Here is a 138,137-nt window from a genome sequence, read left to right as displayed (position 1 = left end):
AAAGCCTTTTCTTATTTCTCAGGGTAGAGTAAGTTTCTCTGCTTCCCTCTCCCTACTGTATTGCCATTATCTGAGCCGCACTTCCTATCTCATTTCCCGCCTCCCCCACCTCCCCACCCGTTTTCTCTCCTCCAATCCCACACCCCCTACGCCAGGAGAGGTAGGATGGGAACACGAAATGGTTGCCATGAGCTTTGATTCATTTTTGTGGTAGGGCAAGTGGGAGGATGTATATCTGTGTTGGTGTCTGTAGTTCCCTGCCTGTTGGTCTGTTTGGGAGGGCTGTGGTCAGTTTCAGACTAATGGAAGAGACGCCCATTCTGAATGACCATAGACAATTTCTACCCAGCTGGACATGTCTGGTTGACCATCAGGGACATGGGAGGAGTGTTGAACAGGTGGTTGATCCACTGTTGATCAGACACAACCAAGGTTGGAGTGGAGGGAGCCTTAGACATAACATTAATGATGTTAGAAATAGCTGCCATTTTAAAAAATCACCACTGCACTATTTGTTGTATACACGTTATATTGCTAGGATATTGATGTGTTTTCTTAAATAGAGATAGAATTAACAGTGGCTTAAATAAGATAGAAATTTATTTATCTCTTACATAAGATACACGTGGCATCTGGGAAGTTGGCAACTCCATTCCATGATATCCAAGAGCCCAGGGTCCTATTTTGTGGCTTCCCCATGCCCTCATCTACATGATTGGAGATGGCCCACCATCACGACTTCTGATGTTCCAGCCAGTGGGAACAGAGGGATGGGGAAAGGGTAGGTGTGTTGGTTACCATGCTATGCTGCGTAACAAGTTACCCTAAAACTTAGCAGCTTAAAAAAAAAACATACCACATGGTATGATCAAAACATAAGGTGAATGTTTAAATTTTAAAAAAATTATTACAGTAAAAGACACATTGCCATTAATCTCCCTCAAAATATTCCCCCTCGCTTCGAACACATCTATCCAGTCTTCTTTCGTGAGTGTCTTTAGTTGTGCTGTCATGGCTGCCTCATGTCCTGAATCATTTTGACTTTGGGGAAGAGCCAGAAGTTGCACGGTGCCAGATCCAGTGAATAAGGTAGAGGAGGACACACCGTAATGTTTTTATTTGGCAGAAATTGCCATATACCAGAAGCCATGTGTGACACGGAGCATTGTCATGATGGAGGATGATTTACGGCACACTAAAACATACCTTCTCTAGAAGAGGGTAAATGGGGTCTAATATGTGGTAATGGAAAGAGAACTGACTCTGGGTGGTGAACACACAGTGTGAAATATAGATAATGTATTACAGAATTGTATATCTGAAATCTGTGTAACTTTACTAATAATTGTCACCCCAATAAACTTTAAAAAACAACAACAACAAAAAACACCTTCTCTCAACCGTAGCTCACACCCCACTGACCGTACTGAGCAAGTTGAAACTTGTCACACACGTTACTAAGGTTCGACACACCACTTCCTGTGTTGAAGATCCTTGCCTTCCTGTTGGTTGGCACTCAGCAGCAGCATTCATTGTATTGTTTGATCACAATGGAAAGACTCCATGTCACACATCGCTTCTGGTATGGCAATTTCTGTCAAATAAAATCATTATGGTATGTCCTCATCCACCTTATTCACCAGATCTGGCACCATTCATTTTGTGGTCGGGGGAGTGGGAGGATGTATTGGTGTCTGTAGTCCCCTGTCTGTTGGTCTGTTTGGGAGGACTATAGTCAGTTTCAGGCTAATGGCTCTTCCCCAAAGTCAAAATGATACAGAACATTGAGGTAGCCATGACAGCACAACTAAAGACACTCACAAAAGAGGACTTCCAGAACTGCTTCAGAAAGTGGCAAGAACCATGGCATAAATGTGTTCAAAGTGAAGGGGAGTATATTAAGGGGGATTAATGGCACTGTGTCTTTTACTGTAAAACATTTTTTTATTGAAATATTCACCATATTATTTGATCACACCTCGTATTTCACTCATGATTTTGTGGGTCAGGATTGGGAAGGCAGTTGACTAGGCAGTTGTCACTTGGACTCTCTCACATAGTGACAGTCAGAGGTTGGCTGGGGCTGCAGTCGTCTGAGGGCTCCACTGGGCTGACAGCTCAGAAGGCTCACTCATGTGCCGGCTGTTGTCTGGGAGCTCAGCTGGAGCTGTTGATGCAGCTCTTACAGGTGGCCTCTCCAGCATGACTGTTCGTGGGGTAGTTGGACCTACCTGGTAGCCTTGGAGGCACTCTTGTGAGAGGGGGTATGAAGGACGCCATGCTGGTTAAATTCCTTGCCGTCTTATATGTGGGGATCCCCATTCCCCTTGCTACTGTATACTCGCCTTCACGCTGTGACCCCAGGGGTTTCTGGGGGTTCCTTTCCTAGTCTCATCACAGCCCTCACTCTATCCCCAACACTGCCCAGTGCTCATCTTCCCTGTTCCAGAGGGCATGGGTTGGGCAGGGGCAGAGGGACCACTATCATTTTCACTTAGTTGGCCTGCAGTGAAGTACTCGGTGCCTTCTCTAGGCAGGGCTCCATGGCAAGCCCTGGGAACCTATGAAGATGAATGAGAACCACTGTTTAGAAAGCACATCCCCTACCTCTTCCATCTCAATTGTCACAGCATCCCTGAGAGGACCCAGAAGAGGAATAGGTTGTTTGCAAAGGAGAAAAATGAAAGCTATATGTTCAGTTGACATTGTGAAGTACCTGTCATTTCTTAGGCAGTGACAAAGCTGTTTACAAAACTATAAATGGCTCCAGCACTTGAGTCAATCCCCAGATCTACCATCTGTCTGTGGGGGCTGGGTCCTGACGAGCATAGTGGCCAGAACAGATCCCAACAGGCTATCTAGTCCTGTGGGAGCCCAGACCCTTCCAGCTAGGGTTAGAGCCTGACGCCCCCTGGTGGCACGTTACTGCCTCTGCCGGCCTCACTGCAGGCCTGCCTGGGACCGGCTACGAATTCATCTCGTTTAGTCTGTCTTGACCCAGGAAGGGAGGGAGAAGGGCGGGGCTTGTGGAGACAGAACGACTTCCATATTTGCCTTGTGAAATATAAGTTGTTGAGGGAAGCACTATTGTTCTTTTTGTTACCAGAAATCAGAATTGAGAGAAACAAGCAGACGTCGATGTTTACTGAGTCTTCCTTTATGTTCACTAGCTTGAGGAAAATAGAAGCTCGGATCATCCCCCGACCCCAACTCCTCTCCTAACATACACTTTTGTTGTTCTGATTTGGGACACCAGAACCTCAAAGGTGAGAGGTCCTTTGCTTCCTTCTCAGGCTTTCCTACGTGATTCAGACACAGCCAGTTACTGCTCCTTAGCCTGAAGTGGGGAAGGGACGCAGAGCAGGGGGACTCAGAGACTCCTGAGTGGGAGAACTTTTTGCACTGGTGGGGTTGGAAATCTAGGCCAAAACTTGAGTCCTAGATAGCTGTGTGACCTTGGGCAAGTGTCTTCACCTCTGTGAGAGTCACGTTTATCAGCCAAAAAGTGGGAAATTATAGCAAAACTTGGATAACCCCACTTAGAAAAAAGGAGTGCAGATTTTGGAATTAGACTTCATTTCAAAACCTGGATCTCCCACTGACTAGTCCGACTTAATGGTTTCTGAGCCTTCGTTTCTGTAAAGTGGGTTGTTGTAGAGACTCAGTGAGGTGACTGAGCTGGGAGCACTCTGGAAAACTCAAATCTTTACAAATGATGCTGGTTTTTACCACTCCCCTGGAACGGGGGCTGTGAAATGGCTACCAGAAACTGGCACCCCCATTTCCCCTGAACCCAGGCCTATCAGTTCAAATTCTGCATCCTACACACCAGCCAGGGAGTGGGTTTCTCATTGCTTTCCCCATTACTTTCCACATTGCCTAGTTACCCGAGGCTTCTCCTCTCTTCCCCCCTTGTTCTAATCACAAACTGGAGAGGAAGTTCCAAGTCTCCATTCTTCATCTGTGGTCTCAGAGCCCCAACCCCAATCTTCTGCCCTGAGGGAATCTGTTTGACGCTTTGGGTTAATCCTTGGATGGCAGGAGGGGCTGTTCTGAGGCCTGTGACCAGAACCTTTTATTCATCCTGAGGTCCCAGAACCCCATCCTTGAATCAAGCCTGCTCTGGGGCCCAAAGGCAGAGGGGGGCACACAGGTGAATTATTGTGGTCCTCTTTTACTCGTTATGCTGTTTGTCTGTCACCTACAACACTGCCCTGTCCGCCTCCTGTCCCTCGCCCCGGCTGGTGTTGCGGGTACCAGGCGGACCGTGGGAGGAGGGGGTGAGGGCTGGAAAGTGAGTGAGGCTGACAGGAGGCGGGGACTCTGGGGGGTGGGGGCTGAGGACTATAAAGGGGCATAACAGAGGGCAGAGGGACCCATCCAGCCTGAGGCAGGCACCTGCTTGGTCCAGGGCCCACTTGCTCGGACTCAGGGTAAGGGGGCTCAGCCTGCCCCTGGGGCTCTGGGGGGATCTGGGGGATCCTTGGGGCTTAGGGCCTGGGATAGGAGGGAATTGATGCTTTGCAGGGCTGGGGGCCTCGGGAGGCCTGAGGTTCTGCGTGGGTCTGGCTCTACATCTGACAAATCTGTCATCCAAGAAGAGCAGTCTGCTGACTAGAAGACGACAAATGTGTTTGGGGAGTGGGTAGTGGATGTCAACACAGATGTTTGAGTGACTGCGACCTTTTGAGTGATTGGGATCTGTGTGTGTGACCCTGGTGGTGGGAGGGTGGGGGCAGACCCACAGGCCATGGATTTTGTCCTTTGGTTCCCCGCTCCTTGCTTCTCAGATGGCCACCGCATGCAACTGCCTCTCCCTGCTGCTCCTGTCCACGTGCGTGGCTCTGTTGGTGCAGCCACCACTGGGTGCTCAGGGCGCCCCACTGGAGCCAGTGTACCCGGGGGACAATGCTACACTGGAGCAGATGGCTCAGTATGCAGCTGAGCTCCGCCGATACATCAACATGCTGACTAGACCCAGGTGTGTAGAGAGAGAAGGAGAGAGGTCCCAGCCCCCGGGTCACGACCTCAGGCCTTGCCCCTTCCCTGCTCTTGGGAAAGCAGAGACTCTCTACTCACCAGACTCCGGGTGGGATGGTGCCCAAGGTCAGGCATGAGATAGGTGAGCTGACACCTGGGCACAGTGCTGGCCCCAGCTGCCTCTCCCCTCCCAGGTATGGGAAAAGAGACAAAGAAAATACGCCGGACTTCTTGGAGTGGGGCTCACCCCATGCAGCTGCTCCCAGGTAGGTTTGATTCCCTGCCCTGTCTGACCAGCTCCCTGGGCCTGAAATGTGGGAGGAGGGAACAGGGGTCCAGGGCTGACCTAAGGGCTCCCTCAGGCACAAAGCCTGCCCACGCACACTGCCATCCATGTTCTGCCCTCTCCTCACAGGGAGCTCAGCCCGATGGACTTGTAATGCCATCTCCTGCCTCCTCTGACTTCTACGGCAGTGCCCACCCAGCTCTCCGCTCCACACCCTTGGCTCTGGCCAAAGCTTGCTACCTGCTCCCACACCGGCTAAATAAAGCAAATCAAAGACATAGCCTCTCTCTGTGTGTCTCTGTGCACCCCTGGTGGGGGCAGGAGCAGCCAAATGTCAGGAGAGCGGGGGAGGGGAAGGAGGCGAAAGGAAAGGAGGGTGTTATGAATGATACAGAAGGCTTATAGGGTCGTCAGAGCCATTCAGCTCCTCCTTTCCACTTCACAGGAGGGCAAGTTGTGGCTCAGAGGGAGGCAGGGACTCCCCCAAGGTCATTCAGCAAGTCAATGAAGCAGCAGTCTTGAGCTTGAATCTTCCCATTTCAGCATCTCTAGACACTCCTGATCAACAGTCTGATGACAGTCCTTTCCCCAAATATACCCCCACCAATGCTTTCCTATAGTCTAGTGTCCTTGGCATGGGAGCAGTGGCGGCAGCGCAGCCCAGAGGAACGACTGGTGCTAAGACAGTCACCAGCTCCATCGGTGGCATCGGAGCTGCCCTTCTCTGGGCAGCTCAGTGCTGTGTAGCTGGGCTGTAGTCAGTTGGAGGACAGCTCATCAGGGGATACAGGGCTCAGCAGAAGCATGGCCAAAGGAGGGCGACTGTGATAGACAGGCGTCTGGAGATGGTGCCATGTGTGGATTGTTGGGAAAAGGAGCCAGGGACCTTTAACCTTCTCAACAACCCTGTGAGAGCCCAGGCTCAGAGAGTTACAGCAGCTTGTCCAAGTCCTGCGGCAGACGGCAATCTAATAGAGGGATCCAGCATCTGCGTTAGAGTCAGATAAACCTAGGTTCAAATCCGGGATCTGCTACTTTTTGTCTGTGTGCTCTTGGGCCGGGATATAACGTCTCTGAGCTTAGATTCCTCATCTATAACATGGGAAGAATGAGAGGGTGGTAGTGAGCATGACATGAAATAATGCCTGGGAAACATTTAGCATGGCCCTTGATCCAGGTAAACACTCAGTAAATGGGAGCTTTCAAGGGGCAAACTTATGATACAGCCACTGGCCAACCAGCTGTTTCCATGAACACGCTGGAAAGATGAGCAGAGACATAAAGTACTCTTTAAACGCGGAAGCTCCATCTTAAGGAAAAGGATTATGGTTAACTTCATGTGGCTCCAGGAAGGGGATCCAGAAGACAGGCTTTCTGGGACTAGTATACAGGAGCATCTTTGAAGAGCTGGAAATTTGGAGAGAGCTTGTCCTGAGAGGTAGTGAGCTCCTGGGCAAAGGAACTATTCAAGCAGCTGCAGGAGGGGAGGCCGCAGGGGGAATGCGGCCTTTTGGGGAGGAGGCTGGATTAGCCAACTTCTGGCCACCTCTGGGAGTCCAATCTGTGGATTCCACACTCCAGCTCTGGGAGGGAGAGGGCCCAGATCCTGCCAGAGGGAGGCCTGCCCTGAGAAGTCCCATGGCCTTTGGTAGCCCTTGCCCTTCTCAGGCACCTGAATAGGTGGGGATGTGGGGATGTGTATGTATGATTGGGAGAGAGGAGCTTGTCACTTCCCTATTGCTGGGCTTGGGAGCACCTGTGGATAAGGGACAGTCAAGGGGCGGGTAGGGGGGAAATGAGAGAATTAGAACCTTTCTGGTTCCTGGAATGGCTTCTGGTTTCTGCCTACAGAGATGGGGCTTATGGGTTTGGTGGATGAGGGGGTCCACTTTCCTGGACTCAGCACCTCACACTGACCCCATGGCAATGACACCACGTTGTGTTTCCCCTCCAGTCCTGGCTGCATCTGGTGTGTACAAGTGACCTGAAATTGGAACCTGGCCCTAAAAAGCAAAACGCTGGAGAGGATGCGGCTACCAGGGAAATGCATGGCTCAGGCTGATTCTTAAGTCCAAGGAGGTGTCTGAGAGAGGGGTTGGTTTTAGCAGGAGATCAGAGTTTGGATCTGGATGATGGAGACTGAAGTCTTAGAATTCTCTTTGGCAGCTAAGGGGATGGGTTCTGAGTAGGGAGAGGTGTAGACACTTCCCAAGGGCAGGAATTAGGACCCCACTCAGGACACACCTGTGTATGAGTTGGATCAAGAGAGGTGCCTCTGCAGCCCAGGCCTCTGCCCCTTCCCAGGCTTCTGCTGCCACCAGCCCAGAGGAGAGTGTCACCCTTGAAACCAGCTCGTCAGTCATAGGCCCTGGCTGGGCTCTGGTCCCTTCCCATGCTCTGCTCACTACCAGAGGGGCTGAAAGGGTCCAGGAGGCAAAGGCAGGACCTTACACTACACACTGATGGGCAGGCAAAAGCACTGCTGTCTGTCCTTCTGCCAACACTGACATCCCAGGCTGGCATCGAAGCTGCCCTGCTCTGTGTAGAAACTTGGGGAGAGGGGAGTCTGGTTGAAGCCCCTCTTTTGAGGTTGCTGGGACCTGCTTCTCTCACTCTGCTCTCCCTCCTCATCGAGCCCCCATTCTGGTGGTGGTGTATGTGTGTAAGGTGGGGGACGTGCATGGGTTGCAGGGAAGAGGCAGGGAAGCTGCTGCAGATGCAGCTGAGGTCTTTTCCTCCCATAGCCCGAGCTCCAGGGGCCCCTCTCCCCTTTGAAGAACTGGTCCCTTCCTACCCAGGGCCCACATTAGTCAAGGAAGCAACAGAGATTTGATTTCTCTTTATTGTTCTCATTGAGGGTGTGGGGTGTGGAGGAGTTCAGGCCCCTCTTAACATATAAAGGGGGACTGAGCTGGGAGACTTGAGCTGGGAACCTGGAAGTCAAAGCCCAGCCTGGAGAAGTAAGGCCCTGGGGCCCTGGTATCTCCCCACCCCCCAGGGCTTCCTCTCATTCCCGCCCAATCTGTCCCCAGTTCCGAGGCCCCTGACTGGTGACAGCTGTGCCCAGTATCTCCTACCTGGGGCCCTCGGAGGAGGTCGGTGGCCCGAGTTTCGTGGTGTTCCGCGGTGGGGGGTGCACGGGGTCCTGTGGGGGGCGGTTCGTGGTGTTCACTGGTAGGGGTTTCCAGGCGTTCAACCGTGGAATTTTTGTGCTGTTGGTGGTTTTCTTGGGGTTTTTAACATCTTTTGATTTCTTGGTGTCCTTAGACTTCAAGCTGGGGCACACTTCTTTACAGAGGTCATGGGGCTGCTATGCGCCTGTGGGGAGGCAGGTGGCATCCGTTTCCTCCCCCCTCCCTCAGCCTCCACGCTTCCTTTCTCCCGCCCTCCGCCTACCGACCTGCTGTTGAAGAGTTTCTCTATGTACTTGCTGAACTGGCCGAAGGTGGTCAGCCAACCGGTCGCCCTGGGCCCGCGCGCGGTCGCTGCAGTTGCAGCTCGTCCGCCAGGGCGCCCCGGGGCCGCAGCAGCAGAACCACCGGGCACATCAAGGTCAGTGCGCACGCGCAGCGCAGAGCCCGCGCCTGTAGGGGACCGAACAGACTTTGCCGCAGGCGGTCACGTGAGGCCAGACAACTGGCATGTGGCGGGGTGGATGAGCTGGGGCGCAGGGGCGCTCAGACACAGGAACGTGACTGCCTCTGGGACGGACATAGACGCACGAGAACCGTTAGGGGCGTCCAGGTGCCCAGGCCGAATGGTGCACACCTGGAATTGCACAGTGGTGCGCACAAAGCACAGGGCAAACGGGACCAATGGGCATGAACGGGGAGGCTCGCCCTAAGATAGACACACGAGGACGGCATAGAGACATTGGTCAGCCCCCTAACCTTACTGACCTCTTCCGTCACTCCTTGCTCACCCCACTCCAGCCTCTCCCGCCTCCTGGCTGTTTTTCAAAAATGCCAGACGTGCTGTTCTCTGCCTGGAAGACTTCCTCCAGATATTCTCATGGCCAGCTTCCTCACCTCCTTCATGCATCAGCTCAAAATTCACCTTCTAAATGGCTCCTACTCTGGCACGCCTATTTAGAATTGCAACCCATTCCTTCATCTTGCTCTACCTTTTCCCCCATTGCACTTTCTAACTTACTAGGTTCTACGCTTCTTTAAATTGTCTTTGTCTCTCTTAAGCGCTGCCCCCCACCATGTCAGCACCATTCTAGCTGGGCTCTTTGCCTGTTTTGTTCACTGTTGTATCACAAGCACCTAGAACAGTGCCCGACACTTAGTAGGTGCTCAATAATAGATGTTAAATGAATGACTATTAACACAGTTATATACAGGAACACCAGTCCAGAGATCCCCCCCATACACACCCCCAGCTGTGCAGACAATTTTGTGCGGGCACACACAGTGATTCATATACTATGATGTCCATAAACACCACACACACACACACACACACACACACACACACACGCCAGAGCTCCTGACACACTCAGCCCTCTTTTGACCAGGAAATCCTCTCATCCCCACCACCCAAAGTAGGGACAGGAAGCCCTGGCAGCTGTCCTGGCCATCAGACTGGCAGAGGGGGCTGCCCTGGCCTTGCTCCTTCACGCCCTTAATACCCTGGGGAGGGGCCCTTGGTGCCAGCCTTCATCCCCAAGCTCCTGGAGAACACAGCTGAGAGGGGCCACCAGACATTACCAGGGTGCTGGGCAGACGCAGGGCAGCACGGCCAGAGTCTCTGCCTAGGACATCCAGGGCCCTTTATATTCCTTTGGATCTGCGCCCCATTTCCCTTTTCCTCTAAGGCACACCCCCAGATTGGCCTCCTTATCGTGCCCCTGTGTTATAACCTGGGAGTTGGGAGAGGTTGGGGGTGGAAGCATATGGGCTGCTGGCTGTCCTGACCAGGGCGCAGTCCCTGCCGGGGGCCCAAAGGCGTGGGTGGTAGAGGCCGGAGGCACTGAGCGGTCAGGTAACTTTTTGCTCTAAGTCTACAGATCCTAAGGAGGAACTGTCTCTGGGGTTGTGCTTTTCCCAGGGGCTATTCTCAGATTTGGAAGGGGGACTATGCTGAGAGACCAGGCCCTTCCCATCTGGCTGGAACCAGGGTGCCTCCTTTACCTGCTGAGCTGTGTGGGGCCTCAGCACCCTCATTCCTGGCCTCTAGGCCAGCTAGCATGGGGAGGGGGCAAAGTTAAGGCTTCTGCCTTCAGGTGCAGGCCCCACTGCTCATCCTGGAGATTTTCTTGGCCTGCCTAGCCACTTTGGAGCCCATGCTGGAGGGGGTCTTGGCTGCCTGAATGATGGACTCAGGCTTTCGGCTGCCTTAGGTCACAGAGCTTTGTTTGGCTGGATGCTGTCAGGGCCCCTCTATCTGTTCACATTGCTGCTTTTCTGGGACAAGGTTGTGAAATGGGGGCTGATGCTTTTTCATGCCCATCCCATCCCCAGAAAGGGCACAGTAGGATGAGCAGGGGCATCTGGGTGGGAATCCAGACTTCATCACTTCCGGCTGTGTGACCTTGATTAAGGAACATTATGTACCCTGAGCCTCCATGTCCTCATCTGTGAAATGGAGCTGATTGCTCCTATAGCATAGGGTTGTTGTGAGGACTGAGTTGGATGCTGTAGCTGAAGCCCTTGGACAGCTCCTGACATACTAGGTGATTAACATGCATGAGCCCCTCCACTCCTGGATGCACTCTTTTTTCTTATCTCGACTTCTCCCTCAGGAAAAGGGGTAAGAAACTCAATATCAAGGTCACTGAAGTTAATAGAATGTCTCAGTAGCCAAGTGAGACCTACAGTTCCTTGGAGCCAAGAATCTCCAGAAAAGGCAATGAGATTCCTATGATAAAATTCCATAATACAAGGAAGGAGGAGAGATTTAGGGGCCAGTGTACCCCAAGCCCCAACAAACAGGCTATCCTTTATTCCACTTAGGCATGAGTCCAATGTTGACGCCCCCGTCCCCAAAAGAGGTCAAATGATGTGTCCTCTTGCAGCTCTGGCTGTGAGAACCCAGGCTGCCCTTATAAACTCTAGAACTTTCTGTGGGCACCAATGGCTCTCAGTCCCTCACTCTTCTGGGCTCACTCACTCATTCCAGGACCTATCAAGTTTTGAGGGATGGTGCTTAGCTACCCCCCTTCCTGGCCCAGAACAAAATGTTTGATGGGGTGAGCAGGTTGGGGGAGGAGGCACAAAGGACCCAATATTATCAATAACAATAGCTCTATGAACATATAGTCATACACTCATAACTGATAATCATTGCATTTGCTCAGTGCCTTGTACAGGGAGGAGTCATCTGTTGCAGCATCTCTAGTTTTGATGACACTTGTAAGCATCATTAACTCCTTTTGCATTTGAGGAAATGGGCTCAGAGAAGTCCAGTGGGGTTGTGATTCAAGCTCAGGACGGACTCAGGTCTAGAGAAGCAGTCCCATCTTCTTGGAAAGCTACCCCCAGCTAGTTACATGTCCCTTTGTCCGTCAGGCCTCAGGACATCTGCAGTTCTGAGTCTGTCTCCATCACCCCTCTGTCCCTTGGCCCATCAACCTCTCCTGTCTCAAGCGGGGTTGCTTCCTGTGCTCTGTGCCCCCTCCCGCTTCCCATTCTCCCTCCACCTGTTTGGCTCTGTTTCAAACAGGGGCCTTTTCAAATGAACTCTTCCCTGCTCCTCTAGGTCTGGTGGTGAAGACACAGACATCGTAGCAGACTGACCTGGGGTCCAAGCTTGACATGGCTGCTTGCTGGCTGTGTGTCCCTGGACAAGTCGCTTTGCCTCTCTGAGCATGATGTCCCCAGCTATGGGGAGAACACTAGAACTAGGTCATGGGGTTATTGGGAGGTAAAGCTGACAGAGAAGACTCCTCAAAATTTCAGCCCCAAATCGCCCTGGAATTCTGTGAGTCGCCCCAGGATCTTTCAGAGCAATTCCCTATTTTGCTTAAGTTGGCTTGAGTTGGATTTTTACTTGCTACCAAACCAGACCAAAACAAAATGAAAGACCTTTGACTAATACGCCTCCTATTACTTCCTGGATTAAGTCCAAACTTCTTAGCATGACATTTAAAATCTTTAACAATTTGATCTCAGCCTTAAAAAAACACACAAAAACCTTTTAAATCAGCTTTACAGAAGTATAATTTACACACAATAAAATTCGCCCATTTTAAGTGTACAGTTGGATAAGTCTTAACAAATATGTACCCTCCAAACAGTCAAGTTACAGAACATTTCTATCATCCCCTTTCTAGTTTATCTGGCCCGAGGCAACCGCTGATCTGATCTCTATAGATTAGTTTTGCCCGTTTCAGAACTTCACATAAATGGCATCAAACAGTATGTTCTTTTTGTGCCTGGCTTCATTTAGCACGATATTTTTGACATTTCTTTGTATTCCTAGGCGTATCGGCCATTAGCTCTCTCATTGCTGAGTAGTACTGTTTCTTCATGAGGACGGACCACAATTTGTTTATGGTTCCCCTGTCCTGGATGTTTGCATTACCACCCACTCTCTTTAGCCACATCTCCTGCTATTGTTCCCTCACCGTACCTGTCCGACCCTCCACCCGTTAGACTCCAGTGGCCTCCCCAGTAACTCTGCACTTTCACATCCCCGGCCTTTGCTAGTGCTGTTCCTTCTATCCCGAATGAGCTGCTTCTCCTCCTCTGCCCAGCCAAATCCCACCCCAGACCCAGTTCTGGCAATTTGTCTTCTGTGAAGCCTCCCTGCTCCACTCGCTGCCCTGCCCTGGGCTCCTGGGGCTCTTGTTCAGCTCAGGTAGCTGTGATGGCATTTATCGTGTCTTCTGCCAGGTGATGCCCATGTCTGGCTCCTATGCCAGACTGAACTCCTGGAGAGGGGACGGAATCGTGCCTTGCTCACTCCATGTCCCACAGACAGTGCCCAGTGCCTGGAATAGAATAGAAGCCTGGGGTTAGTTGACTGAACATGTGTTAACTATCTTGCCTGAGAAACAGAATATATAAAATCAGGGTGTGGATTTCAGCTCATTGCACATTCTTAAGTAGGATAAGGGAGGGCAGGGCAGATCACCTCCCAGCTGGAGCCAAAGCCATTTGGGGAGGAATCAGGGAGCCTTAGAAAGAAGGGAATCAGTTCTTGAGCCTAGTTCTTTCTGCCTGAGCTGGATTGGAGCGAGCAATACCCCTTCCCCCTCCCACCCCCCCCCACCCCATCCCCGCCTGACCTGCGTCTCCTCCCAAAGGGGGAAGGCCTGGGTCTCTTCTCACAGCCCTCAGGTCTGAGAGCTTCAGACTCAAACCTTTTGCCCCAAGGAATCCCTTTGATGATTTGGGCTAACCCTCGGGTGGCTGGAGAGGCTGTTCCCAAGTCTGGGACCCCAGGAGTCACTCTTTTTGACCCGGAATGGGTTGTTTTCGGTAACTGCAGTGGGGGAAGCCAGAGCAGACTGCTGGGGTGGGGTGCTCAGTATCCCACAGTGACAGAAACCATCGCTCCCCTACATCACACACACAAGTACACACACACACACAGGCCCATGCAGGCCATATGTGCAGGCACAGCATACCATCATCCCTGTATGTGCACCTGTACACACATCCACACTGACACACAAATGCATCATGAACACACTCATGCACACGTAAACACATGTGCACAGACACTTCCCTGCACAAACCTCAGGCACACTTAGAAACGTGCTTGCTGTCTGCATGTGTCCGTGCACACCTCATAGAGCAGGTGTCTGCCTGCCTGGCTCAGGAAGGCCCAGAGCTCCTGGGGTGACACTGCCACCTGGGCACTTCCTTCTGCCAATCCCGGTGCTGGTCCTTTGGGTGGGTAGGGGATGAGCAGAAGGGGGAATGCCTGGGATGTTCCTGCCATAAGCACTGACCACGTCCCGACCCCCACACCTTCAACACAGACCCTGAGGCCTACTGCCCAGGAGTCAGACTCCCACTCTGCTTGGGGTGAAGGCAACCTCTCCCACACCCTGCACTGGTGAGGGTGGGAGGACAGCCTCTCCCCTAAGGGGTCTAGACTAGAGAAGGGCCAGATGGTGGGGGTACAGAGGACCTGGACTTCCCCCTCTCCCAGGGCCCTGCCTGCTCTCCACACCAGCACCTCAGGGCAGAGAGCTGCAAGCAGAGAAGCCACAGGGCTTAGAGGCCCTGCGAGATGGGCGGGAGGTCCCCACTCTGCCCCCAGGAACCTCAGAGAGGACTGGTGCACAGGGTAGGCCCAGGGTGGCTAAACCCCAATGCAGAGGACAGGAAAAAGTCCTGGTGGGGTGGCTTGGAGCGGAGCAGTTGGAGCCAAGCAGGGCTGGGGGCAAAGGGCTGTTGCTGTGTGGTAGAGGCAGGAGAGGGGCAGAGAATGGCTCTGGGGTGGGGGCCTCTCTGCATTCGTGGGAAGGAGACATGTCCAGAGCATGCCCTGTGTGACCTCCTGTGGTTCACAAATCACTTTTATATGGGTTACGCCCTCCAGTCTACATAGAGCCTTTGAAGTGGATATTATCCAGCCAGTCCAACGACTTGCCCGAAGTCACCCAACAAGTTGTCTCAGTACTCTCCATATCCCCTGCTTCTGTCCCTTCTGTTTGTCCCAACCCACTCTGCAAGTGTTCCCTAGGCCCAGGGCAAAGGGGAGGGAAGCAGCACAGGGGGGGTGTGTGTGTGTGTGTGTGTACATGCAGCCCTCCTCCAGGTCACCCGTTCAAGTGGATCCTCTCTCTTTTCTTTCTGTCTCCAAATAGCAACTCAAATGCCTCAAACAGTCCCCAGGGTTTCACTACTCTCTCACCTTTGAACCCCCATCCCTGCCCTGTCCAGGGCCTACAGGGGCAGTCAAGGCATAGTTGGTTTGTGGGGGTCTCCAGCAACAGACATTGGGTTATTGGGGTGGCTAGCAGGACTCCTCATTCCCAGGGTCTGCATTGCCTTTTGCAAGCTCATCCCCACTCTGATGGGCTATTCCTGGCCCCCTTACACGGTGCCCACAGCAAAACCCTTGGCACCTCGGTGGGGGCACTGGAGGGAGACGATAAGAGAAGTGGGTAGCATAGATAGGGCTGGGCCACTAATGGGTGTGTGGGCAGCGGGAAGAGGACATGTTACCAGATACCAGATACCGGGGGCTCCAGAAGCCCTGGGGTGGGCCCCACCTTCCCCAATAGGACCTAAGGTCAGTTATGGGCACATCAGACAGCCAGAAACAGAGACTAATCACTCACTGCCCAGCTGGCACCTAGCTAGAGCCTGCGCAGACCTGCTCCCAGGAGCGAACCACATTTATGAAGCACCTTCTGTGTGCCTGGCACTGTGGCAGCCATCTACATCTGTCCTCCCCAAGGGGGACGCTGTTATCCCCATTGTACAGATGAGGCAATTAAGGCTCAGAGAGGTTATGTAACTGGCCTAGGACACACACACCATGTGGCCAAGCTAGGATTTCAACACAAAATATCTAGTCTCAGAACTTTCTACCCCAGAGGGTTGTAGTGGAGTAAAGCAAGGAGGCAGGGTGAAGAGCCAGTGTTGGGTCCTGGGTGGGGTGGGAGGAGGAGGGCCAGGAGGCTCCTTTTGGGTCTCTATCCTCAAGACCAGCAACCTGACATGGGGCAAAGCATATGATGTGTGGCTGGCTGGTGGTGGTCGTGGCGGTGCAGGGCGTTTCAGGCTGTCTTGAGGTCTGTGAGGAGAACAAAGGACCAGGACACTTGATCCTCCAGGGAGGGTTTGGTTTGGTTCTGGAGGGCAGGCAGAGATACCTGTAAAAATGCCCTGTTGAGGCTGGGGTTAAGCGGAGTAGGCACAGCTTTGCCTTTAGAAATGTGATTTCTAAAGTGGGGATGCACCTAGGAGCGTACAGATGATGCTTTGGGGTGTGGTAAGAAAAATATTGGAACTTCTATTTATAGTTTTCAAATAATCATTTTTAAATTTCTTTTTCTGTCTGTGAACGGTTTTTAATATATATATTAGTTTAATAGCATAGATATAATAATATATAAATATAAATATACATGCATTGAAGATTCCAAACTTTGTTTGCTTTTTATTTATTTATTTTTTTTTACTGAGAGGTATAGCCAATAGAAAAGGTTTTCAGAACATGACTGGCGAGTTGCAGGGGTGGGGGTGAGGAATCGGAGGACGTGGGTGTAGAAAGATAGACTCCTGATAGCTGTTGGTGGCGCCTGCTGACCATTGCCACAAGTACGTTACTCAATACAGGGCCAGATCTGGAAATTCGGAACACAGCTCTGAGTTTTATTTCTCTGTGCCCTGACTCCCAAAGCCCTGGAATAAACATCTACCAGAGGAAAGCCTTGATTTCGGGGGAAACAGAGGCACTGCTTGCATCCTTGTAACCTCTGAGGCAAGGCAGGGCGGAAGACAGAGCTAATTAAAGACCCCAGAGGGAGGAGGATTCATCTCCTCACTTCTCCATCCCCACCCCACCGGGTAGGAGGGGCAGCCCCTAACTACCATGGGATGCACTGTGGACCCTTCCCAGCGACTCTGTTTCCTGCCAGGAGTACCCTCATTCCTTAGAACATTTGCTGCACCTCTGTTATGACGTTCAATTATACCACCAGAAAGTGCTTTCGGTGTCTGACACCACCCTCCTGACCTCCACCCCAGACTGTGAGCTCCAAGAGATAAGGGATCCCTGAAGCTGGCACCAAAGCTGCTATCTGACTTGGTATCACTGAAGCTGGCACCTTGTCTGAAACAGAATAGGAGCATCTTACTCTGCATCCAGAAATGTTTCTCCCTACTCTGTTACCTCATGGGGCTGTTGGAGAATCAAACAACTTACCAATTGTAAGGTCCTCAGCAGATGGGAGGGGCTGGCATTCTACTAGGCCCTTAATAGAGAGATACAGTTGACAGACTAATGGAGGGAGGTGACTTGTAAGAATAATAAATTGGGTTCCACTGCCCTAGTAGGCCAGAATCTGGGATCCTACCTTGTCTTGGGGATCCTGAATGGAATCGAAGCTGTGGGGTGCTGTGGGGTAGTAGTTGCCTGATTGAGAAGTAATTAATGTTTGGGAATGATTCAAGATCCTTCCACTTTCCAACCAAATGCAAATATTCGAGGGATTCCCTGCCCAGAGATGGTCAGGTGAGAGTGGAGGATAGTTTTCATAATGAGAGGAGGACTTCCTCCTGAGTTGAATTCGGAGGATCTTCTGGCTTGAAGGCAAACGAGAGAATGAGAGAGAAGCAGTATGCTCCAGAAAGCCTGTTTGGCTGGAGGTCGAAGCCTGCAATTCCAGTCTCTGCCATCTGTGGTCGCTAACGTTCTTCTCCTCCCTCGTTAAAGGCAGCAGGCACCGAAAGGTCAGAGCTTTCAGTAGTAGAGTGTTCTATGGCTTTTCCTTATACCTATATACAAACCTAAGCCCTTTGGAGCTCAGGGGAGAGCACGGGACCAGTCCCCTGTGTCCAGAATGGATTCCTAAATGAAACCCATTTCTGAGATTTCCAAACAGGTTTCCAGGATACAGTCCATTTCTCATCTTAGCAGCCCAGTTAGCACAGAAGAGGGATAACCACTGCATATTATTACAGAGGGCAAGAGGAGCGGGTGGGGAGACACCCAGGCCAGAGTAGTACCGCAGCTGGCCCCAAATGCTCCACGTAGTGAGAGAAGGGTGGTCCTGGGGAGCCTCTATAGTATTCCCGAGGCCTTTTAGGATTTTTCATTAGCGGATCTGGGGTGGAGCTGGAGACTGGGTGCGGGCAACTAAGTTTACCACTTTATTTCTTGAGATGGGATTCTGAGGAAGGATAGGAGTTACTTCTTTCCGTATTCCATAGGCAGGGCTATGGACCAGCTCTCTGGCCTAGGCTTCAAACAGGGTCTCGAATGCCTTCGCGAAGACGTTTGCCCTTCTAGATAGTCGGGGATCCTATTCACCACTCTAGTCCTTAAAAGCTGACCCTGAGCGCGAGGGCCTTATGAGGGTGTGTCTCCTGCTCCTTGGGGTCTCCCTAAACTCCTCCTCTTCTCTTTCCCAATTGAGAAGCAGGGTAACGAGGAAAAGTGAAGCACGCCTGCAACTCCAAAGCGGGTCTAAACTGAGAGAGGAGGGCGGAGTAATCTTTGGCCATCGCCCTTTTAAGGGATCGCTGGGCGCCGAGGGACACTAGTGGGTACAGGTCCCACCCGTGCTTTCCCGAGTGGGCAGCGATCAGGGAATAGTGGGCTGTGCGGTATCTCTCAAAGCGCCACCTCCCCGTTCACCCACGAGCTGCTCTGAAGGACTACTTTCTGCGGGGTTGTCCCGGGGCGTCCACATCCTCCTCTCCTCCTCTCTGCTCTTGGTCTCCGCCCCCTCGCTCAGAGGAGGCCTCGCCGCTTTAAGAGCTGGGTTAGCAATTGACAAGCAATAAACGCTGAGCGCCAGGCTGCGCTGGAGCCGCCCCAAGCTAGTGGCTCCCTAGGACTCAGGTAGGCGACCCCCGCTCCCCAGCTAGCACCTACCCCAGGGTCCGTCTGTCTGTCTTCTACATCCAGGCACAGAACTGGGGCCCTATTCTCTGGGTCCAATCTCCCCCGGCCCCTTCCCCTAGGCCCGCCCCCTCCCTCTCCACCTCCCACCCTTTCCCTTTCTTGGTTGCTCCTAGAAAGAGACCAAACCCTGCTGCCCTTTGACGCTGGCCCCGGCCCTTGCGGTAAGGGCTGCAAAGTGACATCGGGAACAGAGCTAGTGAGCTGTGCCGGGACTGGGTATCAGCGCGGCCTCTCTGGGGGCCGTGCGGATTCGGGGGACTTCAGAGCCCATCATTACGTAAGAACTGCGCTGTTAGCGCTTCCGGGGGGTGGGGGCGCGAGACAGACGTTGCTTGGGACCCTGTGGCTCCCCGGTCTCCTTGGGAGGCTAACACCTCAATCTTCCCTGGGAGAGGGTCCTGGGAAGGGGCGCGCTCCTTATTCTTCCTCCCAGGCTAGGGTGGGGGTTGCGGGTCGGCGTCGGGGGCCAGCGTTAGGGCCTGGAGATCTGGGAGGGGTCGGTGCCAGGAGTGAGGAGCCAGGGTCAGAAAGTTAGGTCAACTAAGCAGGGAGAGTGAGGACCCGGGCTAGGGGCAGCCATTCAGTGACCTCATCCCTCGGTCTCCCGCGGGCGCTCAAGCAGAGCCTTCTTTGATGGCTCGCAACACGCCCCCCTCCCCCAAGGTCCTAGCGCCCAGCCTGTTAGGACTGGGCTCTTGGGGCGGGGGCGATCTGTTTGTCTCAGCTTGCAGTGCGCACGGTCTCTAGACTCTCATCCCTCAATCTTTCAACCCTCCCCACGACCTGTGAGTCTTAAAAGCGCCTTTGTCATACCTTTCTCCCTCATATCTCTTTGTATGTGTATTGTTGAAGGAGTGGATGGGGAGGTTGGAGGAAACCTACCCTTTTCACTGCTGGCGGGCAACACCTACCGCCCCTGGGTCACGTGGATAGCTGGGAGGTAGGGGTGAGAGAGCACCGGGTGAGAGAGCACCCGGGCCCAGGCTTTTGGAAGCCGAGGTGCCAGTTTCCTAATGCCTGGGCCCCGGACCTTGGACCGGAGCCAGGCTGGCTCGCCTGGCACTGCTGTTCTCCTGTGGGCACAGCCGGGCCCCGCCCTCTCGTAGGCTCGGGTGGGGGGTGGGGCAGAGCTAGCTGCCGCCGCGGGAACCGACTCCCCAGGGAGAAAACCCAGGCAGGCTGGGCAAGAAAGACTTCTGGGGATAGAATCCCCCTGCCGCGTGCCCCCCTCTACCGTCCAGGGAAGGCAGATGTCTGGAGTCCCCTCTGTCAGTATCTCTGTCAGGGAGAGCAGCACCAGCTAGGGGAACGCTCCAGGTTCTAGGTCCTGAGGACCTGGGATGGGAAAGGAAGGGATTACTCCTCGCTGCTCTCTAGGAATAGGGACGGTAGGGTTGGCAATGGGGGCACTGGCTGGTACAGTGGATCCTGGACATTTCTCTCAGCCTGGTGCTAGCCTGACAGGGGGTGACCTTCCTCTCCCTGAAAGCTGCTTTCTTCTGCGTCCTGGGGGCAGATCCTGGAGAAAGGGGAGTCTTCCCCCCACCTTTGTAATTTCTGTTACCTGAGCTCAGGTGACCATCTCAGGCCTGGGAAGATGATGGGAGTAGAGAGGTTTTTCTTAAAATCAGGTAATGGTCCCTCTGGGAAGAATCCTTTCTTTGGGGGTGGGGCGGGAAGTGAAGTATGGCTCCCCTACTCCCTGGACCCAGCAGGCATTCAATCCTAAACTGGGCACTGCCAGTTGCTTCCCTCCACTCCCCCACCCCTGCTGTGAGCCACTGCCTCTTGCTGTCATGGCAACTAGGAATTAGGGTTTTCTCCAGCAGCACCATGCCCAGGAAGGCAAAGGGAGGAAGGGTGGTGGGTTGCCCCCCTGGCCCCTCCATTGAAGAATCCCACTGAACCAATCCCAGCTTGGGGTGGCCCTGGGATGGGAACTGGGGCTGTAAACTCTATACCAGTTTCTGCTCAGAGCCTCCTGCTGTCCTTGTCCCAGCTCTGGGTTAAAAAGGGGGGAAAAGGGACAGAGGAAGCCAGAGAGTCCTTGAGGAGGTACGACATCATTTCTATCAGATGGACAAATGTTTGTGGAGCACCTACACTGTGCTAGGCCTAGGATCCAGAGGCAAAATAAAACAGATGTGGTTCTTGACCTCATGGAGCTTATAGCCTGGGAGCACCCATCTTTCCTGCTTTTGACTCAAATTCTGTCTTCTTATTGATTCCCTCTTTAAAAAAAAAAAGGACAGATGGCAGGCAGAAACACTAAATTTTTTGTTAAGAGTCATAAAACCTGGTTTTCATTGTAGCTCTCTTTATTAGCTTTGTGACCTTGGGCAAATCAGTTAATCTCACTGATCCTCTGTCTCTTCCTCATTGGAGAAATGGGCATGAAATCTCTGCTCTTCCTGCCTCTCAGGACTGTGGAATAATCTAGTTTCTGGGCAATGTCCTCTTTCCTACCTTGCTGGCTGATCCTAAGGGGGAGGCCCTCCCTAATTCCTTCCCTATTGCTTTGCCCTTGCGCTTTCTCATCCTTCTTTCTATCCTCCTCTAGGAGAGACATTTCAGAGTCCTTGCCAACCTCACCATGCCGGTTGCCGCCACCAACTCTGAGACTGGTAAGGAGGGGGTGAGGATGTCAGTTTACATCATGGTTCAGAGGGTGCCGGGTAGGGTAGGGAGCAGCAGTCAGGCATTCCCACAGGACCCTGTAAGAACAAACTGCTCCCCCCTGCTGCTCCACCCAGCCACTCAGCCATTCATTCAGGCAGCTTCTATGGCCCTGTCATACCGGCCAGCGTAGGACTGGAGACGCAGCACATATCACTTCCATGGAGAGCAGGGGCATGCATGCTTCAGATGGTGTACACTATTGCTGCGGGCAACGGCATGGAGCCAGACTGGTTAGAAGTGGCTCCTGGGAACCGGGCCTTGGAGGCTGGCTATAGAGTAGAGGGACTGCAGCAGCTCAGCCTGGGGCTGAGAAGTCCTTGGTGCTCTACTCACCAGATGGGTGGAGTAGATCAGCATGTGCTAGAGATGGGGTGTGTGTGTGCTAGAGCACAGGAAGCTGTGCATGAAGAATGCCACGTCAGGAAGCCTCTACTTGGTTCTGTAGATTTTAGGGCAAGGGAACAGGTCACCCAGACAAGCAAGGAAGCCTCAGGAGCAAGCTACTTAACGTCTCAGAGCCTGTGTCTCTTGTACAAAGAGGTTGATGGGAGACTCAAAGGCTATGCCAGGAAAGAACATTACGGTTAGGAATATTCATGATTATTATGCTGTGCTCCTAAATTGTTACCTCATTAACCTGTGACCTTGAGTCAATCACTTCCATTTCAGGACCTAGGTTTCCCCATCTGTAAGATGAGGTGATGGGACAAGATCACGGTTCTTAACTTTTGTTGGTCCTGGATTCTTTTGAGAATCTAATGACTGCAGTGGACTCTCATCATAGACAAATGCTTCTCTGCAAAAAATCTGTATTCTACTCTGGAGTTCATGGACCCCTTAAGTGCGTTCAGGGGCTCACCAGGTGAGGCTCCCTGTGCTAGAGGCTAAGGGCCCTAACAAGTATAAACTGCTCTGAGTTTGCTCTGATTTGTCTGCCATTCCCCCTGCCTGGATGCCTTCTCCCCAGGCAGCCCTACCCTTGCTGCTGCCTCTATAAGATGTTCCAGGCCTCCCAATTTGGTTAGAGTCACTGTCCCTCCCCTCTGAGAAAGTGAACCAGGAAAGTGAAGGCTGCGATGAGCGGGCCAGAGCCTAAACTGTGACACACTTGTCCCCCAGGAGAAGCCTCTTTTCCATTCAGTGGAGGGACTGTCCCAATGTCCCCCAGCTTCTGCAGCCTTAGAGGGCTCAGTGCCTCCACCTCCTGTCTAGCCTGCTAGGCCCTCTGGGCCCCCCTGCTCCAGCCTGCCTGCCCCCTCCCCACAGACACACTATAAGCTGCTTAGGGGTTAATGAAGCCCATCCCTGAGCCTGTGATTAAAGCCCTTTCAATCTGGGGCTGCTAGTAAACCCATTAATAGTGCCTGGCAGGGGTGTAGAGGGAGAAAGTCCAGTTATTTGCCTTCCTTGATGCAGGCCACTTGATGGGGGCATGATGGGGTGGGTGGGGGACAAGGCAGGGAGTGGAGCCTGTGGCAATGGGGCCTGCTTCCTCCGAAGACTCCTGAGGCCCCTGCTTCCCTGGATATTTTACCATGGGCTGCTTCTGCCTTCCCATATGCTCCTTGAAGGACAGGAGCAAGCTGCCTACCCTCTTGGAGCCTGTGTTTCCTCTTCTGTAAAGAAGTGGTATACAACTCAAAGACTACGAGTCTCTTAGCCCTTCCTGCAGGCAGCCCTCTGTGCCCACCCTAGGCTGGATTGGCTCCTGGCCTCAAATATCTCATGGTGGGTTCTGTCCTTTCTCATTATGTGGCTGTTACACTTCCTACAGGCCTGAGAGACAGCTGCACCCCTGCCTCTGAGGTCAGGTTCACCTTCCCCTACCCTCTTCCTTCTCTGGGAGATCCCAGCCTTGTGCTCTGCAGAGAATGAAGCTAGCAAGGTCCTTTTCCCACCCTTTCCCATAGGTCAACATGGTCATTGTCATTGTGGAGAGGGGGCAATGGTGTGGGTGTATTCCTCTTGCAGAGAGGGTTGGGGAAAGAGTTGGGAGGTATGTGGGTGATGGCATGGGCTGATAGTTGAGAGAATTTGCCTCTGGCATCTCCAGATCTGCAGCTTTGCCCTCTCTTCCCCCTTTACCTGACTCCCTCCTTTCTTTGAATCAAGGTGGGGATGTGGGCTGCTTTCAGGTGAAGCTGTTCCTTTAAATCTCTCTAGCATCCCAGGGTTAATGTCCTGGTGTGTAATCCCTCTTGTTGCCATGGTAGTCAGGGGTGCAAAGCAACCTGGTGCCACTCCTCAGGGAATGGCTGTCTAGTGGCAGTACTTGGTGGTGGCCTCATGGGTAGAGGGTTTCAGAGGAATAGAAGCACTGGGGTCTGATAACTGCCAAGTCTCTCCCTCCTGCTCACCCTCGTCCCTCATGAGAGAATGCGCCCTCACCTTTTCCATTCCCAACTCTAAAATGCCTAACTTGCCCACTGGTCACCTCTTACTCAAGGGAAGAAGCTAAAGGGAGATGGGGGAGGGGAGGAGCGCTGCTGAGATGTGGGGGTCAGAGGGCTTGAGGTACCCTTCCTTGTCCACAGTGGTGCCACCCCGTTGCCTACTTTTTCTCCGAGTTCCTCCCCAGGCCACAGGGGTGCCACAGCTCCAGACGGAGGACTGAGTCATTATCCGGGGCTTCCTTTAATCCTGAGGGGGTCATTGTAAAGGAAATTGGGGCTGAAGAGGGGACAGATTAGAGGTTGCAGGGCACTAGAGGAGGTGGCGGGGGTGTATTACAGGAGGGGCTTTCAGAAGAGGGGGTGGGAATCAGGTGGGATCAAGTCCCCTTTGGGTTTCCTGCAGCTGGACTGTGAGCACTGCCCCAGATCTGAAGGGGCAGCACACTTAACCACCCCCCTCCTTCTCCTCCGCCTCCTCCCCACTCCCACTGGCGAGTACTAAACCAAGGGGGATCAGGCCCACAGGGGGACCTGGACTCTCTTTCCCACTGCCCCGCCTCACCCGTATGCTTTGGCCAATCAGTAATGCGGTCAAGGCGGCTGAGCCTTGCTATTGGCTGATCCTTCTGAGGGCCCGCCCTGAGTCCCGCCTCCTCCAGCGCGGGCCGTCTCTGGCTGGCAAGGCAGCCCACTGCACAGTGCAGGCTACTACTCCGGGAGCCCCAGGCCGGGGTGGATGGGCAGCCATGGTAGGCCGCCCAGGCAGCGGGGCCTCCCTGGAGGGTATATCCTTGGGCTCCAATGAGGAAGGTGACCTCCGAAGGGAAGGTAGGGAAAGGCAGGGCGGGGAGGCTGGAAGGAAAGCTTGTCCTACAAGGTTTGGGGTATCGGGAGAGCGTACCCTAGAGAAGGGCTTCCGGGAGCATAAGGATCTGGCGGCCTGGCCCCCCAGGAGAGCTGGCGTAGGTCAAGGGTGCCGACTCAGTTCTCCCTCATGGCTAGCAGGCTGGGGAATCTGCATGTGAGGAAGACTAGAGAGGGTGGACTCCAGGACACCCTGCAGAGTGAGAAGGGTCTCTGCCCTGGCCTCTTTCTGAGCCCATTAAGGGCCTTGCAGGTCTCTGACCATTGCCAAGCCCAGGCCTGGGCAGGAGGGGTCTGGGGGGCAGGCTGGGATGTTGTTTCTGGAGAAGATGGGGTGAAGGGCGAGGGAAGAGGGTAGGAGTCCAGGAATCCCCGAACCATGTCTGCCGGCTCCAATTTCAGTGCCCCCTCCTTTCCATCGCCATTCCTTCCTGGAGGAGCAGGCACTGACAAGAGCTGTGAGAGGTGCCAGAGATGTGTCTACCCCTCCTCCTCCATGTCTTGGGAGCTGTTATGCAGATGTAGGCGTGGGTGGCAGGGTGGCAGAGTAATGATACTCCCTGCCCATCTCTGCCTCCATCTGGGCACACTCTGCTTCTCCCTTCCTTTCCCCAGAACCTGCCACAGCCAGGAGCTCCCTCCTCTGTTGGTGGGTGACCACAACCCCCACCTCAGATCCCAGCAGCCATGCTGGGGCCCAATGTCAGGTGTTCTCATGTCCTTGGTTAAGTCTGTCGCAGGTTTGCTGATCCCTGAGATGACTTGGTCTGACTTCTGCCCTTGGGTGCTCACAGCCATCCCAGACCCACGGTGCCTGTTTTCCCAGCTCCTGCCAATATTCTGGGCGTCAGCTTTAGCTTTCTATATGATCTGTGTTAATTTCTCAATGATTATAGATCATTGTCAGAGCTGAAGGGCCTGTAGACACTGTCTAGTTCAACCCACCGACTTTACAGGAGGGAAAGACTGAAGTGAGGGAAAGTGACTTGTGCAAAATCACACTGGATTAGTGGCACCGCTTGTACTGGATGCTGCATAGGCCCTGGCTTCCTGTGTGGCTGCCTGCTTGACTCCAGTCCTGCAAAAGGGACATGCTCCAGGCACTGTCTCTCATTTCCGAATCCACCAGGTACAGGTGGCTGAGTCCTGGGGCTTCAGCCCATCCAGAGGTTGAGCGCGGAGCCTATGGTTCTCTGATTCAGGGCAGAACCTGGAACCTGATACCTGCTTCTCTCTCTCCTCTCCCCCCACCTCAGAGTCCACTTTTCTGCTGCCTGGAGCCTCCCACTGGTCCAGGCTGGCATTACTTAGAGCCTAGAGAACAGGTGGAGGAAACTCCTCAATCCGTCCCAGGGCCTTTGCCCCCGGCATTCCCATGCCTGGCTGGGAGGGAAGTGGTGCCGGGGAGGGGCTATATTCTGTGGGTCATGGGGTGGGCGGGGTGAGGTTGCTGTGGTGTGGCTTGGTCTCCTGTACTCAGCTGGCATCTGTGTGACTCACTGCTCACCCCTCCCTACCAGCCATGCAGCAAGTCCTGGACAACCTGGGATCCCTCCCCAACGCCACGGGGGCCGCAGAACTGGACCTGATCTTCCTTCGAGGCATTATGGAAAGTCCAATAGTAAGATCCCTGGCCAAGGTATAGTGCTTCAGGGAGGAGGGCACTGTGTCCAGAAGGCACCCTGGAGGATGGGGTGTTAGCTACATGGGGTCCTGGGAATGAGGCATGTGGCGCAGGAGACCCCTCGAGGGCGGTAATGCATGAACATCCATACCCAGATGATGAATCGGAGCTACTGTAGGTGGGGGGGCGGCCCCATGCCTGGCTGGTGAGTGGGGGGACATGCCCATGTGGATGGGTGTTTGGTGATGGCTAGTTTGTGGAGGGTGAAATGGGAGGGGGTAAGCACGTTTGTGCGCTGAAATCTCCAGAGTTCATTCATCCTGTCTACGCCTCTGTTTTGGGGCATTTTGTGCAGATATCTTTTCTTGGTCACTTGCCATGCATCAGGTGGGGAAAAGACTCACCAAAAGAGAAAGTTATAAAACAACTGGGTAATGGCAGTAATAGAGGCAGAAGCAGTAGGTATTTTGGGAGCATAAAGGACAGAAGCTTAACACAGCCCAGGGTGGGCAGGGAAGACTTCCTGAAGGAAAGGCCACTTGAGCTGAATCATGAAGAATGGGGCGGGGCATTCTAGGCCATGGGAAGAGCTTGAGCAGAAGCAGAGGTGAGAAGCAGAAGTATACAGGGGACTGTACGTGTCACTGTGAGGCTGGAGCTTCAGGTGTGAGACAGAGTATGGGCTGCAGAGACGCTAACAGGTGGTGGAGGGCACTGGGCACTGTGCCTGAGCACTTGTGCCAATAGCTGTGTTGGAGACAAGGCTGGGAGTTGCATAGAATCATGCTTTGTTCAGATTAGGGGCAGTCGTCTGCTGGGAATTGTAGATCAGAGGTTGAGAAAGAAGGTGGGGGAGACTTGGAAGTATAGGTTCAAGTAATCACTGAAGGGGAGGAGAGAGGGAACCCACCAAAGCCAGAGAGCAGGATCGAGGGCCTAGACTGTCTGTTGCAGGTGCTGGGTTTCCCAGGGTAGTGGTGGCTTTGGTTCAGGGCTTGTGCTGGATGGAGACTGTGGAAGACTGAGATGCAGGGGGCATTGAGAAGGGGTCAGGTGGGAGCAGCTCAGAGCATCCCCTCTGGTACCCAGGCTGGGAGGGGACCAGGAGGAGACAGAAAGGCAGGGAGAAAATGGAGCTGAAGGCTCTCTGAGGTCACAGTGTCTGGGGAAAGAGTGTATAGCTGGAAGAGAAGAAGGTCAGGTCAGAGAGACGGAGGTGGGAGGTGAAAGATTTCCAAGGAGGACGGTTCTGGGGGATGACATGACAATCTAGGGTGTGGCTGCAGTGGACAGGTCATCGATACGAAAGAGGTCCAGGAATAGAAGGCTTGGGTGAGGGATGGGGGGGTCTACATGGGCATTAGAATTTAGGGTTACGGCAGGCATTGAGGTGGAGAGGAGACTGAGAGTCCCAGGGTCTTCAGTGAATGGAGGTGTGGGTGACTAGGAAGTTGGCAAAGACTTCAAGTGCAAGGAGGAGGAGGATGATATAGCCAGGTTGGAAGGGGGGAGGGTTCCACAGGGGGGTGTGGGTGTGTGAGGACTGTCACAAGACAGTTGTGGTGGGTCCTGGCATGGGGTGTCGGGGGGATCATACCCCACTAGAGGGAGAGAGCTGCCACAGAGGACATTAGGTCCCAGGGACATAGCCTGGTCACGTTATCATCTGTGGAATGGTAAAGACCTGGGATATTGTTCTTGAGGAAAGATGAGCCATTGGACTGGAGCTCACAGGGAAGACTCCACTCCCGTAGTGAAGCTGGAGTGAGAGATGGAAGAACAAGACAGGTCCCTAGAAGAATGAGAGCCCGGGGAGGTCACTAAGAGACTCTGACCAGGACACATGACTCGCAGAGGCTACAGTGGTGGGGAGCCCAGAGTCAGTTAGCCTTTGCTGTGTAACAAACCACCCCAATGCATAGTGGCTGAAAACAACCATGATATATTTCTCATGATTTTGTGGATGGGTTGGGTAGTTGTTCTGGTCTGGGTTTGCTGAGTTGGGGCTGGGTGCTCTAGGAAGGCATTGCTCACATGTCTGTTGTCTCAGCTGGGAAGGCTGCAGCATCTAGGATGGCGAGGTCCTCATCCTCTAGGAGGGTGGTTTCTTCACGTGGTGGTCTCGGCAGCAAGCAAGGACAAGCCCCAAATCCCAAGCACTTTCCAAACCTCTGCTTATATCATATCTGCTAATGTCCCATTGGCCAAGGCAAATCACATGATCAAATCCAGATTGAAGAGTGACGTCACTTTCTGGCACACTGCTCTCTGGGACTTCTTTCAGTTTTTGAACTGTTTAATTATGAGCCTGGGTTTCAAATGAGAATTCCCCGTCTTCTGCCAAGATCAGAGAGGTTGGAGTGGGAGGATGGAGGGAAAACCTTTCAAAGAAATAGCTGTGTAGCGTTTCTGCATTTTCAGTTGGCTTACATCTCTGGATCAGGAGCTGGCAGATCTGGGTTCAAGTACAGGTTCTACCATTACCTAGCTGTGAACCTGGCCCAATCTTCTGGTCTATAAAGAGCTTGAGACCCTGTTGTGTTGAAGATGATTTTCAGAGCAGAATTAAACCAATGGTTACCAAAGAAATTCAAAACCATTCTGCTGGTTGTGGAGCCTGGTGCCTCTACTACAGCACTGAGTGCTATACCAAGAACATGCTTTCTAAAATAGGCGCCCAGATAGATCCCTCCCCGGTGAGGGAGCTCGGGGAGTCAGGAACCAGTGTCTGGTGTACACTGACGAGCTGCATGCTGCTAAAGAATTCATTAGACCCATTCAAGCCTCAGATACTTTATTGGGAAGATGATTTTAATAATATTGATCTCACAGGGTCGTTGTGACTTTTAAATGGGATGATATTTTGCAAATGTGCTGCTTCACCATGGGACACGTGTATACCCCACGGCCCAGCAATTCTGTTCCTGGGAGAAACTGTCCCAGGGGCACCAGGAGATACTGACTGGAATGTATATAATGGAAAAAGCTGAAATGACCCAGCTGCCTCCCCAAGAGCGAGGAGATGAATGAAATGAGGGGTATTCGCACAATGGAATATCATACGGTGGTTAAAATGAATGAACTCATGTGATGTGGGGAAAAAGAATGAATCATAGCAAAATAATGTTAAGTGAAAAATAATATTAAGTGAAATAAAGTAAAATATGTTGTCTCTTACTATGAAAAAAGAGAGTCAATCTTCGCAAAATAATAATGGGTAAAAAATACTAGGTGAAATAATTTAATATTAATTGAGAAAATTATATTAAGTGGAAAAATTAATATTAAGTAAAATTGTATTAATTTAATAATATTAAGTGAAAAAGATCAGCCCCCCCCCCCAGGATTATGTGTAGCATAATTCCCTTATTTTAAAGGTAAAAATAACAACAACGATATCCATTCTAGGAATACGTAGAATACATATAGACACACTAAAGCTATGTAAAATAGGAAGCTAGAGGATGATGAACACGAACTCAAGATGGTGGATTCTGGGAGTGGATGGGTGGGCGGAACTGGTGATTAGATGTAGGAGATTGTCAAGCTCCTCATTTATGGTTTGAGTGCTGGGTTCTTAGATCCTTGTTATAGTATTACAAAATTGTCTCATTTAATACAAACTACCTCAAAGGAAGCCATGCACAAACCAATGATGAGAACATATCATGAACAAAGGATGTGATTAATCCAATTTTGAGTTTCCAAAGTCCCAGAAAGTGTGTTGCAAATTGTGATACAGGTTGGATGTTCTCAGCACTGGCCACTCACCTGTTCAGATCAGCCTGTTGTAAGGTTTCTGTTGTATGAGAATGGTTAAATGTGTGTGTTTTTTAAAATTTTTTTATTGGGTAACTTTTTTCCAGGGCCCATCAGCTCCAAGTCAAGTTGTTGTCCTTCAATCTAGTTGTGGAGGGCTCAGCTCAGCTCCAAGTCCAGTAGCAGTTTTCAATCTAGTTGTAAGGGGCACAGCCCACCATCCCATACGGGAATCGAACTGGCAACGCTGCCGTCAAGAGCCTGTGCTCCAACCAACTGAGCCAACCGGCCGCCCAAGAATGGTTAAATGTTTAAAGTGTCCTCTGGGCTGGGAAGGTTGACCTTGGAGGGCTATGCTTTTATATATGTGGGCAAGATGTCCAGAGTCAGCCACAGGAGCAGGAATGGATCAGCCTGGGGGAGGGTCATTAAATGAAAGATGGGAGGTAAGTGGCTTAGGAGATATCCTTGCTTCCTACGTGGCCAGGCGAGGGCTCCTACGGAAACCTGTCTTCCCCATCAGTGGAGCAGAAGATGCTAAAGCTAAAATGGGTGACCTCTATGCTCACATCATGTCACCTGGGCCAGACTAGCGCCTTTAACCTAAAAGTGTCTTGTCAGGGTCACCATGGTGATATGGTTGCGTGCCTGAGTGCCTTTGTTCATCTTGAAACACTGTTCCTGGCGTCCCCCGGCAGACTCCCAGCATCAGCCTAGACACAGTGGTAACAGTCGGGAAGCTCCATGGGCTGTGCTGAGCTAAATGACTGAGGATCACACAGGGTTCAGTGGAAGCTTCTGGGGCATATCCCTGCCCTCTAGCTTCTGAGGAACATCAAGGCATAAGGGGCCTCTGAGTGTTACTCGTTTTCCCCTTTAACTGTCTGTTTCCCCAGCAGGAGCGCTCTGCCCAGCCAGACTATGGGAGTCAGTCTGAAATGCTGCCTACCTGGGTAGAGGATAGTTTAGGTGACAGTGAGGCCAACATGCCTCCCTATGTGGGATGCTATTCCCCTCTCTGTTTAGGGAAGAGAAGACAGAGAGCAGCTAGTCTTTAAGGACCACCTGCTGTGTGCCAGGCACTGTGTCCTGTCTAACCAACTCCTCAGAGTATCCCTGTGAGGTGTTACTAAAATCTCATCTCATAGGCTTGAAAAACTTTCTATTTTGAAAATTAAAAAAAATGTCTCCTGAACCGCCATCATTCATTGTCCCCTTTCAACATTTTAACAACTCCTGAACAATCTTGTTTTATCCATACCTCCTCCTACTTCCCTCTCTCCTGAGCTATTTTGAGGCAAATCTCAGACATAATTTTAATTATATTTCAGTATGTATAACTAAAAAACAAAGATTCTTTAAAAAGTAATCACATTATCATTATCACACATAGAACATCAAAATAATTTTCTTATGAATTTTTAATAAATGGTATTGGGATAACTGGATAGTCATTTGGAAAAATGTCAAAGTAGATCCATACCTCACACCATACATCAGAATAAACTCCAAGCAGATCAGAGATTTAAATATGAAAACAATGAACCATGCACATCCTAGAAAAAACATGGATCCGTGTGTGGGAAAAACCTTTTTTAAAACTATGCCTCAAAATTCAGATGCATAAAATGTTAATACTTAATTACATTAAATGTATTTTTGCACTGACAATAAAAACCCATAAGCAGAGTCAAAAACAAATGAAAAACTGGGGGAAAGTATTTGCAAGATATTTTGCAAGAGAAGCCCAACAGATAAAGGGCTTATCTTTCTAACATAGAGAACTTTTTAAAAATGGGAAAAAGGGGCAGCCGGTTAGCTCAGTTGGTTAGAGTGCGGTACTCTTAACAAGGTTGCTGGTTCGATCCCTGCATGAGCCACTGTGAGCTGCGCCCTCCACAGCTAGATTGAAACAACTGCTTGACTTGGAGCTGATGGGTCCTGGAAAAACATACTTAATAAATAAATAAGAGGGAAAAAAACAAACCAAGACCTGATAGAAAAATTAGCAAAAGACATGAACAGACAATTCACAGAAAAAGTTACTCAGATGACCCTCAAACATATGAAGAGATGCTCAACTTCTCTCAAAGCAAAATGCAAATTAAGCCCCACTGAGATCATTTCTCATCCATGTGATTGGCAGACCTTCCAAGGTTTGGTCACACACTCTGGTGGCAAGGCTTCAGGAGTCACTCATCCAATGCTAGTGGGAGGGCAAAGTGGCCCAAGCCCCATGGAAGGGAATCTGTCAGTATCTAACAAAACCGTGTGTGTGTTTACTGCTCGATCCAGCAAGACTTCTAGGAATTTACATGGAAGATCTCCACAGATTCAGAATAGCTCCATGCCCGTGTTATTCACTGCAGCTTTAGTTGTCATAGTAAAATATTAGAGACAACCTAAATACCCGTGAAGACTGACTGAATAAATTATGATACTCCAGCCAAGCAATGAATCAAATGTAGTAATTTAAGTGATGATAATAATAATAATAATAATAATAATAATAATAATAGATGATGTGAACGTTGCAGCATAGCGTGCATATGGGCATATTGTTAAGTTTAAAAATAAACCAATTAAACAAAAAACCCAAGGTATCAAAGAGTGTACATAGAGTTCTACCTTTTATGTAAGGGTCTAACGTCAGGATTTGGGGGTGGGGAGATGCCTGGGGGCTAGTGGTGGGGCACAGTTGGGTACTCCGGGGCTCTGGGGGAAGCATCAGGTCTTACTTATTCTGACCCACCCGCAGGCCCACGAGCGGCTGGAGGAGACCAAGCTGGAGGCTGTTCGGGACAACAACCTGGAGCTGGTGCAGGAGATCCTGCGGGACCTGGCGCAGCTGGCAGAGCAGAGCAGCACAGCCGCAGAGCTGTCCCGCATCCTTCAGGAGCCCCACTTTCAGGTTCTTACCCCCTTCGCCCTGGGGTGGCGACTGGGGCAGGCCGCTGGGGGAGGGGCTGGCAAGAAGTTGGAGGTGGGATGGGAAGGGCCCAGGGCGCACTGCCCACAGTCCCTCTCCTTCCCACCGCCTCTTCAGTCCCTCCTGGAGACGCACGACTCTGTGGCATCGAAGACCTATGAGACCCCACCCCCCAGCCCGGGCCTGGACCCCACGTTCAGCAACCAGCCGGTGCCTCCAGACGCTGTGCGCATGGTGGGCATCCGCAAGACCGCTGGAGAACATCTGGTGAGGGTGCCGGGCAGGGCCAGAGGTGGGGTCCGGAGGGGGGATTGAGGGTAACCAGCAGGGGTCAAACCCGGTCAGGAGAGGGATAAAAACAAAGATCCAATCAGCTTTGCCCAGGGATCCGCCCATGCAGATCCAGGAGGCCGCAGACGCTGCGTATGAACTGCATACACAGATGTGCCAGAACCCTCATCGTTCTGTCCACTTTCCCTCCGTTAGTGTTCCTGTAAGTGAAGATTTGGGCAGAAGGAGGAAGAGGAGAAGTCTGTGGTGGTGGGGTGGAGGGGTGGGGATAGGAATGGGCGAAGGGCTGCTGGAGATTCTATTAGAAAATTCTGTGGTAGAGCAGTTGGGGCCTCATGATGTCTGCCCTTGGTCCCCCAGGGCGTGACGTTCCGTGTGGAGGGCGGTGAGTTGGTGATCGCACGCATTCTGCACGGGGGCATGGTGGCTCAGCAAGGCCTGTTGCACGTGGGCGACATCATCAAAGAGGTGAATGGGCAGCCTGTAGGCAGTGACCCCCGCGCGCTTCAGGAGCTGCTGCGCAGCGCCAGTGGCAGCGTCATCCTTAAGATCCTGCCCAGCTACCAGGAGCCCCATCTGCCCCGCCAGGTGGGTCCCCCAACCGAAGTCCCCACCCAGCACAAGGCCCAAAGGGTAGCTGAAACCCCCAGCTGTCAGGGTCACAGGCCTCGGGGTGAGAGCCCCTCCTCTTCAACCAACCCTCCAAGCAAGGTGGGGGATGGGGTCTGCGGGGGACCTGGGTGTGTGTGTGTGGCGTGAACCCAGCCACTTACCAGCCTGGCGTGTGGTGCGCATGCACGTGCTTGCGGTTTTGCCCTGGTCTTGGGCTCTCATGCAAGGGATGTGTGTGCATTCAAGGCCTGGGGTACCTGGTTGTACAAATGAGCGCTTGCACTGTATGCAGCTGTCTGCGTGCCTGTGTATGCATGGGTGCGCAGAGTCTGATAGCCAGGCGTTCTGTACAGCTGCCTCCGGGTTGGTGGACTGTGGAGGTTCGGCTGCTCTGCCCGCTTCTATTGGTTCTCCAGCCGTCTGCCAGAGCCTCCTCCTCCAAGGGGGCGGGGAGGGGGGGGTGAGTGGACACAAGGATCCGGCATTAGGTGCCAGGGTCACGTCCCTTACCCGGTGATCCCGCCTCTTCGGTGGGTGGGGCCAGGGCCCCAGGCCCGAGCAGATTCCCCATCCCTTTGTCTGAGTCCTTTTGTTCTAGCTGCAAAGGGAGGCTGGTACCAGGGAGGCCCGCCAGGCAGGCCTGGGGCCATTCTGCCTTTAGAGGGGCAGTGCCAGGGCCTCTGTCATCTTTGTGAGGGCGGGGCAGTGGGTGGACTGTGTGATACTCCTCCTACTGGGTGGGGGTGGGGGATAGGAGAGGGCATGTCCCCTCCAGCCTTCCCCAGCTTCTTCCCTTAACCCTTCCCTGATCCTGGGCCCAGGTGTTTGTGAAATGCCACTTTGACTATGACCCAGCCCGTGACAGCCTCATCCCCTGCAAAGAAGCTGGCCTTCGCTTCACTGCTGGGGACTTGCTCCAGATTGTAAACCAGGACGACGCCAACTGGTGGCAGGTGAGCCCTAGGTGCTACGCAGTCTTTCCAGGCATGGTGTGTGGAGGTGAGGGTTTGGACGATGTCCTTTCACTCAGGCCGAGCTTTGCCCGCATCCATTTCAGGCATGCCACGTAGAAGGAGGCAGCGCTGGGCTCATCCCCAGCCAGCTGCTGGAGGAGAAGCGGAAAGCCTTTGTTAAGCGGGACTTGGAACTGACACCCACCTCAGGTATAAGCCCCCCCTCCCCCAATCTGGGGTCTGACTGGTCTTGCCTGGCCTCACTTGCCCATCTCTCTGCAACCAGGGACCCTTTGTGGCAGCCTTTCAGGAAAGAAAAAGAAGCGAATGATGTATTTGACCACAAAGAATGCAGGTGAGTGTTGGAGGCCTGCCTTCCCCGTCCTCATGCATATGCACTCCTGGTTCTGATGTGGCCAGTCTTGTCCCTAGGCCCTCCCCGGTTTCTCCTTGCTGTCCCTGGCCTCTGAGAGCTCAGCCCCAGCCCTTACACCTGATGAGCAGTGCCATCTCCCTGTGTCCAGAGTTTGACCGCCATGAGCTGCTCATTTATGAAGAGGTGGCCCGCATGCCCCCTTTCCGCCGGAAAACTCTGGTGCTGATTGGGGCTCAGGGTGTGGGCCGGCGCAGCCTGAAGAACAAGCTCATCATGTGGGATCCAGATCGCTACGGCACCACGGTGCCCTGTGAGTAGGAGCTTTGCCCTGCTGGGTGGGAGGCAGGGAGGAGGGGCGGCCCCGTGGCTGGGTCCACTGAGTAGATATCTGCATGGGCACCTGGTCAAGTAGTGCTTTTGGTTGTGAGGTGTGGGGTGTGCGCTCTCTATGGGTTGATGGAGGAACTGCAGGCTGGGGAGGTGGTGGGAAGCAGTCCCTTGAACCTGTGGCCAGGTAGGCTGGGCTAGCCTTACCTTTTCTTCTCTCATGTTTCACCTGCTAAAAGCCCAGCTGTGCACCCATGTGAAACAGGGCTATGAGCTGGGTGTGACCTTGTGGAAGACAGGGATTCTTAGTGACAGAAACAGCTGGGGTGGTGAAAGCTTCTGGTTCCGGGAGGCAGGAACCAGAATTCAGCATTCAGGTGAATGCTGACCCCAGGTCAGCTTGACCTTGCTGTGTGACTCTGGGCTGCACATTGCCCTCTCTGGGCCTCAGCCCCCCACCTGTGAACTCTGAGTTGGAGCAGTGGTCTCTGAAATTCCTTCCAATATGGATGTCCTGAGTCTGTGTGTGTGCCAATGGTGAGGGTAAGGGCATGCTGTGTGGGAAGGCAGCAGCGCTGAGAAGGTGGAGGGCAGGCTGCACCCCCAGGGCTGTGTGACACATGTAGAACACCCGCATGTGTGTCTGAGGTGGTGTGGTCTGCTTGAGCCCAATCAGCACCCCCTTCCCCCTAGACACGTCCCGGAGGCCCAAGGACTCAGAGCGGGAAGGCCAGGGTTACAGCTTTGTGTCCCGAGCAGAGATGGAGGCTGACATCCGTGCTGGGCGCTACCTGGAACATGGCGAATACGAGGGCAACCTGTATGGCACACGTATCGACTCCATCCGCGGTGTGGTTGCAGCCGGCAAGGTGTGCGTGCTGGATGTCAACCCCCAGGTACCGTCTGGCCCGATCCTTCTCATCCTGCCCAATATTCCCTCGGGGTACTCTGCTTCCCCCAGCACTCCCCCCTGTATTTCCAGGCATTTGTCGCCCAAACACCCCCATGTAACCTCTCAACTACTGCTAGGGACCCAGACCACCTAGACCCTTTTTCTCAGCCGCCGGGATCCTCCAGTCCTCTAATCTCCTCAGTTACTCTAATCCTCAGCCACCTGCCAGCTGTTCCTCTACCATTCATCCCCAGGACTCACGTCCCAGGGCCCCAGGTACCCATCCTCATCCCCATCACCCCAGATGTATGTGGGGATATACTCTCTGACCCTCCTCTCCTGCAGGCAGTGAAGGTGCTGAGAACAGCTGAGTTTGTCCCTTATGTGGTGTTCATTGAGGCCCCCGACTTTGAAACCCTGCGGGCCATGAATCGGGCCGCACTGGAGAGTGGGGTGTCCACCAAACAGCTCACGGTGAGGGGCTCTGAGGTGCGGTGGGAGGGGTCTGATGTCTGCCTGGGGTAGGAAGGGGCAGGCCAGAGCTAATGAAGAGAAGAAAGTGGTATTAGGGAAGGGGAAGGGGCGCCCACCCCAGGTATCAGCAAGGGAGGACTTGTGATTCCCGCTGTATTGGTTTGGAAACGGAGGTCTGAGTAAGGAAGTGAAGTACCCAGATTCTCACAGAGTCAGAGACACAGCGGCCTGGGAGCGGGAGATTCTGCAGGCCCACTGCTCGGGCTATTCTGCAGGGACAGAGTGCTGACCAAAGGGAGTCCGGAGAGCCAGTGTGAGATCTTTGGGCAGAGGCAGGCCAGGTGGGCTCAGGGCTGTTTGCAGCTGGGGGAAAGGCTGAAAGGAGGGAGGAAGACAGAGGCTAGAAAGCTGGCTGGAGGGATGAGTTAGTCAGGGAGGAGGCAGCTCTGGGAGGAGAGGCTTCCGGTCAGGTGGTGCATGACTCCAGGGTCCTCTCCTGTCCACTGAAAAAAATGTCCAACGCTGTGGAGAATTTGTATGAGTTTATTTGAGCCAAACTGATGACATATGCCCAGGAACAAGATCTCAAATGCTCTAGAGAATAACAGTTTGTAGTTTCTTTTATACATTTGGAATTAAGAAGGGAAAATAAAGAAGATTACATGAAGGTGAGAGAAAGCAAGGTGGGTATTTTACAGATTAGTTAAGATTATATGCTCTCTTGAGGGTGGTCATGCTTTAGAAGGATGGATTCTAACGGGGCATTTCAAAGGTGTATTAACCTAGATGCACAGAAACAATGGACAGAGATAAGGCTTTTACTAAAAGGGTTATATGCCTGGGGTGTAATACCCACCATGACCTGCCCAGTTAGGAATTTATGATCAAATCATTCTGTGAAGTTTCCATAGAACCCCTTTTTTTCTTCCACACCCCTTTTCCTAGGTACCTCTTGGAGCAGCCTTCCCCAAGAGGTGTAGGTTTGCAGAGTTCTGAGCTCAGGAGTCCCTCTGCTGGCCACGCCTTGTACTGTAGCTGTCAGGCTACGTTGTTTGGACCATCTGGGCTGTCTGGGCTGGGTTCCTCTCTGTTGGTTGCACAGCCCCCTGGCCACAAACACCGCAGACTGGTGCCGCTGTGACACAGCTGGGCCAGCCCTAGAGCTCCCACCTTGGCTTATTCAAGTTTCCTTCCCACCCCTGCCTGGTCAGCTTGGACTGGGTTTGGGGTGGGGGCTGCCTTGGGCATTTGTGGTATTCTAGTACCAGGTATGGCAAGTGCCTCTCAGGCTGCCTAGGTAAGGGGAGCCTAGTCAGAATGGAGGGAGCACTGGCTTTGGAGTTAGGCAGACCCTGTGCAGTCACTAGCTGGCTATGTGACTTCTTTGTCTCAGTTTTTTCTGTTGTAAACAGGGAATTATTAGTCCTGCCTTGCAGAGCTGTAGTGAAGATTATGTGGGTTGCAAAGAGGTTAGTGCCATGTTTGGCACTTACTAAAGACTATTTCCTTCCTTCCTTTCATCCATCTGTCCGTGGTTGTAGGAGAGCCGCCTTGGGGCATGCAGGGAGGGGTCCTGCCTCCCTAGCCAGGGAGTCGGTACCCACCATGGTTGGGTTTTGGGGAGGCTGCTCGATGGGGCAGGCTGTACATCCCCCTGATGATGGGGGTGAGTGGGGGACACTGACTGGTGAGAGGTCCCTTTGTGCTGGCAGGAGGCAGATCTGAGACGGACAGTGGAGGAGAGTAGCCGCATCCAGAGGGGCTATGGCCACTACTTTGATCTCAACCTGGTCAACAGCAACCTGGAGAGGACCTTTCGTGAGCTCCAGACTGCCATGGAGAAGCTGCGGACAGAGCCCCAGTGGGTGCCAGTCAGCTGGGTGTACTGAGCCTGCTTGCCTGGACCTTGTCCCTCTGGGTTGTGACCCAGAACCCTGAGTCCATCCTTCCCCAGCCATGACCCTCAACCACAATCCTTAGATCCCATTCCTGGCTCTCTGGCTCTCCCTGGGTAGCAGCTCTTAGTGGGCCCTAAGTCTGGCTTCAGCACAGAGGCGTGCACTGCCAGGGAGGTGGGTGTTCATGGGGTACCTCTGTGCCCAGGTGCTGCTCCCTCCTGATGCCCATTAGCCACCAAACGTCCCTCTCTGAGGACCAAGCTGTTCCCAGGAGTGTATCTGAGTCACCTTCAAAAGGCTCAGTCCAGAGAAGGGAAAAGCTGCTTTGGGACCGTGTGGTCAATAGGTACACTGCCCTCTGTCACCTCTCTCCAGTCACCTTGTCTCCTCTGGACCGGCCACACCCACCCCATTCCTTGGGCTCCTCTTACCTCTCACCATTCCATCCTAGGAGCAGGCCCTAAGCTGTTTCCCTGTGGTCTGGGGAGTGGATAGCTCCCTGGTAGCCAGGCAGGCCCGGGTAGTGGTGCCAGCCTGGTGCCATCCTGAATGCTGCAGGAGCCAAAGCTTGAGCCAGTTGCCACAGCCGGGGAGCAGTGCAGACTTGGCTCCCTCGGAATGAGGCAGAGTCCCCACAAGTGGGACACCGCCCTGTCCTTCCTCATCCACAGCTTTTCACTGCCGAAGTCTCTCCACAGACTTCTCCTATGTGCCCCTGACAGGTCAGCTCTGCATTCCAAAGGACAAGGCTGGCAGGGGGCAGTGGGCTCAGTCCCACGGTGTGTTGGAGGCTGAGTCCTGTGACAATAGCTGAGTCTCCCAGCTCTCCATGGCCCATGGTGGGGACATGTCTGGGCTCCCTGTCCATGACCATTGTCTCTTTTGGTCTCTCTGGCCGGGTCCAAGTGGCCCAGTGGCATCAGGGCTGCGTGTGGGGCTGAGGAAGGGTGTGGAGGGAGCTTTGTGAGCACTGGGCCCTGGAGTATGGACTTGGTGAAGGACATTTGTGCTCTGGCCGGCTCCTGGGAGCCCAGCTCCAGGGGGCGCCATCCACACCGTTTCTGTGATGCTGTGCGCCTGGTCTGTCTTTCTGCCGTGGGTGGGTGTGTGTGTGTCGGCCTTGGCTTTTGGAGAGAAGCAGAGGGTGCTTTTGCTTTGGAGGTCACTTTTTGAGGCCCCTTTTATGGGGTTCTCCATCAGCCCCCATGTCTTATGAGGCCCTTATCCCACATTCTAGAGCCTTGGCCCTCCCAGATGTCCTCCTCCAGCTCTCCTATTGTCCCCTGACCCTAAATGCCACTCTCCAGTCCTTGGGAAGGGCAATTGTGTAAAATAAGAGAATCCCTTTTAGGAAAAGAATGCTAGACTTCCCCGGCACCTCATCCCTCAGCCTCTCTGTGGTCCTTCCTGGGGTGAGCCTGTCCTTGTAGGGCACCACCCCAACCCCTCTGCTTCCTAGTCCTTCCGAATGTCTAATCAGTGTTCGCTGCAGTGTCAGCCCAAGCTGGCCCCTGTACCACTGTGTGCCCATTTCCTAGGGAAGGGGAGGGAGAAGAAACAGAATATTTATTACAAAGTTAGAAATATATTTATTATATTAGGGATCTCATTTGCATAGGATATGTAAATGAGGTGTCAAGGTCAAACCTGTTCCCATCTCATTTGCATAGCTCTGCATCCACTATGCAGTCATCTTTATACCCCTCTTTCCCCTTTAGTCAGTGTTCTTTCTATTCTTAATTCAACTCTGCCTTGCACCACCCTCACTCTCAGCCCAGGGGACCGGGAATGGGAGGAAAATGGGATATTCTCCTGCTGGCCTGAAGCCACAGTGTCTTTGCCAGTTCCCACCTCACCTGGTGGACTTCAGAGTGGAGGCAGCCAAGCATCCACTGTTGCTGCCACCCCTCCCCCTTGGTTAACCTCCAAAGCCCCCTGACCAAAAGATGGGGGGTAGGCACCTTGGTGGGGAGGGGAGTTGACTCCTGGTCTTTTATGGTGAATCTCCAGCGTTAATGCTGTTCTGGTACCTCACCTCGAGTGATGCCCCCAGGGCACAAGGCTGGGCCCATCCTCTCCTGTCTCCGCCCCCCTCTGAATGGCCTTCTACCTCCCCTGCCTAAGCCCTACTCCTTGGACTGGTCTGGGACCAGGTTGGAACAGGCATGTGCGCCCACTGCGTTAGCTCTGACTCTGTCCTTTCTCCTCCCACGGTGGACACTTGTATGTGAGGGACCGCAGGATAATGACCCCATCCCGTGCTGGCCACACTTAGTCCCAGGCCAGTTGCCCTTCCCCTGTCCCCTCCTTCAGCCATCCAATTCCTGAGCTTTCTCTCTGACTGGTTTTCTTTCTTTTCCTTTGATTAAATGTGAAAGCAAAGGCTTCTGGTCTCTGTCTGTCTTTGGTTGGGGTCAGGTGGATAGCTTCCGGAGAGGGTGAGAGTGGGGAGCACAGCACAGATGATTCTTTGATAGCATCGGAGTGACATGCGTTGTGTTCTGTGATTTTTTTCCGAAATTTCCAGTTCTGCCATTCTACAGTTTCCATCCCAGGAAGAGGCTCTTTCTAAATTATTGTATCCAGTAGTCTGGGAGCATTCAAGGGGGTCAGGGGACTCAAGGACTCCGTGGCTAATCCATTTAGTTTCACCTGGAACTTGCTGTGCGGCCTTTAGCAGGTCCCTCTACTTCTCTGGGCCTTGGCAAGTATGTGTGTATGTATGTATTTATTTATTTACTTACTTACTTACAAATTGATTAACCCAGGTGGTCCATTCAAGATGGACAGGCCTGCTGCTTTTGCATGAGTCTTAGGGCCCCACACTCAGATCCCTGTGGCACCCCTCCCAGCTGCCCATACTGGGTGCCTGTCACATCCTTAAAGTACTGCAGACAGAACACTCCCCTCTCACTTGGGAGGTACCCCAAAGCACACCACATCTCTTTGTACTCTTAGGGGCTTTCCACCTTCTCTCTTCTGTTTTCTCTTCCCCCATGAGTTACCACTTCCTGGATGAACTTAGAAAATCTCTCCTCAATGCATTTCAATGGACTAGGAACATAATATCCAATTATCCCCAGTTGTGGGGAAGGGTGAGCTCAAATTATTCATTTTTGCTGTCAATACTCCCTTTGGGTATTAAAATGTTTCTTTTAAAGAAACAAGTGGGGGGATAAATGATAGTTTCTTATTGTTATTGTTAACACCCCCGTTTGGCAAGAACTAAATGTTAGCAATTTTTGAAGTTTCCCTAATTTTTTCTGAAGTTTCACCTTTCAGCAAGTCCCCAAACTGGAAACATTGCGTCCAGGATGGGTGAGCAGTGACTTGTGGCATTTTTTTGTTCAAGGGGATTCAACAGAGTCTTACATATCTACAAAAGGTCACAGAGCTGAATGTTTTGATGTGCAAATATAAAACCAAGGTGTATCAAGATGGGGGATTGCAAAGTCTCACTCCACAGCTGGGAGGGCAGAGCTGGGCAGGCACATGACAGTCGTGGGAATTAGGAAAGTGTGTGAGCGTCTGTGAATAATACTTGCATGGCTGATAAATCCACGGAAACTGGGAAGCCCGTGGATACCAATCCTAGGTTGCCTTGGAGAGAGCTTGGCCATAAAGACATCAGTCTGTTTAGTGCGCATATGGTCTGCGAATGGGCAAGGGGTGGGATTGGGATGAACAGGCTGACCGTGTCCTGGTCCCCAGGAAGCTCTGGCTGCCATAGGTGACAGGTTGAGAGGACAGGAAGGTTTTTTCCCTCCTGGCCAACCGCAGACCTCACCAGCCTCCAGCCTAGGGATTTCTCAAGGGGGAAGACTACTTTGGGTGAACTTTTCTGGTCTCACTGAGACCACCTGAAACTTGCTGCTCCCTACCTCCCCCCCAATATCTGGGCACACACTGTGCCCAGATCCTAAGCAGAGCCCCCAGAGCTCAGACCTAGGGGCTTCCTCTTCACCTGGAGAAGTGGTGCTCACCCTTCCCCAGGAGCCTCGGGCACTGGCTGGCACCTTCTGGTGAGTTTCTCTTTCTTCATCAGACCAGCTCCACCTCACCCAGCCCCCCTGGCCCTCTAGGGTCTCCTGCAGGACATTTCTGAGTGGTCTCTCCTGCCACACACACAAGGATATGTGTAGAGGCTGGTGAGGTCTTTGAGAAATGCTGATTGAAAGGCCCTGGTGGAAGTGAAATTGGTTCTGACATTTCAGAAAGCTGTGTTAAGCAAACAAGCAAACACTTAACTTCCACAGCTGAAAGGGTTTTTTTTAAAAAACAAAGGGTTTATTGGGCCATACTGCTAGTCAGAAAAGGACCAGGTCCTGGAGCATGAACTCTAACCACCAGCTGCATGGTTAGGTGCAGAAGGCCATATGTCCACCACCCTGGAGTCGGTAAGCGCTTTAATATGTTATGTTCTGGGAAAGAAAGATGTAATTTGTTTTGAAGGAATTTACATTGGCTACAGATAAGAGGGGTGAGGTAAGGTGAAGCAGGGCAGTTCTATGATAGGCGCAGTCTGTAAACAAGAAATATTTACTACTTTTGATTGGTTACAGGCAACTGTCCTGAAAGTTCTTGTGTATGCGGGATGCAATGGTATCTGGTGGTCAGCGGGTCCATGCCGATGCAAAGCTCCAACATACATTCAGGAATGTCAGCAGTCTGTTGTCAGTTGGCCCACATCTATTGACTGGTTAGTTAATGAACCAGTATAGTAATTAAAGTATAAAAATAATTAATTGGTTAATTATTCCTGTCTGCTGTAATTTAATTTAGAACATCTCAGAATTTTTCTTTTGTCAGCTGTTTAGCAATGGGTATCAGTAACTTCAGCAAAGTTCACAACCTTTGACCTGGCACTTCCACATACGAAAATCCATAAGGAAATTTCTGCAGACAAAGCCTTATTCAAAGATTCACCACGTTGTTATTTACAAAGCAAAAATAGAAAACATCTAGTGAGAGAACAAATAATTTGAATCATACTGATAATGATGAAAAGTACACAGCTGATAAACATTTTATTTATAAAAGGTTTGTAAAAACATGGAGAAATGCTTACGATATATTAACTAAGTGGGAAGAGCAGGATATGAAGTTGGTTTTCTCCACCCCATCCCACCCCCAGCCACCAGAACCCAGAGGCGATTAACCCTTTCTTGACAAGGAAGGAGCCAAGCTTTTCTTTCCACCCTACTTCTAACACCTGGAATGAAGGCCGGGCTGGGAGGAGATCTGAAAGGCAACTCCTCTTTGCCTTCCAGTGTGCCCTGCCCTGGGCCAGGATTCAGGCAGGCCCAGAAAAGGCCCCAGCTGGGTCACGATGTTAGGGGCAGAGCAGCGCCTATAGGGGCGGGTGGGACACCCCATACACCAAATGTAGACTCTAAACTGGAGGGACCTGAGAGTTCAATAGGCCCACTAGTTCTCCAACTTGAGTATTAGAAGCACCAGGCACTTATGAGACATGCAGAGTCCTAGGCCCAGCCCCAGAAATGGTTTTGGTAGGTCTTGGTAAAGCCCAGGAATCACATTTTTAACAAGCTTCCTGAAGGACTAGGATACAGGTGGTTCACAGCCGAGCTGGGAAATCAGAATCTAACCCCAGCATGTTTCCTTCTCATCTCCACCTTATGCAGGAGAAAGTGGTGCTGAGTTTGAGATTGGAAGGAAGGGAGGGGAAGATGGGGTTTGGCGGGGAAAGACAGAGGCCTATTGCTGGGCACCCAGGCCCAGGGGATTGCCTCTAGAAGATACGAACCCAGGCCAGATCTCCTCAGCCCTGCCTGGCCCTGGTGAGGGTCCAGCGGCTATATGCCCTGCCCAGAGATGTGAACATATTGGGAAGGTCCCAGTCTCTGTTGGAATGATGAGGCTACCACTGCAGGCTGACAAAGGCTTCCAGGTCAGGCTGGGGGACCTAGGAAGAGATGCTGGGGGACCCAGGAAGAGATCCTGGGGAAGGTGGGAGGAGCCCTGGAGTCTAGTAGGTGAACTCTGAAGCCAAGGTGAAAGCCAGAAAGCTTACTCAAATGAATAGAAGTCCAGTCACTCAGATTCACAGCAGGCCTGGCCTCGAGGGGCTCTGTGGCTAGACCGCAATGAACTTGGAGAGGCTGAGCTCCTCAGACACGTGAGGGGGAGGCCCTGGGCTCATGTCACGCTCAGGGTCCTGGAAAGAGGCTTCCTCTTCCTCTGAAGTCTGTAAGGACAATATTAGGCGTTGAAAGCAGAGCCCAGCTGCGGGGGGTCTCCAGGTAGCTGCTGGGTCCACCCCAGCTTTTTCACAGTTCCAGGTCTCTGTCCATCTAAGGGGCACAGGAACTAACAGCTTCTCCTCTCCAGGATTTTCAGGCTTTGATTCACCTCTCCACCCTCCATCCGTACATTCCCTGAAGGAGCATACTCATGGCTTAGGCCACATTCTGGCTTTAGATGTCGGAATCCTGCCAGCCCAGAGCTCTTTAAGCTGTGATTCCCAACAAACTATTTGAGAATTTTCTGGATGGGGGAAAAGAGGTTGTAAAGTCAAGAGCCCTGGGTCCTGACTGACCAACACCTGTGATTACGAGGGGGTGGATGGCTGCAGGCCACCAGGGCCTTCTGTCTGCACCTGGCTTAGGCACTGGATGTCCGTGTAGGGGCTGGCGGAGGACTTCAGGCTGGCACAAGGCCTTGTGGGTGCTGCGAGGTTGATGACCGCATACTCCGGGACCAGGCCATTCTCCAGAGGCTAAAACTCAGTCAGAACAGGCCGTTTTTGGCAGCAGGGATGGTCTGTGAGCCCAGGCAGAGAAGGGAAATGCAGGAGGGGTGAGCAAGGGAAAGAATGCCGGTGTGGAGTCAGAGTTTGGGGGTCCAATTTCCTGTGTCTCAGTGTGACCATAGGCAAGCCACCTAACCGCTCTGAGTCTCAGTTTCCTCAGCTATAAAATGGGCATAAGAATTTTTCCCTCAGGGTTATAATGAAAATCAATGATAATGTTTTATCATTCAACAACTGGGGACTCCTGGAATGATTAATTCGTTTTCATCATTGTTATTTCTAGCCTTTAAGCAGAAAGAACTTGCAGGCTGCAGGTTCTTTGTAATAGAAAGAGCAAAGTTGGGCACCTAAAAGATTCACTGAAAAACAAAAAGCACAGGAAGAATCTTCAGAGATTATCAGTGTGAGGAAGCCCTCCCTGATCAGACGAGGCCCAGGGAAGAGAGGTGGGTGGTCCAGAGTGAGTGGGGAAGCCCATCTCCTGTCCCAGGCCCTGCTGCCCCCAGGGAGCCTCCGGTTGGGATGCCAGGTCCCTCCACTTCCCACTCCCTTGTCCTAACAGTTGGGCAGAGCACAGGCGGAAGCCACCCGGGACCTCAGCCAAGTCTCCCAAGGGCAGAGCTGACCTGAGGTACCCTGGCCAGCGAGTCCCATGGGTTTGGCTTAGGAAGCAGCTAGAAGAAAGGAGCTACCATTTTCTGGACACCTACGGGGTCTCTCATCTCACTCTTTCCTAACTACAACCCTGTCAGGTGGGAAAACCAAGGTTCAGACAGGTGACGTAGCTTGCCAGCATCACACAACTGGCGAGTGACTGAGCTTGTGACCATTTGACCTCAGACCCAAACTCTTTTACTGTATTATCCTGGCAGAGCATGTCATACACTTCTCTGTCTCCATGTACCTGTCTACTCACTGGACCCCCTGCTTCTTTCAGTACCCTAGCTGCAGGGGATGGGACAGGGGTGGATGTCTGAGGGTACAGGGAATAGGGGAAGGGGAAAGGAGATTTCACAAATGCTGTGACTCGTGGCCTTTGTCTCTCCAGCCCTGCCAGTCACGAGGCCATGGCAGAGCTGGGATTAACCAGAGAACTCCTGAATGGACTCAGGTCCATTTCCCATTAATCCCATGTTAACAGCTTTATGATTGGGTCAAAGCCCAGCCACTACTGACCTCTGACCACCATCAGCCACACAAGTGTCCCCTACTCAAGGGTGACTGAATTTAAGGAAGGAACCTCATGAGGCAGAGATCAAACTATCCACGTAGGCAGTAGCCAGGACCACTGCCCGACGTCTGGTGCAGGTCTCCATCTATCATTGGACAAGCGGACTGTTCCAGCAGGTGCAGGGGCATTTTCTGGGTTCTAGAATATACAAGATATATAAGAGAGCCTCTGCTTTTAGGCACTCGACAGTAAAGTTCTGACCTAATCCCAGCACTCCCAGCTGGGCTATTCCAGGATTCAGGTCCATGACCGTCCTGTGTTCATGGACCAAGGATGGTGCTTTGTCCTGAGTTTGGGGGAAGAGTATCGGGCTTGGAGTTGGCTCCATTCTTCAATCCCTTGTACTTCAGTGTGGGGTGGCGGAGAGGCACGGTGTTGCAGCCAGTCTACAGACCACAGTTAGTTTTCCCCGTTCTGCCTCTTTCAGGCTGGGTTGCTGTCGGCAGCTTACTTGTCCTCTCTGAGCCTCTATTTCTGATTCTGTAAGAAGAGGGGAATAAGACCTAGCTGTGCAGGAGTTACAAAGATTTAATGATGTACGTAAAGCCCCTGGCACATAGTAGGTGTTCAAGAAAAGAGTAAAAGGAGCACTTTCGGCAGTAGCTCTTGAAGGGAACCAAATTTTGCCACCCCTTTTTGCGATATTGATTTTAAGCTGTTTATTAAGAAATAAGACTCAGAAAGAACCTGTGGCCCTTCCCCCTTGCCTGCCCAAGAGATTCAGACAAATAAACTGCCTTAGAAGGAAGCCTTGGCTTAATCACCTTAAGATTTTTCACCGTAGCATTTAGCCAGGATGGTAGCATTTAGCCAGGATGACTCCACGCCTGTTACCTAGATAACCTAGATAACCCCCGTGTCCCCATTGCCTGAGTTGCCCAGCAAGAATTTTTCCTGCCACAATATGTTTCACTCTTCCGGCAATACCTGTAAATCACCCATTCTAACTTCTGAAATCTAATTCCCTGTCCTCTCTTTTTCTCCTTTGTCTCAAATGTCTTATATACCCAATGTTGCCTCACTGTTTTTGGAATTTTCACGCCTATGTGAATTCCCCATGCGCGTGTATGTAAACATTTGATTTTTCTCCCTTTAAGCTATCTATTAATATGATTATTAGCCCTGCTAGAACTCGGAAATGGAGGGGCTAATTTTCTTTAGTCCCCACACTCTCTTGGGAAGGAAAATGCTGATCTGACCCCTAACACTTCCCTCTGAGTTTTTACACCCCCTGGGGCTCTCTGGCAGAGTAAGTAGGGTGTTGTCTTTTGTCTTTGACCTGAATGTGGGCAAAGAACACCCAAACCTTTTCGATTTCACTTCCAGACTCGGCTGAAAACTACAGAGAAACCAAAAAAGAGCAAAAGCTCTCAAATGGTTATGTTCACCGAGTCTTGCCTCTGACCCTCTCGGGAGACCCTGTTCCATCCTTCCCCCGACAAGGGGCCGCTCCACCCACATCCCCTCTGCCTGCTGGCCCTGGGCCCTTTCCTGTCCCCTCCCACACCAGCAGGAGCAGTACAGGTGACTCAGGCAGGAAGTTGAGCAAGGCAGACCTTCCAGTTCTCCTTCCTACCCCAAGCCCTCTTCTGGAGTTGGTGGGGTTGAGCCCCAGGGTAAACAGCCAGGAGGCTGGGCCCTGAAGGTAGCCAGTGGCAGATCCCCTCCCCCATCTGTCTCCGGGACCTTTCCCTCGCTCCTATCTGCCACCTTTGGCCTTGAAGAGCTTCCTGAGACAACAACAGCTGCTTCCTAAGCCAAGCCCAATACCCCATTCTCGCCCCTGCCCCTCCCTAGAGAGATAGGACCTAAGGCTTTTGTCCTCACTGGCGCCAGGAAAGAAGGCGACAGCACCCCCCTTTCCTGCCCCCATGTTCAAGGGAATCGGAGTGGAGGCATCTCAGTAAACAGCTGAGGAAGGAGAGTCCGGGTCGGGGGTTGAGTGAGGCAGGTGGCTTCAGTTTCCTGAATCCGAGTCTATAGCCATTTCCTCATATACTAGGAGTGCTGGTGTGGGATGGGATGGTCTCTTTTTTGCAGGTAGCCGGGAAGGGCCTTGCAGCAGGTAGCCTCAGGGCAAGTTCCCTTCTCCAGGAAAGTGGGCCTTCTGCCCCCTGGCACCGGAGCAACACCCTCAGCCGGGATCTCAGAGCCAAGAAAAGCTCAGAGAAAACATTAGTGTTCTGGAAAGACTGGAGATGGGAGTACATAGCTCTTGCTGCTTTCTATTTGGGCCAGCACCTGCTGTGTGATCTTGGGCAAGATTTTTACCCTCTCTGGGCTTCAGTTTCCTCTTCTGCAAAAGCAGTCTAGAGTCTGTAGTTGTCATAATCTGGTGTGCTGTCAGAATCCTGGTGGGGAGGGGTGGGGGCGGTGTTTAAAATTCGAGTTCCTGGGCTTCACCCTGAGGTTTCATTTGGGACAGTGTATTTCTAATACCTCCCACCCCTGCCCACCCTCCAACCCCAGGTATTCTGAAAGAAGGTTTACACCAAACTTAGAGGAAGGCTGGACTAGATGATCTCAAAGGCCCTCTCTGTATCCGGCTCTGATGTTGTCTGATTCTAAAGGGGGTTGGGAAGAGGGTGCTGGGCCTGGGGAAGAGCCCTGCCTGGCCCCTGAAGGGAAGTCAGAGTGAGGAGGGGCAGTCTGTCAGCTCACAGCCAGAAGGGCTGGTCTCTCCACTCACACCGATTACCTGGGTATGGTAAGTGGAAAGCAGGAAGTGATCCCTGCTTTGAGGTCAGCCATGGAGCACCAGACAGGGAGATGCAGAGGTGGGGCCCAGGTATCCTGAATTCCAGCCCCAAGGGGTCTGGGGTCTTAGCTTAGGCTTTGGCCTGCCTCCTTTCTTACCAAGTGTGAGAGGTAGACCTTCTCATTCCTCTGTGTCTGCATGGCTCGTTGAGCTGAAAGAGACCAAGAGAAGCACCTTGAAGCCAGGAGTAGCCTGCAGCTGCTCACACAGAGGTGGACTGGTCCCCTTGCACCACTAAGCAGGGCAGGCAGGTTGGGCAGAGAAGCCCCTTCCAGCTCAGCCCCTTGGCAATGGCCTTTTGAGATCAGTACATGGAAATTCTCTCCATGTGGGCCAGAAACCAGCCGGGGAAGCAATTCTGTGTTGCTCCTTAAGCCGCAGTGTGCATAAAGGTCCCTGAGAAATTTTAGTAAAATGCAGATACTAATTCAGTACGTTGGGGCCTGAGAGTCTGTATTTCTAACAGACTCCCAAGCGATGTCATGGCTACTATGTCACTGAAGACCACGATTTGAAAGGCAAGAGGCTCTGAGGTTGTGACCAGAAATGCTCCCACACTGAGTGCTCCTCCCCAACTCCTCTGAGGGGACCTGGGGACTTGGGCAAAGCTGATATTTCTTCCTGGGGCCACACAGGGAGGAGTTGGGAGGCAGGTCCAGGTTGTCCCCACGGATACCAGCGCAGGGAAAACATTGCCAAATTGCAAAGTGTTTTCCCACACATCTTCCTGGCTCCACTGCTTCCTGGCTATGCAAACACATGTTTGAGTTATATTGTGTTAAATGAAGTATATAGTTAAAATGAACTTCACTAATTTCTTCTTACTTCTTTTCATATGATCATCAGAGATTTTTAAACTACAGATGTAGTTTGTATTCTATTTCTGTTGGACATGTATCTGTGATCTGAAGAAGCCAGAGCTCAGGGAACTTAAGGTGATTTGTGCAGGGTTACACAGCTAAAATGTGGCAGCGCTGGGATTTGAAGCCAAGCCTCGAAACAAGCTGAGCAACTCTGGAGACCCAGGGGCAGGTGTGGAGCCACAATGTCTGCCATGCTCAAATTCAAGTGCTCAGTCTTGCCTTTTGCCCTGTGGTCAGTCCTGACACAAGAGACTGGACATGGATTCGCTGGGATCGATTAGGGAGAGAAGTAACTGATGAGCTCCGACAGCCATGAGCAAGCCAAGGGCCCCCATTCTCCCACGGCCCCATTTGAATTACTTTTTCCTACTATTGATTGCCCTGTGTTTCCCTCAGAAGGGAGGAGCAGGACTCCTGATACCCATATCTCAGACAGACACACTGAGCCCCAAGGTCTCTCGCGGTGGTAGGAGGACTGCAGGTCTCAGTGAGGTCCCCGGCCAAGAGCTTCCCACCCACTTCAGTCTACCTTTGCTCACCTTTCTTCCTCCACTGGAGCATGTACCTGCCGAGGGCAGCCAGGCCTGTGGCCAGCAGAAGGGTCAGCAGCACCAGGACCGGCGCCAAGTTTCGGACCACTGAGCGGGACATCCTGTGGGCCAGACGGAAGGTGGCCAGTGGCTGTCACCAGATATCAACAGCATGCTGTGCACCACGGCATTGTTTTGAGTCCCAGCCATGTCCCTTGTCTTTCCCAAGGAGATCAGAGGGCACCAGGGACCAAACATCTGGTCAGTCCCAATGGAAAGGACCCCAGCCCCCACCGCCAACCTCAGGAGACACTTTCAGCTGGGTCTGCACTTGCCTGCAGTTACGTGGATGGCAGTAATTGAGTGCAGTTAGATATAAACCCCCAAGAAGCAATCCTTCAGGCTAGGACTCCAGTTGGGTAAGAAAACAAATTGTTTTGGGTTCCATATTCTCATGCTTGGCATGGGGCCCAGTTCAAAGTGTACAGGCAAAAACTACCAGCCTGGGGTGGTTGTCCCCTGTGAGGGGTGCTGTCCCCTGGAGAGAGTCCTCTGTGGGGACTAGGGCCCCAGTGGACCCTTCACCTTGAATGGGGCTGCGTGTCCACGGCAACAGGGCTGCTGGCCCCTGCAGAGTAGGTTGTTTACTGCTCAAGGGCCCTGCTGAGGGGTGGAATGGGGGCTGGACCTGCCCTAGGTGCCTCTAGCTGCAGCTCTGACAAGAGGCTGCTCTCCTGGAGGAAGGAGTGTTTGGTTCTTATTTGCACAGAGGCCCTTTATGGTTTGGTGATGGCCTGACAGGTGACCTTGGTATTCTGGAGCTCACCTGGACTTGGACCGGCTGCTGCCGGGGACAAGTCTGTTGTCCTCTGTTGAGGTGGCATCCAGATGTGTTGCTGGGCTGGAGGTCCCTGCATGAGGAGAGGTTGCTTTGTGAGGAGAGGTCTCTTCATTCGGAGAGGTCGCTGCGTGAGGAGAGGCCCCTGCATATGGAGAGGTTCCTGTGTATAGAGAGCTTCCTGCATGGTCATATGGGGCTGTCTCTGGGAACGGAAAGACCTCGGCCTCTGTCTTCCCCTGCTTGTCTGTGGTGACTGTTGAGTGGAGGCCAGGAGAAGCTACAAGTCCAAAAACAATGTCTCAGCACCTTTCCTGACGCTGGAATCCTAGCTTCCCCAGACCTCTGACCCTTGACCTCTAACCTCTACCCTCCCCGGGACCAGTTTCTCAGAACATCCCTAGGTAAAGGATATTCCAGGAAGCAAACAGAGGTGAAGCCGTTTTGAGAAAGCAGGCCATATCACAGGCATGCCCCATATTTGTTCACAGTTTTCAGCCCCTTTTTGTGCCTGAAGCCTGTTCTCTGTGGGGAGGGGCACACCCCCATTCCCACATCCATGACCCAGTCCAGTGACCCCTCAGTAGATACCTTCCTGCCCTCCCCCCCATAGTCCTGGCCAATTGTCACCTCTGCCCTCACCTGAAAGTCCTCATGTCACCATCACATGCCCACCCCCAGCACCTGTGCCTCAGTAGGCCTCCTTCAACAGCCATGGGGTCAGCAGGGCAGGGTGGCAGGGACAGGTCCAGAGGTCAGGGCCAAAGGCCCAGCGTCTCCTGCTGACCCCTCGGACCCTAGGTGGAGCACACAGATCTGAGCTTTGTGGGGTCAGGCAATGTCTACTTCCTGGCTTTGCAGCTTCCTGTGTGACGTTGAGGAAGTGACCTAATCCTGCTGAGCCTTTAGCTGACGATCCAGCTCCTGGGCTGTGGGGGGTCATAAAATGCAGTGTCTGGCACCAGGCAGGCCCTTACTGGATGTTTCTTTGCAAAGGGGTGGAGGAGAGGCAGAAAAACCACACACTCACTCAATTCTGGGAGCTGAGTTTGCCAAGCTTTGGCGTTGGGCTGGAGGCTTGTTGTAGCAAGAGGCTGGAAAGGAGGAGTGGGGGAGGGAGGACAGCAGGGACATAGGGGAAAGGGAGAGGCTGGTCTCAGGGAGGCAAGGATCACTGCTTTGAGCCAGATTCCCTTGGGAGCAGCCAGCAGCTTTGCCACCCCCATCCCCCACTTCCCCTCAGAGTATGCCACCTTCTTCCTCGGCTGCTAGGGAGAAATGGATGGTAGATTCCAGCAGATCACCAGCCTTCCCTTCCTGCAGTCCCGTTGGCTCCCTCTTGGCTTAGACCTTCAGCTTCCCTTATCCCCCAACTGCCCACCAGCCTACCCTTTCCATGCCACCCTTCACACCGATGTCAGTTTTATCCCTAAAATACATATTGGATCCCATCACTCCCTGCTTCAGAACAGTCAATGGCTCCCCACTGCCCATAAGCGGAAGTTCAAACTTTTTCTCGTACCTTTCAAGGTCTTTTAAACTCAGACTTCAGCCCACCTTGCCAACTTCACCTCTTCTCCATCCCATGAGCCAGCCGTACAGAGTTGCCCTCTAGTGCCTTTTAAACGAGCCTCCTGCCTGCCTCCACGCCTTTGACGTGTTCCACTGTGTGCCATTCCTTTTCTTTCCATCTCTGCCTAACACACTTCTTTCTGTCCTTCAAGTGCTGGCTCAAAAGTCAACTCCTCCATAACACCTACCCCGGAAGGTGCAAATCCTTTTTCCTTTGTGTACCCTGTGCACATTGCCAGTGGAACTAATACTCAATTATGTGGTAACAACTTGTTTATGGGTTTCCCCACTAGGATGGGATCCCTCAAGGGCAAAATGCCAACCCCTGCTCAGCACAGTGGGCGTAAACCGAGTGTGGTCAAACCCCCAGGAGCCACTGAGCTCCCCAATTCCCCAGGTCCATCAGTCGCCTCCTTTCTGACTTACATGCCATCCTGGATTCTCTCCTTTTCCCCACCATCCTCTATTCTAAGACTAGGTCAGTTTTTCTCCAACTTTTCTGATCAAATGATCAAGTCTTCTGCACATAAAGACTATTTTTCTTTTTCTTTCCAGTATTTCTATTTCTCAATCCTGTCATATTTCATTGCCTCGGGCCTCTAGGCAATGATGGAGAAAAGAAATGATACTGGGCACTCTTGTCTCGTCCTGACCTTCCTAGAAATTCTTCTAATGCTTCGCCATACTTATGAGCTGAGACAGCTCACACTGGCTCCATGAGAGCCGATTCTTGACTTTTCAGGAATTTTGTGAGCCGGTTATTAAACTGTTGGTGGCTGGAAATTGGTAGCAGGGGCATTTACGCCACAGAAATCGGCAAACACTACAAATCAGAGCTTCTCCAGCCAGTTGTTAAACATTCACCAGCACCTTGCTGCCATTAGTCTTCTTTATTTTCAATATCCCAACTGTCATGAGAGAGAGGCCAACAAGGTCTGATACAGGAGGATAATATAATGATGCATATATTATCCACAAATAAATTATTATAAATGAGGGTAGGAATGAAAACAGGAGAGCCTCAAATATAGGTAAAATTGGTCACCACCAGGTAAGAATGACGTCTGATTGTTGATAATGATTGGTACGTGGAGATCAGAGAATCTTGTGAACAATGTGATTTGGTTCAATGTGGTTTTGATGCTGCTGTTATTATTTGGTGAGTTTGTGTTCATTTCTTTGAATTAAAATAAAGCCCCATGGAAGATGGGACTCTAGCAGTGGGGATGGGCCTGGGATGGAAAGGGTCGCAGCTCTGGGGCCAGGAGAAGTTAGGAGCCAACGCCAAAGCCAGAAATGACCTGCTTTTGGATCCTGGCCCCACCACTTCCTACTATGAGAACCTGGGCAAATCATTTTATCTCTTGGAGCCTCAGTCTCCCATCTGTGAAATGGGATACAATGACCTACGTCACCCTTACTGACCTGCACATGGGTTGGCCACTCTCCTGGGCTCTCCCTGGATTCTTTCTCCTTGGCTCAGCTGGTCCAAGTGGGATTCTGGGCACCCAGAGAGGTGCTCCCTCCCCAGCCAGAGCCCCACGGCTCCACCCTTAGCCCCCTAAGATCCCCGAGCTCAACAAGCTCCTCTGCACTCCTCATACCTGTCCTCAGGACTTCAAGCTCAGGGGAAGAGGAGGTGAGAAGGGAGAGCTGAGGCCACTGGCAGGTGAGACCAGTGTGGCCATGGCTTAGGTGATGCTGTGGGGGGGCCTCGGTTATGTTGTGACTAGGGCCCAGCCTGAGTAATCCGCAGGAATCTCTGACTCCAGGGAGGGAGGGAGTCTTTGGTATTCTGTGTCTATCTCGTCCCTCGCCCATGACAATCTCTCCCACATTTGGACACAGAGCAACTGAGCCTGGAATTGGACAGATCTGGGTTTAATCCTGCTTTGCCACCTACTATGGTTGTGACCTTGGGCAGCAAGAGTGAAAGAACAGCTGAGGCTCAATGCGGCAATGCCTGTGCCCCAAATGCTGGTGCACATTTGACCTGTGTGATTTCACCGAGTCCTTCAGACCCTGCCCCATGAGGCATGACCTCGCGTTGTGATGGGAAAACTGGGTCCACCACTAACCACCTACCCACCCTTCCCTCTTCCCCTCTGCATCTCCTGGCCCCCAGCCAGGGAAAGAGAGACATTTGTTACCTGGAAGGACTATCAGAGAGACCAGGAAAGTCTCATCCAAGCCCAGTATTTTGACACCACACCAGTACTTCCCCGTGTCCTCCACCCTGAGCTTCCTCAGGGTCACGTGAAGCGTGAGTTCCTGGGGGCTGTCTTGGACGGACACCCTGCCCTCTGTCTTCTCCTGGCCATCGTCTATGTAGATAGGGTCAGAGCAGCGTGAGAGGAAGAGCCCACTCTTCCGGCACCAGTATTTCTTGTTTTTCCTCAGCTCTTCCCTGTAGGTGCATTGTAGGGACACAGTACCACCTTCAAATCCTCTGATCTCCTTCGGGCCCACCAGGGCTCCATAACCTGAAACCACAGCAAAGGTGGAGGTTGGAATTCCTTGGATTCAAGTACCAGGGTCAAGACCAGAAGGTCTTCGTCAGTCACCCCTTTCTGGGGGCAGCCCTGTCAGAGCTGGTACTCCGCTTCCCCACCAGGGAACCTTGGGACAGAGCTGTTGAAATATATATATTTCTATATAATTGCTTCCCTAAACCTGGCGTATTAACAGATTGTGGATGGGGAAGCTCTAGATTCAGACAGCCTGGAGTCTGAATCCCAGCACTGCTACTTAATAGCTGTGACTTTGGAGAGAAATTGCTTGACCTCTCTGGGCTTCTGAGTTTTCTCATCTATAACTGATGACAATGTAATTCTATTTCATTTAGGTTATGATGCTATCATGTGTGAGATACACTATAATTTTATACACCACCGAAAAGAACATTGTCAATTGAACAATTGACATCACTTATAAGATGCATCCTGATTTTTTTATGTTAAAAGGTAAAAAAAAAAAATGTAGGTCTGCGAATTGATTAAACAGGATGACGCTCTACCTCTCAGAGAGGTTGTGAGCGATATAGCGGAAGTTCAAGAAATATATGCTGAGTGTAATGTGGCAACTGTATAGGGGGTGTCTTGTCTGCCTTTAGGCTTGGCGCAGAGTAGGAAAATGAAAGCAAGAGAGGAAAAGCGTCTCTCACAGCCACTCAGCCACGAAGAGGCTGGAACCCCCAGGTCTGGGAGAAGACCTGGCTCTGAGTTTCAAAACCAGCAAGTGCCAGCCCACTCTGAGGGCTGAGGAGGCGGAGGACAAGTGGGGTGGGGGGCAGCCTGGAATGATAAGAGCCACAGGCGCGGTGGGGATCAGAAGTGTGGGTTTAGGAGGTCCTCTCTCTGCAGACCCAAAAGGAAAGGCGAGGTTGGACCCGAGCCCCACATCCCGCCACTACTCCCCCTGCCTCCATCTCACCTGGAAGCACGAGGCAGCCCCACAGCAGGACCAGGGGTCTCATGGTGGGCGCCGGACACGCGGACACGCGGACACGCGGGAGCACTCGCCGGGAACTGGGAGCTCCTCACCCGGCCAGGGACTTTAACTTCCTCCAGAGGAGAGAAATCAAAATGAGGAAGGGAGGGGAGGGCCCGTCCGGGTCACCCCTCGGCGCCCAGCCCAGGGAGACGCCTCTGCCATTCCCTTCCCTTACTTCCCCCCACGCCCCGCCCTGAAAACCCACGCCAGTGCTTCTCCTAAACCCGTGCCCCTTGCAGGCATACACTCCAGGGGGTCTGTGGGTAAAGCTCAGGGAGTCCATGAATTTGGATGGGAAAGAATTACATATTGACTTGCACTAACCTGTAAGTAGTATCTTTTTTCCTTCTATTATAAGTATTACCAGGACCTGTGACTTTGTCACCAATAAAATTCACAGGTACTAGCACATCAGGTTGTCACCGACAGCTCAAAATATCGTGTACTCTCCTCACTGCTTGGAAAATCATTGTTAACCTGCCACTAAAACTGATTATTTAAAGCGCTAATAAAGAACCACATTTATTCCTATGTTATGTACCTATAAAAATTTTGATAACCACTTCAATATTATTGGTTTTCTTCTAAGCATATGTATTTTATATATTTAAAAGACTATTATTCTGAGAGGAGGCCCATAAGCTTCACCAGACTGCGAAGCGGTCAGTGGTACAGAGGTTAGAGCCCCTCTGGCAGTGCCCACTTCCCCTCCTTCTCCATCGCCTCCCGGAGGGCGCAGTACCTCCCTTTGGCCACCGAGCGGCGGTGCAGGCAAGTTACAGCGGGGGTGAGGGCAGCTGCAGGGGCGGGCTGAGAGGGAGCCATCTGCAGGCCGCGCCGCAAGGCTGGTCTCCCCCTGCCCAGAGTTGTCTTGCCATTGAAAAAAGTGAATTAGCAGTTTCCCACCGCGGAATTGAATCCTCCTTGAAAGGAACAAAACAAACACGCATACTGGAGAGAGCCCTGACACACCGTTTTCCAAAAGAGATCTGTCGGTTTTTGTGGTTTTTTTTTTTTGATTGCAAAGTTCTTACAGGTTGTAAGCAAAATTTTACACAATACAGAAATGTTAAAAAAAAAAAAAAGAATGGGAATGCTTCCTGTAACTCCCCTCTCCCTTAGAAAAGCACTGTTTACATTTTGGCACATGTACAGTTGGAATTTGAAACCATAACTCAGTGGTTGTGGGAGGGGAGATGGTGTGTGTGTGTGTGTGTGTGTGTGTGTGTGTGACATTATGGTGATGTGGGAGATATGTTTTACTTTCACAATGATTGGGGGGGACCGATGACATTTAATGGATAAGGACAGAGGTTTATATCAGTGAAAATCCTGTAACCATGATATCAGCCCGGGACCTCACTCCCATTGCATGTACTGACTGCAGAAGATAATCGGTTTTTGCAGCTTTAAAACACAGATTAAAATAATGTGTATTCTAGGGTTTGATAGTATGTCTCTGCGCTTTCATTTTTGTTTTGTCTTTATACAGAATAATTTCTGATCTTCTTATCTTAAATCCTAACTTATTTATTACAAGCAGGAGCAAGCATCTGACACTTCATTATGTTTTTCTGTTGTCAAGGGGCCTGCACGTTGACACTTGGAAATATGTGTTACTTGGTGACAAGTTGTTTTCCTTTTAGTTTTTTCCTTCTATTACAGCTCGGGCATTATATTGTGATTTTTAAAAATTAACTGTGTGAGAAGGCATATTATTTACGATTGCATTTCATAAGAGTAAAAGAAGTGTTACCAAAATTTTAATTTTTATGTAGAGGGTGTTGGGTGTCATACGGATCATCCTTGCTTCCTTCCTGTGTGTTGTGAGGTCTTTCCCTCCAGTCACCCTTCCCCCTATCTCCACACCTAACCGGGAGATAGGTTTAAAGACTCTGTTAGAAACAGATTCTTCAGGCCCGGAAGTACTGCAAGAGCTAGGGAGGAGGGCCCGGATGAGGGGCTAGCATGGGCCCTGCACCTGGTCCTACCCCACAGGGTATATGAGGGGCAATGGATAGATCCCCCTGGTAGGTTTGAGGATCTAAGAGAAGAGGACATTTGACTCCTGCTTCTTACCTGGAGCACTGGGAAGTGCCCTGTCATCAAAGGATGGGAGAACATTGGGGGCAAAAGGGCTCCTGGACCAGTGGGCTTGCAGCAGCCTCCTCACATTTCCGTGACATCCGTGTGCCTGGTAGTGGCTTGACCATGCCTGTAGGCACCATGGCTGGGATGAGGGGATGGGCAGCAGACATGGGGAGGAAGAAGTCAGAGAGCCCCGTGGATGCTGGCGCGGGCAGACAAAGATGAAGGGTGCCCCTCCCTTCTCTAGGCCCTGATGATAAGTAAAGACCTCCAGAACTTAGACTCACTTAAGGGAGAAGGGAGAACCCTAAAGAGACTCTAAGTCAGCTGAGAAAATTCAGATTGAAACTTAAGTCCCAGCTGTGGGATAGGGTTGAGAGAGGCCTGGTAGTAGGGCAGACAAAATCTGGCGCCCAAAAAAGGGCCTGGCTTGATGGGTCCCTCGTAGTACTCATCCTAGTCCAGTTCTCCTCTGGTTTGGACTCACTTGGACTGTCACTTCTGCTGATCTAAGATGGTCATTTGTTTCCTTTAGATCAGGTTTTCTCAACAGCAGCACTAGTGACATCTGGGGCCAGATAATTCTTTGTCGTGGGGCTGTCCTGTGCTTCGTAGGATGTTTCGCAGAATCTCTGGCCTCTACCACTAGATACTGGTAGTCTCCTCCCTACCCCCTGAGTTGTGACAATCAAAAATGTCTCTAGACATTTCCACTATCCCTCTGGGAGGCAAAATTACTCTGGGTTGAGAACCACTGTTTTAGGTGATGAAGGAAACTATGAAAAAATAAAAGTGTAAGTCATGTAAGTTGTGTTTATACAGGTGTAGTAACAAGGTTTTGGTATAGGAGAGTGGGCTTCCTGATTATGAACCCCAGAATTAAGCAGACTTTATGCAATGCTAGAAAACTTCGCCGCTGCCGTGGGGCTAGGGCAGTTCATGTCACACTCAGGTAAGGAGCAGTTCTGCAAACACACCCTCTTTGTAGCTGAGCCAGCTCCCAGGAGAAAGAGGGCTGGGTGACACATGTCTTGTTTCTCCTTGCAATTCATTAATCAAACAAATGATGTAGAGACAGACCAAAGGTGTTATACCATTGGGGTTCCCTCCTCATGGAAGGAAACATCAGGATTGGGGAAGATGTCACCCCAACAAAGATGGATGAGCCACAAGCTGGAAAGAGCCTGGATCCCTGAGTCAGCACTTGGAAGAAAACTGCCCTGATGGTTACCAAGCCTGTAGCAGACCTGATGTGAGCAAGAGACAGACTTTTATGTGTTTAGCCACTGAAATTTGGCAGTTTGTTAGTTGCTGTGGCATGACTCTGTGGCAGTCTTTTGTTTCCTCACACACATTCCATCTTCTACCTAAGGCTCCCCATCCCCAGCCAATTGCAAATTCAAGTGTTAACTTCCTCCACTGATATAAATCTGAAAACTCCTTTCAAGATTTTTCTGTTGACTGTTTGAAAGATTTGTTTTTACTTGTAGCAATGACAGTGAAATGATGTGGGAGGAAAGTAATGGCGGACCAGGAAATAAGGACCCTCCTCCCTTAGAAGCCAGGTAAAATAGACATATATTTTAAAATCTTCTCAAAAACAGTGAAGGCTAAAGGCAATGTGGTATCTTGGATTGGATCCCAGAACAAAGAAAGAATATTAGTGGAAAAACTAGTGAAATACTAATGGAGCCTGGAGTTTCATTACTAGTAATGTACCAGTGTGAATTTCTTAATTGTGACAAATGGACTGTGGTTATATAAGATGTTAGTGGTAGAGAAAGCAGACAGAGGGAAGGACATTCAGGGACTTTCTGTTAATCTAAAATTATTCCACAATATAAAGTTTATTTAAGAAAGAAAAGAGCAACTAGCAAGAAGAGCTAACAAGAGCACGAGGGATTACCAAACCAAGGTCTGCATGCAGAAATCCAGAAGGATGAGCTGAGCAGGCAAGGCGCTTTTGTCCTTTCCAGCATCTACTGATTCAGGAGAAGCAGCTAAGGGGAGGAGTTAGGAGTCTAGGGTCCCTCCAAGTTTGGGGAATCTGATATATATCATTACCTTAGGCTAGAACCCCAAAGGGCTGCACTTTGGGAGGAAGGTGAACTGCAAATAAACCAGGCCACTGTGGGCTTTCGCTCAGCTTCCTGTCATGTAGTTGTCTTCAGGAAACTTCAAGCTCTGAACTTGAAATAAAAATAGTCCTGGTCTGGTAACAGCCTCCCTCCCCCTCCCCCAGCTCAGGTATCTTAAAGATACCAATGAAAATCCTTTCCGGAAGAAAATGGCATCAGCCTAAGCCTCAAATTATTATTATTATTTTTCCCTGTTCTTTACCCCCCAACCCCCACTCCAGTTCAGGCCGTTGTTTCTCAGTCTAGTTGTGTAGGACACAGCTCCCTGGCCCCTGCTGGTATTATGGGCCTTGCGCTCTCCGAAGCTGAGGCGGTCAGTGGCCAGTTGTTGGTGGGCCGCTCACAGCAGTTCACGCCAACCTCTGTCTGACTACTCGCTGGCAGCCCAGCTCCAGGGAGAGCTGTTGTTCACAATCTTTGCTGTAGGTGGGGGGCGGGGGAGGGGGGGTGCAGCTCACTGGCCCATGTGGGAATCGAACCGGCAACCTTGGGCCTTAGGAGCATGGTGCTCCGCCCACTTGAGCCACCGGGCTAGACCTAAGCCTCAATTTATTTAAAAATTGATTTTTAAATACAACCCAATATACAATCAAAGAAAACCAAACATAGTATGAGGAGACAAGACTCCTTAAGCGAGAATGTACAACAGAATCAGACCTATGGAGACTCAAGAGATTGAAAACAGCAGGAACAGCCTCAACACAATGATTCTTACTATGTTCAAGGAGGTAAGAGTCAAGCCTGAAGTTTTTGGCAGGGAACTGGAAAATATAAAAAATGACCCAGCAGATTTGAAAAGGAGCAACCTAAAATTCTAGGACTGAAAAAATGCAATAATTAGAATTAAGAATTCAATAAATCAGTTTCGGGTGAAACAGTTGAAGTGCTACTAGTGAACCGAAGAAACCGTTCGGAATGAAGCACAGGAAAAGAAAAAGATGGAAAATAGAGAGGGTAAAAGGGATGGGGAATAAAGTGACAATGCCCAACATACATTTTATTGGAGATGCAGAACGAAAGAAGACAGGATGTGACACAAGCAGTAATGAAATAAATAATTGCTGAGAATGTTCCAAATGTGAAGAAACACTCCACATGTTCTTTAATGTGTCTGTGTGTGTGTGTGTGTGTGTGTCTGTGTTTACAATATGCAGGGTGCTAAAGCCTGTGACCCAGGTCATGGGTCCCTCTTGGTCCAAGGGAGGTACAGTGTGGACACTTGACCTGTGACAAAGGTGGCGCAGTAGAGTAGTGGGGGGAGAATGGTCTTTTCAATATGTTGGGACACATGAAAAAAATGTGAGATGTGATCCCTGCCTCCTATAACACACAAAAATTAATTCTAGGTGGATTACAGAATAAATGAAAAAGGCAAAACGATAAAGCTTTCAAAGATAATATAGCATATGTTCATGGCATTCGGGTGGGGAAAGAGTTCTTCAACAAGACACAAAAAGCACAGACCACAGAGGAAAAGACTGATAAATTAGACCGTGTTAAAATTAAAAACTGTTCATCAAAAGACGCCATGAAGAGTGAAAAGACATACCCAGGGTGGGAAAAAATATCAGCCACACATATCATAGGCAACACAGATAAATCTTTTAAAAAGGTAATGTTGAGTGAAAGAAGCCAGGCGTACAAAAGACATATTGTATGATTTCATTTAGATGAAGTTTGAAAACAGACCAAATGAAATAGTATTGTATTGTGACATGTATATTTAGATGATACAACCAGAAAGCAGAGGGATTACTAGAAAAGTCAGGGTAGTGATTATCTTTGTGGGGACATGTTGTGATCTGAGAGGGGTTTCTGGGGCTGACAGAGTTTATTTCTTCATAAGGCGGTGGCTACACAGGTGTTCACTTTTCATTAATTTGTGAAATTGTCTTTTTTATGCCCTTTCTGGTGTGCACATTCTATTTCAAAAATCTAAACTTTTTTTTTTTGCGATGGAGTAACAAAAACAACAAAAAGAAAAAGTTATCAGAAATCTTCCCCCAAAAGTAGTGACAGTGCTTTCCCTGGTTCTCACTGAGATATAAATGGACTGAGCCCGCCCTTGCTTCAGACCCCTCTGACTCACCCTCTTGATGCTGTCTGGGAGTGAGCCTGTTTCTCCTCTTGGAATTAATCCCAGTTCCCATCAGTGTCTGGGCTGAACGCCAAACCAAATGATGCAGACCTAGCCTGAAGCAGATTCTTTTTGTCACCTCTTGGAGGATCACTGACATTCTACCTTTTCTAGTGTGTGTCTCCTATACTCTCTCCTAACTGTAAAGATGGACAAGACCCCAAGTCATTCATTCTTCAGGCCTTGAGCTCATCTTACTCTTCTGTCTGCAGCTGCCCTGGCTAGAGCATCTTAACCAGGGCCTGACTGGATGAGGCAACCCCTGCCTGGGCTTTCAGCCATCTTGGCCAACTTTGCCCTGTGTCACCTCTTCCCCAGGTGCAGTTCTCTCCCCAGCATTCCAGCTCTAAACTCTCATTCACCCAAACATCTCTCTCTCTCCCCTCTTACTTTTTATTTCAGTCTCCTCGCCCAAATATCTTCCAGGCTAAAGGACATATACATGTAAACATTTTAGTGAATAATGCTAAATTGTCTTCCAGAAAGTTTACACCACTTAACTAACACTCCTTCCAACTGTGTAAATGTATTTATTTCCTTCCATCCTTGACAACATTAGAAGTCAACACACTCAAACATTTTTGTCTTACTAGGTGAAAAGGGACTTCGATTTTTTGTTTGGTTTAGATGTCTTTGATGATAAGTGAGGTCCTGCATCTTTTTACCTGTGTATTGGCTGTATATATGTCTTTTGTAGCAAACTGCCTATTTTCTTTGATCATTTTTCTATTTTTTCAGTTTTTCTTTAAAGCATGTGAATTTGAATAGTGTGAACTTTTTTAAATTAAGGAATTGAATTTTTAAAATCATATTGCTTATGATATCACATCATGTTACAAGTAATGTTTTCATCTATAAAAGTGTTTACATTTTATTTAGTCACACATATCTATCTTTTTCTTTATAGATCTGGGTTTAGATTTTCTTTAGAAAGGCTTTCCTAAACCCACTGGGAAATTATTTTGGTGTGAGTGTAAAGGAGAAATACAGGAATCAATAACGTAATTAGACTTAGCTAGTTTGCAGTTTAACCACCACAGAGCTCGATATCTAGCCACCTGTAATTAGACTTAGTTTGCATTTAGATCTACCCTGATATTCAGCTGTTTTCTCTTTGTTTCTCCCCCCACTGATTGGTGGTAAGAATTCTGTTTTGTTCCCTTTCTCAAAGCTACACATACCTCGTTAATCCATTTAATCAACAGAATCCTAACCTTAAAAGAGTAATTTCTTAATCCTCAGGCTCCCGGACACCAGAATCCAATTTGCAACTCCCTTGCTGTTTTTACTGGTGATCATAAAGCCTCAGGCCGAGGTGGCTGAGATGGAGTCCTGAGTCCAGAGATTACATTATCTTAAAACAGACCAGACCCCAGGATGCAATGTCAGTCCTCAAACCTGTCTGACCTTTGTTCTTTTTGTGTACCCATTAAACCTTCTGCCAGATCTAGAAATGAGGAGATGGCCTTTGGACAGGAGTCCACCATCCTCCAGGGATGCTGGCATTCGGAATAAACCTGCTTTTCTTTCCATCCACCTTGTCTCTTGATTTAACTTTTGCAAACAGCAGGCAGCCGGACCTTAGCACTGTATCATGAGGAGTGAGATGGGGATCCAGCTTTCTTTTTTCTTTTTGCATAAAGAGTAACGAGGTGTCTCTACACTCATTTTTTTTTTAGTAATTCTTCCCCTCCCTCTCGCCACATTTATATGTATACATGTATATGTATATATTTATAACGTTATCTTTTTACAAAAGTTAAATTACCATATACATGAGGACTATTTCTGTACTTTCTGTTCTGTTCTATTTGTCTAGCTGTTGGGGATTTCTTCAGTACTGAACTTTAAAAAACTGCTTTCATATCAGAAATGTTTCATATTTGATAGCCCTAGTGCCAGCTTTCACCCCACCCAACCTGGTCCCGTAAACTCTTTCAGAATTTTTCTGCTATTCACCAATGCGAATTTTTCCTGATGAGTTTTAGCAGCGTTTAATAAGTTTCCTCTGGAAATCCTTTTTGTATTTTAATTGAGATTGCATTGGGTTTGGAGATTATTTTAGAATGAATTGACGTATTAATAGTCCTTTTCCCTATCTGAGTTACAGTTTGTTGTGTGTGTCTTTTACTAGCATTTTAAAGGGATCCCCCCCCCCATACCAATAGGTCCCTCACTTTTCCTGTTAAGTTTATAACTTGGTATTTAATCTTTTGGTTGCTGTTTTTGTTTGGAATTTTTTCATTATACTTTATCATTGTTGTAGTTCATAGGAAAGTCATTGAATTTTTAATATTAACTTGTGTACTCTGACATCTTATTTAATTTTCTCATCATTTCTATTTTTAGTCAATTCTTTTGATTTTCTACCTATACCATGTATCACCTGCGCTGCCTCCCTCTAGTATCTATGCCTGTTCTTTCTTTTTCTCGTCTGCTCATATTGGCCAACACACTCGGAGCCATGTGTTAAATGACTGGTGATGGTAGGATCTTGAGGTTTATTTCATTGATTCACATTTAGTGTTGATATGTCTTCATGATCAACTCAGCCCTTATTATGGACTATCCCCCCCTTATCCCTGCTAATGTTTCTTGTTTTGAAGTCTCCTTTGCCTGATATTAATGTAGTCACGTCAGCTTTCTGACTTAATACTTCTGTGGTAAATCTTTTCTCATTCATTTTTTTTTAACGTATCTGTATCTTTATGCTTAAAGTGACATTTTTTCTAGCTAGCCCAGAGTGAAGTCTTGCTTTTTTCTATCCAGTCTGACAATGTCTTTTATTTGGAGGATTTAGACCATTTATTTTTTACAAAAACAACTTTACTGAGATGTAATTTACATGCCATAAAATTCATCCATTTAAAGTGTACAATTCAGTGGTTTTTATTATGTTCACAGAGTTGTAAAACCATCACCCGTCTAATTTTAGAACATTTTCTTCATCTTAAAAAGAAATCTGGTATCCATTAATAGTCACCCCTGACCTCCATCCCCCAAGCCTAAGCAACTACCAATCTTTCTGTCTCTAAAAATTTGCTGATTCTGGATTTTTCATATTAATGGAATCATGCAATATGTGGGCTTTTGTGACTGACTTCTTCCTTTTTTTTTAAGGAGGGCACAGCTCACAGTGGCCCGTGTGAGGATCGAACCGGCAATCTTAGTGTTATTAGCACCGTGCTCTGACCAACTGAGCTTACCAGATGCCCCTATGACTGACTTCTTTTACTTAGCAAAATGTTTTGAGGTTCTTCCACATTGTGGCATGTATTAGTACTTCATTTCTTTTTGTTACTAAATAATATTTCATTGTATGGTTATGCCACATTTTATTTATCCATTTATCAATTGATAGGCATTTGGGTTTTTCCCACGTTTTGGCTCTTACGAATAATACTGCTTTGAATATTTCCATACAAGTTTTTGTGTTTTCATTTTCATTTCTCTTGGGTATATATTTAGGAGGGGAGTTGCTGGATCCTATGGTAACTATGTTTAATAATCTTTTGTTCGCTTTCATTTTTGAAAGATATTTAAAAAAATCATGTATGGATGCCTTTTCAGAGTCTATGGAGATAATATTAATTTTTCACTTTTCATCCTATTAATAGATTACCATATATGGAGCTATAGTAATAGATTTCCAAATATTAAACCTTTTAATTTCCAAAAATTAAGACATTTTTGAGTACACTCTACTTGATCATGATGTATGTGTGTGTGTGTGTGTGTGTGTGTGTGTGTGTGTGTGTGTGTGTCCTGGTGAAATTGTCAGCTAAAATAGTTTTTAGGATTTTTTTCATAAGTGAGATTGGTTTCTGGGGTTAGTTTTTTGTTTGTTTTTATTTCTTGGACAGGTTTTAGTATCAGTACTATGCTTACTTTATAAAAATAATTTTGAAGATTTCCTTCTATTTCTATGTTCAAGAAGAGTTCTTTAAATGTTTGGTAGAATTCTCCTGCAGAGCTATCTGGTGTTTTTGAGGGAGCAATTCTTTGACAACTTTACTCTATTGAAATCAGTCTGATAATAATTTTCTCTCTTCTGGAGTACTTTAGATAATTTGTATAAGAATAATAAACTGCGTTTCTGGACCAGCCAAGTCTGAGTTGAGTGACAGCCTCAAAATGACAACACCCCAGGAATCGTATAGTATGTATTTTTCATGTCTGCCTTCTTTCATTCCGTATAATATATTTTGACATTCACCCATGTTGTTGCATGGTGGGGATAATCTTTGAATACTCATTTGTTTCTTTTTACTGATGAGTGAATATACCACTGTACAGATATAGCACAATTTATTTATCCATTCATTTGTTGATGGACATCTGGATTGTTTTGTTTGGGGCTATTATGAATAAAGATGCGTTGAATATTCTTGTACAGATGTTACAGACAGATGGTTTTATTTCTCTCGAATAAACACCTAGGAGTGGAATTGCTGGGCCATAGGGTAGATTGTATGATACCTGCTTGTGACTTTAATGTGCATTTGCCTGATGACAAATGATATTGGATAAGCACTTTCTCATATGCCTGTTGGCTATTTATACATCTTTTGTGAAGTGTGTATTCACATTTTTTGCCTGTTTTGGAGTTGGGTTGTCTTTATATGATTGAGTTGCAGGATTTCTTTAGTCCAGATACACGTCTTTTGTCAGATGTATCTTTTGTGAATATTTCCTCTCAGTTTGTGGCTCACCTATTTTCTTGATAGTGTTTTTTAATGAACAGAAGTTTTAAATTTTGATGAATTCCATTTATCAACTTTTTAGGGTCTATGCTTTTTATGTCCTTCCTAAGAAATTTTTGCCTACTGAAGAATTGAGAAGATAATCTATGTTTTCTTCTGGAAGCTTTATCAGTTTACTTTATGTTTAGGCCTTTGGTCGTTCTTAAATTGAACTGTGTATGTGGTGTGGGGTAAGGATTCAGTCCCCTCACCCCTTTCCCATATACACACATGAATATCTAGTTGTCCCAGCACCATTTATTGGTACCCTTGTCAAAAATAATTTGACCCTATATCAGATGGCTCTTGATATCTAACACTAAGCACCCCACATAAAAATGTATCTCCTGTAGCCTTTCTGTACCCAAAATAAAGTCCTAAGACAAGGAGCATCTCATCCCCTGGGAGCTTGTTAGAAATGCAGAATCTGGCACCACTGCAGCCCTACACAACCCCTGGATGATTCACACGCACCTCTTGTTTGGAGAAGCACTGGTTTAGATGTTTAAGGAAGGAGGGGGGAAAATGTCATCATGACATACTCTGCCACTGACAACCTCCCCGGGCACTGCAGGCTGTGGGGGTGGGGATGGGGCTGGGGGCTGTACACCCATTTCCTCTCCTTAGCTTTCTTTGCAGCTGTGGAGAGGGGAGGGGACTCACTGGCCTACTCCTCACTCCCTGATACCCACAACCACCTGCTCTCTCATCCCACGGCTCCTGCCCTCTCCTCCACGCACAGCCTTCGCCCCTGAGTCTCTGTTTCCTCAGTTACAGAGATAATAATGGTCTCTGTCTCGGGCTAATGTGATGGGAAGGGATCTGAGGAGTACCTGGGGCATAGGGACAGCACAATAAAAGTCAGTGATTGTCATGGCCATTTCCGAGCCTGTCCCCCAGGAGAAACCCCTGCGCACAAGCCGCCGTCCCCCGCCTCCGCTCCCCCCACTCTACCAGAGCAGAATTGAGCTTTGCGGTCTCCTCAGGCCGACTTCTCCCTCCCTTACTTCTCCACGTCCCCAGGGCAGCGCGCACTGATAAATCTTTCCCGGCACGTTGTATTGTTACAGCGAGTTGCCCTCGTGTGTGACCGGTCCCCTCCCGAGCCTGGAGTCCCTCAAATCCAGGATCTTTGAACCCCCAGTCCCTGGCATAGTACCTGGCACTTGGAGGGCACTCAATAAATGTTCGCAAAATCAAATTATATATTAAGCAAGCGTCCACACCACAATACGCGGGGGTGGGGGCAGAAGGGAAGGCTGGCTGTGTGTCCCAGTGGGGGGGCACCGGCAGGCAGCTCCTCGAGGTGGGAGGACAGTGGGGAGGGTGAAGCCTGGGCCAGCAGAAGGCTGGCGGTGCCAGACGCTGTGGGCTCCCTCCGCTCCTCCCCCTCCTCCTCCCGCGTCCCCTTCTCTCTCCTCCTGCTCGCCTCCTTAGGCTCCACCACTCCCGCCCAGCGCGTCCGCGGCAGGGAGGGGCCGGGAAGGAGGAGCCAGTGGTGGCCGAGATCCCGGCCCCCGCATGGTTCCCGGGCTGGAGCAGTGATCCCGGCGCGCCCAGGTAGGACTCCGCGCAGGGAACGGACAAGGGACCGGGACTGCGGCGGGAGGGGCCAGGCGGGGGCAGGGAGGATGGGCCCAGGCCAGCCTCTCGTGCCCACGGCGGCCTCGCGGCCCATCGAGCCCCCAGCTGGGGGTAAGAGGGTGCTTAGTCCCCGCCCCTCGGCCCGGGCCTTCCTCCCCGCAACCCCCACCCGGGTGCGCCCGGCTCCTTTCCCGCCGCTCAGCATCCTCCGAGACTGTCCCCCAGCGTCACCCAGGTTTCCCTCTCCTTTGACCAGCCGCGCTCCTTGTTCGTCCCACAGGTTCCTTCCGAAAGCGAGCTGGAGTCTGTGCTTGGCCGCCTGCGGGGAGCGGGGGCGGGGGCACGGCTAGAAAGAGCCAGAGGGTGACTCCGGTGCGGTAGTGGTGGCGGTGGGGGGTGGGGGGTGGGTGGGGGCGGTGGCTAGAGGCTGGGTACCATTCTTATGCATCTTGGTGTCACCGGTGCTTGGGCGCAGGGGGGCTGGCTCCATGTTTGCGGAATGAATGAATCATTACTCTCCTTGTTCCTTTCTGAAGGAGGACTTTTTGAGGTCCACGTGCTGCAGAGCACATTGGGGAGCCCCCTGAGACAGGGCTCCTCCGTCCCGCGCTCTCATTTCTCCACCTCCTCTGTATGCTCTATCCTGGGGGGAGGGTCCCTTTGGGTTGGGGCTTGGGGATTGAGGGGAAGGAGGGAGCTTGTAGGCCCAGCCAGGTACTTGTTGAAGGTGTGACAGGCAAGGGACTTGAGGAGGCCTTTTAGAAGGTCACAGGGGAGAGGGTATGCCGTGGAGGAGAGCGCCCACTTTCAGGCAGGGGCCACTTCGTACCTCTGAGACCAGTCTGGAAGGGCCACCAGAATATGGATTTTGACCTGAAAGTTACTGAATTCCTCCAAGCCTCTGTTTCTTCATCAATAAAATGGGAACATTAATATCTATTTCTCAGGGCTTTATGCAGATTAAGAAAACATCAATTGACCCAGCACAATGCTTGACACAATGAGGGCACTCAGCAAATCTTACTTTTCTCTCCTTCCTCTCTGAAAAAAAGTGAGCAGAGTTATTTGTTCCCAAATCCTCTGTCTCCACACTGGCCACGGACAGACACAGTAGATGTGTAATCACTGTTGAATGAAAATGCTTGATGGAGCTTCACCCCCACTCCCCTTTCTCCCAGAATCCATAGGCAGAGCTGGGGATCTGACCAGCACAGACATGCCGGTGCTGTCTGAGGACTCTGGTAAGTGCCTGCCTCCCCGGGCTGGGCCTCCAAGGCTCTGAAGACGAGGGTTTGCCCAGCAACCCCGGCTGGAAAGCAAGCAAGCTGATGCCAATGTGGGCTCCCAGGAGCTGCGGTGCCTCCGAGCCCTGGGAATGAGGGCCTGGGGAGAGAATGTCCACATGGCAGGGCTGACACGTTGGTTGAGGGTCCGCTGGGGGTCCCATGGGGCAGGAAGTACCCATTGCATTTGCTATACTTTGTTTTTCTTACACTCTCCTCAGGTTTACACGAAACCCTGGCACTGCTGACCTCTCAGCTCAGACCTGACTCCAACCACAAGGACGAGATGGGCTTCCTGAGGGATGTTTTCAGTGAAAAAAGCCTCAGTTACTTAATGAAGGTAAAGCCCCGTTTCATCTCTCCTTGGTGAGGGTTTCTAGAGGTCTTCCTAGCTGGCTGTTGGCCACCCCCTACCCCAGGAAGGTCTTCACTAGTCCACCGTGCAGGGCTTTCTCTTACACTGCCCCGTCGATGACCCAGTTTGCAGACCCACAGTCGTGGGTGGGCTGTGTGGTACCCAGAGTAAGCCTGGCAGCTGGCTTGGGAGGCCCCAGCCTGAAATTGGCTGTCTTTGCAGATTCACGAGAAGCTTCGTTATTACGAGAGGCAAAGTCCAACCCCGGTTCTGCACAGTGCTGTGGCCCTTGCTGAGGATGTAAGTTCCAGGTGTTTCCTTACCGTGTCAGCTCTTTCCCCATCCCGCAGGGCTCCTTCATCTTGCCTCGTTGCCATTGCTTAGCTAGGGAACATAGGGACTCTGGAGCCCTGAGATGAAGAGCGTCTCTTTCCCTTCTCCTTCCCCCTCCCTAACAGGCAGGGAGGAATTCGTGAGCCTTGGACTGGGCTGGGGGACATGGTGACATGATGACGCCCACTTACTGTGTGTTCCCGAGAAAGTCTGTTTCCTCAGCTGTGAAATGAGAGCATTTGGATCAGATCAGCAGTTCCCAAACTTTGAGGACTGGCGACATGAATAGGTCAAGCAAGACCTTGTGTCTAGGCTTTGGGGAGGCCCAGTGTGAAGTCCTGGTGGCAAGGGACTTGCAGTGCGTCCCCGCTGACTGGCTTAGGCTCCTCGTTTTTTATTTATTTATTTATTTATTTATTTATTTATTTATTTATTTATTTATTTATTTTTTTTATGCTAGGAAAAAGGGTACAGCTATGACGGCTCCTTGTTTTTTAAAGGAATGCTTCCTAATTTCTTGTGAACCTGTTCTCTGTGTTGCACGTTTGGGGAAAGCTGATTGATTACTAAGTCCAGCTGCTGAATAAACTCACCTAACCCCAGGAGATGGCCTGGTGAGGGCAGGGTGTGGCCTGTGGGTGCAGATCTTGCACCTTGCTCCTCTGTGGAATGTGGTGAGGAGCACGTTGGAACGCCAGGCTCCCAGTCTCAGCACTGCCTCTACTGCTAGCTCTGTGACCTTAAACAAGTCAGTCGACCTCTCTGAGCCCCCAAATTCCTCATCTATAAAATAGTTCAATGGTGAGGGCACAGTTAATGGAGCCAGATAAACCCAGATTCAAGTCTTGGCAGTACCACTTACCAGCTTTGTGACCTTGGGCAAGACATTTAATTTCATTTAATTCTCATCTGTAAAATGGCACAGTAATAATACCCACTACATGTAGTTCATTATGAAAGTTAAGTAAGAAGGTCCACATAAAGCAAATGACACAGTAAGGGCTTTATAAATTAGTGCCCACTAGGATTACCCTGTGGAGCTGCTCAAGCTTTTGTGATCCCTGGTGTCCTTTCCCTGGGAACGTCAGTCCTGGGGTGTCTCAGGGTCCAATGTGTCCCTGGGTGCTGTAGCAGTTGCTGGGAGGACCCTTGGGTCTGAGACTCAGGGAGCAGGGTTTTTCCCGGTGACTCCCAGCAGGCTCGAAGCATCCACTGCCTCCTATCTCGTTCCCTTATAGGTGATGGAGGAGCTGCAGGCCTCCTCTGTGCACAGCGATGAGAGGGAGCTCCTGCAGCTGCTGTCCACCCCCCACCTCAGGGTAGTCACGCTGCGGTCCCTGTTCGCCCACACAGCTTGTGTCTCCTGGGATGGGGGCAGGAGGGAGTGCTCGCTTGGTCGTGAGACTGAAGAAAGGAGACTTCTGAGTGAGGGATCTTCAATGCTGGTGTCTGGGGTTGTTTGTTGTCTCTCTGGAATGAAATCCAAGACACACACTGCTCCCCCCGCCCCCCAGACCACTGCCCAGTCATGGTCCCCTGGCCCCTGTGAGCTCTGGGCCAGCCTTTCATTTCTTTTGCTCTCCTAACAGGCCATGCTCATGGTACATGACACGGTTGCCCAGAAGAATTTCGACCCTGTTCTGCCCCCTCTACCTGATAGTATTGATGAGGATTTTGATGAAGAATCAGTGAAGATCGTCCGCCTGGTGAAGAACAAGGAACCCCTGGTATGAGGCACCCACTTCTCTTCCCCACCCTCTCCCTGTTCCATCCAGAAAACTGGGAAGGGACCCTCCTGAAGTCTTTGGAGTGAGAGATGGCAGCTTTGTCAGGGCTGTCACTTTTGTGTGCAAGGTACCCCTTTCTCTGGGTGGTCACAGCCTCCCTCAACTGTGGCCAAGCTCTTTTGTGCAGTGAAGAACCTGCACAGCTGTACAGGCAGCTCTGATCATCATACTCTGAACCAGAGATTGGCAAACTACGGCCCAAGGGCCAAACACAGCAGCCCACTGCCAGTTTTTATAAATAAAGTTTTACTGGCACACAGCCACCCCATTCATTTACATGTTGTCTGCGCTGCCTTTACATTCGATGGCAGAGTTGAGTAGTTTCGAACGAGACCATGTGGCCCACAAAGCCTAAAATATTTCCATTTGGTCCTTTATACAATAAGTTTCCCAGTCCCTGCTCTGAATACTGAGGAAGCTCAGGGCAGCAGCCCTTCTTCTCTCCAGCTGACAGATGGTTATCATTTTGGTCCTGGCTCACCACTGATTTACCAAGCAAAGGGGCAGGATTGTTTATTAGATAACCTGCAAATCTAGCCGCATTTCTTCTTACTTGAAACCTTTCAATGTAAGGCAGGGCCGGAGAATTGAGTGCTTACCCTAGAGATTCCGCAGCTGGCACTCCTTATTGTCATCTTTCATCAGATGACCTCAGATGAGCCACTTCAACAAACAGACCAGCATCTCTCCTCTGCCTCTGTTTTCTTACCTTCAAAACAGGACAGTCATCCATCAACTTGGCAAACACATTGTGTACCCTCCTGTGTGCCAGGCACCCTGTGGGCTGCAGGCAGTTCAGAGATTAAAACCTAGTCCTTGCCCTCTGGGAGTTCACAGGAGGTCTTAACTGGGGGCGTCCTGGAAGGGGTAATGCCCGTGCCGGATGCCAAAAAGAGGAACAGGAGTGTTTCAGAAGGGAAAGGGAGAGGAAGGGCATTCCACACATACTGCATGAGCAAAGCCAGGGGAAGGTAAACAGCATGGTGTACGGTATTTAGGGAACTCTGAACAGCCTGGTGTGGACATAGAATGCCAAGTTTGAGGTAAGGAGCGACAGAGGGGAGGCCAGATGAGTAGCAGATCGTGAGCCTGATTGTCCACGCACAGTGGCTTACTTGGACCCCAAAGGCGGTGGGGAGCCATGGAAAGGTTTCAAGTAAGAAAAAATGTTGCCGGATTTGCAGTTTAGAAAGATCGCCCTGTCTACTGAGTAGAAAGTGGCCTGGAGTCTGAGGCCAGAAGCAGAAAACCAATTTGAGGGTGGGGGCCAGATACATGAGGTTCAGGAATGGGGCTTGTCCTAGGCCTTTGGGAATAAGGAAGAGAAATCCAAGAAATCCTTCAGAAATGAAATTAATTTCACTTTGAGACTGCCCCGGTTTGGGCAGGAGGCTGGGGAGCCACATAGGATAATGCCCAGGTGTCTGGCTGGGACTAGGTGGGCTCTGGAGACATCATTCATGGGAGGGAATAAGGAGGAGCTTAGGCCCGTGTGACCCACAAGTGGAGATGTCCAGAAGGTGGAAGGATTATGTGTCCAGAGATACAAATTTGGCAGCGTCCCCCATCCAGGAGGGGTTAAAATCATAGCTGAGCATTCGAGACCACCTGGGTAAAGAGTATACAGAGTGAGACAAGGGGAGGGCCCGGGGCAAGGCCTAGCCCTATAATCAACACTTAAAAGGCAGATAAAGGACGACTCAGCAAAGGAGAAGATTTGTCCTTGAGAAGAACAGGGAGAGAGGTGTCACGCAGGGTCCTGGCTAAGAGAGAATTCCAGAGGGAAAGTGAGTACCAGAGTCAGACAAGAGGGAGATCAGAGGAGAGAGACTGAGGGTGGTAGCTGGCGGGTCATTAGTACTTTTGCTGGAGCTTTTGAGATTTCAGGGGTGAGTGACTTGGAGGGCAGGAAGCAGAGAGAGCACTGTTTCTTTAAGAAGCTTCGCTCCAAAGAAACGGAGACTGGCTGCTGCTGGGTGGGAATGCTGGCTTTTTAGTGATGGGAGAGACTTGATAATATTTTTTAGGAGCAGGAGAAGGAGCCAGTAGAGAGGGGGCATTGAGAATGCAGGAGAGGGAGGGAGGGGTAGAGGAACCAGCTTAGACAAAAGGAACCCCTCCCCTGAGATGGAGGAAGGAAGAAAGAATGAACAGAGATGCTGGAAAGCTAAAAGATCTAGGGGCAAGAAGCCACAGGGTGCTTAGCTGATGGCCTCTCTTTTCAGCAATATTTATCTTACGTACTTCAAATAGAAGTTAATCAGTGTGCCAGTGTGTTTGCTGTTACAGCCAATAATAAATGGTTAGCATTTATTGAGCACTTACTGTGTGCTAAGTGCCTTGCATGTGTTACCTGATGCAATCCTTGCACAGCCCCGTGAGTTAAATGCTATCCCAGCGGAAACAGACTCAGAGAGGATAATGGGCTTCCTTGCTAAGGCTGCGTGCTTTTAGTAAATGGCAGAGTAGATTCAAACCCAGGGCTGTCCAACTCCAGAGCTTAGCTCTTCACCTGACTGTCGCCCTGCCTTGCCACAGTCCAGCCTGCGTGGTGCAGGACACCGAGGGCTCATTAGCACCTTTCTTACCCTTGACGTTCCTTCTGCTGTGTTCCATGGACCAAGTCCTGGTCCCAAAGCTCTGGCTGGGGTATGATTGGTTCCCCTCAGCAACTGAAGGCCCTGTAACCCTGTGATTGGTTAGAGGCAGGATGAGGATTTGCTGGCACATACTCTCCTCATTATTGAATGTCTTTGCAAGAGGCCCAGGGCTATGATATGAGGGAGAAAGCACTGGATTCGGCATCACAAAAAGCTTTACTCCATACTAGCTGGGTGACCTTGAGGGTGTTTACCTTCTCTGAGCCCATATCTCATTTCTAAAATGAGACTGTCACCATGTTATTATGCTATGTTTAAACTGTAAAGTGCTGTGTTATACTAATGTGAGATGTTGGCTTTATTGCGTCCTCAGCATTGGAAAGGCCCCCACTGATCTGCCTTCTGGGGTGACAGAGGGAGGGATGGGGAAGCCCTGTGGGCTCCAGAGAGTCAGGGTCTGAGGTGTAGGGCTGCATCTGAGGAATCTTCCCTCTCTGTCTCTGATGCAGGGTGCCACCATCCGGCGGGATGAGCACTCGGGGGCTGTCGTGGTGGCCAGGATCATGAGAGGGGGTGCAGCAGACCGGAGCGGTAAGTGGCATCAGTGCCAGCCTGGCTGAAGGGATGGCCATCATCCCCCTTTGGCTACAGGTCCCCTTTCCCCCTCCTATCCAGTCTCCTGCTTGGGATGTGCTGGGAGTAGGGGAGCGGGGCTGAAATTCTCTTCTTCCCAAGCCCAGTAGACATTTTAATTGTCTGAAAAATCTCTCGGCCATGGAGTACTTGGGGTGGGAAGGCGGGATCAGAGGGGCTCATGCATTGGCTAACCATGAGGACTATGGTAGTTAAGCATACAGCATGGGCTTGGCAGGTAATTCCTAACTTGGGGGCAGGGACACCCTTCCCTACCATCTGGTTGCCATTATTACCGAGGGGAGGGTGTACATGTCCCAGATTTGTTTGGGTGGAAAACAGGTTTCGAATCACTGGTGTGGGGAAGAACTGAGTCAGGAGGCAAACCTCCTGGTGGAGGGCTGTTGCCCCCAAAGTCTGCGGGTCATTTTTGTGGGGAATCCTTCGTGACCTTCTCCAACATGAGCAAGTGAATGAACCCCTTCCTCCCCACCCCAGAGCATCTTGTTAAAAGGCAGATACTGGTTCAGCAGGTGTTGGGTGGGCCCCGAGCTGCACCCCTAACCTCCTCCTGGGTGGTGCTGCTGCCTCTGGGCCACTGTCCATTTTTCGTAGCAAATAGGGCCTAATATGCAGATGGTGCTTGTCATTAAAACGGAGGCCAACAGACAGGTGTATTTAACACTCTTGATGACATCTTCCCCGGTGCCCTTAAGTTTTCTTGTTAAGATTCGAGAAGGACATTCTCGGAGTGTGTCTGTAAACTCAGGAAAGTGAGGAGTGAATGATATTTTTAAAGAAGCGGAGCTTACAGCAGAAAGAACACAGGTTTTCTGTGTCAAAATAACTGTATTTCAACACTCGCTCCGTTATGTCATAGCAGTGTGGCCTTGGGCAAGCTGTAGCATTTTTCTGGATCTCGGCTGCCATATGTAAAGTGGGGGTTTCCCCGGGTGGTTGTAAGGCTGTGACACCGGGTGAGGCACCCAGCACACAGTAGGGACTTCCTGTCTTTAAACCTTGAGCCTGCCCTGCAGCAGGTTCCTCAGGTGCGCCCCAGTGGTGCCCAGAGCTCCGAGTTCTGGGGGCCGGGACCCCCTTCCTGGACTGATGGTCAGTACCCGTGTCTCCTAGGCCTGGTCCACGTGGGAGACGAGCTTCGAGAAGTGAATGGGATCACAGTCCTGCACAAGCGGCCTGACGAGATCAGCCAGATTCTGGTCCGTGCTGCACGCATGCTGGGGGTTGCTTTGGAGACCAACGCCGGGTGCCGCCTGGAGCCAGGGCAGACCTGGCTCAGTCTCCCTGTTTTCATGGGAAGGCCACAGACAAAGTGGCCTGACAGTGTGCCTGGGTGCAGGGTGGGAACTCCAGTCCATCTGCCTCTCGTGGTCCCTCTCATCAGCACAGCCAATGCCCCTGATCCCTAGCTCCCTTTCCTGAGGACCCTTCTGGAAGACCCCCCCCCCCCAAAAGGGTCCCCTTTTCCGAAGGGCCAAGGAATATGGAACAAGAGATTGCAGCACAGGGAGGACCCGGAGCAAGGGCTTTGAGGTCAGCTGGTCCTGGGTTTGAATCCTGCCTCTGCCACTTTCTAGCTGTGCAACCTTGGGCAAATTATCATATCATTCTGGGTTTTGATTTCCTTTCCTGGAAAGTAGGGACAGGGATGGTTTCTCATTCAGTTTCGTGATCATTAGTATGTAAACATCTGGAAAGGGATATAGCATTTCACATCTGTGCTGGGATGAAAACAGCCTCCAGAGTCCATTCTGGAAGTTCAAGTCAAAACTGAAATTGTAAAGAGCCCCAGTCATAGTTTTATTCTCTTTATCCTTAGCATTCTCCCCTGACAGGACACTGTTTGCTACCTTCTGACGGTTTGGGGGCAGAAACAAAATGAAATCTGAAAAGCGGAGGCCTGCTCTTTAAGACCCCACTGTAGGAGCCCTGGTTGCTGGCAGCCCCTTCCTGCCTCCACTGCCCGTTTCCTGGTTCTGGGTGCTGACCTCCAGAGTGATACAGGGCTAGGGGGGCTATTGGGGGAGACGTGCCCTCATGGGCCCCATATATGGAGATGCAGGGTCACAGGGTCTCTGTCGTGCAAAGGGGAAGGGAACCCCTGGAAAGGTTAGAGTAGCCTGCCATTGGAAAGCCCATTGGGGAAGATGGAAGCAAAGAGGGAAGTACTGATTGGGAACCAGCCCCAAATCAGGCAGGAAGGAGGAACAGGAAACTGGAGTAGGTTATTAGAATAACCTAAGAGGAAAGAAAGCAGGGTAGCCCTGTGAGGCACTAGAGGTCAGGAGTGATGCAAAGCTGGAGTTCAGGGCAGGCATTGTCCTTGGGTTCTCATTTAAAACCTGTCCCTTTGTCCCATGAAAATGCAGACACTTGGTTTTTGAGTTTTGCTTTAGTTCATTCAACCGAATGCCACCATATAAGGATAGGTCACAGGGGAGGCAGCGAGTTTGACTTTCCTCTGAATATGAGTTTTCAGATTTGAGAAGATGGGAACTCATGGAGGTTTAGACCTGGAAGACGATAAGCCTGTGCTCTCTCTCCTTTCAGGCGCAGTCCCAGGGATCCATCACCCTGAAAATCATCCCAGCCACCCAGGAGGAGGACCGGTTAAAGGAGAGCAAGGTATGGGAGGGCTGGAGGTGGGGAGAGGGCCCCAGCGCAGTCTTTTGGGAAGACTGGTCATTTTGGGAAGACTGACCTTCCCAAAGGTCATTTGGGAAGAGATCATACGTCTGGCCCTCAGAGCGTGCGCTTGATAAATTGTAATCCAGTCACAGAGTGATTCATTTGTTTGTACCCTGCGTCTTTTTAAAGAGGATTTGATGTAGCTTACTAATAAAAAGAAAGCTTATTTTAACTGAAATAGAAAATCGGGGCTGTGAAGAGGAGGAGAATGTACCAAATGTGCTGGCTTTAGGACCAATTAAATAATTGCCATTTGTTTAATTCTTTGTGGAGCCTACCCTTTTTTGGGTGCCTCCTCTGTGCCAGGCACTCTGCCAGATGCTAGAGACAGGGTAGATTAGGAACTCTGAAGCTTCCTAGCTCAGAAGGGGAGACTGGGGAACAAATCTTTTGTTACCATGTGATAAGTGCTATGGACACTGTACAGAGTGACAGGGCTGTGGAAGGTGTCACCTAGCAGGGGTGAGGAAGTGAGGCTTGGGGGGCAGTGAAGACGAGTAGGACATCCCTGGGGAAGAAGAAGTGGAGGGAAGTTCAGGCAGTGGGGTCTGCATATACAGAGGCTCAAAGTGATGGAGAAAAGTATGTTTGGGTGTTGGTGAGAAAAAACACTGTGGTGGGGTCTGGGAGGGTTGTTTGTTTGTTTTTTTTTTTTAAGAGGGGAGATCATGATACAACCCTGTTTGTGTTTTAGAAAGCTCTCGGGGTAGCCACCTGGAGGAGGATGGAGTGGGTGGAGACTGGAGGGAGCAAGATCTGGTAGGAGGTTGTTATAAAAACCCAGGTGAGAGGCTGTTAACACCTGAGCTGAGGTGGTGGTAGAGAGGACAGAAGAGAGCATTACTTGATTTCAGATAAATTTGGATATGAACTTCCTGGCAGCCAAGGCAGAAAGGAGAACGTAATGAATTTGTACTTTTCATTGGTGGATAGAAGAAAGCTTGCCAGTTTTTCAGGATAGTAGATTCCTGAAGCCCCTGCCGCCCAGTACTAAATGCATGAATGAAGGGACATTCTAGCACCTGGCACATAATAGGTGTCAATAAATAATTCGAGGAATGAGGATTAATAATGGGCAATGTCTTTGATATCAGGTTTTTTGTTTGTTTGTTTGTTTTTACAGCAAATGAAAATAATAAAAATAATGTTTTTATGGCTTGTTTCTTATTTGCACTGTTCCACTGAATCCCAGGGCACATGTAATATGGACTCTCTCTTACCTGATGGAAGGTGGTTCTTCTTGGGACAAGTTAACGTGGTTGTCATAAGCAACCACTAAAGGTTTTAACTTGATACAGGGAGAGAACGTGGTTTTCTTGGAGGAGAAAATAGGTAGCCTCTCCCTTAGCCCATCCTTCCCAAATATTTCTTCTTGAGCCAGAAGCTTGGTCTGGGCTTCCCATTTAAGATTATATTCTCTTCTGAGTGGTTGGGACGCTGGTGACATCTGTGGCTGGAGGAGGGTATCTGTCATGACAATACCTGGCTAGGAAGTTCTGTTGTCTAACTGAATCTTTTCTGGTTGGCACATAAAGGAATATGATTTGGATCTAAGGAAGCCCTCTGAACTTTTTTTTCCCCCCTGTTTGCGGATAAAGTAATTGGGCCCAAATAGAAATAAGTAAATCCATGCCACTTAATTGTAGAAGAGAACAAGGAAGTGTGACAAAATGCTGTGTTTTCCCACCCTCTTCTCTAGCAAGGATGACTTCAGGGTAAAGGGCAGAGTTAGGGGTTGGCCAAGTATATGGCAGATGAGGCAGGATTGAGCTGTAAAAAATGTGGTGTCAATTACCCACTGAAATGTGATGGTGAGGAAATAAGTAACAGTAGTTTTGTTGATATTTGGGTTCTTACCAAAACATCTTGATTACTTATTTAACAGATGGCTGCTGACTTCACGAGGGGCAGTTAGCAAATCAAAAATCACATTTAAGTTACAGATTGTGCTTGCCTTTGCGTTTTGTTTGTTCCCAGGACTAATTGTTGCTTTGTGTATGCTAAGGACAGCAGATCAGGTAACAAAGGAAATGTTTAGGTTGGAAAGAGCAATTCAGACTTGGGGCCCATCTATTAATTTTCTGATTCTTGAGGGATTGCCTGACTATAATAATCAAAATGGTTGAAGCATAATAAGAAAATGTGTGCGGTGTGTTTCTGATTCGCTTTCAATTCTCAAGGCTGCTTGTTCTTCCAAATTGTGAACGGTAGTTGTCATATGTCCTTCAATGTGGCATAGACATACCTATGCTTCCGTGATGAAGGTCCATCTCACCGGAGCCCGTCCTCTGCAGGTGTTCATGCGGGCCCTCTTCCACTACAACCCTCAGGAGGACCGGGCCATTCCCTGCCAGGAGGCAGGCCTGCCCTTCCAGCGAAGGCAGGTCCTGGAGGTGGTGAGCCAGGATGACCCCACATGGTGGCAGGCCAAGCGAGTGGGGGACACCAACCTTCGAGCTGGCCTTATCCCCTCCAAGCAGTTCCAGGAAAGGTGGGTCTGGGGTGTGTTGTAAGGGGGTGGTTTTGGAGTGGCCAGAGGCATAGATGCATGGCAGACCCCTAAATACCTGCCACCACAGCCAGAGGGGCACACTGTGTGTTGTTCCCTGAGATAAGTACCAATTGCACTTGTGTTTATTCTTCTTGATTCATAACCAGTGATGATGACTGTTTGAGATTTAAATCAATATATGGAAATCTATGTTCTTAAATTAACGTATATCTTATAATGCGCACTTAGAGAAAGTTGAGAAATAAAATGCAAAAATACAGAAAAGGAGGACGAGGGGAAAAATATTACCCAAAGTCTCGTCATTATCCAAACAGCATAATGTATTTCCTTTCTGTGTTTTTTATGTGAGTGTTGCACATAGAATTTGACGTCTTGCTTTATTTTTTTCAACTTAGCATTTTGACATTAGCATGTCCTACAATATTACCTGTTCTTGATTGTGTGATTTCGGTGGCTACATCAGATTTCATTCATTCAGGCAGCATGAAAGTATTCATCATGAATGGAGCTAGCCTGTGCCACGCATCCTGCAGGCTGCTGTGAACCCCTGGTTTCTACCCTCCAGGAGCCTACAGTTTAGCTGGAAAGTCACAGATGGTTCAAACAAGCACTATATGAATGTGAAGGGGGCAAGGGAGGAGGAGATGGTGCTTTGTAAAGTCACAGTAAGAGGCCTGGCGCTCGTCTGGGTGTACAGGGAAAGCTTCTCAGAGCAAGGGTTGTTCCCAAACGACTTCACTCCTTCCTTACTTTCCAGTCGTCTCCAGTGTTTCACTGCTACAAGGCTGCAATTATTATCTTGCGCATAGACTGTTCATCATATTTCAAATGATTTTCTTAGGATAGATTTCCATAATGTGAATTCTGGGTCAGAGCGGGTGGCAGTTAGGACTGCATCGCCTCCCTGGGGTTTGTAGCCCTCTTCCATCTTTTGGGGGCATGGAATGTGGTAACAACAGACCTCAGGTGTGGTCCTCATGGTGTGGTCCCGAGAGCAGGGGCAGCAGCAGCCCCTGAGAACCTGTTGGAGAGACAGACCCCTGGGCCCTGCCTCAGATCTGCTGAATCAGAAACTCCAGGGGTGGACTCTGAGCTCTGTGTTCTCGCAGAGGTTCCAGGTGATTCTGAGGTGCTGAGGCTTGAGAACCTCTGCTGTCTTTTTTCCGGGAAGCCTCAGACCCATCTGCATCTTTGGCTTCAAGGTCTTGGGGGAAAGCTCTTTAGCTGTGTTTAAATGTGGAAATCTCGAGTCCTGGGCATTTTCTCAGGTCAGATATGAGGCCTTGGCGGCTGGCTGTCCATTAATGGCCACATTGGATAATGGGTCAGGCTCGCCCTCAGCCTCTCCTAGGAGTGGTTCTGCTATTTGCCAGCTTCCTCGGGGATGGGAAGGCCGGTGAGAGTGGAGAAGGGGCCTCCTTCCTTGAAAATCAGTCACAGGAAAGTTAACCACCAACTGCTGACTGGTCACTGTGCTGGTTCCCTGTGTGTGACCATCTTGGGCTAGGAGAGCTCCTCTCACAGCAAGACCCTCGGTTTCTTCCCCAGGAGCCAGTGAGCGCCGGTGAAAGTGTCTTTCTTCATTGGAAATCATTGTGCGGCAGGAGGCCCTCGGAGTCCCTGGCTGTGTAGGAGCCAGGCCTTAGTTTTTCTGAGTTTTCCGTAAGACTCCCCCTGACTGGTTCCCTAGCCCAGCTCATGGGCCTGCCTTCTCTTTGTGTCCCCACAGGCGCCTAAGCTACCGAAGAGCCACGGGTACCCTTCCAAGCCCCCAGAACCTCAAGAAGCCCCCCTGTGAGTAAATTGGCAGGGTTGGCACTTCAGGGAGGGGCCAGGGTTAGTATTTGGAGGCATTTTGCCAGCAAGAAGCAGGCACTGGGCTGGAGGGGGCACCAAAGTTCCGCTCTGAGCTCCCAGGCCTCCAGAGGAAGGAGGGGGAGGGGAGAGGGATGAGGAGGAGAAATGGGGATGTGTTGGGGAGACCTACTCTCTGGAGAGGAGCTTCTATATTTGGAGCCCATAGGTGACACTGGAGGGCATGTTAACACTTCTCCCAAAGCTGTGTGCAAACCTCTATGTGTGAGTGAGTGTGTCTGTCTTTCTGGGAAAGGGTCCACAGCTTTCACTATATTCCCAAGGGGCTCTCTGACCCTGTCGATTTAAGAACCTCTGATTGGGGGAGGGAATGGAGATGGCTATGAGTGATCCTGTGCCTCTGTGTTAGAGGCCAAATTTGGCAAATAAAAATAAAGAATGCTCAGTTAAATTCGAATTTCAGATAAACAAATAATTTCTTTTTTTTTTAGATTTTTTTTTTTTTAATTGCAATCATTTTTGTGTATCCTCCTATGGGTTAAAAAGAGGTTGCTTTTATGTTCTGGTCTTTTTTCTCTCCTCCTTTTTGATTAATATAAGATAAGGTAAGGCCTGAAAAATGCTTCTTTTTTTTATTTCTTTTTTTTATTATTATTTTTTAAATTTATTGGGGTGACAATTGTTAGTAAAATTACATAGATTTCAGGTGTGCAATTCTGTATCACATAATCTAAACAAATAATTTCTTAATATAGGTATGCCCCCACTATCACATGGGATATACTTATACTAAAAACCAGTTCATTGTTTTACTGAAATTCAAATTTAACCGAGTGTCCTGTGTTTTATCTGACATCTCTACTCTGCACTTTACCTTTTAGAAAAGATCCACCTACCTTCTTGCCTTCTAATCGTCTTAACAGCCCTGTAAAGTAGTGGAGTTGGAGCATCCCCTTTTCCAAGATAGGAAAACGGAGGCTCAGGAGGTTGAGGGAGTGAGGCCCGGGTTGAGTTTTCAGAGGGCCTGTGATCAGAGCCCCCAGTTAGAGTCTGAGGAGGAAGCTGTCCCACTGCCGGCATCCTAGAGTGAGCTGCTCCCATGGCGTGGCAGCCACTGCCCACGGTCACTCTTCTAGACTTGCTCTCAAGCAGAAGGGCTGCTGAGTAAATGGGCCTTACGGCTGCTTACAGCAGTGATGAGCTGGCTTTCTTTGGGCCACTAATGAGACACGCACAGGAAAACTAATTAGAGCAAGTCTTGGTTTAATAACACACCACAGATCGGGTCACAGGTTTGTTGGAAGAGAGAAAGAGGGGACAGATGGAGGGCTCCTCAGGCACACGAGGCCATGGCTGTCTCGCAGCCACAGGGACTCCTGGTTCCCCTCCACTAACGCTGTTCCATCTGTCTTTTGTGCAAACCACAGATGATCAGCCTTGTGACAAAGGTAGGCCTGGTAATTGTCCCTGTGTGCATGGATAAGGCCTCTTTTCTGTGGACTGCCTAGGGCTGGAGGAACTTGCCCACCCCGCTTTGGGGTGGCTCTGCCTCTCTGGCTCTTTGCACACCTCTCCCTGCTCTGCCAGCTGGACTGGCCCCTTCCTTGAGACTGCAGAGCTGGTGGGGACAGAGCCCCTCCCTGCCTGCCTGGCATGCAGGGCCCAGCCTTCCCAGGATGCTGGCTGGGCTGGCTGTGACTGGGCTGCGTAGGAGGCAAGAGACATGGGAGGTGGGGTGCAGCGTGAGTGAATCTTCCTTATTCACACTGATCCTAACTCAGAGGGGCTGGGATGGGGGCCTCCTGGCCCATAACCCCTGCCAGGACTGGGGAAGGCTATTTGGGACCTAAGCATGGAGAACTGAGCTAAACAGAAGAACTTGTTTTTCTGGGGTGGCCAGGATGTGGGATTTCTCCTGAGCCCTCCTGAGACACCATCCCAGAGGGCTCTGCCTGGCCATCCAGGGTCCTGGTACCTCTGGGTTGGGGTGTGTGTCCAGCATGGCTCACTGGCCTTTCTCTTTGTTCGGTTCTCAGAGACCTGTGACTGCGAGGGGTACCTCAAAGGACATTATGTGGGTAAGTAGCGGGGGCTCTCCCCGCAACACCCTCTCCTCCATTCATGCACAGCCCATCATGGACTCCTGGGTCAGGGAGAGACAAAAGCAGAGTGATCTGAGTGCCGGGAACATTTTAAGAGCAGCTGGGACCCACATTTTCTCACTTCTCTGTCAGCAGAGGAGGGGCTGCCTGCCCAGGCCTTGGGGTCCCCCACCTCAACGTTCACCCAGCCACGAGAAGCAGAGCCCTGGCAGGAAATGGACATGGACACCCTACATTGATACCGATTTTATTATTATCACGATCTCAACTGTACACCACCATCGCATAGTAACGCAGCCTTTTACTAGTCTCCTAAGTACCTACACTTCTTTTATTTTGGTCAGTCTTTTCAAAGGCCTAGAGACAGGCAAAGAATTTTTTAATTTTTGATTTTTTTTTTTTAAAGATTTTATTGGGGAAGGGGAACAGAACTTTTATTGGGGAACAGTGTGTACTTCTAGGACTTTTTTCCACGTCAAGTTGTTGTCCTTTCAATCTTAGTTGTGGAGGGCGCAGCTCAGCTCCAGGTCCAGTTGCCGTTGCTAGTTGCAGGGGGCACAGCCCACCATCCCTTGCGGGACTCGAGGAATTGAACTGGCAACCTTGTGGTTGAGAGCCCACTGGTCCATGTGGGAATCGAACTGGCAGCCTTCGGAGTTAGGAGCATGGAGCTCTAACCGTCTGAGCCACCAGGCCAGCCCTTAATTTTTGATTTTGAAGTAATTTCAAACTTATTGAAAAGTTAACTGTACAAAGAACTCCCATATACTCTACACCCAGATCCACCAGTTGTTAACACTTTGCTGTGTTTGCTTTATCGTTCCCTTTTTCTACATGCATACATTTTTTCCCCCTGAGTCATGTGAGAGTTATTTGTAGACGTCATTTCCCTTCACCCTCAGCATAATACCTCAGCGGGACAAGGACATTCTCTTATATAACCCAGGACAATTATCAAATTCTGGGAATTTAACATGCATACAATTCTATATCTAATATACTGTTTATATTCAATTTTTGCAAATTGTCCCAACAATGTTCTTTAGAGCATTTTCCCCTGATCTAGGATCCAGTCAGCATATTGCATTTGTAGATTTCTATTCCCATTTCATGGATAAGGGAAGCAAGGCTCAGAGAGGTGGTGCTAAGTAAAAAGTGACCTTGAACCCTGTTTTTTGGATGCCAGGTGGTCACCCTTTCATCATACTACTGTGTGTTTCGATCAACCCCTTCCTGTAGCAAGTGGAGGTTGGGAGAGGCCAGTGGGACTCAGTCCCACCTCCGGGTCGGGCCAGGTAGAGAAAGTCTTTACTAGGAGATCCGGGGACAAATGCCATGGTCCCCCCTACCCTCCCCCTAAAGCTGGTCTTCGGAGGAGCTTTCGGCTGAGCCGCAGGGAGAGATTGGGAAGCCCACAGGAAGGAAAGATGTCCACAGTAGCTGAGTCTCTGGAGCTGCTGACCTATGAGGAGGTGACCAGGTACCAGCAGCAGCCAGGCGAGCGGCTGCGCCTCGTGGTTCTGATTGGTAGGTAACCTGCATATCCAGGGGGTGGGCTGCTTTCTACCCTGGAGGAGTGGGCGGGAGCTCAGCCGGGTCCCTGGTCAGCATTCCCTTTGTTTCCCAGGGTCTCTGGGAGCCCGACTGCATGAGCTGAAGCAGAAAGTGGTGGCAGAGAACCCACAGCACTTTGGTGTTGCCGTGCCACGTAAGAGGGCCCGTGTGTGTGTGTGTGTGTGTGTGTGTGTGTGTGTGTGTGTGTGTGGTAGGGGGTGGTGTGCGCATCCACACATGAACATTTCATGGGTACTTGACTACCCATATCCATCTTCATCCTTACTTTGGGTCTCAGGGACTTCCAGGCACTGTCTGCTATAGGCAGGTCATGGGACCTAAGCATGATGGGAGAGACCCACTCTTAGTGGTCCACTAGGACCCTCTGAGGCAGAAGCTGGAGGACCACTTGTCTGGTTCCTGCGTGGGATGGGAGATGAGTCTAGAGCATATTGCAGGCAAAGTGGCAAACTCAACCCAACTCCAAGGGGCCCCCAGCCTCTTCTTCCAAATGTCTCTGACTCCTATGGCCCCTGCTCTCTGCCTGGATAAGAGAGCAAAGCAGAGAAGCCAGAGAGCCAGTGAACGGTATTGCTTGGGCACTCCCTTATAGCTAGATCCGCCTGTCAGGGTGGCTCCTGAGTCTAGAGGAAGCTGGGGATGTTGAAATCCATCCAGTAGGTGGGAAGTCCTGGTTCTGAATGTGATGAGGAAGAGGAGAATGAAGAGTGCTAGGAAGTACACCAAGAGCTTTCATGTAGTAATTCGGTCAGCTTCCCCAGTACCCTTGAGAAGAGGGATTATTATCATCCCATACTGCAGAGGAAGACACTAAAACTCTGGAAAAGCGAAGTAACTTGCCCAGTGTCACATAGTTGGTAAGTGGTGGAGCCAAGATTCAAACCCAGGCAGCCTGCCCCAGTCACGTTTTTAATGAGACCACATGACAACCTGTCACCTGCTGCCTGCCACTTCCTGTCCTTGGCTGTCCCTTTTCTTTCTGGGACTCTCTCTCAGTGCCTCTGGCCTCAGAGGGATACAGTGTGGGCACCTGGTGACCACCAAGAGTGGCGGTAATGAGACCTTTCCAGGGTGTTCTGAGGAAGGGCATCTACAAACCTCCCCCCCTGGGCCTTGGGGTGCATAGCCTAGTCTGTGGGTTGTCAGAATGGTCTTCCGGAGCCCAATTTGAAGTGGCAGGGGTGGGGACGGGGGAAAGTGTTGGGGAGGCCATCTGGCAGCACACCTGTGACGGGCCTGGCAGGTTTCAGGTGACCATGCCCTTCTAGGCTGATAGGATGGACTGAATGAAACAGGACATGTGGAAGTTGCTCACACATAGATCCTTGGAAACCCTCAGATCCATCCCCTGGGGGAGGGGTACCTGGATGGTCAGGCCTACCTGCTTCTAGGTACCACACAAATAGCTGACTTTCCCACTTGCTTTTAGGAACTGGGGGAGTCAGGGAGGCTTCCCAGAGGCAGTGACATTTATGCCGGGTTTTGAAGAGTACATAGGAGTTTTTCAGGCAGAGAAGAAAGGAAGAATTCTCTCTACAGAGGGAGCAACATGTGCAAAGGGATGAAGGTGTGACCCAGCGTAGCAGAGCTAGGGACGGGGGAAGATGGTGTGGATGATGTAGGGGAGATGAAGCTGAGCTGGGGGCTGGGCAGACAACAAGGGTCTCGTATATTCATCGGAGGTCTTTAGAATGTAATCAGTGGGTGAATAAAAATTTTAAAGCAAGGGAATGACGTGGTCAGAAAAGGGACCCTAGCAGCTCTGCCAGAGGTTGGCCAAAGATACCAAATGTGGAACACAGAGCATCCCCCTGGGTGGCCCCCAAGGGCCAGAAAACACTACCCTCCAACACCCTTTTCTTTTTGGAATGCTCTGGAAAAAGCTGTGTGTTGCTTCATACGTGCTCTTATTCTGTGGAGGACCTGTTTTGCCCCAGAAGTGTGCATCTCGATTCTGTGATGGAAATGGTTGGGAAAACACTGTGTGGTTTAAAATTATGTGAGAGCCAGCTCTGCCGAAGCACATCTCATCCATAAGGGGACTGTCTGTCTTCATGCCTCCTTTTCTTTCAAAATGGGAAATAATTGAATAAAGAATTAAAAGCATACAGCAAGGTCATCTGTGTTTGTGCCTCCTCTGCTCTCAAAAAGCAATTAGGACTGGGGATAAAATAAAAGCTTAGGACTAGGGATTCCCTCAGTGATTCTTCCCTCAGCATCTATGTGGCAATTTGGTAAGGTGGTTAAGGGCATATACTTGGCACGAGACAGAGTTCAGAACTTGGCCCTGCCACCTGCTGGCTCTGTGTCACTGGCATGGTGCTTTGCCTCTCCTCACCTTTCAGTTCCCTCTCCTGCAAAATGGGAGGCCTCCTTTTGCCTACTTCAAAGAGTTTTGTGCAAATCAGTGATGAGTCTGGAAAGGACGCTGTGGCTGACACAGGGACACTGGATGAATGGAAGTGGTTGGTTTATATACAAATCAGCAATAAGCTCTGCTTGAGGGCACAGGCTAGCCACTGTACTTGCTCATTGTGACGTGACGTCTCTTTGCCCAGCTTTCCTTCTTTCTTTCAAAGATACCACCAGGCCCCGAAAGAGCCATGAGAAGGAGGGGGTGGAATATCACTTTGTGTCTAAGCAAGCTTTTGAGGCCGACTTACATCACAACAAGTAAGTTTGCTTGATGGGCCAGTTAGCCCCCTGTGTGACTGTGTCTTTGCATCTGTCCTGTATTCCACTTGACCTCCTGGGAGGGCTTCCAGAAAAGATGGGGCAAGTGGGATAGAAGTCGCGGTAGAAAGTTTCTGTGCTAATTTAGGTAAGCTCAGGAACTAAAGGCCTTTCCCCTTTGGTGGTGTTCTAGGTTCCTGGAGCATGGTGAATACAAGGAAAATCTCTATGGAACCAGCCTGGATGCCATTCAGGCTGTGATGGCCAAAAACAAAGTCTGTTTAGTGGATGTGGCGCCGGACGTGAGTTCCTGGGCCATTGGGCACTTCCTGTAGACGGAATTCATAAAGTAGGGCATTGTATATTTTATAGGACATTTGACCTCAGTCTAAGGAAGTGTTCGTCTAGAGCACTGAATATTAAAATGTCCTTGGGTCTCCCTTTGAGAATCCAACGAAAGCTTTGTACCCCCAGAGGAGCACCTTTATACACAAAAACTGCATTCAAATTGTAGGAAGTTCATGGATGCTCTTGGTGGCCTAGAGACCCAGGCCGGATGGGAACCTCTGCGTGGAGTAAGTCATGCAGTAGATGGTGGCACCGACTGGCCAATTGTGATGTGACAGGAAATTAAATGTCAATTCCCCTGGTGGAAGCTGGGGCTCGGGCCACCCCCTTCCTGTCCAGGACGAGTGAAATTAGTGGCTTGGGGAACCACTGAGGGGGAGGCAGTCAGGAGAGCAATTTGAAAGGGAGAAGGGAAAGGAGACATGACCCGGTGAAGTACTTCAAAAACATTTTCAGCTCTGTACATCCTGCCTGCTGGGTGCTCGACAGGGCCTTAACCATCTTTTTAACCTTGTTTTTGAGAAACACTTCTAAGCTTTGACCTCAATCTGGGGAACTTTATTCCTCTATAGAAAGAAACAGAGCTGTGATTTTTATGATATAAGCTGTAGACTTTATTTTCTAGAAGTTTGCTTGAAACAGATACCAAAAAGTACACTATGTCTGTAAAGGAAAACCCTGGCGAATTTGGATTTACTGGGAGTTGGTAGTCAAAATTAAAAGTCTAAATTTCAAAATTTTATTTGGAAAGTGATTTTGTTGATTTTTTTTTTCTTTTGGCTGCAGAGTATACATACAACAGTTGAATACCACTATTTCTAAATAGAGGCCTTTACATTTTCGATGAAGTGCACTAATTAACAGGATGATTTGCATATGGAAAACCTTCCAAAGACTTTACAATTTGTTTCAAGGGATTTCTTAGTCTCTTCACTTGCTTAGCAAACCTTTCTTCTTTGAGTATTATAAAGAAGGCTGTGTGATAGCACACATTTTGCATTAGTATAGTCCAAATTGATGACATTTGACTAAATAGACACACATTGAATCCTGCTGGCTCATCCATCAGGACTGGGCAGGTAGAGAAGGGTGTCAGGAGGTTAATTAAAGCTTGCAGGGTCAGAGCAGAGATAGATGGCAACTCTTGGAGCCAGCCGAGGCTTTGGAAGCTGTGTTCTCAGTGAGTGGACCTTCAGGGCCCAGCTGAGTCCAGTGTCACAGTGGAGCGTGGAAAAATAAGCAGTTGGTTTGCCCAGTTGAAGTCCATTGTCGTATGACTATTCAATGTCTTTGCCATCGAGGCACATCATTGCTGAGCATTCAAAAAGTTTGTTTCACAGTAAAATATTTCCAAAGTGTATAATATTCCTGAAATTTCTTTCTCAGGCATTGAGACAACTGAGGACCTCAGAATTCAAACCCTATGTTATATTTGTGAAGCCTGCAATTCAGGAAAAAAGGAAGACACCACCCATGTCTCCAACTTGTGAGGACACAGCAGCTCCACTTGTGAGTGTAAGGTTGATCCTTTCTTTTCTGAAGGCCTGTTACAGCTACAGAAGGGTGCTGTACAGACCACCTTTTGCACAGACCTTTTCATTTTGCCTGTTGGCGAGACTTAGATGGACAAGTGACCGGAAGGCTCAAGGTGGGGCAGCCAGAAGCACCTCCCAATTCAGACACAGGTGGCTTTGTCTGGGCTCCTCACCCGCCCTTCACTCCCTCATATAAGCACTGTCCTGGAAAATAGGGACTGACATCTGTCAGGGACCTGATCTGAGTGTGACAAACCACACAAATCTCTTGAACTCCTAAGCCAAACCTAAGTAGTTTTTGTTGTTGTTGTTGTTTTTTTAAATATTATCCTTTATATTATAAGCTATTCTTTTTTTTTTTTCTAAGTAGTTTTCAATTGAAACCAAGTTCTGATCCAGTAAGCTAATCCAACATGGGGGCAACGGGCAGCATGAAGGGACTCTTTCCCATGTGCGTTTCAGGTCTGTGACTCTCTTGCTGAAGCTGCAGGTGATTGAACATTCCACCTTTACAGGCTAGGAAAGGGTTCAGGGCAATCTGTGGCTGCAAAACAAATGTCACACATTTTATTCCATTAGAGATTTATTTGCATTCTTTCAAGATGCAAATATCTATTGGAAGATTGAGGTACATAGTAGCAAAAATATTCCTTCTATAATTTCTCAAATAGCTAAATGCTTCCAGGATGAAGAGTGAAGGTCCCAGAGGAGGGAACATTCCAGAAGCAGCAGATGGGTCTAGAGGATATGTGTGTAAGGGGGTAGGGGAGGTGGGTTGAAGTGCCAGGGCCAGCGCTAGGAAACGGCAGGGTGCTTTTGAGTATGAGAAGAGCTCTGTAAGATACAATACAGAATTGGGAGGCTTCTCCCAATTTGATCTAGTTTTTCCCCTCCTGGGGAAAGAAGGAGAAAAAACTATCTCAGCCTTCTCTTAGGTCCCTGCTGTCTTTATGGTGGCATATAAAAACTCTTTCCTAGACCTTTAGAACGTATTTTCTGAAAGTGTAGATGTTCTTGCTGAAGTAGGAATCCGGTTTTGATTGGTGATAGAGAGAAGAGGAGGAGAGGAGACTATTTTGGGATGTAGGTCTCTTTGGGGGAGGACAGCTCAACCCCTGCCTTGGCAATATCAAAACACTGAACCCCTAGAAGCAGAGGAGAGAAGGCACCAGTGGACTGGAAAGAGAAAGGGAGATGGGTGAACACCAGTGATAAATTTCATTTTGCAACTTTGCTCAGAGTGGATCTGCCACTTTCCTTTCTTCCAAGAACCAAACTATTTATCGGTTAGCTACCTGCATGAAATTCTTATTAGAAGTTTTTCTTTTTTTTATTTTATTGGGGAACAGTGTGTTTCTCCAGGGCCCATCAGCTCCAAGTCATTGTCCTTCAATCTAGTTGTGGAGGGTGTAGCTCAGCTCCAAGTCCAGTCGCCGTCAATCTTTAGTTGCAGGGGGCGCAGCCCACCATCCCATGCGGGAATTGAACTGGCAACCTTGTCGTTGAGAGCTTACGCTCTAACCAACTGAGCCATCCGGCCATCCCTCCGGCATCCCATTGCCTTCAATCTAGCTGTGGAGGGCGCAGCTCACTGGCCCATGTGGGAATCAAACCAGCAACCCTGTTGTTCAGAGCTCGTGCTCTAACCAACTGAGCCATAAGGCTGCCCCGGAAGTTTCTGAATGAAGAAGCAAACATTGTGCAGATTGGGGAAAGGAGGGATCAATGGTTATACCTTAGTATTTAGATGTCAGCAAAGAAATCTGATTAAAGAAGTCAGGTACCCTAAGGAAATGGGGAATTTGATCAGGGTTGCCCCAGCACTTTCTTAAATAACTACTGTGTCTCCTGGGCTAGTGTTTGGCCCTTGTACGAGGAAATAAAAAGAATTGAGTTCTACGGTATGAAGACTTTAGGAGTCTTCAGAGGGCATTAGAATTACTTATTCTTCTTCTTTCCCCCCTAGTTGATTCCAGAAATGCTTGCTTTGCTTTTATATAGTTATTATTTATAGTTCTTTCCTGTAATTATTTAACTAAATTGCCATACAATACAATAGTACCACTTTGGAAATACCTTTGGACAGGAAGTGTGATAATCACACACACACACACACACACACACACACACACACGCAGATATATAGCGTCAACATCCTCCCCAAAGCACTTCATATCCTAACAGGTCCTCAGTAGATATTTTGTGAATGGATGACTGAACCATGATTATGTCTACTGCCCATTAACTTTGTGGAAAGTTTGATAGCATGTTGTCACTATATTCTGTTCTTTTTTTTTTTTTTTTCTTTAAAGATTTTATTGGGGAAGGGGAAAAGGACTTTATTGGGGAACAGTGTGTACTTCCAGGACTTTTTTCCAAGTTGTTGTCCTTTCAATCTTAGTTGTAGGGGGCACAGCCCACCATCTCTTGCGGGAGTCGAGGAATCGAACTGGCAACCTTGTGGTTGAGAGCCCACTGGCCCATGTGGGAATCGAACCCGCAGCCTTCGGAGTTAGGAGCATGGAGCTCTAACCGCCTGAGCCACCGGGCCGGCCCCTATATTCTGTTCTTGAGTTCACAGGTGGTTATTAATGGGCCATAGTCATCACTTACCACTTAAAAATTAGAGGTTGGAACATTGTCCAAGACACAGATCGTAAGTTTCTTATTTTGGGGGAGAACCACCCGGTTGCTCCATAACTGCCCCTTTCCTTGCAGGATGAGGAGCAGCAAGAAATGGCCACCTCCGCTGCCTTCATAGACCAGCATTACGGGCACCTGGTGGATGCCGTGCTGGTGAAGGAGGACCTCCAGAGCGCACACAGCCAGCTGAGAGGGCTCTTAGAGAAGCTGAGCAAGGACACGCACTGGGTACCTATTAGTTGGGTCAGGTAACTGTATCCTAGAACATCCAGGTTGGAGGGGACCTGGAAGACCACCTAGTCCAGCCATGTTACCATCAAGGAATTGTAAGTGTGGAGAGGGGCGGAATTTTCCATAAACTCCATCATCAAGAAGAGTGGGAAGTCCTGTTTGGTGGGTTTTTGTCTATTGTTTTTCACTGCACCCCTTTGGAGAAGAAAACATGAGTGGAAAGGGGGCGTATCACAAAATAACATGTCATTTATTAAAGTATCACAGGCAAGTTGATCCTGATTCTTTGTATCAAAGTTAAGTAGCCACTGTCTTTGGGGGGTGGTGAATGTATACAGTACCTATTTGCAGAGATGTAAGCTTTAGAAAGACACTTCATTTATCCAGCTTTGTTGGAAGTTGAGTTGTTTTACCCAAGGGCATTTTCCCATGTAACTGAAGTTCCCCTGTCTTCAAGCACCAAAACGTTGATTTTTAACCTCGGTGATGCTTGCCTGGCAATGGAAAACTTGGTTCTCTGACTTCTCAAATAGTGAGGATACATGAACATTTTTGGAAGACTGAGGCACACTTCACTGTCATCATGAATTTCTAGATATAGGCGTGTTTTCAGGGACTCTTAAGGAAGGTAAGGCTGCTTGTCCCCTTTCTAAATACCCTCAGACTCCTACAACGGAGTCCTTGCTTTGTTTGATTTGTTCGATTCCGTCACTTGTCCCTCTCGTTATTGACAGCTGCCCTGGTTCTTGCCTGCCCCTACCTTCAGATTATAGGGGCTCCTGTCATGCTAGATCATGGGAAACCAGATGATCCACTCCCCTCCCCCCCAAAAACTGTTTAAGCCACGATACATCAGTCCTGACTGTAAAAATCAAATCGTATAGACTGAGTATGGGCCTAATGGGTTGTTTCCGAGCAAAAGTGTTTATCATACAGGATTTGTGAGATAGCTTAGCTGCTCAGAGAATTTTGTTTCTTATTAATATCCAATGTATGTATATAAGTCTTTATTCTGTGCCGGGAGCTATGCTAAGGCCTTTATGTACATTACTTTGATAAATACTCCAAACCTATTATGGAAGATTCTTATCAGCTCCATTGTATAATAAGAAAAACAAGGCTTAGAAAGTTTACATAATGTGTCCAAGCTTGCACAGTTTTATTTTATTTTGTTGGGGTGTTTTTTTTTTTTTGCATATTTTATTTTACTTTATTTTTTATTAGTTTCAGGTATCTGCACAGCTTTAACTAAATGGTAGAGCTATAGTGTTTGAGCCCAAGTCTTCCTAATATCAGAGATGGTCATCAATTCCTATACTATACTGCCTCGTTCTTTTGTGGTCCCATAATTGTGGCTACTTGTACTTGCAAGTGAGGAATGTGTTCACCGCTAGAATTTACAATACTATGTAGCATGGCTGTAACTTCTGAAAAGAGGCTGCATATATGTGTAATTTTCAAGATATTTTCCTCGAGAAAAAAAGGAGGCCAGGTTAAGGGTGAAGCACCAGGGACATTTGCTGTCCGTTTAAATTTTCGTTTTGCCTTGTAACACAAGGACGACTTTGTTGCTTTCTGGCTCACTAACCTGGTAGGTCCACCTAACAGGATCACGTTCTTCAGAACTTCCTAGCAATAGGATGAAGACTTCTTTGCACTTACAGAGTACTGGATTCTTATCAAGTGACGTTAGTCTTGAGCTGTTTCACATAGAACCGGGGCGGGAAGGGCAGCTGCCCCTTGAAGTGTGAATGGTACATGTGAAGTTGTGAGTATTACATAGGAGAGCTGTGATCCAAAGGCAGCTCTCAGGCAAACACCACATATGTCAGAATTACTCACCATAAATCCCCTACGGAGGCTCCCTGGTGGGGATCCTAACCATCTCTAACCAGGTCCCATTTGGTGGTTTTTCCTCCAGTGTAGGAACACAGTGGTTGAGCACCAGATGACTTTATTTGTATTTCATACTACTCCACAGACTTCTTCTGCTTCTTAATATTTTTACACAATTGTCAGATGAAATGATCATAATACTCTTCATGTGCATTATGAAGCAAGGCATTGAAATGTGATGCTTGCTTTCCTTCCTGTCAAAGTAGCTTCCCCACCCCGAAGACAAGCTGTGTCTACAGCTGTTTGTCTGCTACTAAATCTGTGAGAGTAGAATGGATAGGGCTCAGATAGAGACAGAAGTCGTTTGTAAAGTGTTTCTGCTATTTGTAACCAAGCAGAAAAGTGTTGGAAAAAAGACATCCGTTTACAAATATATATTGGTGGGATGTGGGCAAATGCAATTCCAACTCCCATTCTAGCTATTAATACATATGTTCTGAGCTCCCGGGCAAAAATTTCACAAAAGTTCATCAGTTGGGTCCCCACACCAAAAAAATCTCCTTATTACATACTCCTTGAGATGTGTGCTCTATGGATTGTACCAATGTCAACTTCTTGGTTCGATATTGAATTATATAGTTACACAAGATGCTAATCCTGGGGGAAGCTGGTGAAGGGTGCAGGAGACACCCCGCGCCCCATACATTTGCTTGCAACTGCCAGTGAATCTAATTATTTTAAAATAAAAAGTTTATTTATTCGTGATGAGATCTTTTAAGATCTACCAACTTTCAAAATAAAAAGCTTAAAAAGTCAGGCTCAAAAACAGCATGACCAGTCACAGAAGCCACGCACACGCGGTCTTGCCATGTATTTTGATATATTTTTGACACTTTCACTGTTGCTGCTCCCTATAAATGAGCACAGTACATGGAAATGTCACTGAAGCATTCTTTTCCAATTCTGTGTATTCACAGAGAAACTACTGGCATTTGTTCTCTGTGCTGTCTGGACCTTAATTTCATCACATGCTTTTGTTTTCCATTTTGACAGAGCTGAACTTTTGGCTAGATCATCTCCCTACACCTATTCCCCCCAGGATGGTGGTGATCGTGTATGTTTTAAAAAGTTTTCTTTCATTAAAACTTCTTTTCATAGCCCCAAATAAAAATGCTTGGTGTCTTTCCTTCTGCCTGCCCCATTGTGTCTCCATTTGGGGATGAGACTTAAAGCCTGTGGGTACCTTAAATGTTAATTTACTCATTTTATGTTCCAAGCTTTATTGTAGCATCCTAAGAGTAAGCATTCAGCCACTTAGGAGTGTCTTGAGATTCTAAGCAGCTAAGAAATCCTAGGGCCTTCCTTGTATCTTTTCCATGGTGAGTAACCTTGTATTTAGGGAGAAGAGAGAGAGAGAAATGGAGAACCATCAATTATACAGAACTCTTCTTTGGAAAGCCTGCGTGTCCATTTATTCTTTTCCCCAGGAGGGGAAAAACCAAACTCAGTCATTACTAATAATGTTCAATAATACAAAATGCCAACACAATAGTACATCTGAATAGTGACAGAGACCTGTAATGTAACTTTGGCACAACATTTAAGCCATGAGACCTCCTGTTTATATCTTCTTGGAACAAAATCACTTCTCCTAAGACTCATGTAAAGCCTCAAAGCTGATGACGAAAGACAGTCATTTCCTACTTACTTGGAGAGAAAACAAAGACAGAGCTCCAAGTTCCCTGAATGGATGACCAATCAATATTATAGAAGAGCAAATTCACCCCATAACTAGGACCCTTGCTCTCCATCTATACAGTTCTTGGGGCTTTGGTATCAATTGTGATCACTGTGTCCTACAGTAAAGAGCAACTGGGGTAAGACATACCTATTCATCTTGCGAGAGAAGATATTTTGTTGTATTTCTGATGTAGCATCTTGAATTCTTGAAGGAAAATAAATCAGAAAGATTTATGTCAAAGCGAGGGTGCTGGTGTGAAAGTTCTAAATTCTAAGGATGGTTGAGAAAAGACAGGTTAAAGCCAGGGAGAGGAGGTTTTAAAAACAGTGCAGATGGCTTTTTTTTCTTCTTAAAGGGTCAAATTAACCACATACTGGATCATGTACCCTTCATCCTCTGTGCTTTCTTAATGAATTAGGGATGGAGGAAGATGCTACCAGGTATTTTTCTGAAACTGATACATAATGGCTTTGCTACCAAGGAGCTGTCCTTAGCTCGTGGATGGTTTGTTCTGGGTGGTTTTTCTTTGACTGATTAGTGCGTTTCTCATGATCTCGCCCTCCTGAGACTGACCCTATGCTGCGCACAGACGAACTCTGTGCATGGGAATATCCCAGAGTCCCCCACGTGCCTGCCAGTCCATCTCCGATGACCTGCGGTCATAGAACGGTTTGCGATCACCAAGCCTCTTCAGAATGCCCAGGTTTTCCACGGTGATTCTCACTAGCTCCCGGTTCCTTGTTTCTCTGTTTAAGCTGAAAAACACAAAAATCCCAAGGTGGGTGAATAAAATTCTCTTGGACGGAAAAGGGGCAATGAAGTGGTGATGTCATAAATCCAGGCTGCCTAAGTGCAGGGAGCAAGCTCTTCCGCTGAACTGAAGCCCCACACACCTGCTGAAGCACACTGTACTCTGGGAAACGTACTTAGCACTGGCAGGTTTACAGCAGTGGTGTCCAGCCCACTGTCCAGAAGATTGTACTTGATTGGTCTGGGGTGCAGCTTGGGCAGTAGCATTTTGTAAAAGCTCCTCAGGAATTACGCGAAATGAGAATTGAGAATGTCTGATTTCTACGATGAGGGAAGGTCTTGCCCATGGATAAATCTCAAATGGCTGGTGACAAGGTTTGTGTCACCTCACTTGCCTCAGCTTTAACTCAGTTTCAGATATACAAGAATACAGGAAAATCATCTTGACACTCCCCACCACACACACACAGCCACCAAATTCTTTCCCTTATATGCATTTCTTCTGCAGCCCCGACCCCACTGCATTATTATTTACATAAATGTTTCCCCTACCAGAACCTGAGTTGTTGAGGTTAGGAAATGTATATCTCATTTCATCTCTATTGCTGGTGCCGAGCACATAGTTGTTGCTCAGGAAATAGTTATAGAACCGAATCTTAAGAGTGCTGTGTCATAGTCCCAGCTATGGCCACCACTTTACAAAAGTATGCAGTGCTTTCTTTTCTTTTCTTTCTTTCTTTTTTTTTTTTGAATTTTTGTAAGAGTTTATTTGAGCCAAACTGATGACATGCCAGGGAGCAAGATCTCAAATGCTCCCCTGCAGTGCTTTCTTGTGACAAACTCTGAATAAGACTCCACAAAGTCTCTTAAATGAAATAAAAGTTAGCTGTTCAACACTAGGAAAGGTCCCTGTTTTCAGTAGTTTTCATTCTCCTTGACATAGTCTCTTTGGTTATTCCTCGAGATAATACTCCCGTAAATACTCCCCCCACTCAGGAGAACTTTCCACTAAAACTTAACAAAGGGAAAGTCATTTTTGACTTTCCAAAAATGAAATGAAGAGAAAAAAACACTACCTCTTGGAAAAATATTCATTCCAGCAATCTACCGTGGCAGGACCGCGATGAGCATTGGCGATTTTCTGACACAGTTGCTTGTTTTCATATTCGATTTTGTCGATTTTCCTTTGTTCACCCTGGTGAGAAACCCCTCCATGGTGACATCATCGCTACATTGTGCTCCAACACAGTGGTTTAGCATCACCCTCCACTGGGCTTGTGGGAAAGAGGCAAATTGAGGGCTACAGTGAAGACCGGGAGCAGAGCTGAGGACATGGGGTGGTGTGTATAGGGAGGAGAATTCATGAATCTTTGGGTTAGGTAAGTATTTAGAAGGTGCTGGGAAACTGGACCTCTTTAGGACACAGTTAAAAATCATCAGTAAGGTACATCAGCAGATGGCATGAACAACTAAATACCTGTAGTTTGCTCAGTTTTAAAATGTGGTGTGTGTGCGCCACTGGAGGTTTGGTATCAACAGCAGGTTTCACTAGAGAAGGATAAAAATGAGCAATGTTACGCCACAGGTGTCCTCTTAACAGCTTCAGAAAACCTACTCGCGTTCTAGACAACGGCCCCGATAATAAACAGTATGATTTTGAATTCTGATCTTAAGCCAGCTCAGGAATTTTAGTTTAGTTTAATTCTCCAAACTGACATTTTCGAAGAGTTGTAAGCAGAAATGAAAGAAGGGTGTGGGCTAGAAAAAGTAAAATTTACAGAGATAAATGTCCTCTGAATCCCATGAAAGAGCCTGTCTCCCACCCTCTCCCAGTGTGACTAGCTTGTCGATTGCGTGCTCAAGTACTGTCCTCTTTCTAACTTACTTTGGCTTTGCAGAGTTTAAATGAGCATTTCTATCAAAGGAACTCCCTGGTAGAAGATAAATTTTGCTACTGATGCTAATGTCCTCTTGACCCAACTCAGCAGATAAGGCCCCATCATCTCAAAGTTATGAACTGGTCTGGTTCACTGTCAGTATCTTTAAGGTGGACCCTTCCAGAACCCCTAATCGCAGTGTCCAGCCCAAACTGCCCACATACCGATTTGTATTCTATTCTTGTGAGATAGGTAATGGCCAAAGTCCAGGGTCTTCCTGAATGTTGTGCTCTGCCTGTGATTAGAGACGATTACAGGGTAGGCTAGGTAATCCAGGGAATTGTTCATCTTCTCTTCCTAGTCTTACTTCTGAAATGAGGCACCTAGACTCCGCTGTGAGGTACTTAGCTGTCCCCATGACGGGCTGTCATAGTTACTACCCAGTTATGACATCAGGGACAGGTCTTAGGGAAGGAGGAGCTGCAGCAGAGCATGCCTGGCTGTCCCTGGGCTTCTCTTTTGAAAGCTAACGTAGACCCAAGTCAAGATGAGGGGTAAGGGACTTGAAAGTTTCCTCCGGTGCTTTGAGTGCAGATGCCACCAGCACCAGCCGGAAAAGGTGTGGAGTGCTGGGAGGGGTGGGGATTTAGGGAGAAAGGATCTAACCAGCCTTGGGCTATAAGTATAATAGTCTCCACTGCAATGGTTCCCCTAAAGAGTGAGACCACAAGCTTTTTGGGGGAGGTGAACGATGACCTGGACGATAATCTGATCCAATTTCTTCATTTTCAGATGAGGAAACTGAAGCCCAGAGCCTCAAGCCAAGCTGCTCAAGAACCAACTTATTGGCAGAGCTGGGCTCAGAATGTGGGTTTCCTGAGTTCCCAGGATCGCATTGGCTTTTTGGAAGGGGGGCGGTGAATCTGCCATTTTCAAGGCAGTGGGGGAGGACAGAGACTGTCTTTTGCTCCTCGTGGGATCTCATAAGCAGTGAGTTGCGGGCACACTGTGGCTCATAGCAGGCTGGCAGCAGCTCCAGGAAGGACGGCAAAGGGCCCCATTCATCTGCACACTAGCATAGGGGGTGGCACCTAGGGGTGCTCCACACGTTTGCGGAGAGAGAGAGACAGAGAGAGAGAGAGAGAGAGAGAGAGAGAGAGAGAGAGAGAGAACAAACTCCCCCATTCAGTGCTATTAGTGCTGGGCGCTGTCCTTAAGTGTCACATTTAATCTTGCAAACAGCCCTAGGAGTTAGGAGCTACTATTATCCCCATTCAGCCCCCCCCCCCCCCCCAGCAAACAGGATCAGAGAGGTTAAGTAATTCCCCAGGGTAAGAATGCCAGGCATGGCTGAACAGAGCCCAAGCCTTTGAGAACCAGACAGACTCTCAATGAACGTTGAAAGAATTGTGCCCCAAAATTGAGCTTCTCAAACTTTAACTTTCCTAGGGATCCCCGGGGTGGGGGTGGGGGTGGGTTGTAAATGCACGTTGTCATTCAGCGGGTCTGGGCTGGGACGGAGATTCTGCCTTTCTGACACGCTCCCGCGTGATGCCAGTGGTGCTGGGCAGCCGCAGGGCGAGTCAGAGCTCACAAGCGGAACCCGGGTGCCCCTGTCATCTGAAAAAAACACGCGACACTTGGGCGTCCTCAGGTCTATAGGAACATTTATTGCGCCCTGCATTTGGTCCGATGAAGTGACTGCATTTCCCAGTTTATAACGTTACAGGAAATGCCTTAGCTGGGGGTGGGAGAGGACCCCCTCCCCGAAACTCAACAGGGGCGGCATTTCCGCCCCCGGGGTGGGCCCAGGAGTCTTCCGACCGTTACCTCCGCGCGGAGCTGCGCGCGTACTTCCCGGGAATGGAGCGCGCGTGGCCGCCCACGTTCCGCTGCTTCTAACGCCAGGCGAACCCGCCTCCGGGGCGGGTCCCGGCTCGGGAGCCCCCGCCCAGCTGACCGAGCCGCTCTCCCCTCGCTGGCTGCTGCCCGGCGTGCAGGACCCGGCCGCCGCCATGTCCGGCCCGTTCGAGCTCTCGGTGCAGGATCTCAACGACCTGCTCTCGGACAGCAGCGGCTGCTACAGCCTCCCCAGCCAGCCCTGCAACGAGGTCACCCCAAGGATCTACGTGGGCAACGCGTGAGTCGCCTCTCCCAGCCCCAGCCCCGGGGCGCCCCGCCCACCCGGGATCCCAGGAGGGGGCGTCGGCAGGTGCAGGTGTGGGGAGCCGGGACATGGTCGACCCTCTGCAACTCCAGCAGGGACTGGTGGGGGCTGCGTGGGGGCTGGAGTCACCGCCCACCCCCGCGTCGGGGGCGGAGGGGCTGGTCCCCGCCTCCGCCCGGCGCAGTCCTTCCCTTCCGGGAATGCACAGAGCCCCGGGGGTCAGTTCGGCTAGCCCCTCGTCCGGCCCAAAGCCGCCGCCCGCTAGGGGCTCGGCCTGGGGCGAGGTTGGGGCTACCATGTTCACTTAACAGGTGGCCCTCTGTCGCCTGGCGGGTCAACGGCCTGCATGTCATGTGACAGCTGCCTGGTTCTGCAGTGAGGTCACCGCGGAATGTCTGCCTTCGCTGCCATGGCAACGAGCTGACGTTACAATTTGGGCGTGGAACTTTCCCCAGCTGGGCAGACCCAGATCAGGGAATCCAAATACTCCAAAAGAGCCAGGGGTCCAGAGAGCTGGGCGGGGGGGTTTGCTTGCTTCTCCTGCCTTCCAGATAGGGTTTTGATTTACATGGAATTCTAGACCCCGTAAGGACCAGAGCCATCACTTAGAAAAGATTCTCACTTTCTCACCACTAGGAAATGCATTATTATTTGTAACTTACGAGTTCCTACCAAATTTATATTCCATTTTTTGTTAGTCAAACTACTAGTAAGAAATTCTCAGCAGCAGGAGAGAACCAGTGTTAATCATTCTGAGAGGTGCTGAAATACCAGCCAAAAGCAAAGAATAGATTACCAGGCCTGTACAGCCTTGGGAGGGCGCAGATTGGACTTTTATGAGACCCGAAACCCAGAATTACCCCCTTCTGTTGTTTTACACAGAAAGAGATTGTGGTCCCCAAGCAAGCGGCTGAGGGACTGTGAGGTCAGGGTCAGTGTCTTGCTCATGTCTGTATCACCATCCTGGACTAGGACTGGATGCTTACTCTGCCAAGGACTGCCACAGACACGGGGGTCATCTTGGAGCTAGAAGGGGTCCATAAGGCAGGTTGCAACCTCATGGGGGACTGTCTCATCCATTATATCATTCATTCACCATAGTAAGCACCTACTATGTGTCAGGCAGTGTACAGTGTTCATTCATTGTACTGAAAGTAATGATGATGGTAAATTTGTCGAATGTTGAATTAGTATTAGAGATGGGAGATAAAGGGTAGTGACTCTTCAAAATTAGTTATTTTATTATGATTATTATTTTGATTTTTTTTTTTGTTTTTAATTGGGGAAGGGGAACAGTTCTTTATTGGGGAACATTGTATACTTCCAGGACTTTTTTCCAAGTCAAGTTGTGGTCCTTTCACTCTTAGTTGTGGACGGTGCCATTCAGTCTTAGTTGTGGAGGGCGCAGCTCAGCTCCAGGTCAGGTTGCCAGTTGCTAGTTGCAGGGGGAGCAGCCCACCATCCCTTGCGGGAGTCGAACTGTCAACCTTGTGGTTGAGAGAACGCACTCCAACCGAGTCATCGGGAGCTCAGCGGCAGCTCAGCTCAAGGTGCCGTGTTCAATCTTAGTTGCAGGGGGCGCGGCCCACCGTCCCTTGCGGGACTCCAGGAATTGAACTGGCAGCCTTGTGGTTGAGAGCCCACTGGCCCATGTGGGAATCGAACCGGCAGCCTTCGGAGTTAGGAGCACGGAGCTCTAACCGCCTAAGCCACCGGGCCGGCCCAGTTATTTTATTTTTAATGAGCCACTGCTGTACCATTGCATGTAGCGTCATGAGCAGAGATAGCTAAAGCAGAGTCCTAGAGTCCCAGCCAAAGGCCTCAGTAATTGCAAAATTCTGAGGATGACCCCCTCTCCAGCCACCCAGGCAGCAAGTGGCCTTGGCACTCACAGAGACCCTGCCCTCTTGGGCAGTTTGGCACATTTAGCTGTTGCCACTTCCCAAGTGGTAAGTAAGGCTGTGAACGTCTGGTGGTAGCCAGAGTGGCAAGGGCTGACAGCAACTGTGAAAAACACATTCCTTGCCCTCTAAGCAAATGTGACCTTGATTTAGCCAGAGGTGTGTGGGGCACCCAGCAAGGAGGATTAACTGAGCACTTAGTGTTCCCCCACCTATCAGGGGAAACAAAACCGGGGCTCCTGATCAGGGATCACAGGGCAGAGAGGCGCCTGGATGTGCCACGTTTTCTGGTGAATTTGCAATTGATGTGGGCATGAGACGCAGAGTAAGGAGGAAGGCAGAACAGTGTGGCTGTTCTCAGAAGAAAGGAGGTCTCCTCCCAGCTCTGCCCTCATGTGTGAGCACATACCTACACATCCTTCCGCTCTCCCATCAGGCCAGAGTTTAGGCTCTGTCCTTCCTTCCTCACAGGGCTGCCGCTGTGACAGGCAAACGAGATCATGTAGGAGAAGGCATTTGGTAACATATAAACAGCTGTTTGAACGGGCATGTTGTGAGATGAAATAAAGGAGCCCTTTGACTATTCAGGTCAAATGTTTCGTAAACCCCATAGTTCTGTTGGGGCCACTGCTCCCCATGTGCTTACTCACTCAAGAGAACATCAGGGCATGGCTAGTGGACTGTGGCAGGAGGGACCCGTCTGGGGGACGAAAGGGGGCTGCTGAACTTTATAATCCAAGGAAGGAAGCAGCCTGGGATATGCTGATTTCATTCTTCTTCATTGACTCACCATATATTCATTAAACAAATAAGCATAATCAAGCGTTAGAATAGTAGCACTGACTCGGTGTCAGGCTCTGTCTATAGAATAGCTTGCTTAACACTCAAACCCCAGGGGCTAGGTACTGTTATTGTCTTCATTTTATAGACAGGGAAACTGAGTCACAGAAAGGTTAAGTGACTTGCTCAAGGTTACCTGGCCGCTAAATGCAGGGCTGGATTCAGATGCTGGCAGTCCAGCTCCAGAGCCGTTCTTAGCCACTTGGCTATACCAGCACCACAGTATAGGGAGCGTGATGCCAAATGGATTGGAGGGGAGATCAGGAAATACTGCAGAGGGTGGTGAGAAACGAGAGGGTCCGTGTCCATGGAGAAGGGCATTCCAGGTAGAGGGAACAGCGCGGGCATGAAACCACCCAGTCTATCTGGGGTGGCTGCTGGTAATTAGATATGGCTGGGGGTACTGAGATGGGGAGAAACCAGCAGTGGCCAGGGCATGGAGAGTTCCTCACATTGCCAAGAGGCTTAGAAGCTTCTCTATTGTCCTCCCCTGGGGCCGCCAGTTGGTCAGATAAACATCCCTTGCTGATGTCTCTTGTCCAGGGCTGTGGCTCAAGACATCCCCAAGTTGCAGAAACTGGGCATCACCCACGTCCTGAACGCTGCTGAGGGCAGGTCCTTCATGCACGTAAACACCAGTGCCAACTTCTACAAGGACTCCGGCATCACCTACCTGGGTGTCAAGGCCAACGACACACAGGAGTTCAACCTTAGCATCTACTTTGAAAGGGCTGCAGACTTCATTGACGAGGCCTTGGCTCAAAAGAACGGTAAGCGTCCTACCACCCGGGAGACAGTGGGAGGCAGCTTTGACGGGACATTTTCTAGAAAACAGGCCCACAACAGCCTTTCTCTTGGAAAACCTCTGATTTCCTGTCTCCTGTGGTGAACGATCGAGAGCTTTAAGTCTCTCTCTGGGCTGCCTGTCAAGTGGCCCCATATTGCATAAGATGTACAAACCTTGCCCAGAGTGGCAGCTCCCGGGCCCTCGTGTTTGATTCGACTTTGACTGAGGGTTAATTTCCAACCACCCCTCCCTCCGATTCAAATAGCTTCAGTGATGAAGATTCATTTTCCATGATAAGAAGTTCTGAGGCGAAGGAGCTCTGGGCTGGTTGATTTAGCAGCTCAGTGGTAGCATCAGTACTAGGTGTTTTCTTCCCCTTTCTCTCCTGCCACCCTCATTGTGAGGCACTCCCCTAAGGGGCCCAAGAGGGCTGCAGCAGATCTGGTTCCCACCTCCTAATAGGACAAACTGCAGCAAAAGATGAGGTAGCCATCTATCCCTTCCTCATGTTTCTGTCATTTTTCTGAGAGTAAGTAAAACATTCCTCAGAAATCCCCCAGTAGAATTCCCCTCACGTCTCGCTGGCTAGAGTTGAGCGACATGTATACCTGGCAAGGGGAATGGGGCAGCCCTGATTGGCTTAGGCTGTGGGTCAGCAAGCTACAGCCCACAGGCCACATCTTCCAGCCATGTTTTAAATGTTTCCTGCAGCTGCCAAACATAAGACTGAAGCAGAACTGCTGAGGCACTGATAGCCAGGCGAGGTGTTCCAGAGAGAAATCCTAGAAGGCCAGAGGGCGTGCATCTGCTGAGCAGGCTGGGCCACTTGCCCTTTCTGCTCGGCTTGGTTCTCTCAGCAGCTGCCTTTACCTTTGTGCTGCCGCCAGCCTCTTCCTTCCTCCTCACCCCAAACCTTCCCAGGGGAAGTGACCTCCTTTGACGTGTGATGGGCCCTGTCCTCCTATTTCTAGCCTGTCTCTGCTACACCCGTGCTTCTTGTGCCAGCAGCCTCCCCACTGAAATGATTTCCAGTGAACAGAGTTTATTAGACACTGGTTATCTCATGTTTGGGGCCCAGGAGGGAAGTTGTATCGCCCGGGGAATCTGCAGACTTTACTGTCAGGCCCTTCATCGTTCTTCACGGTCTCCTACACGTACGTGTCATCCCACCCTCCACTTCAGCGGTCTGAGCTCCTGTATAGATGAGGACGAGGGGCCAAGTTAAGGGGATGTAGGCTGTTGTTCTCATATATCGTTTGGTCATGCATTCAGAGAACTTAGAGCTCTCTGACTTTGTTTCCTCTTTCCATACAACTAGGAACATAGCCTGACTTTTTGTGATCTCCTGCCTGAGCTCATGTGGACTGGGTCATCAGTCTGGAAAGCTCTTTCTGCCTCTCCCTACCCTGTTCTCTGGCAATCCCTACCGCGTGCTTTAGCACTGGGCCTAGTATCCTTTCTTCCATGAAGCCTGCCCCCTTGGCTGTCTCTCCAGCACCTGATGTAGCATCGAGCACATAGCAAATGATTACTAAATGAGTGACAAAATGAATTCTGTGGGTTCTAATGCCATGTGTAAATGTTCTAAGATTGATTTGCCAAGTGAGTCAATAGAAACTCACTGGCCTCTCAGTGTACAGGGCTCAGGAGAGCCAAGGACCCATCACTTTGGAGAGCTGAGGAGGATGGCCAGGGTACTCTGAGGAGGGAGCTGTCACTTCCAGCCTGGAAGATCAAGGGAGGCTTCATGGAGGAGGTGGTGTCTGGGCAGGGCCTGGAAGAATGGGCTTTGAACCCTCCCCTTCCACATTGGCTCTGTGAGCCCTGGGCATGTTGAGCATGTTTGGGTGGTCTGCAGAGGGCCCTGTGGCCAGGATGGGGCCAGGGAAATCCTCACACCGCATACTTTGGGTACATTGGGCCAGAGAGTGAATGGGTAGAGAAGTGGAGGACTCCGCCTTCCTGCTTTGGGAGGTATTGGGAAGATAGAGTCGTGTTTTGGGAACATTAGTCTCTTTAACAGACTCTGAGCCAGCAGATTTCCTTCAAAATAATGCCTGTGTTGAGGTGTTGGTGGGTGATCATTCACTCATTCTCTTGGCTACTCAGCAAATATTATTGAGCATCAAGAGTATGCTGGAGATCACAGGGCATCCAAAAATCAGTCCCCCCACTCCTGCCTTTAAGGAACTCGCATTCTGGCAGAGGAGGATAGGTCTGTGCTTGACCAATAGTAACACAGGACAGGGCTGCTGTAGGAGACGATGTACTAGGTGCCACCAGAGGACTCCTAGTGTCGGCTAATATTTATTTATTGAAGGCTCGCATGTACCAGGCACTAGCCTAAGGGCAGGGCCTCGTGGGCTATTTGGGGAACCTTGAGATGGTGTTTTGTTTGTTTTGATGTTTTTGTCTTGGTTCACGTTTGTACTTGACATTTATGTTCCTTTTATTTTTTAAACTGCTTTGTTGAGGTATAACTGACATTCAATAAACTACACATAGTACAATTTGATAAGTTTTGACATATGTATACACTTTTGAAACCATCACCACAACCAAGATAGCGAGCATATCCATCATCCCCCAAATTTTCTTCTGTCCCTTCGTGACCTCTCCCTTCCGCCCTCTCTCCTCTGCGTTCCTAAGCAACCACTGATCTGCTTTCTATCACTCGATACTAGTTACGTTTTGCAGAGTTTTATATCAGTGGAATTACGCAGTATGCACGCCGTTTTGGTCTGGCCTCAGTATAATTTCTTTGCGTTTCATCCATGTTGTTGCATGTATCAATAGTTCATTCCTTTTTAATGCTGAATAGTATTCCGTTGTATGGAGGTACCACAGTTTGTTTATCCATTTACCTGTTGATGGACATTTGGGATGTTTCCATGTTTTGCTTTGGATCGAAATACAAATTCATGTAGAGAGGTGGCCATATCACAAGTTGTAGATCAGTGTACTGAACACAACCATGGACCAACCCCCAGATCAAGAAACAAAACATGACCAGCATCCCAGAAAGCCCACCACATATTCCCTCTCAAATCCCCCCACCCCTCTCCTTTACCACTATCCAGACTTCTAATGGCATAGATCAGTTTTCCTGCTCTGCTACTCTGTGAATCATTTATATCCTGTTGGTGTGTTTCATCCATGCTGTTTCTGATGAGTTGTAGATCGTACATTCTTGTTATTTATCCATTCTGCCGTTGAAGGGCTTTGGGAGTCTCCAGATTGGGGCTATTATGAGTAGTGCTGCCTATGAATGTTCTGGACCATGTCTCTTGGTAAACATGGGTGCGCGTTCCTGCTGGCCATGGCCCTGGGATGGAATTGCTGGGCTGTAGGGAATGCATGTGTTGAACTTGAGTAGATATTGCCACACAGTTTCCCAAAGTGGTGTGCCAAACTTACCCTCCCTCCCCACCCCCAGCCACATGTCCAGGTCCTGGCTACTCCACATCCTCACTAATGCTTTGTGTTTTCTGTCTTTTTCATTTTAGCCATCATTCTGGTGTGTACGGAATGGCCTTGCGTTGTACTTTTCATTTGCATTCTCTGGAAGAGTGTTGACTAGAGTCGTTGTTCTGATGGTCCCAGCTCACTGTGTCATCCCCTTTCTTACAGGCCGTGTGCTTGTCCACTGCCGCGAAGGTTACAGCCGCTCCCCAACTCTAGTTATTGCGTACCTCATGCTGCGTCAGAAGATGGATGTCAAGTCTGCTCTGAGCGTTGTGAAGCAGAACCGTGAGATCGGCCCCAATGATGGTTTCCTGGCCCAACTCTGCCAGCTCAATGACAGACTTGTCAAGGAGGGGAAATTGAAACACTAGGGCACCCCCACTACCTCTTCTCTAGAGGTTGGACAGGGGACACCTTGGTTGAGGTGTTCCAAACTGCCATGTTTAGGAAACACAGTGTACCCTGCTCCCTGTATCACCAGGCACTTGTCCACAAATCTGTCCCAACACAACCCTGGGCCACTTTCCCCCTGGGAAGCACATAAAGCTTGCTAAGGAGGACATTCTTGCTCCCCGTGTGTCCTGTGCCTACAATTTATTATGTCCTCTCCTTGAGGTAGGGTCACGGAGGGAGAAAGTCTGGGACATGCATGCTTCTGGATGGCCCAGGGCTGGAGGTCTGTGGAAGTGTAAGGCCAGACAGGCTCACGGGGCCCTTCCTGATCTTCCCTGCCCTGCACCCCTGGGTCCTCTCCTGAGTGGGGACTGCAGCACCTCGAGCCCTGTAAAGGAACTATGCAACCCCGGGCCCCTCTTCTCCCCCAAGTCTGCCTTCCCAGTCTCATAGTCGCCCACACCCTGCTCATCGGCAGAGGCGTGTTGTGGGGTCTGAAGCCAGTGTGGGATGGCCGTCAGTTGTTAGTGGGCAGAAGTTCCCATGAAGAGACCACGTTTTAATTATTTCCATAGGATTAAAGATACTTTAACAAAGAAGCCCTCAGGTGGGCGAACAAATTCCCCTGGTGGTCTCTCCTGAATCAATAGTTTCTGAAATGTGAACCCTTGGAAGTCTTGAGTTCCGCAGCCACTGGAATATTCCCCTGGGCCAGCTCTTAGTCACTGGGTTTGTTAGAAGAGCGATGCCTTAGGCATGGTTTTATTTTTCTTTTTTAGAAAACAGGGTGTACAAGTTCAGCCTATTTAAAAACCCCACCATTTGGAGAATTACAAGGGTTTTGTCTTGAATTATAGTGTTGGCGAGCCCAAGCCACTCGTGCTAACTGCTTTTTGTCTCGGTTGCTATTCCAAGAACAGGAGGAGGAAGTTGGCCAATTACAGCGTGTGTGTGTGGGTGTGCATGGGGGTGTGTGTCTCAGAAACACAGCCAGAGGACCGACAAGCAAGGAGATGAAGGGTCCCCGGCTCACACCCTGCCCACTTACAGGTAGTTCTTACGGCTCTCCGGTGCCAGACAAGATCACGGACCCTTGAAAGCAAAAATGACTCAGCCAGGTAGAAATGAAACATGGCGCGCATCCAAGTGGAGCCTGAATTGGTGGTAGAGCAAACAAACCAACCAACAAAAAGAAACGACCATTTTTAGGATGATGGAGGGATACACTAGCTCTCACACACGTGTGTGCACATTTATCGGAATACAGGATTTTGTTTTCAACACAGACTTGTTAGAACTTCGCATGATTGTCGTCGTGGAAGATGATGCACTGTTATCATCTTCAGGTTCCCTAATGGCAGAGTGGTGTTGCTCAGCTGCGCCCTCAGCGCCTCACGCATTGGTGTCTGATAGAAGTTTGTGGAATTAAACTTTTTTTTTTTGAGCACCAAATATATTTAGGGCATTGTTCTGGTGGGTGTAGCCAGCTCCCAGAAGCCTGAATTTGTGGTAGGATCACTTGCAAGAATTTGCAAAGGAGTCTTACCCAAAATGAAATATCAGGGACTTTTGTTGAATAATTAAAATTCAGTTTCAAATGTAAATTCAGGCAATGTTAACATGTCAAGGTGTGGAATGTGCCTTTTTCAGAGTCGATCAGGAGCGTTCGGCCAGGACTAGGAGAAGCAGGCGTGCCTTCGGGCCTCACTCACAGGTGTAATGGTCTCTATCTCAGCAGGGGCAACATTGGGCAGCTTGAATGACCCCTTTTCTCTGTGGCCACAGCAGCCCTGAACAAACTAGGATCTGTCTTCTTTTTCAGACACTGGCTGTCCAGATAGAGCCACCTACGTGAAATGGCCATCCTCTAAACTCCGTACCTCACAGTTTTCAGATAACTCTCCCACTTAATCTAACTTGATTCTCACAATAACCCTAGATGGTAGAGCGTATTCATGTGTGGTTAACCTTTTTTGAAAAAAAGAGCTGAGGTTCAGAGGGATTAAGGGCATGGCCCCCAGGGTTGCCCAGCTCCAGGCAGAGTTGAGGCACGATTTCAGGTTTGCTGCTCCCTGAAACTGAGTTCCCTCTCGTACTACACTCCTTCTCAAGAAATGAGCCCCCTGGGAGTGTCCAGGTGCACTGCACATGCCCTTGACCCAGCCTGTGTGCACAGGGCCAGTTAGCTTTTTTTGGACAGAGTACGACAATTCAAGCTGTGGTGCCAAGGGGGGCCGTTTCTGGATGAGGGTGGGAAAGAGTTGGCACAAACCCATCCTCCAGAAAAAGGAAGTAAAAGATTGGGTTGGAATGTGTTGCTCTTCTTCTAGGAAAAATGTAGTATCCCTAAGTCAGACCTTTCTGCTCCATTTCTGGAAGAGGCTCAGGATACGGGGCTGGGGCCTCCCTCCCATGCCCAGGCAGTGGTCACCCCACAGCTCCTTAGTTGCTCTTGAAGGCCTGTTCGTGGGGGCATGAGGGAGAAAAGGTCAGTGGGAGAGTTACTGCCTTTACTTTGGGACTACTTTTATGCTGGTAACTTGGGATTTCTTGATAGTCCTTAGTCTTAGAAACCCCATATTTACTTCATGAGATTTAGCTCCTAGTTCTTTGAGTAAATAAAATTTTATTGTGTAAGGATGAACACTGTCCAGCTGTGAGTGGAAGCTGTTTCTGGACAGCTTTTTTACCCCTGGGAAGTGTAGGAATGCGAACTCAGGGTGCCCTCCCGTCTCCCCTAACCTGATCCCTTTCTTTGACTAGCAGACCCCACAATTAGAGCACCACACGTTGCTTTTCTGTTCTAAAGCAGTACACCTTTCACAGGCAGGTCTGTTTCCCTGCCACTCTAAGTTATCTGGAGAGCAGAAATCACCATCTATCAATGAAGGGAATTCATCTGAAAGACCTCTAAGGTTACTTTTGGCTCTGACACTTGGGGGTTCTCTAAGAATCCCCCACTTGGAATTGACCACCACCTGAAAATTAGAGGGCATGTAATAATATGGTGACCAGCAGGTGGTGCTGTGTTCCCCCCGTGGTGATGGATAATTGGAAAAGGAATGTTGGTGCCTTTTGTGTCACGAGTTAATGTTAAGATGCTAACGCTTTAATTAAAATAAGCACTGATCTTATAAAGATATGAGCTTTTCTCACAGGAAATTTTCTATCGTAAAATCGGTATCAAGAATCACTGAAGAGCCAACAGTGATGATCCTTCCAAGTTAAGATTGTATCCTGACTGGAAATTGAGACTGTCTCCGGTTGAGAGAGTAGATTGGTTGGAAGCTTACGTTACCTCCTGTCAGCTTTTAGGGTCATTTGATTGTGAAAGTGTGAGTTTTCTGGACAGAAAAGGGGAAGGTATTAAATTGGTTTTAAAAAAAAAGTTCAAGTTTAAAGTTTAACACATCTGTTATATCACAAATCCGTGTTAAAATACTAATACTGTAACCCAAATAAATGTCTTATATTACAAATACATGGTCTTTTTTTGTCCTTATCACAGTTGATTGCTTTTATGCTTAGTATTTTTTTATAAAGATTTTATTGGGGAAGGGGAACAGGACTTTATTGGGGACCAGTGTGTACTTCCAGGATTTTTTCCAAGTCAAGTTGTTGTCCTTTCAGTCTTAGTTGTGGAGGGCACAGCTCAGCTCCAGGTCCAGTTGCCATTGCTAGTTGCTGGGGGCGCTGCCCACCATCCCTTGCAGGAGTCGAACTGGCAACCTTGTGATTGAGAGGACTGCACTCCAACCAGCTGAGCCATCCGGGAGCTCAGCAGCAGCTCAGCTCAAGGTACCATGTTCAATCTTAGTTGTAGGGGGCGGAGCCAAGGAGTTGAACTAGCAACCTTGTGGTTGAGAGCCTACTGGCCCATGTGGGAATTGAACCGGCAGCCTTTGGAGTTAGGAGAACGGAGCTCCAACCGCCTGGGCCACCGGGCTGGCCCCCTATGCTTAGCTTTTATGTTTGCTTTTTCTAACTTTTAAAAAGAATCATCTAAAAATTAGCCCTCTGAGCTATAGTTATAGATTGCACGATGATTACATTTATGAAGTAGATATTTGTTGAACATCTCTCCAGTACCAGAAATTTCCTGTGTTAGGAATAATGTTTTGATTTACTTAATTAAAGAAATTCAGCTTATTGAGGTATAATTGACTGGAATATTCTTGAGTAGAGTGGCCCCTTCCAAATGAGTGAATTAAAAGATTTATGTTCCTAAGAAAGCAGGGGACTGGGGTGACAGTCTCAAGGTGGCCTTACGTGAAGATGATTGGGTGGCATTTTAGGATTTGAGTTCTCCTGCAGATGGGGAGTCCCAAAACATATCCCTGCCTCCAGATGCCTTAGATTCCACCATTACGCATTCTCTCTCCTAGGCTAAGCATTGCTTTTTTCCCCTCTGAATAAAAAACTCAGAGTTGGTGCCTTTTCTCCCAGACAGAAAAGGCCTGGGCAGAAAAAGAGCCTCTCTACTCTCCAATTCCCCATAGCGTGAGTCAGTTAGGCTAGCTCATTGTTTGTCAGAACTTTTGGCAACATAATCTTCATATTTTTACCCAAAACCTTAAGGCAGAACACTAATATATAAAACTGGTAAAAGTTTTTTAAAGCATCATGTAAAAAACATTTTAATTAAAAGGGTAATAATGTATATATATAGTAATAAATTCAAACAATAAAAAAGGCTTATAACAAAAAGTGAATCTCCTACCCCAAATCCCTTCAATTTCTCTCCTCAGAGGAAGCCACTAAGTATATATCCTTTTACAAAAATCCCATGCATAGGTAAGCATATACACACGTGTGTATGTAGAGATCTTTTCCCCGTAAATGGAAAATATTTTGTACTTTGTCTTGTTTGCTTAATATATTTTACCCATTGTTTCTTCTAATCCTGTTCATTTTAACAGTTATATAGCTTTCCATTGTGTATGAATGTATTACGGTACATACTACATAATGTATGGATGTGATTTCTGGATACTCTTATTTTAAAGGTCCAGGCTGCTTTACCAGTGCAGAACGTTGAAATGAGACTTACAGATGACAACTGCAGTTTTTTATCTGCACTATATCCTGTGAATTTCTGTGTCTTTTGTGGCACAGTGTCAAACATATCCCAATACTCAGAGCTAAGGAGTGTCCTGTGCTTGCTTGTGTAATTTAATGGGAGTGGATATGCCCAAGCCTAATTTTTAAAAAGGTAGTCTCTGAGCTATGGCCTCCTGAATTGATGACCCATTTATGAGAAAGAAGTTCAAGGGCATAGAGATTCAATGTCTGAAGCGTGTACTAGAGTTAATCTGCAGGCAACAAAATAAATGGGTGGTTTCTAATTCATCAGAAGAAATGAATAACACATTTGATTAATGTGTGTGTTTTTATTACAGTTTTAAATAATTAAAAAGTACATACTTTTTAAACCATGAGACATTTCTGTGGAAACCTGGGGTTCTGAGAGACCTCGTTTGAAATCCCATAAACTAGATGACCTTCCAGGTTAATGTTCCCAGGTATAGAGTTGGGTGGCCACCCTTGGAGGAAGGAAGGCAGAAGGAAGAGGGGGGAAGATGCTGAAAGGAGAAGGAAGAATAGAGGCCTGCAGCTAGGTGCTGAAGGGCAAGAGTCTACAAAAACACAGGGTAACAAAGAGCTTCTCTTTGGCCAAACTCCAGTCATTCTCCCCTGAACTCTTTTTCAACTAGGCCTCGACTTTTGGACTTGCATCTTTGTCTCTGTATTGCCCAATTTTAGCAAGAATCCTGCTAAGTCACATTAGCCAGAATCTCCCATTCTCCTGAGCTGGTCACCCTCAATACCTAAGAGGCTTCCTCATCCTCCTGCTGAAGTCTGATCGCACTGGCCTCCCGTTAGGTCAGTTTAACCAGAATCTCCTTTACCCCCAGTGTTTCTTCTTAGGACTGTTCCATTCACTGACCCCTACCCTCCTCCTTGGCTATAAAGTCCAACTTTTCCATGTTGTATTTGGAATTGAGCCCAAACACTCTTCTCCACGCAAGACCCCATTGCAGGGGCCTCTATACCTACCTATCACCATAGTAACCCCTTGAATGAAGTCTTCTTTACCATTTTTAACAAGTGTCAGAAATAATCTTTTCTTTAACAAGGGTTTGCAGTCAGGGGCCCCCCACGCAGAGGGTGGTAGTTTGGATGGCAGTTGGGGAGTTTCTGGGGAAGGAGTCAGGGCCCCACCTTGAAGGGCCTGGTCTGCCAGGCAGAAGGAAGCAGAAGTTTCATCCCGTTAGGGCTGGGGGAGCCATACCCTATTGTAAGCAGGAGCCTGTGTTACAAAGTGCTTTGCAGCTCCTCTCTCCCATCCCTAAGAAGCTGCTGAATGTACAAGTAGGATTTCCATCTGTGCCAAGACTCCCCAGAGAACAGTTCTCAACTGTGAATAAAGACGGGGCGATTTGGACAGCCCTCAATGCAGGCAACTGCCTATAAACAGATTTCCCTCCAAATCCATATATTCCATTTTCGCCACTGACCTGTGGGACCAAAATCTGTTCAAAAATGCAGCCCTCAGTTTCCATGAATTAGAGACAGGTGGCTTGAATACTAAGTAGAGAGTGAAACTTAGATGGCCTTTGAGGTTCCTCTCACATCAAGGATTCTATGATCCTGTGCATTCAAAGGAGTGTAACTTACTTTCCAAATTTGGCGTGTCCTTGAAAGTCTGATGGAAATGCTACGTCTTTCTATGAGGATCCCAGATCCACCTTAGGGGGAAGGGAGTGTTCTCTCCTCTGAAGGCCCGTAACACTTTGTCCCTTAAAAAAAAAAAAAAAGCCTCTGAACCTTTTTTCAGTGGCACTAATCACTTTCTATGGAGTTATTTGGTTGAAGAATTTATTTCTTCCCTGTTACAGGAGCTCCTGGAGGGGGAGCGTGTCAGTTCATAGCACCCGGCAGGAGGTCTTGTTTCATTAAATGTTTAGCAAGTGGACGTATGAACAAGCAGTGTGGTAGAAGCAATACCCAGTAAATCATCATATAGAAAAAACAGCCTTACTAGGAATTTAGGTATGGTATTACAATATTAAATTCAATTTAAAAAATCTTAGCTCAAAACCCGTGTTGGCAGCCTGGTGGAGAAACATGCGGTTATGGTTTGATTTGTGTCCCTCCAAAATTCATATGTCAAATCCTAACACCTAGTACCTCAGAATGGGGCCTTATTTGAAGTAAGGTTATTATAGAGGGACCATGTTTCCCCGAAAAGAAGACCTAGCTGGACAATCAGCTCTAATGCATCTTTTGGAGCAAACATTAATGTAAGACCCCGTATATATTATATTATATTATATTATATTATATTATATTATATTATATTATATTATATTATATTATATTATATTATATTATATTATATTATATTATATTATATTATATTATATTATATTATGACCTGGGTCTTATATTAATTTTTGCTACAAAAGACCCATTAGAGCTGATTGTCCGGCTAGGTCTTATTTTTGGGGAAACAGGGTAATTACGGTAAGATCATTAGAGTCAGCCCCAGTATGACTGATGTCCTTATAAAAAGGGGGAATTAGGACATGGACATGCACACCGAGGGAACACTGTGTCAAGATGAAGGCATGGATCAGGGTGATGCTTCTTGACAGGCCAAGGAATGCCAAACATGGCCAGCAAACCACCAGAAGCTAGGGGAGAGGCATGGAACAGACTTCCTCACCGCTCTCAGAAGCAACCAACCATGCCAACACTCTGACCTCAGAGTCCCAGCTTCCAGAACTGTGAGACAATACATTTCTGTTGTTTAAGCCCCCAGTGTGTGATACTTTGTTCCAGCAGCCCCAGCAAACTAATGCCCACTTATATGTCACTGGTCAGATTGGGGACCTGGCTGGGATTTCTGGAGAACAACCCTGCAACATGTAGCAAACTGTTTACCCTTTTGGACTAGCATTCACTTCTGGAAAATACTTTAACATTTGAAAAAAAAATTACTTTGTGGAATACTACTGGGCAATAAAAAAGAATACATTGTGGATAGTACATGCAACAACTTGGATGAATTTCCAGGGAATCATGCTGAGTGACAAAAGTTAATCCTAAAAGGTTACATACTAGTTGATTCCTTTATATAACATTTCTGAAATGACAAAACTGTAGAAATGGAGAACAGATCAGTGGTACCGTGGGTTAGCGGTGAAAAGGGTTGGCATGGGCGGAGGGTGATTCTAGTTATAAAAAGGCAACAAGAGAATCTTTGTGGCCACAGAGTTGTTCTTTATCTTGGCTGTGATGGTGGCTACTTGACCCTGCACATGTGATAAAGTTTCATATAACTAAACATACTCACGTACAAGTAAAATGGGGGAAATCTGAATACGATTGATTGGTGGAGTGTATCAATGCCAATATCCTGATTAGGATGTTTCACTATAGTTTTGCAAGATGTTACCATTGAGAAACTGGGAAACGGTACATGGAATTGTCTCTGTATCATTCCTTACAAGTGCATGTAAATTTGCAATTATCTCAAAATAAAAAGTTTAATACAAAAAATTACTTTGTACAGGATGTTCATAGCATCCCTACTGAGGATAGGGGAACACTGAAAATAAACTACCCACAACAGAAGTCAGCTAAAACCCCGGGAGTTTAAGTGCGGGAGTATTGCTGAGCTCTGAACAGCGATAAACTTGTGGACTGAGTAAAGCTAAAGTTGAATTAGTGTTATGTGAAAAAGCAGATGGCATCATAGCAGGTTCTCTCTGAGCCATTCTGTGGAAAGTATGGCTATACGTTGGCAGAGAATAATTCAAAAAGATGTAGATAATTTAGAGATTCAAGTCCACTGGATTCTTCTTTTTCTCTCATTTTAACATTACTTCAGTTTCAAATAAGATAATGACATGAAATAAACAAAATCCTGAGTCTCTCCACTCCTAGTCCCTGGCTCCTCCTTCTGTTTCCAGCAGGTGGCAGAAGTGTTCCAAGGATGGTCCCCACGGTCTCTGTTTCCTTTGGATGGGCCAGCAGCTCTCAACAGCAGGAGGGGCTCGAGCATCAATCCCGCCAGCTCAAGGAATCCAGGCAGCAGAACTGTCTTCTCCGAAGCCCAGGGCAAGGAGGCAGTTGTCTGGCCTCAATAGGGTTAACAGTCCACATTCCAGAACAAGGGAAAAGGAGACTGGTGGGTCACAGACAGGCAGAGGGGGTTCTGGAGGGCCAGCTTCTCACAACACACAGCCTCTGTTGGGAGAGATAGATCACCCCCAACAATGGCCACAGCTGTTTTCGTCTGCCCTGAAGGAAACTGACTTAGGAAGCAGGTATCAGAGAGGGCCCTTCCTGCAGGGGCTTCTGTCTGGCTTGTAAAACTGTCAGAGCAGCTGCATTCATGTGTCGAGTGATGGATGATGGAAAGAAGGAGGGACAGATGGCCACAGATGGACACAGTGACTTACAAGTCCAGGCAGGTGGCAGAGGCCTGGCAGAGGCTCTGCAGGTGGGGCATGCTGATTCATTGCCCAGTGAAAATACCAAGGGGACCTGGGCCACAGCCCTCTTCCCAGCTCCTTCAGGGCCGGAGTGGCTGCACCTCCTCAATCTGTCTGCAATGAAAGCTTCCGCTGGCCCTCCTTTCTTTTCCTGCACCTCAGGTGTGAACCTTCCTGCCCCTGCACCTCTGCCCCTCCCAGGCCCCTCATTCTGCTCCAGGGCTGAAGTAGCAATTCCTTTTGGTTTCTTTGTGGCTGGCTGGACCTGGGGTGGCTTCGTGGAATCCTCCCCGTGGTATGCATCAATCAGATTTTCCATATAGGACTCAACGCTGGTTTTGAAAAATGAAATGGGCTGGGAGACAGAAAAAAAACACGTCAGCACTAAAAATGTTGGCCTTGGCTTTTGCTAAGAAAATGGATTTTGTGCTCTCTACTCCTACCCGCAGCCCGGCCAAAGAAATAACTGTCTTTAGCACATGCGCCTGCGAGCCACAGTGAGTGTCCTGGCCAAAAAGTGCCTGTCACCGTGTGCGGGATCCCTGAGGAGCTTGAAATGCAGTTTCCTCCTTGAGCTCCAGCACCAGTTCCCGTTGACTTGCTCATCCTGGCTACTTATAATGGGAATCCCCATCTCCTTGCCCAAGTGGGCACCCTTGCTGTGGCCCTCAGTTTTCCCTCTTGCCTTCCAGAGGATGCCAAGCAGGGCTTTTTTGATCAGAACAATCAATGCTGAGCCTCATGGACTTGGGACCAATGAGATTTCTTTAAAAGCATGCTTCTGCCTCTATTTGGGTCTGTGGGGGGCCAAATTGACACCCCCTAGGGCCATTTTTTCATGTGACAAATGAACTTGGCCTTAGAAATGGGATCAGTAGGGCTCAGCCCTATGGAGGATTCAGAGCTGCAGTTTTCTTTGTTAAGCTTGTCCAAAGTTTGTTTTGAGAAAGCCTGAGGGCCCCAGGAAGGTAGAGATTAAGAGCCGGGATTCATTTTGATATCTGAAAACCACAGCCGTCTGCTTGTGGGAGGCGCTGGAGAGCAGGCTTGCCTCACACACACACCCCTCTCTCTGGGTCACCTGGGAGCACCAGCAGCAATTTGGGAGTTTGCTGCCCTTGAGGAGAAGTCTTTGTAGCGGGTTTGTTCTGAGCACACCCCTTTCCCTCCCCCTGGGCTGAGGAAAGCATGGGACCAGCACTGCCCCAGCCTGTCATTGGCTGGCACTAGGCAGAGGGGGCTTTAAAAAGGCAAACGTGTCTGGGCTGGGGACTGGAGCTTGTGCTACTGGAAGGCCAAGTGCCCTCCTCCGGCTGGCACCATGCAGCCCTCTCTTGCCCTGTGTCTCGTCTGCCTGTTGGTGCACGCAGCCTTCCGTGCGGTGGAGGCCCAGGGATGGCAGGCCTTCAAGAATGATGCCACAGAAATCATCCCTGAGCTGGGCGAGTACCCTGAGGCCCCGCCAGAATTGGAGAACAACAAGACCATGAACCGGGCGGAGAACGGCGGAAGGCCTCCCCACCACCCCTTTGAGAACAAAGGTATGGGGTGGAGGAGAGCACTTTAAGCATAGGGGTCCTCTCATGGGAGGGTTCTCTTTGGGACGTGTTGAAGACTAGGGTAGACTGTTAGCCACTGCCAGCAACGGTGGAGGGACAGTCTTGTCTGGAAGCAGGAGAAGGATGACCTGCCAGCAGAGCCTGGGAATCTGAGTGCAGTGACTTGAGACTGGCAGGGGGCAGGATGGAGGCTGAGGTGGTGAGGGTACAGCATTGGGACAGGCTCCGAGGCTGGGAAAGCTTTCAAGGGATCCCTTCCTGAGACTACAGGAGCCTGGTCCAGCTGTCGGCACCACTGAGGAGGGAACAAGGCAAGGGAGCCTCGTATCTATGAGCACCTGCTGGAGGCCAGATGCTCTCTGTGAGCTGTACATGGGCTGTCCCCCAGGGACCCACCACGTGGAAGCCCCCTAAGGTGAACTCCCAATTTGAAGGTGAAGAAACTGAGGTTCCAGAAATGAAGTAATCTGGTAGTGAGTAGAAGAACTGAGATTTGAACCCCTTTTGATCCAATTCCAAGACAGCCCAGGTAGGGGATTATGGGTGGAGTGTTGGGGACCAAGAGCCAGAGCAAATCCCTCTAAAGCAGTGGGAAAGGGATGGCAGAAAAGCACTCCATCAATTCCCCCTGCCCATGGTCTGCCCGGTGAGCTGGCACTTGAAGGAATGAGAGTGTAGGCACAGTTTTAGCCTCTGGGTGGCAGCTGGACCTTGGAGGGGAGGCAGCATCCTCTGTGCAGGGAGTAGACACAGGTGGCACCATCTGTCCTGGGTCCCCACCTCATATTCGACCTTGCCTCATTTCTGGGGAGGGAGCCTGACCCTACTGAAAAGTCAATGGCCCCAGTGGAGGGTACACCTGGGTTCCTGATCAGGTGCCCACAGAGAAGCCTGTGGGGCAGTGTGCACAGCTGGCTCTGCAGCTGGCAGGAATGGCTGGGGGTGGAGGCTGGGATGACACTTCAGACTAAGGGCCTCAGTGCCCTCTGGCCATTGTCCAGAGGGGAGAGGAGCCCACTGCCCAGGCTCCTACATTCCATCCGTCCCTTCCTCCCAACTAGCTGGGAACATGGGGCTCTGCCAAGAGCAAAACCAGAGGAGCCTGGGGGTCCCTTGGGTCTTCCTACCTGGAGGGCGGGCGTGCCCTCCCCCTACTTCCCCCACCCCCAGAGAAGGTCAACTAAGCTCAATCCATGGGCTCTAGGGGACCCACCTATGAGATGTCCACATCCCTGAGCTCCCATGAGAGGCCACAAGCCCCAAGGAAGCCACTTGCTCAAAACAAAGTCACCCTCTGAAGAGGAAGTGCCTGACCTAGGGGCACTATTCTTGGAAAGCCCAAAAGCCTTCTTCCCTGGGCAAACAAGCCACCCCCACACACCACCCCTGCAGCCTGGGAGCAGGAGTGAGGATGCCAAACCAACCCAGAAACCAGAAGGCCAGCCACAGGAGGAAGGCAAGCTCCACATCTCCCCTGCTGTGTTTGCTCTCCAGTGTCTGGCTCTCTCTGCCCCCTCTCCGGTTTTGGTCTTAGGATTATTTTTCATCCCTTTGTGTCACATGGGTCCCATAAGACTCTTGGGGGTGGACAGATGCCCACACGAGGATCAGCTGTTTAAAAAGCTCCCGCTCATCTAAACCCATAGTAGAAGACACCATCAAGGTGACTTTAGGGGCCTAAGCCAGGTCTCAGAGCTCAGTCTTACCCCACCCAAGAAACAAGCCTGTGCCACCATCAAGTGTCTATTCAAATGGCACAGAGCAAGAGACGTGTCCAGCAGGGTGCCTGGTACACAGCAGGTGCTTAATAAATGTTTGTGGCAGTTGAGCCTGTAGGTTTTCCGGCAGAGCTTGGTCCCCTTCTGCTAGGGAAGTAACTATAGTAAAAAGCAGCCCTCCGCCCCGCCCTCCCCTCACTCCCCAGCCCAGCCTCCCATGGTTGCTTAGGCACACAGCTTCCACCTGTGTGGGAGCCAAGAGGTGCTGGGGCCCCAGGGAAGTAGAGTCAGGAGACCCAGCTCTGCCTTTTGGGCAAGTGCTTTTCCCTGTCTGTCCTCAGTGATAATGAGGGGGTTTGCCTTTGGCTCCTTTCAAGTCTAATGACTTGTCCTCCTCTCCACCTCTCTTCCATCCTTCTCCTTAGCAGCAGCTGCCCTGATTTATCACCTTCAATTAATCCCTACCCCTGTCTCCATCCCCTAACCGCCCCTCCCAAGTGGCCAGAAAAGGAATTTGGGAGAAGCCAGAGACATGCAGACGGTGTGGCTAGTACCTACCCTGCCATGGCCAGGGACCCTGTGGCACAGGTGTGACCGAAGTCTGGCGAAGAGGAACAATAATAATACATAGTAACAGCCAACACTTCCAGCTTTTACTATGTGCGGGTGGTGTCCCCTGCATTACATATGTGATGGATAAATGAACGGAATCCTCAAGACAACCCATTTTACAGATAGGTTGCAAAAATACCAAAAACCAAAAACCAAAAACCAAAAAAAAAAAAAAAAAAAAAAACCACCAAAACTTGGCTTCAAAGTTTTAGGAGGAGAGGGTGGGCTGGAGAGCTTCCCACCGGCTGGGCCCTTCCCGTAATAGATGCCCAGAGGCAAAAGAACCCTGTCTGGAGAAAGGCAGGTTTGGGGAAGGCGGGGTGAGGGGGATGGAGGGGTGTAAGGCCTAAGGCTTGGAGGGAGCCGCCGCCCTCACGCGCGCCTCTCTCCGCAGACGTGTCCGAGTACAGCTGCCGCGAGCTGCACTTCACCCGCTACGTGACGGACGGGCCATGTCGCAGCGCGAAGCCGGTCACGGAGCTGGTGTGCTCGGGCCAGTGCGGACCCGCGCGCCTGCTGCCCAACGCCATCGGCCGCGGCAAGTGGTGGCGCCCGAACGGGCCCGACTTCCGCTGCATCCCGGATCGCTACCGCGCGCAGCGGGTGCAGCTGCTGTGTCCCGGCGGCGCGTCCCCGCGCGCGCGCAAGGTGCGCCTCGTAGCCTCATGCAAGTGCAAGCGCCTCACCCGCTTCCACAACCAGTCCGAGCTCAAGGACTTCGGGCCCGAGGCTGCGCGGCCGCAGAAAGGCAGGAAGCCGAGGCCCCGCGCCCGGGGCGTTAAAGCGAACCAGGCCGAGCTGGAGAACGCCTATTAGAGCCACCTGCCCGCCGCGCCACCCCAGCCGGCGCCCCCCATCCGGGCGCCGCAGGTTTCTGCCCTCTGCGCGCGGTTTGATTGTTTGTATTTCATTTTAAATGCCTGCAACCCAGGGCAGGGAGCTGAGACCTGCCTGGCTTCGCAGAAGGTAGCCAGACCCTGCGGATCCCGGGTGCCAACAAAGCCCCACTCTCCCCGTCCGCCCGCCGAGAGGGTCCCGCAGGGCCGGGGAGGGAGAGTCACAGACACTGAGCCATGCGGCCCCGCCCACCGGGGCCGCCTACCTTTGCAGGTCCCACTTCAGAGGAGGCAGGAAAGGAAGCATTTCACCGCCCCGGGGTTTTAGGAAGCGGTGGGGAGTGAGAAAAGTCTGGGGACTGGTTAAGAAATTTCCATAAGATCCCTATCCACTTCTCTGCGTGTCGTAAAGCCTTTAGTGCCACGCTGTGCCAAGAACACAAGACGGGGGTCTGAGAATAGGGTTTCTAGTCCTGGTTCTGCCACTAATTTGCTGGTGAACTTGGACTACAGTCTTCTCTTTCTGGACTTCGATTTCCTCTTTGTAAAATGCAGGTGGGGGTGGGATTAGGATCTCCGGCAATCTTCTGTCATAAGATTCTAAGGGCTCTGGTGCTTGTTGAATGGGCAGGGAGAGAGGTTGGATTGAACCATGGTCATGTCCAGAATTCGGAGTTGTAATCCTGTGACCTGACAGCCAAAGATGAAAAACAAACAGGAAAAAAGAGTCTATTCGTGCCTGACAGACTCCCGAAAGACACGGAGTTGTTTCCCAGGCTGGCTTCCCTAGATGTTTGGCTACCTCCACCCTTCCATCTCAAAGGATGCAGAAGCAACATCATTAATTGGGGTAGAGAAGGAGAAGGTCCCAAGGGTGGTGGGAGGAAAAGAAATCACCCCCCTATTCCCAAAGAGCAGTGTCCCGCCCCCACCCCGTGGCCATATTTTAAAGTCACCTTCTGCAGAGAAGCTCAAGGTCCCAGGACACTGGGCTTGCAGGCCCAAGGGAGCAGCCACCACCCTTTCAAAGACCAGCAAGCAGATCCCTTCAGAGGCACCTCTTCGTAACTCATGGACACATTTCTGTCTAGAAAATTGCTTCTTACTATTGTTACGTGTGTGGTGGCATATCTTACATTAAAATGATATTATTGGGGAAAAATTACAAGTGCTGTACATATGCTGAGAAACTGCAAAGCCTAATAGCTGCCATCCAAAAATCTTTTTGAAAATCATTTCCAGACACCTCTTACTTTCTGTGTAGTTTATAATTGTTCAAAATTTTTTTGTTGTTGTTAAACAGAAGCACATGCCATGTGAAAGCCTGCTGGGCTGGTTGTTTTCTGCAATCCTTTCATGTGGGATTTGTCCACAAGAATGAAAGTCGTGGTTTTTAAAAAGAGTTAAGTTACATATTTATTTTCTCATTTAAGTTATTTATGCAAAAGTTTTTCTTGTAGAGAATGACAACGTTAATATTGCTTTATGAAATACCAGTCTGTTCTTTCAGAATCCAGAAGCATTGTTAATAAACACAATGAGTCGTTATGGAGAGGATGTGGTCTCATTTCTCAACCACACACAGTCATTTCTGTCAGTTAACATCCTTCTTTGGGTCACTATGACACCTTTGACTGCACGATGGTGGCCCTTGTGACAATTATGTCCTTTGAAAAGTCATGTTCGTCCCTTCCTCTCCAAACCTAGACCTCATTCCTTCACTCTGCTATTGTAATAAATCTCAGCCTGGTCTCCCTCAAGCAGCCTGCCCTTCGCACTGTTCCAAAAACACGGTTCTCATTGTGTCACACCCCTGCTCAAAATCCCTTAATAGTTCCTCCTTGCCCAGCATCAAGTTCAGTCTTCTCAGCCTGACAAATAAGGCTTTTGCCTGCTTAACTCCCATCCTCCACTTCCCCAAGCTTCCTTACTGACTCCAGGTGCCACATGCTGTACTGATCCCCACCTCCCTAGTTTGCTCCCCAGCCTCAAACAACTCTTGCTCTTTCTTTGGGGTTCATGTTCCTTGTCATCTCTTCCCTGACCCTCCCAGAAGTGTTCCAATCCCCACTGATCCCTCGCGCCTCAGATGTCCAGCCCCTTTTGTCCATGCCTCTATTTTGGTTCCTAAGTCTCTGATTCGACATTCATTCGTGGACCACCGGCCTCACCTGGCCACACCCTGCTGAGTAATGGGATAGACACAAAGCCAAGGATAATTCAGGACCAGCTCACAGGAAGCGCAGCCAAGCTTTGACCCAAACATGAATTTTATGCCTCTCTGGTGAGGATATAAGATTGTCACAAGCAAGGACAATATCTTGCACTTCTCTCTTAGTGCCAGATGCTAGCTGAAACTCAAGAGATACTCTTTAAATGCCATAAGGAGGGATAATCAGTTGCAAAGCTTTCAATCAAGTCCAGCCCACCCCCAGAACCTTCCTTACCCCCAAAAGGAAGCTGAGGTCCGCCCGTGATGACTTTGAACTTTAACTCCCAATGAACCCTCCCAAAGCCACCATCATCATCAACAAGTCTGTGTCAGGTGTCAGTGGGTGTTGCTGCTCCAGGCCTGTGAGGAATCTGTGCATTGTGAGGAATCCAGAAAACAGGAGCAGGTAGGAAGTGGATACATGGTTCAGCCCCCGGAGACAGTGTGGCTTAGTGGTGGGACACTGGCTCGGGAGCCATGTTTGTGTCTGAACCTGAGGCACTGAGGGGTTAATTGTTTTGCCCACAGCCGGATATGGGCTCCTTCCCTTCCCTGACACTCAAGCAGCTCAGACTCTGTTGGGTACATGGGCAAATAATCAGGTCACATTGTTCTGTACAAAATGTTATGTGACCGAGAACAAGAGTAATTGGCTCTGTGTTGGGGACAAGGGATAAAGGTTAGGGAAAGTTTCACAGAGGTGGGCGCTGCTTGGAGGTCCACCAGGAGGAGAAGGGAGCACAAGCAGCATGGCGGACCGGGAATGCCAGGCATTGCTTCCTCTCAGTACACCAAGGATCTGCTCTCTGGGACCCGGAGATCCCCGAGCGATCAGCCCAGGCTACGCTCCCATTACCATGAGGGGAAAAAAACCCAAAGGCTAAACTGTAGGTCGGCCTCGGGGTTATTTGTGGGAAGTTATATTCTACCTACATGCGGTCTATAAACCTGGTGCTGATCAGAAGCAAAACAGGCTACAGGCTCAGCTGGCAGGTGTGGGGTTCTGCTGTGGGGAGCACAGGTTCTAGGGGTGCAGCCCGACTCAGAGCTTGTATTAATAATCTGAGAGTCAAACAGGCAGAGGGACAGAGGGAAATGGGTCTCTGTCTCCTACACACACTCTCTCTCTCTCTCTCTCTCTCTCTCTCACACACACACACACACACACACACACACACGCACACTCGCATATACACACAATCCATGGGGCTCTACCTATACTTTGAATAAAAATCAGGCCACCTTTGCATAAGGAGGTAGAGCAAAAGAAACTCAAAGAACCCCCAGAAACCTGTTTTCCTTGAAGCAGGCAGGACTTGGGCAGCGGGGGAGGGAGGGTGGAGAGCCTGCAAAGCCACCTGTGTGTGAGCTGAGCTCAGAGACACAGCAACTGAAAGCTGGTGTGTATCCCACATCCGTCTGCCTCCCACAGGTTCCCCACCACACAGGCCTGCCCTTGTTCCTCATCTGGGGCCTGCTTGGTCTTTCCTACACATCCCCATTCCTGGAGTGCCGCCTCTGTCTTCTCTCTTGTCTAAGGGCCGGCAGAGGCTCAAGTCTCTGGCAGCATTGACCAATACCTGAAGTCTCTTTCGTGGCTAGCGGGGCAGGAGATAGGGGGACTGTTTCTCCTAAATTAGTGCCACCATGCACCTGGTTTGCCCAGGCATGGACACCTATTGGCCCAGCATAATTATTAACAGCTCCCACTCTTGCTCTTAAAAACATCCCAGTTTGGGCAATAAATGGTATGGTCCCCTGCTATGAAGAGATGCAGCTTCCTCTGAAATAGACTGGGGCCCGGTTGCCCATTTCCAAATGCTGGGGTTTCTGTCGGGGGCTCCTTGTGTGACTAATTAAGGCCTGTTCATCACTCAGGTCTCAGACAATTGTCATGTCCCCTGACCAACGAAGCCAGTGCAAATCCTGTTGTTTTCTCTTCCATAATTAACACTTCCTTCCTTCAGAGAGCTTATCTCAGGAGGTAGGGAATTATAGATGGATTCATATAAATATCTAATTGATCTCCCTCTCCCTTCCTAGACTATAAGACCCAGGAAAGCAGGGACTCTTGTCTGTCGCTGCCCACCAGGGCACCTCCTGTACCCAGATACTGTAGGTGCCTCATATGTATTGTGGTTGTACAGTTGTTATTCAATCTATTTCGGATTTCTTCTCTCATGAGATTAGGTGGATGGAATGGATTGATGGTGGGAGCGGGGAGGGGAAGATCAGACATCTGTGAAAAGAGGCGATTTGCTCTGATTGTTTTCTGTGCTCTGAGGATAAGACACAGCTCCTACCCGCAAGCAGTTTATAATCTTGCTGGGGAGTCAAGTGGAACATGAGGGCACGAGGTGCCACTGTGGAGTATGTATGTGATCTTTTGCCACCAGAGTGGTTGAGGCCAGAGGGGATTTAGAGGAGCAAGGGGGCGGGCTTCAGAGGGGCAAGGCAGGGATTGGGTCCAGCTGAGCTTTGAAGGCTGCCAGGACACGGTGGTGCAGGGAGGAGAGACAGCGGAAGGAAGAAAGCAAGGGGGGCATACACCCGATGGGCTGGGGCGATGTCAGCATGAGACCTTGCACACAGGGGATGCTCTGTATCCAAGTTCATTACACAAGGAAGCAGCAGAAGCCAGGAAGTAGAGCAGGTGGGGTGGGGGGGAGTTGGATACTGTCAGCCACGGCAGGAGAGAGGAGGCATAGCGTGGAAAGGAGGGAGGGCTGAGTCCCCATAATGGTGGCATCGACTCCTGTGGGAAAGACAAGAAGCTGGGTCATGGATGTGAAAAGCGCCCCTGCTCTCCATGAACCTGGCAGGAATGCTTTGGAGACTGGGCCCTGCCTTTCTTACAACCTTATCCCCACCAATTCCCAATTTCTCTACAATCATCTGGGGTGGCTGAGCTTGGGTCCCACGCACCAAGAGGGCCAGAGCTGGCAGTGGGTGGCTGCAGGTGGGAGATGGGTACCCACGACGGAGGGTAGGAAAGGGAGACGGAAGAAGAGGAGGCCAGAGCACAAACCTTACCTGCCTGACAACTTCCTAAGGATTGACTCTGCCAGCGCACTTAAGGCAGAGGCAGGAGAGATGAGGGCAGGAAAGGAAGTAAGAGGAAGGAGAAGGTGGACAGGGAGAAGAAAAGAAGGGTAAGTCGTAATTCATTCCACTAATATTGACTGAATGCCAGCTGTGTGCCAGGCACCGCCTGAGGCTCTGGCCGTGTGGTTGTGATCATGGAGCCTCATGAAGGTCATGGTAGGCAGGGAGATAGATGTCAGGCAGACAACAAAGAAATGCAGAGCACAATGCCAGGAAATGCAATGTTCTGTAAAACAAAATAAAGCTGGTTAGCAGACAGAGAGCCATGGAGAGCCACGCCAGCCTTCTCTGAGGAGGTAACATTTAAGCTGAGACCTACATGCAGTGGGGAAGTGAGCCACACAGAACCTGGGGGATGCATGTACCAGGAGGGGGAACAGCAAGTGCAAAGGCCCAGAAGGTATGTAGGGGGTGGTGAAGGGACACCACTAATTGCCTTGGACGCTTTTCAGGCGTCTCCATGCCAAGGCTGCTAACCCCTGATCTGGAAGCCAGCATGGTAATTATAATTATAGTGAGGAGATGTGTGTGTGTGTGTGTGTGTGTGTGTGTGTGTGTGTGTGTGTGTGTGTAAAAGAGAGTGTCTCTTTGTATGTTCTCCAGAGAATAATAATTTGCATATTATTAATTACGTAGCTATGCACACCTTTATTCTTAAAGTGCATGATAGATTTGCTTAAGTAAGGCTGTGGGCATTGGGCAGATGCATTTCTTCTAGGACCTATACGTTATGAAACTCATATATAATTGCAGAAAAGTTCGCACTTTCCCTTTGATGGATGCCCACAGAATCCTACCTGGGGGAGAAGCAAGGATTGGCTCAGCCCAGGAAAGTACAAACATGATTGTGTTGGTGTTCTTTCCTGCCATGGCTCTAGCCCAGACACCGAAACATATGTCGAAATATACATGTTTATTCTGTTAGCTGAGACTGTACATCAGGGGATTGAGGTCTGAAGGGTCAGAAATGAGTTCCTTCTGGAAAGAGTCATTCTTACTTCCCTGAACTGTGTAAGAACGTTCCCATCCGTGAGCACCCTCGTCACGGCATCCACTGCAAACCACTCTGCTCTTTGGCTTGGCATAATCACACGTGTGTGCATGTGTGTGCGTGCACACACACCATCACTACTCTGAGTTACAATGCCAGATGTTCCCCTGTATTCTAAAAGCCTCCTGTTTCTGCCCTTTAGTTAGCAGGTGTCCAAGAATGACACTGGCATCTGGGGACTGTGAACGATGATGTGATCTAGAAGTCACACCAGATCAGAACGATGGCCAGTTCTGAATAAGACAGAGCTCCGTGTCTTCCAGGGACACCAGATAAGAGCCTGGATGAGCCTCAGCTCTTCCCAGAGGCCAAAAGGAGCCCAAGAAAGTAGCTCTAGCCACCTGTATGCATTGCCCTCTAGGAGCCACCCAAGACCTGCCTCCAGCTTCGCTCTATCCAGGAGGAGCGGGGTGGAGGCAAAGACGCTGGCTGGAGGTCTCTTCTTGTAGTCTCCTCCCTTCCATCTTCTACATCATGACCAGATGGACCTTTCTCTCTCTTTATTAAAAGACAAAGTTCAAATTTTTTTTAAATGCAAGAAATTTAACGTTTTTGCAATTGTGCTGCATTATTTCTTTTTTATATGAAACAAACAGAGCATCACAGATAAAATTCTCTTTGAATTTCTCCTCTTCCCCATGCCTTTCCTTCCCTCTCTAGAAGCAAGTCATGTTTCAATACTTTTTTACGTATCTTTTATTTATAACCAATATACAAACATATATGATTTAAAATTTTACATGCACTTCATCATGCTATCCATATTCTGAAACTCATCCTTTTTTACTCAAAATTATGCTTTTAAGATCGAGCCATGTTGAATCATTTCTAACTATTGAACCCTATCACATTTTATGACTGTACCATTATTTGTTTATCCGTTTTTCTACTGGTGGACATTTACATTGTTTCCAATGTTTTCCCTTTTACAAGCAATGCCATAAGGAAGTCGCCTGGACTAGACTCCTGATATGACATATAGCAGAGTTTCTTCAAGACAGAAAGGAGCGAGTGGTCTAATACAACAATCTAATCATGTCACTTTTGTGCTCAAAACTCCTCTATGGCTCCCTATTACCTAAAGGATAAACTCTAAACTCCTTAGTTTACAAGGATGTGATCTGGTTTCTGCCTACCTGTCCAGGCATACATTTGACCAGTGGCTGCCTTTGCACTTTATTCTCTGCAGTATTGTATTTCTTTTAATTTCCAAAAAGCCCAGGTAGTTTCAAGCCTCTGTGCTTTTGCACATTCTGTTTCATCTGCCTAGGACATCCTCCTCCCTCTTCTCTGGTCTGGAAAGTCCTCTTTATTTTCAAGTCTCATCTCAAACACTGCCCTTTCTGAGGGAGCAGACAATTGTGCCATGTACATACATACTGTATTATAGGGACTGCCATACAGACTGAACTTGACTTCCTCTCCCCTGAACTGTGAGTCTATTGAGGGCAAGGCCCCAGTCTTTGCACATCTGTAGCCCCAGTGCCTTTGCACAGGCTTGGTCAGAGTCAGTGCTCAATAAACATTTGTTGAATTAATGGATGCTTGACCAATGGTGTGTGATTTGAGCAGCAGGAATGAGAAGTCCAGCTTCTTTCCAGTTCAGTAGCAGGCAAGAGCTCTGGGACAACCTTTTCAAAAGTATTTCTTTCATGCAAGTCCCTCTGTAGCTTTGCAATGTTGCTAGGGGGAGAAGGACCCCTCCCAAGAAACCAAGTCCATGGTTGTTTACCCAGGATATTATCAAGCGTCCAAATTACAGATATCTCTATCACTTGGCCAACAATTTAGTGTTGTGGTGTTAGGTTATTTCTATGTCTGAAGAAAACAGCTCAACTCTGACTAAAGAAATAAATGATATCATTTTTCATTCAGGCAACCAGATTCCTTGGTACAAAGGGCTCCCTGGGGAGGAACGCCGGGACAGCGTGGCTCCTCTGAGGCTATTTACATCTGTCAGCTTCTCTAATCTCTTGCCTTCCTTCCTCTGCCGGTTTCCTTCCCTTTGCCCAGAGGCCTGCGTTGAGCCCTGTACTTGCAGGGAGGGTGGTGGAGCCACCGGCCTCGGCCTCACGTATGCGCTGGGGGTGGGTGGGGGTGAGGTTTTGGCCCAGTGGCACTTAGGGTTTTTTTCTTTTCTTTTTTCTTAGAAACCAGCCTCAATTTAAGATAATGACTCTCCTCGTTCACCGGTGATCGCTATTTGTAGGGACTTATTTTTCCCTGGATAATTTGGCTAAGAGAAGTTAAATCTAAAAGGGAACACTTTCTAAAAATGTTGCTGGACAGTTTGCAGAGCACCAAGGGGCATCTTTTGGATCCATGAGACCCTGGGCGCCCCCCTTATTAAAGGAGAGCTGGAGATGGAAACAGACTGGAGCCTTTTATGACAGATGGAGTCAGGATGGCTTTTTAAAATGTCATCGAAACCTGGGTTAACGAGGGCCCTGAGGAATCATTGGGTCTGGACTTTGCCAAAATATTCCAATTCCTGCACAGTCAACCCCCACCTCCTCTCTAGCCCCGTCTCCCATAATGTCCCCCACCCCCACCCCAGCCCCGGCTCGCTCCTCCACCTACGTTGCCTTTCTTTCAGTTCCTCGAAAGCAAAGGCTTGTCGCTTATGACAATGCTGTTCCCTAAGCCTAGAATGCTCTTCCCGAATTCCCTGCCTTACAAGCTCAGTTCAAATGTTACCTCTTCAGAGGCCTTCCCTGACCACCACCCCATCTAAAATAGGACCCCTCTGTTCTCTTTCCCAAGCCTGGTCAGGATTTGTCATTTTGTAGTTGTCATGTCTGCTTCTGCTGCCCAATCAAAAGCTCTATTGGACAGGAACTGAGCTGGCTTATGGCACCCCTCCCTTTACAGGGAAACCATGGAGGGTGGCACATAGCAGGTGCTCAACAAATGTTTGCTGAGTGAGTGAAGCAGCAAGGGGCAAGTGAGCCACCTGGCACACTCCCTCTATGACCCGTTGACACAGTCATTGTAGATGTCATTCCAATACCAGATCCCAAACACTTTTGAGCTTTGGTGGGCCAACACAGCCCTCCTCCTGGACAGGGAGAATGAGACCCTAGACTTGGAAAAACGTTTTGAGCTCTTATTCCTCATTCTTTGTTTCTTTATGCACAGATGCTTTCCTTCCCAAAGCCACTGTATTTCCCTTTCTTCCAGCAGTCACACCTTCATTAGAGATTTCATTTTACTGACAATACTGTCCATAGAATCCATTGCATGTTTTCCTGGTCCTTTTGTGCTGTCTGGGGAGACCAGGTGCACAAGTCAGAGTCAGTCTGGAGGCCATTCACACCGCAGCTTCTGCTCAGTGACCAGCTGGGCGCCTCCAACGCCCACAGGGGCTCCAGCCAGACACCTGGGATCCTCCTGACTCTTTCTGTCCCCCACCCCTTGCCTCAAACCTACCAACCTGAGTGGTTTCTACCTACTTCAATCTGCCTAATGTCTCTTGAATCCATTCATTTCTCCCAAGAGCTACCCCCCTAGTTCAGCCACTCTCTCCCTTAGCCCAGCCTCTGAGGTTCATCTGGCCTCTGGACTCACCTCCAAACCAGTCTTCCCACAGGAGTGGAATCTGATCCTGCCCCTCCTCTGCTTCCTGTGGCCTCAAGGTGGTGAGTCTTCACCTCAACCAGGTCCCAGGCCAGAACTGAGCAGACCTCCCAGCTCTCCTTCTCTTCCCACTGCCTGGCAATCTCCCATGTGTCTCGCTGGGTGCTTCTCACTTTCCCCAAGTCCCACGCTCTCGCACCTCCAGCTTTTATGCAACTGATTTGTGCCTCCCCTGCAACTCTTGCCTCTGCTCACATCGCTTCCTCCTGGAAGCCCCCTCTGAGCCTCCGGCCTGGGTTAGGACCCTCCCCTGTGTTCTCTTGGCAGACTGTAATTTCCCTCGTATTGCCCTTGGCACAGTGACCTTTAATCGCCAATTTGCTGTCTATTCCTTCTGTTGAAAGACTGGGAGCCTCCTGAGGGCAGGGGCCTGGCTGTCATGCCCAGAGCTGTAGAGAAGACCCTGATTTGAAAATCCTGTGACTTGAACTCACAGGAGTAGCCGGACTTGAAGGACATAAAACGAACCCACTTTGCTTTGGGATCCCAGCCAAGAGGCCCTGATTCCCCAGGAGGGAAACTGATTTGAACTTGAGGCCCTTGGGAAAGAAAGTAGGAGTCCCAGGTATCCTATTGTCTGATCTTTTTGTCTTCAAGCAGGCATGACTGTGTTCTACAAGTACAAATCACGGGCAGCCCTCCAAGACTTTCAGAAAGCACCTGATGCTGAAGAAGCCCCTCCATTAAGGGGCCGGGCCCACATTCTCCTCCTGGCAGGTGGTCTGAAAGAGGGCACAGCTCTCCTAATACTTGAGTATGTGAAGACCTCTCCTCCAATTTGGGGAAAATACTATTGGAAGGTTTTCCTGCTCTTAAAAAGGGACTCATGAGGGGCGGGTGGGTGGCTCAGTTGGTTAGAGCGTGGGCTCTGGGCAACAGGGCTGCTGGTTGGATTCCCACATGGGCCAGCGAGCTGCGCCCTCCGCAACTAGAATGAAGTCAATGAGCTGCAGCTCAGCTCCCGGTTGGCCAGGTGGCTCAGTTGGCTGGAGCACAGGCTCTCAACCACAAGGTTGCCGGTTCGAATCCCGCAAGGGATGGTGGGCTGCGCCCCCTGCAACTAGCAACGGCAACTGGACCTGGAGCTGAGCTGAGCCCTCCACAACTAAGATTGAAATGACAACAACTTGACTTGGATGGAGCTGATGAGAGTCCTGGGTAAAACACACCACTGTTTCCCAATAAAAAGTCCTGGAAATACACACTGTTCCCCAATGAAGTCCTGTTCCCCTTCCCCACTAAAAATCTTTTTAAAAAAGGGGGGGGAACTCATGATAAAAGCTGTATTGATCAGCGTCCAGCCAGGGAAGCAGCATCTATGGGAATAAGGGATTTACTATATGCATTACACCTTACCCAAATGTGGGAGGAGCTGGGCAAGTGACCATTTTGAAAGGGGATTTGGATGATCAGAGAAAGTGTCACTAACCTGTCTTGCTATGGGTGACAAGTCGAAACTTGCAGAGACATTTGAGAAATTAAGCATGTCCAGCTACCCAAGGGGAGCCATGAAGGGATGTCTGTGGGGAGCCATTGCTTAGCAAGGTCAGCAGGTGAGACACCTCTCCCTCTGTCCATCACAGCGTCTGACAGCGACAGCCCTTCTTTGAGTCATGGTGTCGCTTCACTTTTATTTCCCGAGTCTCCTGCAAGTTCTTGACCAACTCTACTGCAGACCCATATGGCAAAAGGGATTCTAAGAAGTATTATTTCCAGATTAACCAAGTTGACATAACACAAACCAGCACGGGGACCTGACCCACTCATCTCTTCAGCCTCCTTTTCTCCCTCTCCCCGACATATGCTCTGGCCCCAAAGTATTTACACGCCCCATCATACCCCTCCCAGGCCATGCCCTTGATCTGGAATGCCCTCGCTCTCTTCTTTAGCTTGGCAACTCTACTTTGACTTCAGGATCTGGCCCCAGAGACCCGTTCCCTGAGAAGTCTTTCCTATCTGAGAGTCTGCTCTCCTCTGTGCTTCCAGAAAACTTAGTACAAACCCATGTCGCAGCTCCCATTGCCCGCTGTGTCCTCCTCATTCCCAGCGCACGGAAAATCTTAGAAACAAGGAGCACGTAGATGTGCTGGGGATGGGGGGCTTCCAAGGAGGGAGCCAGGCTCCCTGGCATGGAAGCTACTCAACCTCGGGTTTACTGTGCTTCACAATGACCCGGGGCGCTTGTTAAAAATTCACGCTCCCGGGCTTCACCTCTCTAAGATTCTGATTCACTGGCTCTGGAGCTGGGCCCAGGATCCTGCGAGTTTTAGCAAACTTCCAAGTGATTCTCCATTACACCTGGTTGACTCTGACTGGGCTGAATCCATTTGGTACAGTTTAAGTCTGATGCTTTTATAGAGGAGAGTTATGCCTCTTCTAACAGAGATATTAGTGGCTTTTACATAGTTACTGTCAAAATATTTATAAGTCCATACAGGTCATATTCTGCTTTTGATGAAAGCCCTGGAGCTCAGACTAATGGATTTAAGGGTTCCCACATTTCGTAAAGGGTTAAAGAGGGACATAAGGGAGAAGACAGTGGGGACAAGTGTAGGGTTTAGGTGTGGAGCCCTGGCAGGGGCCCGACCCGGACGCAGAGGCCCAGTCATACGTCAGCATCAAGAAAACCTGCTTGTCTTCCCGGGAAGGCTGAGGAGCCCAGAGGAGGCACTGGCTGGGCAGAGCTGAGTGGCGGATGGGTGGTTCAGGCCCATGGGAAGGGGCTCAGATCACGTGCACAGCAGCCCATGCTCTGAGCATCTCTCATGTGGGTCTCCTGACGAGCTGGAATAGGAAACAGATTCATTCTCTAACACATGAATGAGGAAGATGGTATGCTGGAGGCACGTTGGGCCCGATTGTCTGGGGAATGTATGGGGTGGGGACAGCCAGCCTCAGGCTGTTTAGGGTGATAATGAAGGAGCTGGAACCAGGACAAGAACCACAGCATCTGCCCCTAATCCCTGCCTGGTCTCTCAAGAAACGTGGCTTCAGATTGGTGGCTCAGGGCCCTGCAAGAGAGAGAAGGAAACTCTTGGCCCTCCCAGTCTTTCTCAGCCAGGTGGTGGGAATTTGGCACTCTCTGCACTGGAATTTGGCTTCTCGCAGGGATCTGGAGGCTGATGGATGAGATGCTGACTCAGTTATCTCTGACCTGGGCCATTATTTTATTTAAAAAATACAGAGCAAATAAACCTATCCACAATCCCAACCCTCCCAGTCAACACAAGCAAGGCTTGCATTTAGGTGCAATTCTTTCCAGTCTTGTTTCCTGGGCCTTCATGCATGCGTGTGTGTGTGTGTGAGTGTGTGTGTGTGTGCGTGTGTATGTGTATTGTAGGCCCATAGAGTCATGTATTCTGCATGACAACATAAACATTTCCCATGTTGCTT

General features: G+C 49.6%; 7 protein-coding genes across 28 annotated transcripts; 5 read left to right on the top strand and 2 right to left on the bottom strand.

Annotated features, from left to right (window-relative positions):
- Window positions 1–4,790: 4,790 nt before the first annotated feature.
- Window positions 4,791–5,544, top strand: PPY (pancreatic polypeptide). Its single transcript, XM_033091503.1, has 3 exons — window positions 4,791–4,981; window positions 5,175–5,246; window positions 5,396–5,544. The coding sequence occupies exons 1-3, from the start codon at window positions 4,791–4,793 to the stop codon at window positions 5,418–5,420; spliced, it is 288 nt and encodes a 95-aa protein (XP_032947394.1). The 3' UTR covers window positions 5,421–5,544.
- A 3,255-nt stretch (window positions 5,545–8,799) lies between these two features.
- MPP2 (MAGUK p55 scaffold protein 2) lies at window positions 8,800–41,262 on the top strand. 15 transcript variants are annotated; one of them, XM_033090875.1, is made up of 13 exons: window positions 18,512–18,742; window positions 21,366–21,429; window positions 26,262–26,362; window positions 32,883–33,035; window positions 33,171–33,320; window positions 33,705–33,932; window positions 34,778–34,909; window positions 34,987–35,119; window positions 35,196–35,264; window positions 35,434–35,595; window positions 36,306–36,508; window positions 36,850–36,978; window positions 38,691–41,262. In XM_033090875.1, exons 2-13 carry the CDS (start codon window positions 21,399–21,401, stop codon window positions 38,865–38,867), a joined length of 1,668 nt encoding a protein of 555 aa, XP_032946766.1. In that variant the 5' UTR covers window positions 18,512–18,742; window positions 21,366–21,398; the 3' UTR covers window positions 38,868–41,262. The 15 variants fall into 15 exon arrangements, with proteins under 15 accessions (XP_032946762.1, XP_032946770.1, XP_032946763.1 ...); XM_033090877.1 differs by having other exon boundaries at window positions 18,526–18,742; window positions 26,262–26,380; window positions 35,014–35,119; window positions 38,691–39,245; XM_033090882.1 differs by lacking the exon at window positions 18,512–18,742 and adding an exon at window positions 18,900–19,082 and having other exon boundaries at window positions 26,262–26,380; window positions 35,014–35,119; window positions 38,691–39,245.
- Window positions 41,263–44,820: 3,558 nt separating this feature from the next.
- Window positions 44,821–57,117, bottom strand: CD300LG (CD300 molecule like family member g). Of its 3 annotated transcripts, XM_033091595.1 has the most exons (8): window positions 56,873–57,117; window positions 55,591–55,923; window positions 52,899–53,000; window positions 51,857–52,148; window positions 51,040–51,152; window positions 49,736–49,788; window positions 45,496–45,606; window positions 44,821–45,084 (listed from the first exon to the last, which is right to left on the bottom strand). In XM_033091595.1, the coding sequence occupies exons 1-8, from the start codon at window positions 56,913–56,915 to the stop codon at window positions 44,974–44,976; spliced, it is 1,158 nt and encodes a 385-aa protein (XP_032947486.1). In that variant the 5' UTR covers window positions 56,916–57,117; the 3' UTR covers window positions 44,821–44,973. The 3 variants fall into 3 exon arrangements, with proteins under 3 accessions (XP_032947486.1, XP_032947484.1, XP_032947485.1); XM_033091593.1 differs by lacking the exon at window positions 44,821–45,084 and having other exon boundaries at window positions 45,442–47,359; XM_033091594.1 differs by lacking the exon at window positions 44,821–45,084 and having other exon boundaries at window positions 45,442–46,007.
- A 12,292-nt stretch (window positions 57,118–69,409) lies between these two features.
- Window positions 69,410–101,897, top strand: MPP3 (MAGUK p55 scaffold protein 3). 6 transcript variants are annotated; one of them, XM_033089419.1, is made up of 21 exons: window positions 69,415–69,597; window positions 69,902–69,984; window positions 70,800–70,862; window positions 71,126–71,244; window positions 71,482–71,559; window positions 72,831–72,911; window positions 73,182–73,319; window positions 76,489–76,570; window positions 77,747–77,832; window positions 79,184–79,258; window positions 81,616–81,812; window positions 83,563–83,627; window positions 85,076–85,096; window positions 85,685–85,726; window positions 87,113–87,277; window positions 87,378–87,458; window positions 89,905–89,998; window positions 90,192–90,300; window positions 91,733–91,861; window positions 94,600–94,752; window positions 101,752–101,895. In XM_033089419.1, exons 3-21 carry the CDS (start codon window positions 70,838–70,840, stop codon window positions 101,878–101,880), a joined length of 1,869 nt encoding a protein of 622 aa, XP_032945310.1. In that variant the 5' UTR covers window positions 69,415–69,597; window positions 69,902–69,984; window positions 70,800–70,837; the 3' UTR covers window positions 101,881–101,895. The 6 variants fall into 6 exon arrangements, with proteins under 6 accessions (XP_032945313.1, XP_032945310.1, XP_032945312.1 ...); XM_033089421.1 differs by having other exon boundaries at window positions 69,417–69,597; window positions 91,733–91,855; XM_033089420.1 differs by lacking the exon at window positions 69,415–69,597 and adding an exon at window positions 69,598–69,732.
- On the bottom strand, window positions 97,556–101,602 carry CFAP97D1 (CFAP97 domain containing 1). The gene is made up of 5 exons (XM_033089426.1): window positions 101,184–101,602; window positions 100,560–100,630; window positions 100,159–100,277; window positions 98,964–99,087; window positions 97,556–98,536 (listed from the first exon to the last, which is right to left on the bottom strand). The coding sequence occupies exons 1-5, from the start codon at window positions 101,305–101,307 to the stop codon at window positions 98,480–98,482; spliced, it is 495 nt and encodes a 164-aa protein (XP_032945317.1). The 5' UTR covers window positions 101,308–101,602; the 3' UTR covers window positions 97,556–98,479.
- A 607-nt stretch (window positions 101,898–102,504) lies between the features above and the next one.
- DUSP3 (dual specificity phosphatase 3) lies at window positions 102,505–113,988 on the top strand. Its single transcript, XM_033089425.1, has 3 exons — window positions 102,505–103,099; window positions 106,411–106,637; window positions 110,285–113,988. The coding sequence occupies exons 1-3, from the start codon at window positions 102,975–102,977 to the stop codon at window positions 110,488–110,490; spliced, it is 558 nt and encodes a 185-aa protein (XP_032945316.1). The 5' UTR covers window positions 102,505–102,974; the 3' UTR covers window positions 110,491–113,988.
- A 7,279-nt stretch (window positions 113,989–121,267) lies between these two features.
- Window positions 121,268–126,288, top strand: SOST (sclerostin). Its single transcript, XM_033088999.1, has 2 exons — window positions 121,268–121,556; window positions 124,299–126,288. Exons 1-2 carry the CDS (start codon window positions 121,337–121,339, stop codon window positions 124,718–124,720), a joined length of 642 nt encoding a protein of 213 aa, XP_032944890.1. The 5' UTR covers window positions 121,268–121,336; the 3' UTR covers window positions 124,721–126,288.
- The last annotated feature ends 11,849 nt before the right edge of the window (window positions 126,289–138,137 follow it).

This window comes from Rhinolophus ferrumequinum, chromosome 21 (assembly GCF_004115265.2).
Source record: "Rhinolophus ferrumequinum isolate MPI-CBG mRhiFer1 chromosome 21, mRhiFer1_v1.p, whole genome shotgun sequence".
NCBI classification, from domain to species: domain Eukaryota; kingdom Metazoa; phylum Chordata; class Mammalia; order Chiroptera; family Rhinolophidae; genus Rhinolophus; species Rhinolophus ferrumequinum.
The sequence above is the reverse complement of the archived record's forward strand: the minus strand, read 5'-3'. Positions and strand labels throughout refer to the sequence as shown.

Bases quoted from the DNA above. Each gene is read 5' to 3' on its own strand.
- PPY (XM_033091503.1), top strand. From the start codon at position 4,791: ATGGCCACCGCATGCAACTGCCTCTCCCTGCTGCTCCTGTCCACGTGC. The intron at 4,982-5,174 runs GTGTGTAGAGAG...CTCCCCTCCCAG, and splicing joins AACATGCTGACTAGACCCAG to GTATGGGAAAAGAGACAAAG. The intron at 5,247-5,395 runs GTAGGTTTGATT...CTCTCCTCACAG, and splicing joins CCCCATGCAGCTGCTCCCAG to GGAGCTCAGCCCGATGGACT.
- MPP2 (XM_033090871.1), top strand. From the start codon at position 21,399: ATGCCGGTTGCCGCCACCAACTCTGAGACTG. The intron at 35,120-35,195 runs GTATAAGCCCCC...CTCTGCAACCAG, and splicing joins GGAACTGACACCCACCTCAG to GGACCCTTTGTGGCAGCCTT. The intron at 36,509-36,849 runs GTACCGTCTGGC...CCTCTCCTGCAG, and splicing joins TGCTGGATGTCAACCCCCAG to GCAGTGAAGGTGCTGAGAAC.
- CD300LG (XM_033091595.1), bottom strand. From the start codon at position 56,915: ATGAGACCCCTGGTCCTGCTGTGGGGCTGCCTCGTGCTTCCAG. The intron at 55,924-56,872 runs GTGAGATGGAGG...CTGTGGTTTCAG, and splicing joins GGGCTGCCTCGTGCTTCCAG to GTTATGGAGCCCTGGTGGGC. The intron at 49,789-51,039 runs GTGAGCAAAGGT...GGTCTCTTTCAG, and splicing joins GCTCCAGTGGAGGAAGAAAG to CTCAACGAGCCATGCAGACA.
- MPP3 (XM_033089419.1), top strand. From the start codon at position 70,838: ATGCCGGTGCTGTCTGAGGACTCTG. The intron at 72,912-73,181 runs GTAGTCACGCTG...CTCTCCTAACAG, and splicing joins TGTCCACCCCCCACCTCAGG to GCCATGCTCATGGTACATGA. The intron at 83,628-85,075 runs GTGAGTAAATTG...TGCAAACCACAG, and splicing joins GAACCTCAAGAAGCCCCCCT to ATGATCAGCCTTGTGACAAA.
- CFAP97D1 (XM_033089426.1), bottom strand. From the start codon at position 101,307: ATGAACAATTCCCTGGATTACCTAGCCTACCCTGTAATCGTCTCTAAT. The intron at 100,631-101,183 runs GTATGTGGGCAG...ATCCTTCTCTAG, and splicing joins CAAGAATAGAATACAAATCG to TGAAACCTGCTGTTGATACC. The intron at 98,537-98,963 runs GCACGTGGGGGA...TTTTCCTTCAAG, and splicing joins CATCGGAGATGGACTGGCAG to AATTCAAGATGCTACATCAG.
- DUSP3 (XM_033089425.1), top strand. From the start codon at position 102,975: ATGTCCGGCCCGTTCGAGCTCTCGGTGCAGGATCTCAACGACCTGCTC. The intron at 103,100-106,410 runs GTGAGTCGCCTC...TCTCTTGTCCAG, and splicing joins AGGATCTACGTGGGCAACGC to GGCTGTGGCTCAAGACATCC. The intron at 106,638-110,284 runs GTAAGCGTCCTA...CCTTTCTTACAG, and splicing joins GGCCTTGGCTCAAAAGAACG to GCCGTGTGCTTGTCCACTGC.
- SOST (XM_033088999.1), top strand. From the start codon at position 121,337: ATGCAGCCCTCTCTTGCCCTGTGTCTCGTCTGCCTGTTGGTGCACGCA. The intron at 121,557-124,298 runs GTATGGGGTGGA...CTCTCTCCGCAG, and splicing joins CCACCCCTTTGAGAACAAAG to ACGTGTCCGAGTACAGCTGC.